The sequence below is a fragment of the Narcine bancroftii genome, chromosome 5 (genome assembly GCF_036971445.1).
Source record: "Narcine bancroftii isolate sNarBan1 chromosome 5, sNarBan1.hap1, whole genome shotgun sequence".
In the NCBI taxonomy this organism is placed as follows: Eukaryota; Metazoa; Chordata; class Chondrichthyes; order Torpediniformes; family Narcinidae; genus Narcine; species Narcine bancroftii.
This window is the reverse complement of record NC_091473.1, coordinates 29,495,857-29,640,035: the sequence shown is the minus strand read 5'-3', so window position 1 is coordinate 29,640,035 and position 144,179 is coordinate 29,495,857. Positions and strand designations below refer to the sequence as shown.

Below are 144,179 nucleotides of genomic sequence, written 5' to 3'. Positions count from 1 at the left end.
CCATGAAAAGCTCTTTAGCCAACAAATATTTCTGCTCTGGGCAAACATGCTCATCTGAATCTATATATATCCTCTTGCTACTTCCCTGATTACTTTTTCTCTTTGTTGCTTTGGTTGTTTTCAATAGTCATCTCTCTTTTCTCTTTGGCTTGGATTCGCGGACGAAGATTTATGGAGGGGTAATGTCCACGTCAGCTGCAGGCTCGTTTGTGGCTGACAAGTCCGATGCGGGACAGGCAGACACGGTTGCAGCAGTTGCAAGGGAAAATTGGTGGGTGGGGTTGGGTGTTGGGTTTTTCCTCCTTTGTCTTTTGTCAGTGAGGTGGACTCTGTGGTCTTCTTCAAAGGAGGTTGCTGCTCGCCGAACTGTGAGGCGCCAAGATGCACGGTTTGAGGTGATATCAGCCCACTGGCGGTGGTCAATGTGGCAGGCACCAAGAGATTTCTTAAGTCAGTTCTTGTACCTCTTCTTTGGTGCACCTCTGACATGGTGGCCAGTGGAGAGCTCGCCTTATAACATGATCTTGGGAAGGCGATGGTCCTCCATTCTGGAGACATGACCTACCCAGCGCAGTTGGATCTGCAGCAGTGAGGATTCAATGCTGTCGGCCTCTGCCATCACGAGTACTTCGATGTTAGGGATGAAGTCGCTCCAATGAATGTTTAGGATGGAGCGGAGACAACGCTGGTGGAAGCGTTTTAGGAGCCGTAGGTGATGCCGGTAGAGGACCCATGATTCAGAGCCAAACAGGAGTGTGGGTATGACAACGGCTCTGTATACGCTAATCTTTGTGAGGTTTTTCAGTTGGTTGTTTTTCCAGACTCATTTGTGTAGTCTTCCAAAGGCGCTATTTACCTTGGCGAGTCTGTTGTCTATCTCGTTGTCGATCCTTGCATCCAATGAAATGGTTCAGCCGAGATAGGTAAACTGGTTGACTGTTTTGAGTTTTGTGTGCCCGATGGAGATGTGGGGGGGCTGGTAGTCATGGTGGGGAGCTGGCTGATGGAGGACCTCAGTTTTCTTCAGGCTGACTTCCAGGCCAAACATTTTGGCATTTTCCGCAAAACAGGACGTCAAGCGCTGAAGAGCTGGCTCTGAATGGGCAACTAAAGTGGCATCGTCTGCAAAGAGTAGTTCACGGACAAGTTGCTCTTGTGTCTTGGTGTGAGCTTGCAGGCGCCTCAGATTGAAGAGACTGCCATCCGTGCGGTACCAGATGTAAACATTGTTGAGGTCTTTCATGGCTTGTTTCAGCAACATGCTGAAGAAGATTGAAAAGAGGGTTGGTGCGAGAACGCAGCCTTGCTTCACACCATTGTTAATGGAGAAGGGTTCAGAGAGCTCATTGCTGTATCTGACCTGACCTTGTTGGTTTTCGTGCAGTTGGATAACCATGTTGAGGAACTTTAGGGGGCATCTGAGGCGCTCTAGTATTTGCCAAAGCCCTTTCCTGCTCACGGTGTCGAAGGCTTTGGTGAGGTCAACAAAGGTGATGTAGAGTCCTTTGTTTTGTTCTCTGCACTTTTCTTGGAGCTGTCTGAGGGCAAAGACTATATCAGTAGTTCCTCTGTTTGCGCGAAAGCCGCACTGTGATTCTGGGAGAACATTCTCGGCGACACTAGGTATTATTCTATTTAGGAGAATCCTAGCAAAGATTTTGCCTGCAATGGAGAGCAGCATGATTCCCCTGTAGTTTGAGCAGTCTGATTTCTTGCCTTTGTTTTTGTACAGGGTGATGATGATGGCATCACGAAGGTCCTGAGGCAGCTTTCCTTGGTCCCAGCAGAGCTTGAAAAACTCATGCAGTTTGGCATGCAGAGTTTTTCCGCCAGCCTTCCAGACCTCTGGGGGGATTCCATCCATACCTGCTGCTTTGCCACTTTTCAGTTGTTCAATTACCTTATATGTCTCTTCCCGGGTGAGGACCTCATCCAGCTCTAGCCTTAGGGGCAGTTGAGGGAGCTGGAGAAGGGCGGATACTTGGACTGACCGGTTGGCACTGAAAAGAGATTGGAAGTGTTCTGACCATCGGTTGAGGATGGAGATCTTGTCGCTGAGGAGGACTTTGCCGTCTGAGCTGCACAGCGGGCTTTGGACCTGGGGTGAGGGGCCGTACACAGCCTTTAGAGCCTCGTAAAAACCCCTGAAGTCGCCAATGTCCGCACTGAGCTGGGTTCATTTGGCGAGGCTAGTCCACCACTCATTTTGGATCTCCCGGAGTTTGCGCTGAAGATGGCTGCATGTGCGACGGAAGGCTTGTTTCTTCTCTGGTCAGGACGGCTTTGCAAGGAGAGCCTGGTGGGCAGCTCGCTTCTTTGCCAGCAGCTCCTGGATTTCCTGGTTGTTTTCGTCGAACCAGTCCTTGTTTTTCCTGGAGGAGAAGCCCAGTACCTCTTCAGTGGATTGCAGTATGGTAGTCTTCAGCTGATCCCAGAGAGTTTCAGGGTACGAGTCCGTGAGGCGGATTGCATCCTCGAGCTTTGCTTTGAGGTTTGCCTGGAAGTTTCCTCTCACTTCGTCTGACTGCAGGTTTCCAACATTGAACCTCTTTCTGGGGGCTTTACTGTTCCTGGACTTTGGCTTGAAGTGAAGGTTGAGCTTGCAGCGAACCAGCTGGTGGTCAGTGTGGCATTCTGCGCTGGGCATGACCGTGGTGTGGAGCACATCTCGTTTGTCTCTTTCTCGCACCAGGACGTAGTCCAGGAGGTGCCAGTGTTTGGATCGGGGATGCATCCAGGTAGTCTTCAGGCTGTCCCTCTGCTGAAAAAGGGTGTTTGTAATGACAAGCCGCTGTTCTGCGCAGAGCTCCAACAGGAGGTGCCCATTGTCATTGCACTTGCCGACACCATGCTTGCCCAGGATTCCTGGCCAGGTTTCTGAGTCTTTGCCGACGCGAGCGTTGAAGTCGCCAAGGATGACAACCTTGTCGGCTGTAGGGGTGCGTTGAATGAGGTTGCGCAGATCAGTGTAGAACTTGTCCTTTTCTGCTTGTTCCGCCTGGAGGGTTGGAGCATAGACACTGATGAGGGTGATGCGATGCTTGTTTTGAAGGGGGAGTCGCATGGACATGATCCAGTCCGAGTGGCCTGTCGGGAGGTTTTCGAGTTTGGAGGCAATGGATTTCTTGACCATGAAGCCTACATCAGATAGGCGTCATTCATCCATAGGCTTGCCAGACCAGTAGAGTGTGTAGCCTGCGCCGCGTTCTTGGAGGCTGCCTACATCTGCAAGGCGGACTTCACTGAGAGCAGCTATGTCGATGTCGAGTCTGAGGAGTTCATGTGCAATGAGGGCAGACCAACGTTCAGGTCGGTGGCTGTCAGCCTTTTCTAGCATGGTTCTGATGTTCCAGCATGCTAGCTTGAGTTTGTGAGCATCTTTTGAGGGGGAGCTTTTAGGTGGAGTGCAATGTGCGCAGTACTGGCCCCACCTTTTACACCCATGGTTCGTGTGCCATGGCCAAGCAAGCTGGGACGTGGCAGCGAGGTCCTTGGGTCGTAGGTTTTATATCGGAGTGGCCTTCTCCTATGCAGGTTTCTTACCCAGGCTGGAGGGGCCTGCCTCCCCTCTTAGGTCGGACCATACTGCCCAGACAGGGGCCGGGGCCGCCGCTGCTTTCCCTGTGGCACAGGGAATAGTCATCTAATGATAAATGAAAACAAAGAATGCTGGAATGTAGTTCAACAACCTTCATGCAATCCTCATCATAATTTGTTCTTGCAATTTTTTTTTCAAAATAATTCACATAAAACCTTTCGATTTGTTTAGATTTCTATTTATTTATTGTGGTCTGGGCAATGCTTTCTTTCTCTTTGCATATATATGCCTTCCCTGAAAATTCTTTGTGGATCATTCATTTATATTTTCTTGATTACTTTTCATTCAGGCTTCCCTCTAAACTCCAGCACTTCACATTTGATACTAAACATTTTCTCTTATAAAATACTATTTTCTTGTTTCATACCCCAATCCAAGAAGTTTTTCCTATTTCCCTTTGGAAGGTGTTTGATCAAAAAGACTCTGCTGTTCAAATAATGATCACAGGACAGTAATAAGTACAGCACCATAATATTCAATAAGAAAAGTTTCATTATTTGTAGTTAAGAAGTACATTTTATTTATTTGTGATTTATGGTAGCCTGAGCTTATTTTTCACCGAAGCTAATAAATATGGTTTTATTGTTTTATTCCTTTTGCTATTTATTTAATTTGAAATATAAATATAAATTTAAGCTTCTATGCCCATCTTGACAACATTTTACAGGAGGAGTGCCCTGTCTGGCTGCATCATTGTCTGGTATGGTAGCTAGAAGACAATACAAAGGATAAACAAAACGGCCGAGAAGATCACTGGTATCTCTCTTTCCTCTGTTGACAACATTTACTGTTGCTTAAATAGTGCTCAAAAAAATCGTTGAGGTCCCTTTCCATCCAGCTCTCAGCATTTTTGACCCACTAGCATCAAGATTGATGAACAGTGCCCTGTATATCAGTAAATCATCCCAAAATATTTTTTTTAATATTACACATACAGGTGTGTGTTTATATATCAAATGTATTGTCAGAGCACATAGATGACATCACATACAACCCTGAGATTTCTTTTACCTGTGGGTGCAGCAGAATTACCAATAACTGGTAGTGGAAAAAATAAACTGTACACAATGTAAAAACATGCAAGCAAACAAAGAAATAAACAGATAGTGAATGTAAACAAACTGACTGTGTAATACAGAGAGAACAAAGAAAATCAATAAAGTGCACAAGTAAGAGTCCTTAAATAAGTTTCTGAATAGGTTTGTCATGAGGAGTTTGATGGTGGTGGGGTAGCAGCTGTTCTTGAACCTGGTGGTGCAAGTCTTATGGCATCTATACCTCATTTCCGATGGTAGCAGTGAGAACAGAGTGTGCGCTGGGCGGTGAGTCTCTTTGCTCTCCGGCGGCAGCGTTCCCTGTAAATGTACTCAAGAGTGGGGAATATTTTGCCTGTGATTTTCTTGGCTGTGTCCATTACCTCTGGAGGGCTTTACACTCAGGGGAATTGGTGTTTACATATCAGATTGTAATGCAGTTGGTCAGCACATTTTCCACCACACCTCTGTAGAAATTTGCCAGGGTTTCTGGTGTCATACCAAACCTCTGCAAACTCCTGAGGAAACAGAGGTGCTGATGTGCTTTCTTCATGATACCATTGGTGTATTTGGTCCAGTAAAATCCTCTGAGATAGTGTCTCCAAAGAACTTTTCTCACCCTCTCCACTCTGATCCCCCATGATCACTGGATTGTATACCTCTCGCTTTCCTTTACCTTCCTTTCCTGAAGTCAACAATCAGCTCCTTAGTTTTGGTGACATTGAGTGCAAGGTGGTTGTTGATGCATCATTCACCCAAGTTTTCAATCTCCCTCCTCTATGCTGACTCACCCCTTCCTTTATACAACCTACAACCGTGATATTGACAGAAAATTTGCAGATGGTGCTATTGCCACACAGGTGCAAAGTGAATAGAGCAAGGGGCTAAGAACACAGGCCTGTGGTGCTCCAGTACTGATCGAGATTGTGGAGGAGGCATTTTACCAATCTTCACTGGAGGCGAGGAAATCCATGATCCAATTGCACAGTGGGGTGTAATATGCATATTTGTTTTAAATTATATTTTTATATATGTGCTATTATTATGCACTGTTCATTGTTTGTGTATGTATGAGCACTATAGCCCACACAATATACAGTCAGATGATAATAAATTTGAACTTGATATTTGAAATGCTAGAATCCATTTGCAAAACTTGAACCATTATTTACATGTCAAATTCTGATTATGTGGCTAATTCAAAGTTATTCCAGGACATTCATATCATTTATTAGACACAGCCAGGTTAAATAATATTGTATTTCACTGAATTCTTGACACCAGTCAAGCATTCAGTACAATATTTGTCTTTCACTTTTTAAATAGTGTTGAAGGAATCTCTTACATAATTAAAATGAGCCATTTTCATTAGAAATTGTTTTAATGTCAATCAGATGACTAAATGGTAATCTCGTTAGTCCTATCCTAATTTCATAAATTACTATCCTATCCAATCATTTATTTCAACCATCTATTTTAGACACAGGTTTTCAAGAATGGAATCTTTCAGGAATTAAAATTTTTAAGGATCTTTTTGATACAACAAAACTTCATATCTCTGCAAATAATTAATGATCAAAATTTAATCTATCAAATAGACACTTTTTCAGGTATTATCAAATATGACATTTTGTTCATTCCAGGATTTTAATTCATTCATTCACATATAATATCTGCCCTATATTATAAATTATTGTATTGGGAAGGGTTGTGGCTGTCATGTGACAGCACTTCCCCCCCTACCAAGTTTGAGGACACACCAGCTGCCAATCAAGGTTTGGTTCCATGCCACCCATTAGTGCACACCTTGCTGTTGCTCCATGTAAATGACCTGGCCTGGACTCTCCAGCCAGCGTGTACTTAGCCTTGGGCCATTGGCTGTTGTAATTGGATTAACCCTCCTGGCACTGAGACATTGTTCATGCTAATGTTCTGGGTGGACCCTCCAGCACTATAAAGGTGCCATTTGCTCTTTGTTCTCTCTCTTTGCCAGCTTGGGACCACCCTGCTGCACTCCAGGCTTAGAAATGTAGAAGGGTGCTGGAGAAACTGTTGGTAAGATGTGCACTGTTAAAAGCATTTAATTAGTGTCCCTTGTAGCATAGAGCCATGCCTGGGGGATTGTAGTGATTTTTACTTGATCATTGTATGTACCAGTTCATTTTGTGCGCGTGCGTGAGTGCGTGCGTGCGTGCGTTTTGTTCCCATGCTATTTTCCCATATTCATTATTAATTGTCCGGTATTTCTTTAACACAGCTATTGTAAACTGTGTGAATGTGCATGTATGTTGCATCAGTTACCATTTCCCACAATTGCCTTCTGTAAATAAAATCCTTCTCTGCCAAAACTGTGCTCAGAGACCTTTGAAACCTATCAAACCTTTTTCCTCACTCACAACAATTATTGAATATGAAAACAATTTCACTAATTGGGATTAAAACTGAATGGGAGAATGATCTTAATATCTCTTTTTCAGAAGAAGATTGGACATCAATTTTGGGTTTGATTTATGACTCATTGTGCACTAGACACAGTCTGATTCAGTTCAAAATGGCTCATCAAGCGCATTTTCCAAAGTTAACTTTGCTCGAATTTATCCAGATATCAACTCACTCTGTGATAAATATAAAATTCATGTTGCCTCTTTGGTCATGCTCTGTATTGCAAAAATATTGGACTGATATTTTTAGAACTTTTTCAACCATTTTTGGGATTAATTTGGATCCATGACCAGTAATTGCAATGTGTGCCTTTTCCAGACATAAACATAAAACTATCCTCTAATCAAAGACAGGTTTTAGCATTTTCCACTTCACTTGCAAGAAATCAATATTGTTAAAATGGAAACGGGAGTTTCTACCCACTCATAGACAATGGCTATTAGACATTATGTTCTTTTTAAATTTGGAGAAAATTAGGCATAATGTCATGAAGATCAAGATTGGTTGTTATTGGCTTTGTTCAGATATCCTGAGGCCATTTCTTGATGTTATCTCTACTTACAATATGAATTACAACCTTGGTTGGCATTGGGTTAGTTTTTTTTTCTTTTTCTTTTTTCTTTTTTTATATGTATGTAGGATTTAGATTTAAGTCCAAGTACTATTGTCACGATCTTAAATGTGTAATAGCCTCAATGTAATCGATTTATTATATATTTTCTTTTCCACCAAATTTAATAAAAATAACTTTAAAAGAAAAAAAAAATCTTATTATCAAAGGAAATGCGGAATCATCAGGTGAGAGAAGATCTAACACAATGCAGATAGAGAAAATCTGAAATGAAACAATAACTGAGAACAGCTTCCCAGATCATGAGGCATCTGTTGACAGGGAAACAATTACATTTTCGCTTCTAGGACCCCTATCAAAATGGGGAAAGAGAGAAGACATAATTTTCAGTGGCAGGGAGAGACCAGTGGAACAAAGGGAAAATCATTGATAGGGTGAGGCCAAATTATATTTTGTAGCCGCTCAGAAGTAACTAAGATCAGATGCTGCTTCCATGTCTGAAGCATCAGGGGTAATTTTAAATGGCATGGCAGGAACCCATGGTTGGTTAATTTTACTTCCATCCAATATTTCAAGTGAAATCAGGTGTAATAACAATGTGCCTCCCAATCCAGCCACTCCTGATATTGGATGAAAATGACCTCAAGATAAAAGAGCACACTGAGAAACCACTCAAATATAATCTGCCATTCAATTAGATTATGATTAATCTCATCTTTCTCGATTGTTAGCCCATCTTGAATTGACAATCTTTTCTCACATTTCTATGACCCTTTTGCAGTCAAAGTACTTCCTTGTTTTAATTTTAAATAGCCAGAATTAACTTTAGGATGATGTCTCCTTGATCTGCACCAGAGGAAATACAGGATCCTTTATCCAGACATCTAAAATCCGGAAAGCTCCAAAATCCGGCAAGTGGGGACCGGTGGTCGGGGAAGGCGGCAGAGAGACCGGCGGTCAGGGGAAACTGCTGGGCAGCCGGGGGTTAATTGATTGTAAAGCTATTCTGGAATGTCCTGAGGTTGTGAGAAGTTCATATGTGTGTGTGTGTGTTGCATTATTTAAATTCATGAATGATCATATACTCTAAAATTGAAATTAGTTTCAGCCCTTCAATTCAATAGTCAATGTTGAATCACAAGGGGCAAAGAAAATAAGCTAATCAAAGTGCATATTAAACTTAAGTAAGATAAAGTAGGTTCTCTTACAATAATCTGTCCTCAGGCTGAATGTACCCATTATAAATTTTAGCAAACACAAGTCTAAACTGTCCCAGTGAGGATTGTACTATTAATCAAGCCCAATCAAGATGTTGAGTCTCAGTGCGTCTTCATGGTAGTCGGGAATTTGTCCAAAAGAGGAGCTAATCATTTTCTTTCCATTGATAAATATTTATAAAGTGTTTGAACAATAAATGTTGACAGTATATATCAACACAGAACATTTAAAGATTTAATTGAAACAAAGTGCTACAATTTAAAAATTACCATCAAAACCAATCACTGTCAGCTGCAAAAGTCCTCCTCACAAAATCCTGCCAGATTAGCCTTTTATGCTGAATCAAAATACAGCATAGAAAGTGAAGCTTCAGATGACCAAAGTCTTGATAGACCCTTTCTTCAGCAATTCATCCCCAAATCCAAGGATACACACAGATCAACCTCGAAGGGGAAAACAGTCCAAATTGATTAGAATTGAGTTACTTTGAATATTGTTGTGCTTTCTTTATTTTAATAGGTCTAAAATAGATTTGAAACTTCAACCATTATTTTTCTCCCACTGATGCTTCTTGACCAAGTTCCTCCAAAGGATTGTTTTTTTTGCTCCTGACACAAAATGCCTGTTTGAATTTCTCATTTGGAGTGGTTTGATGGAGAACCTATTTTAATTGATTTCAACTGCATACACAACCTATTTTTTGAAAACAAAAGTGTAATGTGATCAAATTCACAAGATCGTAAGATCACAAGATAAAGGAACAAAAGTAAACCATCTGGCCTATTGAATCTGCTCTGCAACTCTATCCTGGGCTAAACCATTCTCACATCTAGTTCCAAATTCCAGCCTTTTCCTCATAAGCCTTGATACCTATCATTCAGGCTTCCACATCTGCATATGGCAACAAATTCCACAAATCCACAACTATCTGGTTAAAGAAATTTCTCCTCACCTCTATTTTAAATGGGTGCCCTCTATTTCTGAGACTGTGCCTTCTTGTACTGAATTCACCGACCAAGGGAAACATCTTATTCACATTTACTCTGTCCAATCCTTTTAGCATTCAAAATGTTTCTATGAGATCCCCTCTCATTCTTCTATACTCCAATGAATACAGTCCAAGAGCCGATAAACATATGTTAGTTCTTGCATTCCAGGAATCGTCTTGGTAAATCTTCTTTGTACTCTCTCCAACATCATTACATCCTTTCTCAGATAAGGGGCCCAAAATTGCACACAGTACTTCAAATGAGGTCTCACTACTGTCCCATAGAGCCTCAACACTTCATTACTCATCCACTATTCCTCTTGAATGTTATTTTTCTTCTCAGCATTTCTTTTAAGGACATGGAAGTATAGTGGACTAAAATCTAGAGCCCCAGACTGCTGATTTAGAAACATCTCAAAGTGTCACCATGGCAACGGAAGAACTTAAACCAATACAGTAAAACCCCTCAGATCCAGCACCTATGGGAATTGGTAGATTCCAGATAAGTGAAACTTACGGTTGCTTGAGATTGCATATCGCATGATTGGCAAACTAACTGCAAGGCATGCCAATTTTAAATGTCTATATTTTTTTACCTATTTATTTTCTGTGATTTTTTTTGCTGGTTTCTTGAGGCTGTGGGCTGCTTGAATTCCGGGTAACAGGGGTTTTACCTGTTAAACCTGGTGTCTACGATGATGACCAGAAAACAACAATTTTTGTAAAAAAAACACATCACATTCATAAGTGAAATAAAGAATTCTAACCTTATCTGGTTAGAGTTAAAATGTGATCTCAGGCCTACAGAAATGTGGTTTACTACAAACTGCTCTGTGCATTGGTCTAACAATTGAGGGCTATCTGGGATAAATGCCAGTGAAGCTGGACTGCCAACATCCTGTCAAAAAATAAACCTTTAACTCCTGAATCTAGCTCCTGACTGAGCCAAGTAAGAATGGAACAGAGTTACAGTAAGGTGTGGGGAACTGAATGGCAAAATGTTAATTGGAATCCGAGACTGCTAAGACAATATTAAAAAAAGGATATAATTGGAATAGATGCAAGTCTGCCTAAAACATGCAGCCAAAAAGCTTAGGAAAACATGGTACAGTCCACTAAGCCAGGTTTACTGCAGACTTACTGAAATTGATTTTGTGAGAGTGAAAATGTACACAATTAACATACTTTGGTTGGATATAGAGTCATAGAACATAGAACATAGAACTTGGCTAAGAATCTATACCAGTGGTTTTCAAACTTTTTCTTTCCACTCACACCTTAAGTATTCCCTATGCCATAGATGCTCTATGATTAATAAGAGATTACTTAAGGTGTGGGTGGAAAGAAAAAGTTTGAAAACCACTGTTTTAATTGTACCTAGTTGACTCGTTATATTGATTTATATCGTTTCATAACTAACTCCAAAGGAAATGGCCCAATGAGAATATTTCTCAAGCAAAATATTTCAGTAACAATTGGGTCTAGAGCAGTGGTTCTCAATCTTTTTTCCCCACTCACTTGCCACCTTAAGTAATCCCTTGCTAATCACAGAGCACTGATGGCATAGGGATTGCTTAAGGTGGTATGTAAATGGAAAGAAAAAATTTGAAAATCACTGATCTACACATTCGTACCATCAAACGTTAATATATTTTTATTATCCCAACAAATATATCAACTTCCCCCCACCCTTCCGCTCTTGGTTCCACTACCCATCTGCACACTAGTGGCAATTTTTTACAGTGGTCAGTTAACTACCAACTGGGTACCTATGGGATGTGACAGGAAACTGGAGCACGCAAAAGTTAGCATGGTGGTTAAAAGCCATCTTATTACAGCATCATTGACCTAGGTTTGAACCTGGCATGATCTGTAAGGATTTAGTACATTTTCCCTTTGTGTCTGCATGGGTTTCCACTGAGTGCTCCGTTGGATCGCAGGTTAATTGGTGTATTTGGGGGGCACGAGCTCAAGGGCCAGAAGGGCCTGTCCCATGCTGTGTATCTAATTTTTTTTACAAACCACATGATCATAAAGACAACTGTCCCTGGCCCAGTGTCAAGGTCAGGAGAGCAGCACAGCCAATACTGCAGGTGTGTTCACAACATGATGAGGAATTTCCTTTACTCTAGAATGAATAAGATATATGAATCTAGACAATAAAGTTTTGTTATTGAGCAGTTGATCTAAATTAACCTAGGAACGCCAAAGGAGTTGATAAAAGTAATGTATAACTGTTTCATGATGCAATATGTCAGGATAGCCACAAGAGGATGTATATATTATTCATGTATAGTCGGTGATATAAATAACATACAGGTAAAAGAATTGTAAGGGCAACATTCACAGGAAAAAGAGCTTTGGGGCTGAAACCGTCCAAGCTTTCTGAGAGTGATGTCTCTCCTCCAACATGTACTGTTTGGTTATGACTGCACAACCATATCAGATGGCCCATAGATTCAATGGGAAAACTTTTGCATCTGATGACCCTTGTTCCACAATGGAAAGAAACAGAATCCTCAGTTTTCTGAGAGATGTGTAAAGAGAAGGATCTGGAGCTCAACATTAAAATAGGAGAGGAATCAATATGCAGTGAATTGCAATAATCTGCAATTCCTTTCTGGAAAATATGACAAACTTCCTCTTAGAAGATGCAATATCAAGCTGGCGATTGAGTGGATTAGTAGCAAATTTTCAAGAGGACATTTTAAGATAGATCGCAGTCGGTGAATGGTATCATTGGAACTTAATAATGAGAAAGAAGTCAAGAAGCATTCATTACATTTCCCGTGCTGGTTTGTTGCTGATTCTCCACCCAAAGTGCTAATAGAATCCTGTAGGCACAAATTCAAATGCACATCAGTGAAACCTAATTATAAATGGAGAGGTGAAGGTGATAAAGATCGGATGCACATCTAAAACTCAGTACTTCTCTCTTCTCTCTTTGGCTTGGCTTCGCAGACAAAGATTTATGGAGGGGTAAATGTCCACATCAGCTGCAGGCTCGTTTGTGGCTGACAAGTCCGATGCGGGACAGGCAGACACGGTTGCAGCGGTTGCAGGGGAAAATTGGTGGGTTGGGGTTGGGTGTTGGGTTTTTCCTCCTTTATCTTTTGTCAGTGAGGTGGGCTCTGCGGTCTTCTTCAAAGGAGGTTGCTGCCCGCCGAACTGTGAGGCTGTCCATTTTTGGCAGAAAGCTCAATTGTCAAATATTTTAAATTGCCAAATCTTAAAGTGTTTCTCTAAAACACATATAATGACTTACAGAGAAATGCTGTCTGTATCCCAAGATTGACTATAAACAACGAAAGTCACTGTAACAAGTACAAATTAGATAAAACTGAACCAAAAAAAAATCTGTTTTATCAGCCGTATGTGTGATTTTTACCTGATTGAAAGGCTGGGCTTATTTAATTATATAAACGGTATATTTTAATTCTTAATTTTTTTTGTACATGTAATTCTACATCTTGCCCCAGGCAATCAGTTTAACTGCTAGTACTCTTGCAGATTAACCAAATTCAAAAGCATTTTCTTGATTTGTAAGATAAAAAAATGCCCTCTGTCGAAGGCTAGGGTGAGCAGGTGTGAAACGTTACACTGCAGTGTAGTACTCAACTGGTAGAGAATCCACCAACAGCCAATTATATTTTCTGTTGTGAATTACCTTTCCTACTGTTTCAGAGATTAGGTGTTGCTGTTTCTCTTCAATCGCAATGCCAGAGGAAGCGGCACTTGTCTGCACTGACAAGGAGAGCTCTGCCTTCTGTCTGCAGTTCCTGCACAGAAACCCAGAGCCTCCAATCAAACTGTCTTGTCCATTCAAGGAGTTTGCCTTGAAGCTCATCCAGTCAGTTTTGCCAAAGATATATTCTATTTTGTTCCAAATCATGCTCTCCCCCGGTGCTGAAATTGAATTAGCACTGCTGGCTGCTGACTAGGGATAAATTTCCAGCTAATTGACTCCTTCCCAGGATTTGCATCCACAGAGCTCTCCAATATGTAATCCCCCTCTTTACAACTGTACAATTAACAAAAACAAATGTGCTGCAGCAAATATAAATGCTGGAAAAAGAACACACAATTGGCTTAAATCACTGAAGGACCATAGCCTCCTGCTTCATTAAGCTCTTGAATCTCCTCTGCACCCTCTTGTGAAATTACATACTATAATTAGAGAGGGTGCAGAGAAGATTCACCAGGATAATGTCTGGATTGGAGCATTTCATGCTATAATGAGAAAGAGGGGAAAACCTTGGTTTGTTTGCCCTGGAATGGAAGAGGCCAAGTGCTAACTTGATAAAGGAATAAAAAATTAGGAGAGGGATAGTAAGAATTTTTTTTTAAATTGGTGGAGTTGTTTAAGGTAAGAGTGCATTCGTTTAACAGAGTGGTTACAAGGAGGTTACATACCATGGTAGAGGACAGGAACAGGCCTTTTGCCCACCATTTCTGTGCTGGCTATGATAAATCTAACTAATTCCATCTGTTTTGGGCACTATCAGTTGCCCCAATAATTGCACAAAAAACTTGAGCTGCTCCGGATCCAAACTAGGGAAGGGAAAGGTGGCCCGACCTTTATGGCTTGGGTCCCAGAGGAGTCCAGGTAAGAGTATCATCAGGGGGTGGGCCAGCCCGAGCCAATTAGCATATACAGTCCAAACCATTACAATCTGCTTGCATATGTTCTGTATCCCTCTATTCCCTGCCTGTTCATGTGTGGGATGCAGGGTCAGTTGTTCACACAGAGGCTGGTTGGAGTCTGAAATGTGTTGCTTGAAGAGGTGGTGGAGGGAGAGATATTAAAGAAGCATCTAGACAAGTACTTGAATCACCAAGGCAAAGACTCAGGACTCAATGTGGGTATATGGGTCTCATGAAAGTAGGTAAAACAATCTGTAGAGCCCCATGATTTTTCACTACTGAATGAAAAGCTTTAGAGTGTTTTACAGGAAGTCAATACTTTGGTTCACCAACTGAAACTGCTATCAATTAAAATTATTTTAATCATGCATCCTGTATTTTATGAGTGGTCGGTATAGCCTGTGCTTATTGTTTGGATGTTCAATTGTCCTGCCCTTACATTGGACTTACCCTGAAATGAGGGCTGTCCTGGACATAATCAGTGAAACCCTGAATGGTGCTGTGGTCTCACACACCATAATCTGCCACATGGGGAAGCAAGCATAAGCACTGCCCAAGACCATCTGAGAAGCATTTCCCAAGTGGCCAAGCCCTGTCTCAGCTCTGCACTCTGTCAGAATTAGCATGTATGTTCAGTATTGGCATTCAGAATCATTCAAAAACCACTAAAAATTTAATGAACAATTACAACAGTTCAAAAATTATTCACGATAAATAAAATTACTTTAATCATTTTAAATAATTAAAAACATAATTGCCTTTCTAATTGAGCAGTGTTTCAAAGTTTGACAGGTTGTTGCAACATAATGTGATTTTCATTTCCCCACATTGCTAAATACCATGGATTATTAACCTGATTATGGATGTCTTATACTCTCTTTCACAATGTCTTTCTAAAAGTGAATAATGTTCACTTGACCAGGTCACCACCAAGATGTTCTAGGATACATACACAGACATCCTTGAGGAACAGAAATAATTGCTCATCTATAGTTCAACTGGGAACACGCTCCCCTTTGAGTCAAAATGTTATAAAAACAGGAATGGCTTTAGTCCAAAGGAGGAAATTAGCTCTCATAAATTACATAGAATACAGTGCACTACCAAAGAAACAATTATTCATTGTTTCGAAATAAAGTCCTCTCTTTTTTATCATGTAGATGTGTAAAGATTCTGTGGCACTAGTTCATGAAAGTTATCACTGATGCTATAATCAAACATGTATTTCTCATTGATATCATTAAAACCTGGTCAAAGACACATTCCTGGAAGAAACACAGACAAAACAAAATAGGCAGATAACACAGTGGAAAGCAGAGAACTCCTTCAAGGTTGATATTCCTAGAATGCTACCTTAACTGATGATTCCTCCAGCTTTTTTTACTGTTTTTAAAAACAAATTCCTCTTTACAGGAATAGTTGAACAGTTTGGACTTCAGAACTACTTAATTGTCATGCACTTTGAGACATCCTAGGTTGCGAAGGATGCTCCATCATAACTTATTCATGCTATTTTTTTTATCATGGATAAACTTATGTGCTATCAATAACTCAAAAGACTGGAGTTGCAAAACAATAAGCTTTTTATTTACAATAAACTTGAAGGTCATCCTGTCCTGTGACCCAGGATTTCTGGGGAAGGGTTATGGTGTGGGAGCCATGGGTACAGTCACAGAATGGGGCAGAGCCAGATAAATGAGTGTACAGCAGTTCACCACATGAACTAGGTAACATTTTAAAATTTGTTTCAGCAGGTAAAATCTGGATTTTATTGGTTGAAGTTTGGTCAAAAATGTTTAATTAACTTAAATCCCACCAAACTGAAAAAAAAATAAACAGCTGAATCAAGACTGAGCTTACATCTGACCATGCAGTACTCAGGTTGAGGAAATGGCTTACTGAGTGATAAAATGAGATATAATGATAGGAAACTGTAGAAACAAATATAACCAAGAGACAGTTACAATGTCAATGATCTGCTAAATTCTGGTTCCCAGTGTCCTGCTCTGAAGTCTCACCTGTGAACTTTAAATGTTTTGGTCTTTATAATGCAAACTAATTATATAGTCTTATTGCTGAATACAATGTATGCAATGGCTGTTTTATTTATTGACAGACCAAGATAGTGGGCAAACTCAAATTACTAGTTCCTGAAAGGCAAATATTACAACTGTGAGAAACAGAAGTAGCTTCACAGAAATTGCTCGAGACAAAAATTGAGAACAAAAAAAACATTTATTATACATCAATGCAAAGTTGGGTGCTTCCCCTTACCCTGGGAATACAAACACACACACTGGGGCTCACCCAACTTTTATACAGTTTATTTCAGTATAGAAGTATCCTCCCACTTACATTCTTCTGCCTCCTGGATGAGTTTGGCATTAGGCAATCCTGTCTGCCTATGTGCTGGTGAACTTGGAGGACCAGGGGATATCCTGTCTGTGTCCCATCATGTCATTGTCCTTATTGTCCTTATTCACACCTTCCCAACCCTCAGGACTTACTAACTCTTATATGCAGAACTTTCTAATTCTGTCTATACTAATTACATATGCAGAACTTGCTGACTTTGTCTAAGGCTAGAAGACCCTTATCTTATTCAGACTAACTTTACTTCCTACATTATTATCTACCCTTATCCTATTCATACTGGCTTTATTCATTACACATATATCCATACTAGCTTTCTTCATCTCTCATATTTTCATATTAGTTTTACTCATCTCTCACACAACTTAGTGTCACAATAGCAGAACATTACCACACAACCCAAGGAATACACCATTTTGTAATGAAAAGATATATTCTGATTCTCAATCTTTACATCTTCCTTTTAATTTTGTATGGATTTGTGACAAATCCATTTAAATAAAAGGAAAATGTTGTTTGCTTAGTGGATACCATTAAGTTACTTGTGCATGTGAAGTCATTGCAGCAGCTGGGGTTGCTTTCTTTCTTTAGTGTCTCTCATTCCACTTTGGATTTGCCAGCAATGAATGGCAATATGAGTGTTTTTAATAATGAAGCATTTCATGTGATCTTTGTGAACCATGCGATGCTGTGATCTTGGATCATTTGTGGTGACCCCTTCAAATAACTGCATTTCATCTGCAGTTGCTTGCTTGCCTCGATGGTTACCATCTTCGCTGGAGATGTATTCCTTGGTTATGATAATAGAAATCTGAATTTCAAGTATCTCTGTATGTTATCATCCCATTTTCTCTTGACCTTGCTGATCATCTCCATCAAGGGGGGCATCTATGGAAGATGTGCAAGGTAGACTGTGTAAAAATGGACCTAAATAGATGAAATTTCTGTTATTGGATGCAGCAACGCCCTGTAGTTTTATAGAAAGTTCTTGCTTTCATGATTTGCCTGTGACATGGATTCTTCTTGATAACATTAATCTTGCATAACAGGCAACCAGTGATGAGTGTTTTTGCAATATGTAAAACCTCACTAGGTTTTGAAAATAGTGAAAGGCCTGGACTGAGTAAATGTGGCAAGAATGTTTCCCTTGGTTAGGGATTCTAGGTCAAGAGGGCAAAATTTCAGGATAAAAGGCCATCAATTTAAAACCAATATGTGGAAAAATTTCTTTAGCCAGAGGGTTGTGAGTCTGTGAAACCTGTTGCCACAGGAATCAGGTCATTGGGTGTATTGAAGGCCGAGATTAACAGGTGTTTGATTAGTCAGGGCATCAAGGGTTATGGGAAGAAGGGGTGTCGGGCTGAGTGGGAGGGTAGATCAGCTCATGATAAAATGACAGAGCAGTCTTGATGGGCCAAAGGGCCTACTTCTTCTCCTATATCTTGTGATCTTCCAAACATCTGAAATCATCATCTCCCCCCTCCCACCCCCCACCCCCACCCCAAACATCTTTACTCCTAAGAGGTTGATCAAGCTTTGGGACAAATAATTAAACATAGATATTAACCTATTATAACAGTGTAGATCTGTGAAAGCAACAGTCTCAGTAACCCATGGCCAAATGAGTAATTTTGATTTTTTTTTTGTACTTGAAGTTATAACATTTGATTGCTGAAGAATTCAGAGTTGTTGAATTTACAACCAACCTAATCCTGGGAACAATAGAGAACCGTAGAACATTACAGCACAGAAAACAGGACCTTTGGCCTTTCAAGTCTATACTGTTCTGAACTTTTATTCTGCCTAGTCCCACTGACCTGTATCCATTCCATAGCCTCCATATCCTTCCCATCCATGTACCTGTCAATATTCAAATTGAGCCTGCATTCACCACTTCAGCTCACAGCTCATTCCACACTCCTACAGTCTGTTCGAAATGGTTCCCACTAATGTTCCCCCTAAACATTTCTACTTTCACCCTTAACACATGTCCTCTGGTTTGTATCTCATCTAACCTCAGTGGAAAAAGCCTACTTGCATTTATTGGATTTATACCCCTCACAATTTTGTATACATCTATCAAATCTACCCTGATTCTTCTACACTCCAGGGAATAAAGTTCTAATCTTTTTAACTTGTCCCTGAAGTCTCTGCAACATCCTAGTAAATCTTCTCTCCACTCTTTCAATCTTATTGATATTTTTCCTGTAGTCAGGGCTTTTTCCTTAATAACTGTTTAATTTTTACAATTCCTGTAAGTCTTTATGACACTCATGAGGAATCTCTCTTGTAATCTTTGGCAGATCAGAAGATGACCAAATAATTTCCTCCCAGCCTAAGAGCTAAGATAGGCATAGGATCATGAGTTCATTGCAAAGTTTAGTTAAGCTTTGCAGTGTATGTGCAGCATGACGAGAGGATGCAATTTCTGTAATACTCTTGTATATACTGTAATACTGTGATCCAATAACATCTTGCTTTATTGCAGTCTTGTCATTGTTTTGTACAGTATACCTCATTTTATCATTCAGCAAGATGTATTGGCCATAAAGTCATTTCCTTACCCTTGGTGCTGCAGAGCCAGATTCACAGAACTGATAGGTTGTCCTGCTACAGATGGACGGGGTTGCAGGCTTTGCAAATAAGATCTCCATATCGTGAAAAGTCAATGTTTTGTTGTAACTCATAATAGAATCAGTGATCTGAAGTTGCACAGAGTGTCTCGTTAACACTTGGATTTGAATGGGATGCTTTCCAGAACCTTTGAAAGTTTAGTATTATTGCAAGGAAATAGCCTTGCTTTTCCTCGCTGAGCCTGAGCCAGTTGAACAGAAGAACTTGTTCAATCGTCACTTTAACAGATGTGCCTTTATCAACCAGAACATTTATTTTCAAGCTGAACATAGTCAATTTTATCTGTGGCTAAATGCCCTGATCTGGAACATTGATTTAAAATGTTTTCTCAGAAACAAGAAAATGTCCTAATCTCTACATCAACCTCAATATTTGCAACCTGCTTTGATTGCGCAAATTGGGATTGTACTCGCTGGAGTTTAGAAGATTGAGAGGGGATCTATAAAATCCTATAAAATTCTGGCAGGACTGGACAGAATGGATGCAGATGGGATGTTTCCAATGATGGGAAAATCCAGAACCCGGGGCCATGGTTTGAGGATAATAGGCAAACCATTTAGGACCGAGATGAGGAGGAATTTCTTGACCCAGAGGGTGGTGAATCTGTGGAATTCATTGCCACAGAGGGCAGTAGAGGCAGGTTCATTAAATATATTTAAGAGGGAATTAGATCTATTTCTTCAGTATAAGGGTGTTAAAGGTTACGGAGAGAAGGCGGGGACGGGGTACTGAACTTTAAGATCAGCCATGATCTCGTTGAATGGCGGAGCAGGCTCGAAGGGCCGAATGACCTACTCCTGCTCCTATCTTCTATGTTTCTATGATGAGTTCTGAGGGATTGGGTTCCCTGAATGACAAGTTTGAAATGGTTGAATTTTCCACAATGATGACTGTTTTAGATAATACTTTTGCTAATGCTGCACTTGTTGCCTGTTGATGGTTTCCAGTGAAAACTTTTGCCCTCATATTTATTTCCTCCTCTGATTCTATTCTGAGTCTTTTGGTCTTTTCTCTTGAAATGCTCTGAATTCTGAAAGTGACAATGACCTTGCTAACTAACTAAAGCAGCTCAGGTAGTTTGATGTTCCTTTTAAGGGCTTTCTGTTGAAATTGCTTTGAGATGATTTCTTTAACTTTTTGAATTTTTGGCTCTGCTCAAGATCAGAAAATGCACTTTTTGTGTGAGCTGTCTCAGATCTGTGCAATATTGAGCTGATGTTCTTTTTGTTTCTCACTTTGTACAAGGGAACACATTTGTCTTTACTAATACTGTTGCATGAAGTATGCGCGTAGTACAGGCTTACCCCAACTGTAGTTGCAGGTGGTGATGGCGAAGGGATGATGTCTCCTGAATATCCTTTAATTCCTTGTCCTCATTGTGTAACAGGAAGGCTTAATTTGTGACGAAAGGTGATCGACTTAAAATGCTCACAATTTTTCCTCTCTCCTGCTTGACCTGCTGATCATCTTCACGTTCATCTCCTGAAGGTTTTTTTTTGCTTTTCGCGTGGCTTTTTTTTTCTTAGATCATCTGTGATATCAAATCCTACCATTGTTTCTTCAGATTTGCAAAGTCAATTTTCCCAGTGTAAGTGAGCCAAGGATAACTTAGGGTGCACGAAGAACACAGAAGTTTAAATCATGTTCTCCTCAATGCTGAAATGCAGTATTAGTGCATTGAACGTGTTGAGTGTTACTGTTAATTTAAACATTCATTTTTTTGATTTAGCCTGATTTAGTTTAATCAGATTAGAGTGAGAACTTCTTGTTTCCTTGGAAACGGCAGGGTAATTCAGTTTTGAAGCATGACAGCTTAAAAGAAATCCCATATAATGACTAAAAAAATGACGGTTAAACTGCACGCTAGGTGATATTTACAAGCACAAAATTCTCAAATTGATAACAACAGCATTTCCAGTTCATTTATCCTTAGTCTGCAGTGGTGCAGTACTCGAGATGGCAGAGGTCGACAGCATCGAGTCCACGCTGCTGAAGATCCAGCTGCGCTGGGTGGGTCACGTCTCCAGAATGGAGGACCATCGCCTTCCCAAGATCGTGTTATATGGCAAGCTCTCCACTGGCCACCGTGACAGAGGTGCACCAAAGAAAAGGTACAAGGACTGCCTAAAGAAATCTCTTGGTGCCTGCCACCTTGACCACCGCCAGTGGGCTGATATCACCTCAAACCGTGCATCTTGGCGCCTCACAGTTCGGCGGGCAGCAACCTCCTTTGAAGAAGACTGCAGAGCCCACCTCACTGACAAAAGGCAAAGGAGGAAAAACCCAACACCCAACCCCAACCAACCAATTTTCCCCTGCAGCCACTGCAACCGTGTCTGCCTGTCCCGCATCGGACTTGTCAGCCACAAACGAGCCTGCAGCTGACGTGGACTTTTACCCCCTCCAAAAAATTTTCGTCCGCGAAGCCAAACCAAAGAAGAAAAAAAAAGTGGTGCCTCTAGTTATTTTAAGCCTTATATTTGTGAGTAATTGTAGAAACTAATTGCTGAAGTGTTTCAAACAATGGTTGTTTTTATTGGACACTCAAAATATTAGGCCTCATCAGAGGCAGTAAGATCATGGTTAAGTGATGGGATAGTGATCGGTTGTCAGTGATTGGTGAGGAGGTTTGTTGGGGTGATAAGAAGGGTCAGGTGCATTTATGATGTGACAGGAGAGGAAATGGTGGACAAGCCATCCACAAGAGAGCCCTAATAATAAACGTGCCACTTACAGAGAGCCTGGATGCAATTGGTTCCTAGTGCAAATCTCAATAGCTAATGACCTGCTCTGAGAAGTTTCCTTTCAGTAATGGTAAAGTCGGAATCACAAGTGCTGTAAAGGCCTATCTTGTAAGACTGTCCACACCTTTCAAATGGACTCATTTATGTCGACCAATGCAGGGTTACTGGGGATCTTAAATGTCATAATTGTATCTTCCTCTATAGGTTCCTCTGGCAGCTAGTTCCACATATCCTCCATTCTCTGTGGAAAAGGTTGACCCCACATTCCTTTGTAATCTTTCTCCTCTCATTCAAACCGAAAATGAAATTCCCTGCAGATATTTTTGTACATTTTTATGAAAAAGGATGGATGAAAATGGTTTAAAACTATGGATAAACAATGTGTGGAACAGGCGGACAGGTGGTTTATGCAAAGAAAAGAGTTTGCTAGTCTGGGATATGTTTCATAGCCACTTAAATTAGAAAACTAAAAGTAGATTAGCATTACATAATACTTACATGGCGATTTTCCCTGGTGGTTTGACATCTATCCTCCAACCTCTCGATGTCTGCTTGAATAAGCCATTCAAAGACCAGGTGCACGACGAATGGAATATATGGATGCCGAGTGCTGTAAAGTTGTTTACAAAAGGTGGGGCACTTGATATGCTGTTTAACTTCGTGCTCAAAGCATGGGACAAAGTTAAAATAGAGACTGTGAAAAAATTGTTTAAAAAATGCTGTATCTTGTGCAATTGATGGCATGGGAGATGATTTATTGTGGGACACCGATGATGAAGCTGAAAAAACCTCATCAGATACAGACTGGGACCCATATGATGACTGATTAAACAGTGAGAGTATGGATGTGCTTGCCGCCATCTTTGCTTCTGACGATGATAACGAGAGTGATTTTGAAGGGTTCTGAATGTGTTGTTGTTTTCAGACAATGATAACGATTTTGAAGGGTGCTAATTGTGTTGTGTTCAATAAAAATCTCAATGAAATCTGTCGCAGTCGGGTTTTTTTGGTCTTTCAAGGTAGACTTATATGCTGAATCAGTTTGTCAAGGGTCAACTTTTATGTCGACTGGATTTTAAGCTGAATTTAAGTTCTTGAAAGTATATCTGGCGTATAAGTCGAGCCCCACTTTTAAGAGTTTTTTTGGGTTTCACGACTCGACTTATATGCTGAAATATATGGTAAATGATGAATACCTTTTATTCCACGCTGAAAAAAACAATTTTTAATCATAAAATATAGTGCCAGCCAAAGCATCCATCAGCTGTTGTGCAATAACCAGTAACAACAGTCACACCAACACCACCATGTGGTGAATTGTGAAACTACAGCACCAAGTGACTACATCCAGGTACAGTATTTTCATTAGAATGCATAACATTATTGTACTATCATAATTTTTAACAAAATCATAATTTGAGCCATCGTAAGTACAGGAGCATCTGTATATTGTTTGAGAAACCCTCCAAGGATGCAAATTAAGTCCCATCTAAACCCTTTCGACTGGAGAATAGGGAGTATAATCATGAATTTGTGCTCTGCAGGGAACAGCTACTGGAGTATTAAGTAAAATAATCAATTTAACTGAGAAATAATGTGGCAAAATCCCATCAGAAAAATTTCAGGGAGACTGGTGTTGTGACAATTTTAGAGGTTTTAATCAACAACGCTGCCAAACTTTTTGACACTTGCCTTACAAAATTCTTTGAAAGCAATCTATTCACCCTCATTTCATGGTCTCCAGCAATGGTACGAAATTAAACAGGCCATCTTATTTAATTATACACTTTTAGTAAATCTGATTCCTCACAATCATACAATTTTCAGTATTATGCAGTGCACCTTTAAAACGATTTTCACCCATCCTTTCACTGGAAAATTGTCAAAGAGAACATTTGGTCTCATGGGTTGCTAGGAAACAAGCTGCAACCTCCTTTTAATTCATCTGCACTGACTCCTTCATCCAAGGTTTCTGCTAACTGCAACGAACAACAAATTGTATTTATATGGTGTCTTTCTCACAGAGTAAATGTTCCCAAGGTGGTTTACCAGAATGTTACCAAACAAAATTTAACACCAAACCAAAGGAGGAGGCATTATAACCAAAAGCTTGATCAGACAAATAGGTTTTCAGGTCTCAGGGATAAATGAAGGAATAGAGTGGTTTATGGAGGATTTAAGGCTACAATTACTGATGGTGCAGTGACCAATGGTGAAGCAATGAAATTTGGCAGGTACATCAGAGTGTAATTAAAGGAGAGAAAATATGTCACGTTTGTGCATCTGGCAGGTGGAAAGTGGAACAAAGCCAAGGAGAATGATGAAATATGAAATTATCATTTTAAATCAATGTTTTTTGCCAGTTATCAGCAAGCATGTGGGAGATGAGTGAATGAGACATGCTACATGCAAGATTAAGGGTATCAGAGATTTGATTAGTAAAGAAATGTAATAAAATTTTATGCACCTTCTTGTATATGGATGATCAATCAAAGAATACACAGAAATTGTCAGTTGAAGATGCTTTCAGTAGAGATGGGATAATATTGAGGTGAAATAGGAGACTAGTCAGGAAGGTTTAGACACTCAGTATCCATGGTGAGATAGTGAACTGGATTTGACATTGGCTATACGGGAGAAGCCAGAGAGTGATGGTGGATGATTGCTTCTCAGACTGGAGGCCTGTGACTAATGGTGTGCCTCATGGATCAGTGCTGGGATCATTGTTGCTTGTCATCAACATCAATTATCTAGATGATAATATGGTAAATTTGATCAGCAATTTTGGAGATGACACAAAGTATAGAGGCATTGTGGACAGCAAGTAAGTCTTTCAAAGGTAGCAAAGGAGTTTTGGACCAGTTATAAAAATGGGCTGAAAAATGGCAGATTGAATTTAATGCAGACAAATGTGAGGTGCTGCATTTTGAAAGGATAAACCGTTAGGATATACATGATAAATGGTAGAGCACTGAGGAGTGCAGTAGAACAAAGGGTTCAGGGAATACAGATACATAATTTCCTGAAAATGATGTCACAGGTAGATAGGGTTGTGATTAAAAACACACAGAAGTACTCAGCTGGTCTTACATCATTCATAGGAAATAAAGATTATTACTGATGTTTCTGGCATGAGTCGTTCTTCAAGGTAAAGGTCAAGCTCTTCTTCAAGGTCAAAATAATGTTGGAAAGAGACTTTTGGCATATTGGCCTTCATAAATAATGGATTGAGTAAAGGAGTTGGGATGTTATGGTAAAGTTGTAGAAGACATTGGTGAGGTCAAATTTGGAGTATTATGTGCACTTTTGGTCACCTAACTACAGGAAAGATATCAATAAGATTGAAAGAGTGCAGAGAAGATTTATGAGGATGTTGCCCAGACTTCAGGAACTGAGTTACAGGGAAAGATTAAACAATTGTTATTCCCTGGAGCATTGAAGAATGAGAGGAGATTTGATGGTATACAAAATTATAAGGGAAATAGATAAATATAAATACAAATAGGCATTTTTCCCCTGAGGTTAGGTGACATTCAAACCGGAAGACATGGTGAAAGGGGGAAAGTTTAGGGGGGACATTAGGGGGATCTTTTTCATTCAGAGAGTAGTGGAAGTGGGGAATGAGCTCCAGATGAAGTGGTGAATGCAGTCTCAATTTTAACTTCTAAGAAAATTTGGACATATACATGTATGGGATGGATATGGAGGACTGTGAGTAAGACTAGGCAGAATAATAGTTTGGCACAGACGAGAAGGACCAAGGGCCTGTTTTCTGTGCTTTAATGTTCTATGGTTTTAAAGGTAATTTCAGCTCATCCAGTAAAGAACCTAACAAATTATTGGCATTAGTGATCTTCACAGTTTACTCAAGACAATAATTCAAATGTAGACGAACAAAGTTATCAGAAATGTGGCCAAAGATTTACTTTATTGCATTCTCAACTTCTCTTTTCAAAACATTCATTTTTAATAAAGCATTGGCTCTCACGTCGAATTTCCATGCTCTGTATTAATTCAACATATTTTCTGCCTCCTGTCAATTTGCATTAAGCTTTTTTTTTGCTTTTAGAATCTCTGAATGCCTGGAAACAGCAATGATAGGTTTAATAATTAATAACTAGAAGAATGAGAGAGAAAAGATCCCTTGTCAAAATGCTAGTTCAAAAAGACCTGATGTACTGGTTCTCCCCAAGATCAGTTTTGTCCAGCTTTCATTCTACAAATTCAATTTTTCAGTGATATTTTGCACTTGCATGTTTTAAGAGCACTTTATCCAACACAATAAATTGCTGCTATTTAGTGATTAGTAAGGAAATGTAATAAGATGCAATTTGTTCTCTATGCATAAAAATATACTACTGCAGAAATATTTTCAATTGATTAATTTTTACTCATTTAACAAAGTTGTTTCATAATAAAATTAGAGGGTGGGGTAGGGATGAATGTCAACATGGGACAATTTGTTTTTTTTATGTAAAAAATAACTCTATTTTTCGCCTCCACTCCCCAAGTTACTGATTTTTATATATATATACACACACAAGATTTTAGTTACATGAGCTTCAGGATTGTAAATGTTGGAAAACTGCTCTGCTGGCTTTCATACTTAATTCTGTCATCATTTAACATATCAGAAAGAACCAAACAGAAATAAGTGGAGTAGGAGGCCATTTGACCTATTGAGCCTGGCCTGTAACATTTAATCCAATCATGGCTAAGCATCCAAATACAGTACCCTGTTTCCGTTTTCTCCTTTTGTGTCTCCTTCTCTTAGCTACAAGAACTATATCAAGCTACTTCCTGAATATATTTCACTATTTGGCCTCATCTTCCTTCAGTGATAAGTATTTGTAGAGGTTCTACAAAAAAATCTCTCCTCCCATATTACTTAACTCCATTACCTCAAGCTGTGACCCCCAAGTTGAGGAATTACTTGCCATTAGGGACATCCTTTCATTCTGTTCTGTTCAAGATTTTTGTCAACATTAATGAATGCAATGCCAAACTCTCTTCATTCTGCCATTCCAGGAATCAGTCTGAGAGCCTTTATTAACGTGGATTGCAGAAAAAGAAAACATCGCTTGAAAAGGCAAAAGTGCCAAAGGGCAAAAACAGTACACTTGTCAAAGCTAGGTGACCTCACAACCAATAAACCAGATGTGATTTCTGCAGTCCTAATATTTTCCTGGCCCCATTCCCTTGCCGATATGACTATCCATGGTCTCAGGCACCGTCAGACTGAGACTACCCTCCAAATGGTGAACAAAATCTCATATTCCGTCTAGGTACCCTCAAACCATATGGCACTAACATTGACCTCTGGTTTCTGTTAGCACCCCCCCCATTCCACCACCCCTCGCCATTTTTCCCTGTCTCCCTCTCTCTCCTTTTCCCTCTGCCCCTTTTCACAGAGCCAGAAACTACTCACTCTCCCCCAATCAACTCTTCCCATTCCACTCTCCAGTCCACTTATCATATCCAATTAGCACTTGTTGTCTTTTGGTCTGTACACTTCCTCTTCCTATTCTTTCCTTTTCCACAGCCTTTATAATAAAGGCCTTGTTGTGTTGAAAAAGAGTGTCAGGTTTGGTGGGTTCACAAAGAGACGAGTCTGGACACATTTGTAATCACATGTAACTATTAACACAATTTATAGAAGAGCATGGGAAAATCGTAACTGGAATAAAACACACAAATGCACAATTTATAAAAGAGCATGGGAAAACATTAAACAGTACACAATTACTAATTCACCCAGGCAATGCCGATATTTGCACACTATAAGCAGGGATTCTACACATCCTCCTAGACACTTGATCATTTGGAGGCACCTCTAGTACACACTGTACACAGGGATGTCCACACACACCAGGACCCCTAATCATTGGGAGTGATGGCTCTACTGCAAGTATTGATCTATAGCAATTCGATCTATAGCAATACTATGGCTCAGCTTCATTGCAGTGCATGCCTTACCCTTCTAAGTGAAGGCCACAGTAGCAACCTTGCATGGAGTGGTGTTCTTGGCTCAGACCACAAGGCAGAGAGGGAGAATGTCCTCTGTGCTGGTACTAAACACAGGGTTCTAGCCAATAAAGTGATTTGAATTAGTGGCTAGAGCCCAACTTTAATGACACTCCTCCTGCAAATCATAACTTGGAAACTATAAATTGTAACTTTGAATGAAACAAAAAGTATACAATGTAGTGACAGATGATGTGACTTCTGAATAAGTTTCAGTTGGGGAGGACACATGATCACCCGCAATACACAGAGGCAAGGAGGCCACACACAATAGGCCCCTGCCTGCTTTTTGCTCATACCCTGAGTAAGTCCTCAGGCCTGAAATATCTGTACTGCACTATATCTTTACCTGCTTTGGAGACTGCAAAACCTGCTGAATTCCTCCAGCATCTCTGTGTGTTTACTGCAGTCCTAACATGTCCTGTTGGAGCAGGACAATGAAACAGCCAACTGAAGAAGGAAGGTACAAGAACATTCCCATCCTCAATCATGGTCAGATCCAGCAACTGGGTATGAAGGAAAAAGCTGAAGTATTAGCAAATGTGTTTTGCCAGATGTATCTGGTTCCTCCTAAGACCTCCAGAATCATAGAGACTAGCCTCCAGTCAACACAATTTTCTCCAAATAGTATCAAGAAATACTGGATACAGCAAAGGTTTTGGAACCAAGCAACATCCCAGCTGTAGTATTGAAAACGCATCCACCCTGAAATAGCTGCATCTCTAGCCAATCTATTAAAGTACAGTTAAAACACCTGCATTTGTATTACAAAAGGAAAAATTGACTCTGGTAATTCTCTGATCTTAAATGTAACTATGGCTAGTCTCAACTTAACTAAAGGGTGGCATGGTTAGCCCAGCAGTTAACACAACACTATGACAGCACTTGTGACCTGGGTTAAAATGCAGCGCCGTCTGTAAGAAGTTTGTACATCCTCCCCACGACTGTGTAGATTCCAGTTTCCTCCTCCTCTCAAACATACAGGAGTTAATTGAGATATTTGGAGGAATGGCCTCATGGGCTGGAAGGGCCATTTTTAAAATTGTATTTTAACTATTACCCTGGTGAAAGCACTAATGTGGTCGTAACTGTGAAAAACTACTTTTCCAATGTGCAGTGACATTCCCAGTGGGGTAAAACTTACCACATATTTGTTAAAATAATCTTTTGTTTCATTAACCAGATATACCTTTCATTTAGGGCGGTCACAGATATCAAGATGCCCATCAAAAATCTGCAGGAACTACAGAGTTTATTTACGTGGTCTGCAAAAGTTTATAAACCTTTATTTTTCTTGTTAACGTCTGTGATAATTTTGTGTTCAATTGTATTATTAAAAAGTTCACCTCTCTGGCTCCATTTCAACAATAAAACCCAAGGCTTTTCTGAAGCACAAAAAGAATTGGCTAGAAATTTGTTTCTGAAATTCTGTAATTTTCTGGTTATTTGAGTGAATTTCAAAGCATTTATGACAATGCTATCATTCTGTGTGAATTACCCAGCTCAGAAGAGGGACCTGATGTTTCTTGTCACAATGCCCATGATCACAAACATAACAATATGACACAAGGATGAAGTGACATCAGCCACAGTGTGCTGCTTGCTTGGAGTTTGTTACACATTATTTCCTGCATTAAAAGCATCAACTGTCTTTCATGCAGAACAATGGCTTCCCAGCACTCTATTTGTCGGAGATGACTGCTGTACTAAACACTGAAGACTGTCTGAGGATCCTGAAGCCCATTGAAAGAGTAATATTGAGTGTGGGTCGTTGCTGTTCTCCAATTTATTTCGTCTTTGCTATTGGTGTTTCTGGAATGTTCCTGCCGATGACGTTGTGGGAGCTGGAACCACTGAATGGGGCTTGCAGAAGGTCCTTGACTGTAGATCTAATCCCAAAGTGTATTCAGTTAATCAAAAAACAATTATGCAGAGGTTAATTGTTTCACACAGTGGTTTCAGCTTGTGCAGCATCTTTGGGAAGATTTTCCAGAACTACCAAAGTGGTAATGATTCAGGAACCTGCTGTGTCCACACCCAATGTTGCTGAGATTTGATTCTGTTGCCTGCTGAATCCCCAGTAGTGACACCCCAGCACCGCTGGCTGTGGGATTCATGCAGTGTTGAGAGAAGCCAGCATCTTCTAGCTCCACAATGTCATTGACAGCACATATGGTCTAACCAAAATAGCACAGCTGCTGTCCCTGCCCACAGACTTGCAGCGACACAACCATTCGACTCCTGATCCCTAGGCTGCTCCCTGATGGCAACAATATGCTCAAGGCCACAAGTCCTTTTCTCATGAAAGATAAGAGCTGCTCTCAGTTGGCAGCAAGTGGACTGGTATTTGAATAAGGATTTTAGAGCATCAATTGGTGCCTCGATGAAAGTTATGGCACATGGGATCCAAGGCAAGCTGGTTAACTGAATTCAAATTTGGCTTGGTAAAAGGAGGCAGGAGGATAGCAGTACAAAGATGTTTTTCTGTTTGGAAGTCTATGACCTGGATTGTACCAAAGGGATCAGTGCTGGGACCCTAGTTGTTTGTGATAAATATCAATGACTTGGATCTGGGCACAAATTGGACTGCACACGGTAGGAGAAAAGCTAGCAGGAGAGTTTATTTATAAATGGGACATCAAATTGATATCAGGGAAAATGGATAACACCACATTAAAGCATGTAATTAAGATATGGCAAAAAAAAATCAATATGTTGGACTAAAGGTGGGATATCTCCTAAAATGCCCTTGACCCAGAACAAATTAATACCCATGACTCTGGATAATAAGATCCTGGACACCTGGTGCTGGTGCTGTAAGGGGATCAGATATATCAAGGATTGTTATGAGCAAGGGTACCTCATGTCATTCGAACAAGTGAGGAATAAATATGATTTGCCTAATAAAACTTCCTTCTGCTAAATTCAGCAAAGATCTTTCTTAAGGGATAATTTGGGACCATCTATGGTCCTGACTGTGTGTAGTGACATGGAGATTTTAATTTGATAGATGAATATGCATAATGCTATGGACCATGGACTTACCTTATGAACCGTGGATTGTCATTATAAAGGTTGCAATTCTGCTGGAAACTCTGTGTAACTTGTGCAGCTGGGTCCACAAGAGAATGGAACTTTCAGAGCAGCATTTCAGAACGGCAGTTGGAGTGGCGGAGACCAACCAGGAGAGCTGTATGAAAGGCACATGCTTCATAAGATAATGGAGGGTTAAAAATCACAATTTGAGAACCTAAAGAGGCCTTGAAAGAGGATACATAAGCTTATGGCAACTCAGCATCAGTAATTTCTCTCTCCATCGATCAATATGACATCTTTTTGTTATTCAGTTGGGGGGGGGGAGTGAATTTGGACATTGAACTTTGAGATTGAATTATGTGGACTGTGATTTTGGATTCATTTACTTGACTGGCTGACCTGGGGTTTTTTTGGGGAATTTTCTCTTTTTGAATGTTGGGCATAGACTGTAAATATCTGGGTGTTTTTACATACACACTATTCATGAAGATATGATATTTGTATAATTGTTGTAGTTACTTATAGTGGGGTTAATTGGGTTAAGAAGTTATATTATTGGTCATTAATAAATTTAAAGTTAAAATTTAATCCTTTTGAATTGTGTCTTCTGTTGCTGCTGGTTCGAGGCGTAACAGTAAGTTTATCTCTGCGATGTATCTCCTATTCCAAAGTGAGGGTCTGAAGTTGGGCTTACACAGCTCGAGGGGAAGGTGGGAGTCAGACTTGGGCACAACAATCCATGAGCAGTGCTGGTCAGGCCTATTTCTGGGCACCATGACAGCTGTAATAATGCCAGGTACAGGTTAATGCAAGATAATTTCCTGCATCAACTGTACCTCACACCAAAACTCTACATAAATCGAAACCAGAAATCTCAGAAATGTGCTTTAGGTATGCTGTGAAGGTTGGAACTTTTATCCATTCAACCTGGCTAGATCTGAGGGTATATTCAGAAAAACAAATACAAAGGTGGATTTTTCACAGGATCTGGAATTGTACCATCAGGAAAACATTATGGTCATGAGTTTTAAACTGTCCAGATACCAAATTCAGTTTGTGAAGGTCACCTTAGCAGTAGCCAGGAAATGTATAGCGGTCATGTGGAAGTCCAACTCCCAACTAAATATTACATAATGGAATATGGAAATGCAGAGTTGTATTCTCCTGGAGAAAATCATGTACAATTTGAGGAAGAAATGTGGCACATTCATTAGGTTGATGTGCAGTTATAATTACACCCCTCTTCGAAAAACTGAATACAACAACTGTGCCAATAGTGGAATGCTTGAGATCAGTGAAGTGGGTCGTGGGTCAGGCAATGTGCTCTTGTATTTTGTTCCTTATCCTTTTATTTTAGGTTTCTTTGGGTTCTAAAGGTTTTTGACTTTAACAATATTTTGTTTTTTGTATCTGGTTAATTTATATAATCTTTTTTTTAAATTAGGATACTGGAGGGAGAGGAGAGAGGCGCGGAATAAAATAGTCTCTGTATGATATACATTATTGATTATTTGGATTTATATGAATCTTTAAAATAAAAAAAGATGGATCTGATGTAGGATGACCCAAGTTGGTGGTAAGTGAGGAAGACTGTCGAAGGCTACAGCAAGATATAGATCAGATGGAAGGTTAGACAAGAATTGGTAGCTGGAATTTAATCAGCTAAGTGTGAGGTGATTAATTTGGGGGATCATATGGGGTAATGTGTGTACAGTAAATGGGCGAGTGTTTGGCGATGCTGTTAGACAGAAAGACTTTGGGTACAAATCTGTAGTTTCCCATATTGGGGTACTTTGGTTATGGGAAAGGTTTGGAATCTGAAAGGTGACCTGATAGAGATGTATAAGACTATAACAAGGTAGATAGTTAGAATTGTATTTTATCCCCCATGATGAATGAAATTCATGAGGGAATGGGTTTAAAGTGAGATGAAGGAGCTTTCAAGGTGTTTTGGGGGAAGATTTTTTTTTTGCAGAGTGGTTGCTATCATTGGGCAACAATATTTTTTTTCACCCAAAAGGTTTGCTTTCTGAAAACAAAACATTGGGGATTAATATAGACAACTTCAGGCTGAACACAATTTCAAATTTGTGTGTCATGTAGGAAGTCGGAGAAACTTTAAATTAACCTTTTTATTGAATTTAATAGGTTTAATCACAAAATGATGCGGAGCCAAGTTCTCAGGTTGACTGCACATGTTGCACAACAAATGTGAGAAGCCAATGTTATAACTGAAGTAGACCTCTAATTAAGTGAAGAGATGCTGCGTCTTTCAACCAGAGGCATATACAAATATAGCAGAATGTATTGCAACTGTTAAAGCATTGATGAGACATTTAGAGCCATAAAAAACTATAGAACAGAAAACAGGCTATTTGGCCCTTCTAGTGTGTGCCAAAAAATCATTCCTCCAGTCCAACTGACCTGCACCCATACCATAACCCTCCAGACCTCTCTCATCAATGTGGCACGACATCGAATGCAGTGGCCTCTCCAGCCCACTGATTGTTTTGTTTTGTTTTTCTTTTAATTATCGTTAAATAGTATAGTTAAACTGTTAAATAGTTACACAATTTTTGTTTTTAGAGTCATGGCTACCCGATGCGACAGCTTACAGTTTTTAAAAATTATTTAGAAATGTATCTACTCACCTCCTGGAAGATCTGTGGGTGAGCCACGCGATCAGATGAGCCAAGCGACCACAGGCTGCTGTGGGGACTAGGCCAAAAAGCCTCGAGATCACGCAGGAGAAGGAAGCGGTGCACGAGGGGGAGGAAACATGGAAAGTTAGCAGGGGTTCATGCTAGGGTGGAGGCGAACCCCTGCGGCCCAGCTCTCCCCTCCATCTTGCTCGCCAACATCTGTTCCTTAGTGAACGAAATGGTCGACACCATTCAGTTGGTCGGGCTTACTTTATTTTGGGCTGACAGAGAGGCTCCTCTGTGTGGTACAGCCCTTGACACTGGGCTGTCTATTTACATCAACATGGAATGGTGCAAGAATTCTGCATGAATCTCCGGTCGGTCACTGCTCAGTGCTAGTGGAATTTGTGACTGTCAGATGTAGGCCATCCTATCTACCACAGGAATTCACCATGGTCTTCGTAGTTGGAGTTTACATCCTCCCCCCCCTCCCTCCACCATGCTAATGCTAAGGAGGTGCTTTGGGAACTGTATGAGGCTATAAACAAACTGCAGACTGCATACCCTGATGGACTGATAATTATCGCTGAATTTCAACTAGGCGATCCTCAAGTCAGGGTTACCTAAATTCTATCAGTATGTGGACTTTGCTACGAGGGGGCGAACCTGCTAGACCTTGTGTATGTGAGTGAACATTTCCGACGTATGTACCATCTGCTATCACTTCGGATACTCAGACCGCATTTCTGCAATGCTAATACTAGCATACAGACCACTCTTCAAACATTCCATACCAGTTCTGATGCAAGTTAAAACCTGGCCAGTGTGGGCCATTCATGCACTTCAAAGCTGCTTTGAGCACACTTACTGGCACATGTTCAAGGAAGCAGCCACTGATGGCAACTGCATCAATCTGGAAGAGAACATGGGGCCACTGCATTCAATGTCGCGCCACATTGATGAGAGCGGTCTGGAGGGTTATGGAATGGGTGCAGGTCAGTTGGACTAGAGGAATGATGTTTTGGCACACACTAGAAGGGCCAAATAGCCTGTTTTCTGTTCTGTAGTTTTCTATGGTTCTAAACCTCAGACCACAAGATCCTGCAGAGGATAGTGAAGTCAACAGTGAAGATCATAGTTGTAGATGTCCTTCATAGTCCTACCATGAAGGACATCTACAACACTCAATGCAGGAAAAAGGCAATAAACATTGTGAAGGACTCCATACACCTCTCATGTAAACTGTTCTCCCTTCTGCCAGGTGGTAGGAGGTACTGCAGCCCTCGGGTCCTTGCATCCAGATTGGGTAACATTTTTTTTCTCCCCCAAGTCAACAGACTCTTGAATTACCAGAACATATGTGGATAATGTACAGTGGATTTTTACATCTTAATATTTTAATATTTCATTGTGTTTAACCTCTATTTTAACATATTTATGTAAATATGCTCCATAGCCCTGAAGAAACACTATCTTGTCTTTACTGTGCGAGCATGGTATGAACGATAAATAAAGGTGACGACTTGATCTATCCCATTTATTCTTAAAACTTAGAGTGATTCCATATTTACCACATTAGATGGCAACTTTTTCCAAACTCTGAGTGAAGAAGTTTCCCTTAATGCTCCTCCTACCCCTTTCGCCTTTCATCCTAAAGCCATGTCCTCTCACATTTATCTCTCCCAATCTAAGTAGAAAGAGCCTACTCACATTTACTCTGTCTATACCCCTGATCATTTTGTGAACCTCTATCAAATCTCCCTTAATTCTCTACACTCCAAGAAATAAAGTCCTAATCTGTTTAATCTTGCCCTGTAACTCAACTCTTAAAGACCCGGCAACATCCTAGTAAATCTTATCTGCACTCTTTCAATCTTACTGATAGCTTTCCTGTACTTTGGTGACCAGAACTGCACTCATTACTTCAATTTTGACCTCCCCATGCCTTATACAATTTCGCTATAATAAAGGCAAATAGCGCCTTTGGAAGACTACACAAAAGAGTCTGGAAAAACAACCAACTGAAAAACCTCACAAAGATAAGCGTATACAGAGCCGTTGTCATACCCACACTCCTGTTCGGCTCCGAATCATGGGTCCTCTACCGGCATCACCTACGGCTCCTAGAACGCTTCCACCAGCGTTGTCTCCACTCCATCCTCAACATCCATTGGAGCGCTTACATCCCTAACGTCGAAGTACTCGAGATGGCAGAGGTCGACAGCATCGAGTCCACGCTGCTGAAGATCCAGCTGCGCTGGATGGGTCACGTCTCCAGAATGGAGGACCATCGCCTTCCCAAGATCGTGTTATATGGCGAGCTCTCCACTGGCCACCGTGACAGAGGTGCACCAAAGAAAAGGTACAAGGACTGCCTAAAGAAATCTCTTGGTGCCTGCCACATTGACCACCGCCAGTGGGCTGATAACGCCTCAAACCGTGCATCTTGGCGCCTCACAGTTTGGCGGGCAGCAACCTCCTTTGAAGAAGACCGCAGAGCCCACCTCACTGACAAAAGGCAAAGGAGGAAAAACCCAACACCCAACCCCAACCAACCAATTTTCCCCTGCAACCGCTGCAATCGTGTCTGCCTGTCCCGCATCGGACTTGTCAGCCACAAACGAACCTGCAGCTGACGTGGACCTTTTACCCCCTCCATAAATCTTCGTCCGCGAAGCCAAGCCAAAGAAGAAGAATAATATCTCAACTCCTGTATTCAATAATTTGATTTATGAAGGACAATATGCCAAAAGCTTTCTTCACAATCTATCGACCTGTGACACCACTTTCAGGGAATTATGTACCTGTATTCTCAGATCCCTTTGTTTCTCTGCCATCCTCAGTGCCCTAACATTTACTGAGTATGTCCTACCTCGGTCTGTTCTTCCAAAATGCAACACTTCACACTTTTCTGCATTAAGTTCCATCTGCCACTTTCTGTCCCATTTTGCCAGTTGTTCCAGATCTGTCTGCAAACTTTGAAACCCTTCCTCACTGTCCACAACGCCTCCAATCTTAGTGTCATCAGCAAACCTGCTGATCCAATTTACTACATTATTATCCAGATCATTTATTTAGACAACAAACAGCAAGGGTGCAGCATCAATCCCTGCTATATTAAATCTTCCTGAAGACAACAAATGCTATTGTTAAGTACACTCATTATGCTGTTGCCTGAGGAACATATGCATTATCATACGTTCAATCGATAGTAACGTAATGCACAGCGTCTGTATATGTGAGCTGCTTTTATCTATCCTGACTAAGCATACCAAGGCATAAGACAACATTTGCATAGAACCTGAACTGATTTCATATTCAGGTGTGCTTGGACTGTCCAAAGTAGCTTGCTTTGTGAGCAATATACTAGCAGACTTAAAATATAATAGGAACTCACAAAAATAGGTTACATCTAAAAAACAGGATGTGATAGGAAAACTTAAAGGTGATTTTCATGATCAGCAGCCCAAAATCCATAAAATACACCATTAATTGTTGAGGAAGAAAAATCTTCATTGTCCATATCTGGAACAGAGCACCAGAGGAGGCAGTGAAATAAAACACAATCACTACCTTTAAGAGACATTTAGACAGGCACTAAAAAGACAAGGGACGGAAGAATATGGCCCTAGAGTAGGCAAATTGGATGTGGATGGGAAAAATTTTGGGTTGGATGTGATGGGCAGAGGGCCTTTTCTGTGTTGTACACAACCACAGTGGGAATGTCTGTGTTGTCCAACATCAAAGCACTTGGAACTTTCTGACTGGAAAGGGTTTAATTCTGGCTTTGCCAAAGTTTCTATAAGAGATTAAACATGACTCCCCCTGGCTCTGGGGAATGATACTGCAGAGGTCAGTTGTTTAAACACATGCCCTAATTCAACCTGCTCAACCTTGACAGTCCCTGGTGGAATAAGGCTTAACATTTTCCTCCTGTGAGTAGTGCTCAGGTGTAGGGATGGTGGTATGGAGCTGTATCTATGATTTTCCAATGATAAAGTCACAAAGATCATCCGGATGTTGTGTGCATGGCTAGATTGGATGAGTGCCCAGTAGAGACACAGATAATGTCAAGAAGGTGTTCTTTAAAAAAAAAACTGCATAGACTTGTAGACCACTTCACCTATGACCACCTCAACTCCAGCAGGAGTACAGTCTGTATGACTCCAGTCCCCATAAGAGGAGGATCTCTGGTCCAGGCTTGTGACCTGAAGTATCCAGAGGGGGGGGGACCTCTGATGTCTTTGGATTGTCCTGATTTGGCAGCTATTTCCTGCAATTTAATGGGGGAGATAACTGCAGGCATCTGTGTACATATATGGCTTCACTTTCACTAGTGGGATAAATGTGTAGCTGCATGCTTGAATGCATGAGGGAGAAAAAGAGAGAGAGAGAAAAAAAAGGAAAGAGATTTGAAAGGGAGTGGAGGTGTGAGGAGTGTGAGTGAAGCAGCTACAGTATATTGCTTAAGTACTGGACTTGTCAATTACACTTTAGTAAAGGTTCACAGCTCTCATCTTAACAAATTCAGTGAATCCATAATAATCTTTCTATACTGTTTTCCCAATTCCAGGGTGGTAATCTGGGGATAAGGGGTTGGGAAACATCACCCTGACAGTTACTTCTGTATTAACTCCTTTTCGTCACTGATCCTCTCGTTCTTCCTGACACTGTGATGAGAAGGACGTGGTTGCACCCCTCTATCTAATCCACAATTCTATCAAGGTCTTTGTCTGTGGAACAGAGAATAGACTGCCAGCTCTGGGTTTCATGTGCTCTTAGCAAATGGGTATTTTTAAAGCATGGGCCCCTGAGAGTATTGAGTGAATGATATTGAGTCAGTAATTGTCATGTCATGTATGATGCAATAACCAGAGAAAGTAACATACACAAAGGCATTTTCTCAAAGAGTGCATTTGAATGTCCTTGTCCCTGCTGTAGAGCAGTGGTTCTCAACCTTTTTCTTTCCACCCGCATACCACTTTAAGTAATCCCTATGCCATATGTGCTCTGCGATTAGTAAGGGATTGCTTAAGGTGGTATGTGGGTGGAAAGAAAAAGGTTTGAAAACCACTGTTTTAATCATACCTAATTGACTCATTATCTGCACGGTTTCATAACTCCAAAGGAAACAGGCCAATGACAATTTTTCTCAAACTAAATATTTCAGTAACAATTGGGTCTAGAGCAGTGATTCTCAGCTTTCACTTCCCACTCAGTGAGTGGAAAAAAAAAGGTTGAGAAATATTGCTATAGAGACATGAGTAGATGCTGGATTTAGACTAAAGTGATCAAAGTTCTAAGCCAGTGTATTTTGTTTGCAATATTTTCATTTAACATTACTACTGAATTAAGTTTTAATGAAATGTCTTGACAGTACCTATGGAAAGTCTTTTTTAATAAAAACATGTGCTTGGCATGAGTCACAATCTAAGATTGTGTCAGTTGTGCATGTTTTTTTTTTCCCCCAGGTAGAAGGTGCAACACTATCGAGGAATCCTGATGTGCATTGTCTACAACTTGGGTCTGTAACATTCATTTTTTTTGTGAGGACTAGATCTTTACAATATCACTGAAGATGTTCAACCCTCTGCTTGTCTCCTTCTAGTAAAGAATCATAGAGATATCCAACATAGAAATGGGTCATATAACCCACTGAGTCTGCACAAACAACTGAATGCCTATTTACACTAATCCTATATTAACCCCATTTTTATTCTCCCTATATTCTCATTCATTCCACCACCCACCCTACTCCCTCCCATTTTACAACAAACCCACAGACTAGAGGCAATTTATAGTGGTCAATTAACCGATCAAGCCACGTCTTTGGCAGTGGGAGGAAGCCAGAACATCTGGAGGAAACTTCCTCAGTCATTAGGAGAATGTGCAAACTCCACACAGATAGCACCAGGTCAGGAGACAAATGAAGTCTCTGGTCCTGTGATGCATTGGTTCTAGGAGCTGCATCCTTGTGCCACCCCTTATAATAGTGTAATTTTGTCCCATGATGGATCTGAGGCCTCAAAATACCTGCATATCTATACCTGTACTGCATTGGGTTCACTTTTCTAAATCCAAAATGTCAGCCATTTATCTAGAAGTAGAGGAAAAATGCAATAAGTGTAATGCTCCCCTTGCCACCTATGTCACATGTTCTATCAGTGCCCGAAAATACAGGGGTTCTAGGGGAGGGTCTGGGTATGTATGTGAGGGTGCATGTGAATATTCATGCATATGTGTGGTGGTTTTTCTGTTTCTTTTTTTTTAAAAAGGGGACACATCATACAGCTGTATAATCTGAATAATGTTGTTTGATGCTCAATAATATTTTTTTTAAAAGAAACTCTCATCCATATTATCAATCAGGATTTGTGGAAGGGGTATAGGGGAGGGGTTCCTCTCACTGTCCTATCTCTTTCTCTACAGTACACCCAAGCTACACAATGAGTTCAAATTGTAGTAGTGATCACTTCTCCCATGTAATGATAGAGTGCTTGTGATAATCATGACCACTAGAGGGAGTCAGAGATGAGTTGTTGTAGCTAGGAGTAGATTCAAGATGGATGCCTCAATGAGGTCATGAGTGCTTTAGCTAATAAAGTATAGTTGTTACAAAAAAAAATCCAAGTTTATTTATTACAATAAAAGAAACATTGCATGGTACCAGGAGTGAAAGAAACACCAGGCATTTGCAAAGTGAGAATCAGTCAAAAACATGGAGAGATAACATGGAGAGTGTAAAGGACCTGACGCTGTAAATTGGACTGGATATGTCAACCAATGTTCAAACATTGATATATGCTGTACCTGCAAGCCATTGGACTTGATAGCAAATCTGATGCACAGAAGATGCGCTGCTACTTACTGGGTGGGACCTCAAGCACTAAAGATTTTCAACACATTGGCTTTTGCCAAGGCAGCTAACTAGGACAGGTTCAACAAGATTATCGAGATGCTTGATGAGCATTGTTCACCAAAGAAAAATGAAACATTTGAGAAATAGGTGTTTTGCTCACTCACACAGCTGCAGGGAAGGGACTTTGATACTTTTTTTTTAATGGGCTTGAAATTAAAAGCAAGAACATGCAATTTCAGACCACTTCAAGATTTAATGATCCGTGATCAAATTGTGTTTTGGATTATTGATCAGAAAATGAGAGAGAGGTTGCTGCGAGAGACAAATCTTTCCTTAGCTGGAGCTGTGAAGATATGCCACGCCAGTGAATTAGGTCTGCAGCACATGAAAAAGTTTGGTGATAGTGCAAAAGCCGGTGGCAATGAAGGCATAGTTATAGCCACAGTATCTGGATACACACAAACAAAAAAATGAGATATAGGAAACAACAAAAGGGTGGAGAGACATTCATGTGCAAATGATGTGGCACTCAACATGCACCAAAACAATGCCCAGTCTATGGAAAAGTCTGTAATAAGTGCAAAGGGCAGAATCACCATGTAAGGCAATGTTTTTCCAAAGGGAAACAAACAGAAGTGGAAGTATGCACACTATAAAACATACTATAGAAGAAATTGCTCTCAGTGATGTACTCTATGTTAGTATGTAATACAGGAAAATTGGATTAGTAAATTTGCAGATGATGCAAAGGTTGGTGGTGATGTGGACAGTGAGGAAGATTATCAAAGCTTACAGGGTGATTATAGGACAGTTAGAAGAGTGGGCTGAAAGATGACAGATGGAGTTTAATACTGATAAATGTGAAGTGCTACATTTTGGTAGGACTAATCAAAGCAGGTCATACACGTTAAATGGAAGACAATTGAGGAGTGCAGACAAACAAAGGAATTTAGGAGTCATGGTACATAATTTCCTGGAAGCTGAATCACATGTGGATAAGGTGGCGAAGAAGCCATTTGGTATGTTGGCTTTCATAAATATAGGTGCTGGAATATTATGCTGAAATTGTACAAGGCATTGGTGAGGCCAAATTTGGAATATTGTGTGCAGTTTTAGTTGCCAAATTATAGGAAGGATATGAACAATATAAAGAGAGTGCAGAGGAGATGTACGAGAATGTTGCCAGTGTTTCAGGATTTTTAGTTACAGGGAAAGGTTGAACAGGCTGGGACTTTATTCCCTGGAGTGTAGAGGATTGAGGGGTGATTTGAGAGAGGTATTCATAATTATAAGGGGGATAAATAGAGTCAATGCAGATAGGCTTTTTCCATTGAGAGTGGGGGAAATTCAGACAAGAGGGCATGGATTGAGAATAAAAGGGGAAAGGTTTAGGGGAAACATGGGGGGGGATAAATTCTTCATGCAGAGGGTGGTGGGGGTGTGGAATGAATTTCCAGCAGAGGTGGTGGAAGTGAGATCGATGTTAATATTCAAGGAAAGGTTGGATAGGTATATGGATGGGAGATTTGTGGAGGGTTATGGGTCGAATGCAGGTCAGTGGGATTAGGTGGGAGAAGATGTTCAGCATGGACCAGTAGGGTTGTAATTGGTTATATGGTTATATTGTGCTGCTTCCTAACATGTCTACTGCTTGTGTGATCAAATGTATGAAATCGATCTTTGAAAGACATGGAATTCCTCAAATTGTCTAAAGTGACAATGGACCAGGCTACAGCTGTATAGAATTCTAGAATTTGCAGAAGATTATGATTTTTAACTCGTGACTTCAAGTCCTCTGCATCCACAGTCAAACAATAAAGCAGAGAATGGAGTTTATATAGTTAAACAGTTGCTCATGAAAGCACAAGACAATGGTTCAGATCCTTATCTAGCTCTATTGAGTTACAAAGCTTCACCACTTGAGCCTGGTATGTTACTTGCTGAGCTTCTGATGGGACATAGTCTCTGCACCACACTTCCCGACTCTACAGACCCAAACAAGAACAGGGATACAGAGATATTGAAGATGTCAAATGGAAACAAAAGCATCTGCAATGTAGACAAAAAGCAAACTATGACAAGTCAGCAAGAAGCTTAGGGCCACTGGAACAACATCACACAGTGAGACTCAAGAGATGACAACATTTGGGACAAAAAGGCTATTGTTCTGGAAGTAAAATCCAATATCCTACACTGTTAGATGGTCAAATACTGAGGAGGAAATGAAAGAGCCTGCTGAAAACACAAGAGAAACTGAAGGAACAGGCAAATTCAGAAGATCCAGCCTGCACAGCTACAGAGGAAACACCACCAGCGCTAGACAGTCGTGAACCAGCAGAGATGACACAAGCACCATTGTTAAGAAGATCCACATATGTAATCAAAGCACCTGACAGAATTAAACTCTAAAATAAAAAGAACTGCTCACTTAAAATGTTTATGCTGCTGATATTTATGTTGAACTTTACATTGAAATGTATACTGATTTAGTGTCATGTGGTTAGATTAAACATCAAGAAAAGGAATGTAATGATAGAGTGTTAGTTATTATCCTGACCACTAGAGGGAGTGAGAGATGAGTTCTTGCAGCTTGGATCAGATTCAAGATGGATGCCTCCACAAGACTATGTGTGCTTTAGCTGATACAGTACAGATGTAATAAAAGAACACAAGTTTCTTTATTATATTGGTGATGTAGAAATTATGCCAGAAAAAAATGGTCAGTTTCACCAAGTTTACTGGAGGAACTAAATGGATCAAGCAGCATTAGTTGGAGAAAAAGAATGATTGTTGTTTCAGGCCGAGCCCCTTTATTTAGAATCAGATCTCTCTTGATCATGTCTTGATAAAGGGTTTTGGCTTGAAAAGTCAACCATTCATTTTTTTCCAACTGATGTCACTCAACTCAATGATTTCATCCAGCAGATTGTGTTTAGCTGCAGATTTTATCCAGCAGATTGTGTTTGGCTGTAGATTTTAGGATCTGCAGTCTCCTGTGTGACTGCAGTGGTCAGTTTTAACTCTGAATCTTGAAATTATTTCTGCTCAATGTGCAATAATGTCAAGAAATTTGTGATGGGCACCTCCAAAATATACAAATGCTTTTATGAGCCAAACGGATTGAAATTAATCACTAGTGACTTCAGGCCAACCTAGCATTAGTTTCTAAGCAGCAACATTTCAGAAACTATTGAAGAATTTTTTTTAAAAAAAATCTTTGAACCACTCTTGAGCTATTGTCAATTTTGGGGTACAGTCCACTGGTCTTTCTGTCTGACAAAAATTACCCAATTAAGTACCAAGATAGTAAGTAGCTCCCTGTTGACTACTTTGTCCAGTTAAGGAATATATCATAGTTTGCTATTTAATTTGATAAGTGAAGGAATCTGAAAGATTATTAAAATACAGTCAGCAATGATATTTTAATAATTGAATTACATGTTCACAATTTAATAAATAATTCATATTATCTATGCTTACATTCCAAAAACAACACACGTGATGCTACATACCCTGTTCAAGAAGCTAAAACAAATCTTCACATTGAGTTTTTTTTTGTTAGGCTATTCCATGCTATCAGGTTAATCTATTTCTGTGCTAATTATCATGCTTCAGCTTCTCTTAAATTGCTATGGAAACCAAATGGTCCAAAATTATAGATAGTTCCTTTTCTTTTAAATGCCTTGTTAAAAATATACTGTATTTCAGCAAATAATATTTCTCTCTCTATAAATTTCAAAATGAAGATGAGAATACATGGTACTTTTCATATTCTTCTGTTTAGGTCTGGTTCAGGAACTCAATTTGCTGACATGGGGTAAAAACTAAATGACAGCTTCAGACAGCATTGCCGGAGAAAAAAAATGATACTTATGTAACATTTTTTTTGCATGGAATTACTCATGTTTATTGAAACACCTTCAAGCTAATTAGTTCTCTGATCTACAAGCTGTTCCAAGGGACAAACACAAAGACAGACATCAAATGATGCTGGAAGATCAATACTGATCTTTGGTCTGCCTGAAAATTGGTCTTTGAAAATCATGGCAAATTTGTCTGCCTGTGCAAAATTAAGGTTTCAGGCCCAGGGAGGTTGCTTTTCCCTTAATTTGGCTTAGTGCTTGCAGTTTAATCCTACATGGAGGTCATATGGCATCACCATGCAGATCCAGGTGAATCTACACGTACAAGTATATATAGAATATAATCCCACGACAAAATTTCCTGCTCCAAAAATCCAGTAAAACACTCAGTAGCTGACACCAAAAGAGTAGATGCAGAATAAGCAAGCTTTCTGTTTGCATGAACATGAATGGAGAACAAACAGTGTACCAATCTTAAATGTCCATATTTTTTTACCCATTGCTTAAGGTTGCTCGTTGTTTGAATTCCAGGTAATAGGGATTTTACTGTAGATGTATGATTCTTGATGTTTTATTTGTAAACCCAAATCTTTGATGTTGTGATGACCACAAGTCCAATGATCAGTGAGAATATAAAACCATGATTTAATGGCAGAGTACTAGGCTGGGTCTTTTTTAACAACTCAGACCCATAAAAGGATTCTGGCTCAATGCATCTGTGATCATTCAGTCCTTCGTCCACCTCTGAACAAATCCTCCAGCTGGCTCCAGTCTAACAATCAGCTAATTTTCTGATCTCCATAGCATGTAAGCTGCAATGGGATGTCTCACACAACCAACTGTTACATTTAATTATGCATGGGTGCATTCACTCCAATAATTTTTTACTGCTTATTTTGATACAATTCAAATAGCTCAACCACCACTGCAGCAAATATCCAATGATGGATAGTATTTCAAGGGAAATAACATCTATTGACTGCAACAGTTGATTCAGATTGCAGGAATAATTGAAGAAAAGGTTTAGTATCATTAAAAATGAATTCTTGAAATACTTTTCATTATGGTGCATCTTCGTGTTAACATAACAAAGATCTAAAATATTTAGCAATGTTGGATTACTGTCAAAGTATTAATACTCTACAGGCTGTGATATTTACATTTTCTTTCAGGAGACAATGTTAGCATGAAACATCAGTTGGAAATTACATGTTCATCCTGCTGAGGCTGCATATATTAACATTTTAATTACATTGTCCTTTTCAAACAAAATATATTATATTTGCTGGCATTCAATTCATCCTTTTATATCTACTAATGGAGCAGCTTTCGTTTTATACCTGAACATTTAAACAATCTCAAAATCAAAGAAAAGTTTATACTCTAGATGCTTCTGCTCCTTTATAAAATGTAGATATGAAATATCCAGATTCATATTTCAGCTTTATCGTTAGAGTACACACATGACATCATGTACAACCCCAAATTCTTTTTCCTGCGGCCGAGGCAGAATTACCACTTATTGGCAGTGGAATAAAAAACTGACTCAACATACACATCTAAACAAATAAAGAAATGTAAACAAACTGTGCAATACAGGGAGAAAAATCAATAAAAAGAGTCCTTAAATGTCCCTGATTGAAGAGTCTGATAATGGAGGGGTAGCAGCTGTTCCTGAACCTGGTGTGAGCCTTGTGGCACCTGAACCTCTTCACTGATGGTAACAATGAAAACAGAGCGTGTGCTTGGTGATGTGGATCTTTGATGAATTTTACTGCTCTGATGGCACCATTCCCTGTAGAGATTCTCAATGATGCAAAGGATTTTGCATGTGATATCCTGGGCTATGTCCATTACCTTTTGCAGAGGTATTGCTGTTTCTCCTTCAGTGGTTAGGAATGTTACCCCCTCTCCCCCCCCAAAAAAATGCTTGAAACACTCAAGATGGCTAAGTTGTGAGCAAAAAAATGAAATTGAAAGTAAATGACTTGAACTTCCCAAATGTTGACTGTACCTCCTGACTGCAGGGATAGGTGGGGCAGAATTTGTCAGCTGTGCCCAAGAAGGATCCCTGATACAGCATGTGGCCCAGCCAACTAGAAGACAAGCCATACTGGATCTATTACTGGGTAATGAGCCTGGTCAGGTGACAGACTCTTTCGATGGGAGATCATTTTGGTGACACTGACCACAACTCCCTGAGCTTTAGCACAAGGATAAAAGCAGACAAAATGGGGAAGTGTTTCATTGGGGAAGGACTAATGATGATGGCATGAGGCAGGAACTAGGGAAAGTAAATTTGAAAGAGATATTCACAAGACAAAGCATAGAAGTAATGTGAGGGATGTTTAGTTAGCACTTAGGCGGGGCTCAGATTTGTCACACTGAGAAAGCGAAACGATGTTAGGAAAGGGAACTGTTGTTGAGAAAGGTGAGGCAGCTAGCTAAGAGGAACAAAGAAGCATATATTAGATTTAGGAAGCAAAAAACAGGACAGGCTCATGAGAGTAGCCAGGAAGTAATGTAAGAAAGGACGTAGGAGAGCTTGACGGGGGCATTGATCAATGGGAGGACAGAATAGAACAAGATTTGTGTTGAAATTAGGAAAGAGGAAGTGCTGGATCTTTAATAAACATTAAGATTGAAGTCCTCAGGGTCAGATGCCAATATACCTCAGGGAGGGAAGAGGTAGCTGGTTTGTCATCTATGATTTTTGAATCCTCCTTGGCCATAGGGGAAGTACAAGAGGATTGGAGAATGGCAAATGTGGTTCTCTTGTTTAAAAAAGATATAGGGCAAATCCTGAGAATTATAAACTGGTGAGTCTTATGTCCGTGGTGTGCAAATTATTGGAGAAGATTCTTAAGGCCAGAATTTATGATGAGGGGGGAATGTGGGTAGAACTAGCATAGGCAGCTACGGGAGGAAAGACCTAAGGGGAGGCTTGTTAGAAAAATGTCTGCAGGAATTACCAATTGGTAACCTTTTGAGCGTTAATAAAGCTTTATTAACTGACACCAAAATTCATTAAAAGTGAAAACAATATATTTATGAGCTTTTTTTCATTCATTCAATTTTCGGTGAATTTCCATCGGTGAATTGATTTTGGTGAATTTACCTGTAATTCCTGCAGACATTTGCCCCCCTACACCTCTCCTGCTCCCCTCCTCACAAGGATGCACTGCTAGACACCAGTTTCAAGCTGATTTCGTGCTGTGGTCCTGGTCTATAATGAGCTCCCTCCTCCTATTGCTCCTTTCCTCCCCCACCATTCACTCCAAGAGAGAGCTCTGTAGTTGGATGTCAGTGAGAGGGTGCACCCAACAGAGAGCTCTGCAGTTGGGGGTCAGTGAGAGGGTGCACCAGGAATGTATTTAATGAATTTTGGCCGGTGTATTTTCTGGCAGTGAATTCTCTGGTTGGTGATTTATTTTGTCAGTGAATTTTCCATCAGTGAATTCTATGGTCAGTGATTTTTTTCTTGTTGGTGAATTTTTTGTCAGGGAATTGATTTCAGTGAATTTACTGCACACCCCTTTTGAATGATGTGAGGAAAACGGAGCACCCAGAGGAAACCCATGCAGACACAGGGAGACATAGTGTCTGTGTGGGTTTCCTCTGGGCACTCTGGCTTCCTCCCACCATTCCACACCTTACAGATAATGTGGAATTCTAACCCAGGACTCATCAGTTTCACTGTGACAGTGTTGTGCTAACCGTGTCACCCAAGTTCAAGAGTTGAGAAGTCATGTCAAAATTCTACAAATTTCTGATGAGACCTCTCTTAAAGTGTTATGTTCAATTCTGGTCACCTCATTATAGGAAGGATGTGGAAGCTATGGAGAGGGTGATTTACCAGAATGTTGTTTGGATTGGTAAATAAGGCTTATGAGGTGAAGTTATCAGACGTGATGTTGGAGGTCCACTGATAGATGTTGGATCTTCTGCATTTCCATGGAAAGTTTCATTAAAAAAAGCTTATTTAAAATAATTGTAGAATGGAAGTGCATGAACACAGATACAGCTCACACTGACCACTCTGTCTTCGACTCCTAATGGAGCTCTTCACATGCTTCCTCACTAACTTAAAACTTGCAAGTCCATTGTACGTCTCTCAGAAATAATCTATATGCCAATTGCTATTTTTGGCATGTTTGGAAGTCCAATTACCTCATTTGTCTGATCCAAGCCATTATCTACACTGTAACTGACTGGTGATCCAATAATAGATTTATTGTTCTCAACAAGGAATGAAACAAACTAAGAAAATGGTCTGCGAGACAAGAAACTAGACAGAAGAACAATTGCCCTTCAAACCCGTTCACCCATTAAATAAGATCATACTTGATGCAATGTTCTGCTCAACACCCCTTTTCCTGCTCCAACCCACATAATCATTGACTCAGAGTAATTCAGTGTGAATTAGGCCCTTCAACCCACCAAGTTTATGCCAACCTTAAGCATCCATTTACACTGATCCCATTTTCATTCTCCCCATATTCACATCAACTCTCCCTAATCCTAACCAACTCCTAACCCTGTCCAACCGGCATATGTGGTAGGAAACCAGCACACCTGGATGAAACCTGTGAAGTCATGGGAATGAAATGCAAACCATCACACAAATAATGTCCAATCAGGATCAAATCTGTATCGCTGAGCCAGAAGCTCTTCTACCTACCCATTGTGCTGCCCATTAATTTTCTCTTGAATCTTTTACATTCTGATGAATATAGGCACATCCTTCTCAACCTCTTTCCATGCATTACAAATGTATTCCTCTTTAAAAATGGAGAGCAAAACCATATGAAGTATTTAAGATGCCAGTCTCATCGATGCTCTGTAAAACTGCTTCAAAACTTCTTTACCCCTACTCTACTCCTTTTGTATTACAAAATAATATTCCATTTACTTATGTAACTGCTTGCCAACTTCTTATATTCCATGCACTAGGATATGGCCATATCAATTTGTACCACATTTATCACCTCACTTTATTTAAATAATTATTTACTTTTCCATCCTTCTTTCAAAAGTGGATAACTTTACTTATTTGCACATTAAGTTCCATTAGCCAACTTGACCATTCAATTAACATGTTTATCTCTCTGAAGGCTGTTTCTCATCAGAATTTATAAACCTCCTATGTTTGAGTCATCAGCAAATGTAGTTAAAGTACAATCAGCCCTTTAATCCAAAGTATAAATAGATTATAAATGGTTCAGGCTATAATACCCTGTAGCAACCCATGAATTTTTGGTTACCAAGTTGAAAATGCCTCGTTAATCCTGTTTTGTTCCACGCAAATCCATTATCCATGTCAATATATTACTTCCAATCCCATGCACACTTGTGTTGTGCAGTGACCTTTTATATGGCATCTTATTAAATGCATTCTAGAATTCCAAATACATCTACTAGATATTTTTTTTTTATGTTTAAATGCCTGCTATCAACTCCTTAATAATGGATATCAGCATTTTCCCAATGACAACAGTAAGTCCAACTCTATAATAATTTCCTGCGTTCCCCGTCTCCCCTCCTTTCTTGAACAATATATTAGACTAGCAGTTTTTCAATCCTCTGGGACATCCCCAGAATTCAGGAAAATTTGCTACATTCCAAACAACACATTTACTATTTATGCCACCCTAGTATTAGGTGACAATAATTAAACCTTTACCTTTATCTTCTTGAATACAGTCAAATCCAAGGGGCTTATTGATCTAGTTTGCTGAATTCTTTTTCTCCAGTGAAAGAGGTTTAAAGGATAGGAGGTAAGTGATGGGACTTATCTGTGTGAGATAACATAAATATAACTTGGGTATTCCGGGAGTGCCTGAAAGGCAGTTTGTCAAAGAGACATTAACATCTCTACCATGCTGCAAAAAAAAAACTTGAAGTTTAAAATTTCATTTATCCGTCACTAAAAACAAGATGCTAATTCTACAGCAAAAATGTACCCCTTATTCTATCTATGTCTTCCTCTTGCATTAACCAACCTCATTTTCATTGCTCAGCATTTTAGGGTGTCCTGTAACTCATTGTAGCTTTATTGAAATTGTGCATTTTTTCCAACGGAACAGTGGAATGCGGTTGCAACACATTGAAAAAACATTCCCCCGCCCCTGCTTTTTCCCTCATCTCTATTCTAACCCATTCTGCCGTTGCTTCTGGTTGCTAATGGGAAAAGTTCCTTGAAGGGTCCGACCACTTCCTCACACTTCATGGTTACATAGATATGTTAACTACAATGTCTGCAGGCAGAAGATGTTGGGATTTTTTACAGTTTTTTTTTAAGCACATGTATTGGTCAATTACTTTTCCCACTTTTTCATGCATCAGCCTGTTGGGCATTAACACAAAATGCAGCATTCATTTGGCTCGGTCAAAAAAGGTGAATTCCAATTTCTTGGCACACACTTCTTTCATCATTCATACAGCTGTAAAGAATGAGGGATTATGTTATTTTGTTGCTTTGCCACATATAATAAAATCATGATTTTACACTGAGCAAACAAATAATAGTTGGAGGAATTCAGTAGGTCATATAGCATCCATGCATCAATCAACGTCTTGGGTCTGGACACTTTATCAGACCAGAGAGAAAGTGGGGGGGGAAATGATATTATGTATATATAGGGGAATATCTGGGGAGGGGGTCCAGAAAGTATGAGAAGGAGAGAGGCAGGTGGAGAGAGAAACCACTAAGGGGATCAGAGGTGGTGGGGAGGGGGGGGGGGGAATATTAAGGATAGTTCTTCTTCGCAGCAGAGACTTGGGGTGCTTTCCATCTATTGAAGGAGGAGATAGTGTCTCGGTTTAATATAGCACACAGAAGTCAGAACCTAAGAGGGTCAGAAGGCTATCAGTACCACAATGGTGGGTCAACTAAAGTAGAAAGTTACATACTACCAAAATTTAAAAAAATGTTTTGTTGTGAAAATCCAGGCCACATGTACCATTGGCCTCTGGGCATCTGGTCAAACTGAATAGGTAACAGGGAAGGGAATAATTACACCGAAATTACCTCAGGACTATGAACTGTTATACCAAAGATCAGGAAACAAAAAACAATCCTAACCGTCGTCAGTGAAGTTAAATACAAAGGCATGTAAAAATATCTTCTGCCAGCTAATGTTCTCCCATACACACATGATTTTGTATGTAGATTTGTATTTGAAGTGTGAAAGGACAAAGTAGTCTTCTGCAATCTAGTTTTCAAAATTGTGCAATATCCAGGCTAACAGAAGTGCTCAAAAATCATTAAATACTTCAGAGATAAGCATCAAATCTTTTATTTTATCCAGGACATGGAGATGTATCATTGATTAATATTGCATCCAGTTGGACACTTATCCAACTATGAGAATGTGCATTAAACAGAGGAGAAGAAATGTCCCTTGTTCAAACATTTGAGTTGTTTTAAGCAATAGATTACTAGGTTAAGCAGAGAGGCTTTGGCAATAATAACCATCTAAATGAAATTAATATAATATTGGTTTGAGAGATCTATTTCATCTCTTATATTTGAAGCTCATTGAAACAGTTCAGATTCTACGCACACTGACGGAGGCACATAAAACAATTTTCTATCCTGATAAACAAAATAATATTTTTTGATTATTTTATTTATATTTTCAAATCAACATGAAAACATTAATTACATAAAAGAAACATAATCTTATCATTTGAAGTTGATTTTGATTAAAAAAACAAAAAAAAAAGAAAATAAAGAACAACAAGCCCTAACCCTTGCTCCTCCCATCCACCGAGGGGGAAAAAAAATGAGAGAAGTAGTGAATAGAATTGAAGAGAGAACAGAAAAAAAGATGAAAAATGAAAAGAAGAAAATGGATAAGGTTTCATTGGATTCATCAATCTCCTGCCAAGGGACAAATATCCTAACTTACCCAGAATCCCAGGTGGTTCCTGGATGCAGGGGACCGAGAGTGGTGGGGGGGGGGGGGGGCGAGGGTGGGTTGGGGAACATCACAAAGAATCTACAAAATAATGTTAATCATTTATATTAATCGCCAATTTATTCCTCACACTGATGTCCAAGGATGGAGAAGACCCTGTATGAATTGTCAAACATGAAACATACCTTTTTCAGCAGACATATGTGTGGGCTTACATTGTGAATCATTTGGAGTTCAGAATCATGACGTGTGCCTACTTCTCAAAGAAAGTAATTGTTCAAAGGACCAACCCTTGCAGAAAAAACTTAGAGACTCCACATAGAAAAGGTCAGAGTGTGTCTTGTGAACCAAAACACAGAAACGTTGGAGGAGCTCAGCAAGTCTTGTAGCATCCATCGGAGGTAAAGATGTACATTATATATCCAAATAGACAGGTCTGTTACCCAAAACCTGTCTATTTGGATATATAGTTGTATGTCAGTGCACTACAAAGCTATCATATATACCAATCTAAACCTTGATTAATTTTGGGCCTGGACCCTTCAATTGTTGATACCTAGGGATAGGGAGATAGTCAGGAATGGATAAAAGCTTGAGGGTGGGGAAGAGTTGTGGTTAGCTGGGCATTGGTACATTAGTGGTGCCAAAGGAAATCATTAAATAGATAAATTGAAAAAAGTCCACCTAAGTTGGATTTACAATGGAGATTGTAGGTTTTTTATATTAACTCAACCAGGCTGAGTTAAAAGAAGATTTTTTATATGGTACTGTTGAGGAATAGCAGTGTTATTGAAACTAAGTTTAGTTTGAAAGACCCCATGAACAGATATGGATCAAATCCTCATGGATAACTCTCCTAGTTCTGCTCTCAACTGTGGTGTTGAAGTGCCAGTTGATGAAGTAGACAAAGACGATGTGGTCAAACAATAATCATGGCTTTTATTAGCAGAAACTCATGGTACAATAATGAAAGACAATAGGTGCATAAACAGTTATATCCAAGGGGAGTGTCCTTAACAGTAGAGATAATGCACAGCCAATGTGAGAACAGCAAGGCTCACCAGAGGGGAGACAGGCAGCTTGGCAGACATTCGCCACAGTCTCCCCCCGGCAAAAGAAGGGTTAAAATCAAAAGGACAGCTGCTAGGAAAGACTGAAGCAAGTGATACATGGATACCATGTTTGGCATTGAGAATACTCCAACAGCCAAAATACGCCAGTATCTAGCAAGCAATTGAAATATAATGAGATGTTTTATGAATATGTCAGCCTATCAGGTTGTTTACCAATTCTGGTGCTTCTTCTCAAAACAGGTGGGTCCCTTGCAACCTTGGGAACTGGTACAGTTCCTGGGTCTGTAGTGTGGGAAGGACTGACCTGGACCCGCTCCAGAATCGCCAGCGTGAGGCAGTGGAGCCTCAGCATGGCCATCTGAAAGCTTACTAGGGGTCACAGGCTGGGGGGGGTGGGTGAGCCCAATCTCTCAGGCTCACTCTGAGTAGGGGTGTAAGGAAGGGGCGAACCAGGTGAGGCCAGATCTCTTAGGGGTACCATGTCAGTATTCCCGTTTGGGAATTTAACATGAGCATAGATGGGGTGGTATGCAGTAGCTGAACTGGTTGGACTATGGGTTCTGTTTTATGTGCCCGAGCATGGCTCTTCAGCAGCACGGTTCCAGGTTCAGATAAACAGGTTGGCCAGTCCATCATAGTTCCTGATTTCCTAGGAAAGGCAAACATGCGTTCTTGAGGTGTTTGATTTGTTACAGTACACAATAATGACCAAATAGAATGTGGCACCTCAGGCAGCACCTCCTGCCACCGGGTAACAGGGTAACCATGTGTTTTTCAAGCAAGATTAACAGTCTTCCAGACTGTAGCATTAGCCCTTTTGACCTGCCCATTGCCCTGCGGGTTGTAGCTCATGGTGCAGCTGGTGGCATCCCCTTTCATACCAGGGCTCGCTGCAGTTCAATGCTCATGAATGCTGAGTCTCTATTGGTATGAATGTAATTGGGAAAACCAAAAATGCTGAAAATTCTGTCAAGTGACTTAATGACAGACGCTGTTGAGATGTCAGGGCAGGGTATCGCAAAGGGAAACCTGGAATATTCGTCAATTACATTAAGGAAATATACATTTTTGTTGTTGGAAGGTAACAGTCCTTTAAAGTCTAAGCTAATCCTCTCAAAAGGTTGGGTTGCCTTGATGAGAGTGTCCTCCGGAGCTTTGAAGTATTGCGGTTTGCATTCTGCGCAAACAGGACAGCTTTTAGTCAGTTTCCTGACTTCTTCCAGAGAGTAAAGAAGGTTGTTAGCCCTTATGTAGTGGAAGAACCTCATGACTCCTGGCTGGCACAGTCTGCTATGGATCTCTTTTAGCCCCTCCAGCTGAGCACCAACAGCAGATCGTGACAATGTATCAGAGGGATCATTTAACTTGCCCGATCTGTACTGGATCTCATAATTATAAGTTGAGAGTTCCATTCGCCAGCGTGCCATCTTATCATTCTTGATTTTACTTTTGTGTTTAGTACTGAACATGTGGGTTACAGATTTCTGATCAGTGACAAGAGTCAATTTTCTGCTGGCTAGAAAGTGTCTCCAGTTGTGAATAGCTTCAATAATAGCCTGGGCCTCTTTTTCAATGGCAGGATGTTTAAATTCAAGTCCCCGTAACGTGCGGGAGAAGAATGCCACAGGTCTGCCCTTTTGATTAAGGGTTCCTGCCAAGGCACAATCTGAGGCATCAATTTCCACTTGGAATGGGACATCTTCGTCAATGGATGAGAGTGCAGATTTGGCAATATCAGCTTTAATTCTCTCAAAAGCCTTCAAGGCCTTTGAAGAGGGAGGAAAAGATTTAGTGTTAAACAGAGGGCATGCCTTCATAGCGTAGTCCCGAACCCATTTGCAGTAGTAGGAAAAGAGTCCCATACACCTTTTAAGGGCTTTTGCTGAGCCTGGGGGTGGTAACTTCTTAAGGGGGCCATTCTTTCCGAATCGGGGCGGATTTCGCCCTTGTGGACCATGTAGCCCAGAATGGGTAGCTCTGTCGCGTTGAACACACATTTGCCCTTGTTAAATGTAAGGTTGAATTCTTTAGCTGTTGCTAAAAATTTCTTTAAGTTGTTGTCATACTCAGCCTGTGTTTTCCCACAGATAGTGCACATTATCAAGATAGGGAAATGTACCCTTTAACTCATACGTCCTAACCATCTTATCTATTTCCCTCTGAAAGACAGACACACCATTAGTGACCCCAAAAGGTACCCTTTTAAACTGGTATAACCCCCCCCCCCCCCAATCAGCCTCAAAAGCTGTATTGGGCTATTCCCTTTTCTTAATGTGGATTTGGTGATAAACTGCTTTGAGGTCGATAGTGGAGTACACTTTGTATTGCGCTATCTGATTAATCATTTTATTGATGCGTGGCGGGGATAGGCATCCAAGTTCATGTAACAGTTCATTGTCTGGCTGTAGTCAATTGCCAGTCATCTCTTAGTGTGATTTTTCACGACTACCACTTGGACCCACCATGGACTCTTAGTCGGTTCAATTACTCCCTCTTTAAGCAGTCTCTGGGTCTCCGCTTTGATAAACTCACGATCCTCTTTGCTGTAAGAACGGCTCTTAGTGGCAATCGGCTGACACTCAGGGGATAAATCACTGAAAAAGGAAGAAGCTTTGATCTTTAATGTGGACAGATCGCAGTAACTAGTGCGGGAGATGGTAAGTGTGGGTAGTGGCCCAACGAAATTTAACACTACACAGTTCATCTGAAATTGAATATCTAACCCCAGTAACACAGGGGCGCAGAGCTGCAGCATAACAAAGAGCCACACATCAGCAAGGCAATGTCCCTGCAAATTTAAAGTAATTTTACACTTGTCCCGTACAGTTTTTGTAAGTTCTCTACAAGCCATTGATATCTTTTGGTTCGCTGGATATCTCCGCAAATTTAAGCCTCTGGCAACTTTCTTGTGGATGTAGCTGTCAGTACTCCCTGAGTCTATTAGGCAATCAAAAGTCTCACCATTCACCTCCCCCTTTATAGTTAACCATTCCCGCCCGTAACATCCCCCAAGCTTTACAGTCAATTGAGCTATCAGAGGGGATCTCACCTCGCCATCACTTGAAGTCGATTCAGCCTGCTGGTCTGAAGATTCCCCCTTTTCATAGTTGTCTTCCATTCCTTGAGCTCCAGGACGCATTTTCTTGGTGCTTCTCTTCTTCTTATCAGTGGGAGTACTTTTCACCTTACACCCTTTAGTGAAGTGGCCGAATTTCCCACAAGAGCTGCAGGTAGCAAATCGAACTGTTATCACAGAAGTAGCATTTTTCAGGAGTTCCCCCTTTTCTTTCCTTCAGGATTCCAGCACTCCTGGAAGTTTCCTTTTTGGTTTCTAGCATTTCACTAGACCGAATGGCACTTCTCAGTGTTTTGGCTGGAGTGACTGCCCGGTCATAGGTTAAGGGCTCCATCTCCAGCAGCCTCTGTCAGATGTAACTGGAGTCAATCCTGTTGACAAAAGCATCCAGCTTCAAGGCATTGCGGTGTTGTTGCATCTTGACTGCCCTGACATCACATTCTTTTGCCAGCGAGTTGAGGGCCATCACTTTCCCCAGGTTTCTGGCATCTAGTCAGTAACTGGTGTCGAGCAAGCACCATATTCCATGGCATCGCATAGTAAGCAGTCAGACGTTCCCAGGCTAAAGCCAGAGTGGTAGCTCCATGCATTACGGCGAAAGGGACCTCACCCAGCAGAGAGTTCAGGTGGCCCCACTGTATTGCTTCATGGGCCATGTTGTTTTGAGCCATCTAGTAATCGAAACAAGCAATCCAGTGGTTGAAAATTTCTCTGGCCCTCGAGGCAGACTGGTCGATTATCAGCTGCTCTGGCTTGAGGGCTTCATCCATTTCTGCTAATAAAATTGAAGTGCCAGTTGATGAAGTAGACAAAGACTATGTAGTCAAATAATAATCATGGCTTTTATTAGCAGAAGCTCATGAAAGAGCTTCCAACAATGAAATAATGAAAGACAATAGGTGCATGCACAGTTATACCCAAGGGGAGTGTCCTTAACAGTAGAGATAATGCACAGCCAATGTTTGTACAACAAGGCTCGCCAGAGGGGAGACAGGCAGCTTGGCAGACAGAGCCATTGTCATACCCACACTCCTGTTTGGCTCTGAATCATGGGTCCTTTACCAGCATCACCTACGTCTCCTAGAACGCTTCCACCAGCGTTGTCTCCGCTCCATCCTCAACATTTATTGGAGCGACTTCATCTCCAACATCGAAGTACTCGAGATGGCAGAGACCGACAGCATCGAATCCACGCTGCTGAAGATCAAACTGCGCTGGGTAGGTCACGTTTCCAGAATGGAGGACCATCGCCTTCCCAAGATCGTGTTATATGGCGAGCTCTCCACTGGCCACCGAGACAGAGGTGCACCAAAGAAGAGGTACAAGGACTGCCTAAAGAAAGCTCTTGGTGCCTGTCACATTGACCACCGCCAGTGGGCTGATATCGCCTCCAACCGTGCATCTTGGCGCCTCACAGTTCGGTGGGCAGCAACCTCCTTTGAAGAAGACTGCAGAGTCCACCTCACTGTCAAAAGACAAAGGAGGAGAAACCCAACACCCAACCCCAACCCACCAATTTTCCCCTGCAACCGCTGCAACCGTGTCTGCCTGTCCCACATCGGACTTGTCAGCCAGCAACGAGCCTGTAGCTGACGTGGACTTTACCCCTCCATAAATCTTCATCCGCGAAGCCAAGCCAAAGAAAATAGGAGAATTCCATCCATTTATGTTTTAGCTGTAGAAAATGCATTATTGGTCAAGTATCATTTGGGCCCAGTTGAGTTTCTGGAGTATCACAATTTGTCAATCATTGTAATATATTCCACTCTGGGGAAAATAAATATTTCAATGTACTTGGAGTGAAAAAATATAAACTTGTAACCATAGATGTTTTATTGTACATTGCTTTCATTCCTGATAATATTCAAAATTACATCTTCAAAAAGAGATAACGCATAGTTCTGTATGTTGCTTCCAATCTCAATAGATGCAAAAAATTTATTTCAACTGAAGTAATTCAATCAAAATCTGCAGATTGTTTCTGCTTAATAACAGGAGGTAAGCTTTATTCAAAGGTAAAAATTGTGGTATTTCCAATAAGTAATTAATTCAAGCTAATAATTTCAGGGAATTCCAACTTTAGAAGTGTTATTCAAAGAAGCTTGTGTTTTAATTGCCAGAGTTTACCAGGATCTTACTGGACTGGAGAGATGAATTCTAAGAAGAGGTTGGGTCTTTGTTCCCTGGAGGCTAAAAGTGACATTATCAAATGATATAAAAATTATAGGGGGCATGGATAAAGTGAATGTCATCAGTCTTTATTTAGGATAGATGATTTCAGAACAAGAAGGCAAAGTGAAAGGGGAAAGTTTTAAGATGGATCTGAAGGGTAACTTTTTTTTCCCCATTCAGAGGGTAAGGCTCCCATGGAAACTCTCATAGTGGATGGTCAAAATATATCTGGACAGATACAAAGATAGGATGGGTTTTGAAGGATATGTATCAAATGCAGGAAGATGGAACTAGGTCAAAATACCCAATTCACAGGGATATATAATTTGAAGCTGAAGAACCTGTTCTGGCTCTTTGACTATATGGAAGATGTGTATCTTCTGTTTCACTAACAGCACTGAAAATCCAGTTTTAAAAATCGAACTCCGAATGGAAGTGGAAAGACCATATCTGAAGACAATGCATACATCTACTTGTATATTAACTATTGCTCTTTAGAGAAAAGGTTTGTTTTATCATCATCAGATTTTTCCAAGAATACCTAAACACATATTCATTTGATGATTCTGTGATGAGCTTAATTGATGGATAATGATACAAGTTCATACGCTGGGCTTTAAAATAATGACAAAGCAAAATAGATTTCCATTTGTCGTAGCTGTAGGGTCTTGACGCATCAGTATTAAAACCCTGGATAGTGCACACTCTTCATTTGTCAGGTTAGTTATTCATACCTGTAGCATTCTCACTCAGGGAAAGAGTTATTTGCCCTTTCCCTGAGTAAGAAGATGATAGGTAGAAGGATGAGGGAGAGACCTCTTTGAAACATACTGAATATTGAGAGAGTGAGATAAAGTGGATGTGGAGATGGTATTTCCAGTAGGAGGAAAGTCTAGGACCAGAGGGCACAGCCTCAGAATAAAGGGGATCCCTTTAGAATGGAGATGAGAAGAAATTTCTTCAGCCACATGGAATCCATTGCCACAGATGGCTGTAGAGGTCTTGATTAACAATGGTGTCAAAAGATATAGGAGAAGGCCAAAGAATGGGGTTTAAAGGAAACATACATCAACCATGCCGTCTGAGCTGCGCAAAGTCCTCCTCAGCGACAAGATATCCATCCTCAACCGATGGTCAGAACACTTCCAATCTCTTTTCAGTGCCAACCGCTCAGTCCAAGATTCCGCCCTGCTCCAGCTCCCTCAACAGCCCCTAAGGCTAGAGCTGGATGAGGTTCCCACCCTGGATGAGACATATAAGGCAATCGAACAACTGAAAAGTGGCAAAGCAGCAGGTATGGATGGAATCCCCCCAGAAGTCTGGAAGGCTGGCGGCAAAACTCTGCATGCCAAACTGCATGAGTTTTTCAAGCTTTGTTGGGACCAAGGTAAACTGCCTCAGGATCTTCGTGATGCCACCATCATCACCCTGTACAAAAACAAAGGCGAGAAATCAGACTGCTCAAACTACAGGGGAATCACGTTGCTCTCCATTGCAGGCAAAATCTTCGCTAGGATTCTACTAAATAGAATAATACCTAGTGTCGCCGAGAATATTCTCCCAGAATCACAGTGCGGCTTTCGCACAAACAGAGGAACTACTGACATGGTCTTTGCCCTCAGACAGCTCCAAGAAAAGTGCAGAGAACAAAACAAAGGGCTCTACATCACCTTTGTTGACCTCACCAAAGCCTTCGACACCGTGAGCAGGAAAGGGCTTTGGCAAATACTAGAGCGCATCGGATGTCCCCCAAAGTTCCTCAACATGATTATCCAACTGCACGAAAACCAACAAGGTCGGGTCAGATACAGCAATGAGCTCTCTGAACCCTTCTCCATTAACAATGGCGTGAAGCAAGGCTGTGTTCTCGCACCAACCCTCTTTTCAATCTTCTTCAGCATGATGCTGAACCAAGCCATGAAAGACCCCAACAATGAAGACGCTGTTTACATCCGGTACCGCACGAATGGCAGTCTCTTCAATCTGAGGCGCCTGCAAGCTCACACCAAGACACAAGAGAAACTTGTCCGTGAACTACTCTTTGCAGACGATGCCGCTTTAGTTGCCCATTCAGAGCCAGCTCTTCAGCGCTTGACGTCCTGCTTTGCGGAAACTGCCAAAATGTTTGGCCTGGAAGTCAGCCTGAAGAAAACTGAGGTCCTCCATCAGCCAGCTCCCCACCATGATTACCAGCCCCCCCACATCTCCATCGGGCACACAAAACTCAAAACGGTCAACCAGTTTACCTATCTCGGCTGCACCATTTCATCAGATGCAAGGATCGACAATGAGATAGACAACAGACTCGCCAAGGCAAATAGCGCCTTTGGAAGACTACACAAAAGAGTCTGGAAAAACAACCAACTGAAAAACCTCACAAAGATAAGCGTATACAGAGCCGTTGTCATACCCACACTCCTGTTCGGCTCCGAATCATGGGTCCTCTACCGGCACCACCTACGGCTCCTAGAACGCTTCCACCAGCGTTTTCTCCGCTCCATCCTCAACATCCATTGGAGCGCTTACATCCCTAACGTCGAAGTACTTGAGATGGCAGAGGTCGACAGCATCGAGTCCACGCTGCTGAAGATCCAGCTGCGCTGGATGGGTCACGTCTCTAGAATGGAGGACCATCGCCTTCCCAAGATCGTGTTATATGGCGAGCTCTCCACTGGCCACCGTGACAGAGGTGCACCAAAGAAAAGGTACAAGGACTGCCTAAAGAAATCTCTTGGTGCCTGCCACATTGACCACCGCCAGTGGGCTGATAACGCCTCAAACCGTGCATCTTGGCGCCTCACAGTTTGGCGGGCAGCAACCTCCTTTGAAGAAGACCGCAGAGCCCACCTCACTGACAAAAGGCAAAGGAGGAAAAACCCAACACCCAACCCCAACCAACCAATTTTCCCCTGCAACCGCTGCAATCGTGTCTGCCTGTCCCGCATCGGACTTGTCAGCCACAAACGAGCCTGCAGCTGACGTGGACTTTTTACCCCCTCCATAAATCTTCGTCCGCGAAGCCAAGCCAAAGAAGACATCAACCATGATTTGAATGCTGGAGCAGGTATGATGGGCTGAATAGCCTAATTTTGCTACAATGTTTTAAGTGTGAAAGTTAAAAAACACATACTCCAGGCAACCAACAATGGCTAGTTTCCACATATCTTTGAATAAAATATCCAAAGGATTGCAAAACAGTACAATATCCAAGGAACACACTTTTGTGTGATTTTTGTTTTAAAAAACATGCCTGTCAGTTGAGACAGAGCAAAGAAACTGTAGTGCCAGTGAGGAATCACCTGTCACTGAATATTTCCAAAAGTGAATGAACCAGGCATTCTTCTGCAGGACTGTGAATGCAGTTGTTGTATTTTCCTGAATGATGACAGGCATGATTTATTGTTGTTGAAGCACTTTGGGACATCTTGTTCAGCAAAAATTTAAATACAAGTATGCTTTCAAATTGCAAATATTTATCAATCCATTAGCTTAAATAAGCAAACTAATTGAAGGAAGTTGGATCTTATTCATAATATCCTATGCAAAAGTGAATCCAAATTGGAAAAAAAATCCATTTCCTTTTCGATTTATTTGGAGAGCATATGAGGATTGATGTTAATGGAAATACACATTTAGAAAGATAAACAAAATGCCAATTCTAAAATATAATTGTGTGGTCACACATGCACAGAAAGTTACATCTTCATGTCCCAGACATCAAGTTCACAGAAGTGGGCATCATTTAAAGAAAGTGTTATTGTTTTCTCTTCTTTGTTATTTACGGGGGAAAAAAGTGTCTACTTTCCATGAATATAGTCAGTGAAGGAGATGTTCTAAAATACAGACAAAGACATAAAATAGTCACCCATCTTCTTTGATTTGGCATAACTAAATTGCTTGTGGCTGATGTTTTTTTTAAATTAAATGTAGACATTTAACTATGCTGATCAAACAAAACTGGATCTGTCAAGAGAACGCAGTAAGGATTAATTTGATATTTTAGCATAAAGAGCTAAAATGTCTATGTTGGGCTGAAAGTGAACATTCCCATATTCTTTCCATGCTCAGATAATAAGCACCTGGGAAACAATGCAGTAAATGAAGAGCTTGTTGGAACTTTGCCATGCTAAGTAATTAGCTTAAATTGCTCTTTTAGTTAGAAATGGAACTTTGTGGGGAGTAATAAAAGTTGTTATCATAACACTTAAAAAACAATTCTGGACCCATCCACTTTAAACATACACTCTCATGAAGAAACTAGCAATTATTGTAAATCTCTTCTGGCTTTTAAGGATGTTAAGGATTGAGTAAGCTCTGTGTAATGATTTTTCTTTAATGCATGAAACATAATTTCTGCACAATCTCCCTTCATTGTGCATCATCTGTAGCTGAGGCGGAGACCGGGTGAGTGAGGTACTCAAAGGTTAACAACAATGAGCAGCTGCAAGGAGTTATAGAAAAGATTGATGGATGTGATCCTGTTTCTCCTGCATCTTGCAGACGTTCATTTTGTCACTGGTTTCTGTGGCAACAACAAACTATCCTGGGTATTTGGTGACTTGGAATAATAAAATCTATAGAATGGCACTACACCTTACTGTAGTCCAAAACCACCTCAAGGCCCCCATCAGAAAGCTGGAATCATGCTTTAAAAATCCACATTTTTTAGTGTGATTCATAAAATTCTTAAAATCTCATGTCTGAGAAGCAAGATTACAAAGTTAGAAAAAAAATTCAACTGATTTTTAATGTTAAAGTTGGAAAGGTGATAAGAATTCCTCTTTAAATTCTAATTTCTCTTGCTGACTTCACAGTTTTACAGTGGTCCAGGAACACACCCATACCATATTTGAGCTGTTATGGCACAACAGAAGCAAGAGGGTACTATCTTGCTATGGGACGTGAGGACCTGGATGAAATTGCTATCACTAAAAAGGTAGTGCTCATAAAACTGGAGGGTCTAAAGATAGATAAACCTCTGGTCCTGATAGAATGCATCCCAGGATAAGTTATAGTAGAGGCTTTGGTGATAATTTATCAAAATTCTCTGGACTTTGGGGAGGTCCCGACAGATAGGAAGATGGCGAATGTCATGCCACTATTCCAAAAAAGGATGTAGGCAAAAGGCCAGGAACTATAGACCAGGTAGTTTAACATCTATAGTTGTGAAAATGCTTGAAGCTATCATTAAAGAAGAAATAGCGAGACATCTGAAGTAAAGTGGATCCATCAGGCAGACGCAGCATGGATTCAGCAAAGGAAGGTCCTGGTTGATAAACTTACTGGAGTTCTTTGAGGATGTAACATACACAGTAGATGGAGGGGAGCTGATGGACATTTTTTACCTTGATTTCTAGAAAGCATTTAATAAAATGCTGCATAAAAGACTTATATACAAGATAAGGATGCATAGAGTTGGGGTAATGTATATGGATAGAAGACTGGTTAACCAATAGAAAGCAGAGAGTTGGAATACAGGGGTATTTTTCTGGTGATAATCAGTGTTGAGTGAGGTACTGTAGGAGTCAGAGCTGGGCCTGCAACTGTTCACCATATGGAAGTGGGCACAGAGTGTAGTTGAATGGTTCTCAACCATTGGGCCATGGCACACTGGTAGGCCACAGCATGCTTCCATGTGAGTCTTTATCTATTTTAAATTATTTTGTTTAACATTTATAAAGATATGTTTCTTACAGAGCTGCCTTTGACTTCAAAATATTGCTCAGCCATTGCCACTAGTGGGCCATGGCATATTAGGTTGGAACCCAGGTGGACCGTAGACCGAACAAGGGTGAGAACCACTGTTTAACTGTATTTGTGTTTGTTGATGACATCAAATTGAGTGTAAAATAAAATTGTGAAGAGAATACAGAGAGTAGGCAGAGAGATATAGATAGGGCACCACAGTTAGCACCAGCAATAGGGACTGGGGTTCAAATCCCAGTTTGTACATTCTCCTCGTGTCTTGGTGGGTTTCATCTGGGTCTTCCAGTTTCCTCCTATCCTTCTAAATGCACTGAGGGATGTAGGTATTTGGGTGTAATTGGACAACACGGGCTTGTGGGCCAAAAGGGCCGGTTATTGTGTTGTCCATCCAAATAGGTTAAGCGAGTAGACAAGGGACTGGCAGATAGAGTACAATCTTGGTAAATGAGAGTTATCCACTTTGGAAAGAAAATGGAAGAACAGATCATTATTTAAATGGAAAGCGATTGTAGCATGCTGGACTTGGGAGTTCTTGAGCATGAATCACAAAAGGTTGGTTTGCAGGTGCAGCAGGCTATCAAGAAAGCAAATGTAATGTTGGCTTTCATTGCTAGAGGGACTGAATTGAGGAACAAAGAGGTAATGCTGCAACTATACTGGTGAGGCCACATCTAGGATATTGTGTGCAATTCTAGTCTCATGAGGATGGATGCAATAGTTTTGGAGGCAGTGCAGAGAAGGTTCACCAGGTTGATTCTAGAGATGAAAAGATTAGCCTATGAGGAGAGATTGAGTTGCCTGGGACTGTACTTGCTGGAATTTAGAAGAATGAGAGGGGATCTTATAGAAACATATAAAATGATAAAGGCATTGACAAGATAGAGGAAGGTAAGTTGTTTCTGTTGGTAGGGAAGACCAAAACTATGGAACAGAGCCTCAAGATACAGGGTAGTAAATTTTGGACAGAGCTGAGGAGGAATTGCTTTTCCCAGAGGATGGTGAATCTGTGGAATTTGCTGCCCTTTCAAGCAGTGGAGCCAACCTCAGTAAATAGATTTAAGACAAGGCTGGATTGATTTTTACATAGAAAAGGAATTAAGGGATATGGAGAAAAGGCAGAGAGGTGGAGATGAGGCTTTCATCAGATCAGCCATGATCTCATTGAATTGTGGAATGGGTTCAATGGGCCAGGTGGCCTACTTCTGCTCTTATTACTTGTGTTCTATTGTTCTTGTATCACAACAAACATTATCATTCTAAATCTGCTGGAATAGGCTTTGTATGTAGGGATAATTCAAATCATCAATATATGGATCATGAGAATAATTTTTCAGTCAAACTAACACCCCCAACACAGACAATAACATCTTATGGAAAATGGATCATCATCAGCTATTCAGTTATTGGGAGGGATAGGATGTGAGTGGGAAAGAATTAGAAATAATTGGTCTGGGGCATTGCATAAAGATCTCAAGAAAAGTAATGAAAATTAATGAAATGCAAGTCCATCTCATTGAAGGATTTACATTCTGTCATGGTTATGACAAGCAGAACGTGATCATTTGACAATGGCACCTAAAAATCACAGAAGATTAGAAGGCAAAGTGAGGAATGGAGAATGAGGATTTTGCAGTTAAGAGGCTGGTGATGAACTAAGTTAAACCACAAGAGGATTTGTGAAAGATAGAACATAGAACATTACAGCAGAATACAAGCCCTTCAGCCCATGATGTTGTGGCAACCTATATACCACACAAAAAAAATTAAATCCTCCCTACCTCATAATTCTCTATTTTTCTTTCATCCATGTACCTATCAACGAGTCTCTTAAATCCCCCTATTGTTCTAGCCTCCATCACTATCCCAATAATGCATTCCAGGCACTGTGGTTGGAGGGTCAAGTAACCCCCCACTCCCTCCATCAGAAACATGATCAGAAGCCACCACATATGTCAATCAAGGTTAAGGACACCCACATAGAGCATACACCTTGCCATTGGCCCCTTTGAAGGAATACAGTCCTTGCTACAGGCTCTTTTAATCACCTGCCTTATTTTGGGCATACTGGCCCAGCTAGGGATATAGAGCTGACCACATGGAGCAGCTGGGTCTCTTTACCCCTGAGAATGAACCCAAGCTCCACTCCAGGTCTTGAGCCATAAATGACACTACTAGTAACAGGTTTGGGAGCTTATTGTGGTGCCCATGTACGAATCAATCTGTAACTTCTTTCTGTCTCTCATAATTAATTGGGATGACATACCTGCACCAGATTGAGGGGTGGTGGGTACTGTTGTTGTGTCTTTCTGCTATATTCTATGGACCACACAATTACTGGTGTGTCTGATGCATATGCGGAGTGTGTGTGTATGTATCTGTGTGTCTGTATGTATGTGTGTGTGTGGGTATATATCTGTGTGTATGTGGGTATATATGTGTATGTATCTGTGTGTCTGTATGTGTCGGTGTGTGTGTGTGTGTGTAGGTATATATCTGTATGTATCTGTGTGTCTGTATGTGTTGGCATGTATCTGTGTGTGGGTATATATGTGTATGTATCTGTGAGTCTGTATGTGTCGGTGTGTGTCTGTGTGTGGGTATATATGTGCATGTATCTGTGAGTCTGTATGTGTCAGCGTGTGTCTGTGTGTGTGGGTATATACGTGCATGTATCTGTGTGTCTGTATGTGTCGACGTGTGTCTGTGTGTGCGTATATATGTGCATGTATCTGTGTGTCTGTATGTGTCGGTGTGTGTCTGTGTGTGCGGGTATATATGTGCATGTATCTGTGTGTCTGTATGTGTCTGTGTGTGTGTGGGTATATCTGTGCATGTATCTGTGTGTCTGTGTGTGTAGGTATATATGTGTATGTATCTGTGTGTCTGTATATGTCGGCGTGTATCTGTGTGTGGGTATATATGTGTATGTATCTGTGTGTCTGTATGTGTCGATGTTTGTGTGTGGGATATATGTAATGTGTGTGTGTGTGTGTGTGTGTGTGTGTGTGTGTGTGTGTAGAAAAATATATATACATACACACACACATATGCCTGTGGGTGTGACTTTACCTCACAGGCAAATAAAGATCTTTTGTTACAACCAACCTGTGGTCAGACTTGTTGTTTTTTGGACACTCCAAACTTGTTTCTCACATCACAGGCAACCACAACTCTCCGCATAAAAATAAACTGATGCCTGACTTCTCCCTTAAACATTACTCCCTTTACTTTTTTCAGATGTCCTCTGCTGTTTGTTACTTCCACACTGGGAAAAGGGAGCTGGAGGTTTACCTTATCTATGCTTCTCATGATCCTGTAGACCTCTATTAAGTCACCTCTCACCTTTCTTCACACGCTGGCTGCTTTATAAATGCATAGCAAAACATTCTTCCACATATTTAATATGAAACCATCCAAAACAGTTCTAATTTATATACTGCAGCTAGGAGTTGTCACTTGTGTCCATATATGTCAATAAAAGAGGGAAGTGTAGGCCTGATGGAATAAGAAATAATTATTTTTTCAGTGGCATGTTACAATTCATTAATATTTTCTACAGGCGAAAACCCATTCCCACCTCCCAAGATGTATTCAATTGATATTTCCAGTAGTTCAGAGGATAATATCATGACACATTTTATGAAGAATTGTCACATGAGAAGCAGCTAAAAACAAGCAGCTATGGGTTTTGGAAATCCCTTTTGCCTGATGTTTTAATTGTTCTCAGCCTCACTGAAAAAAAAACCTGGAAATTTTGGGAACAACATCGATTTGCAATGAATGTACTGAATAACCAAGTTTATACAAGATTATGCATGTGAAAATTTGAAAAGAGATTGTGCTGAAGGCCATCAACACCGGAGTTTCCAATATTACCAAAACTTGTGCGTTATTTGAGTTGTGAATGTTGTGAAGTTGTGAATATATATATAAATATAAAAATTTTATGGCCTGCAATTCTGCAATTAAAGACATATTTCAAAGAGAATATGAATGAGTTGGGATTGGGAAAAAAAATGACATAAATTATGCATGCCACTAAATAAAATTAGCTTTAAGTCTTAAAATACTGTATGAACTAGGGAGTGACGAGATACAGTTTTTAGTGGCCCAGAAAAACACTATGTTTGTGCCCAAACATATGCTGTAAAACATTTCACAAGATCCCACATTAGTCATTGATAGTTATTTCACATATTTTAGTTTAATTGTTTCTTCACTAACTATCAACACAGGCACACCTTATGCTCAATTCTCTGCTCTATTTCCTCTGTATTCTGCACTAATAATTGCAAAGACCAAGTTTGGTTCAGATTTCAGATTTCAAATTTATTGCCAGAGTACATACATGACATCACATACAACTCTAAGATTTTTTTTCCTGTGTGCAAGGCAGAATTACCACTTACTGGTAGTCCAAAAAATCTGTACACAATGTACACATATAAACAAATAAAGAAACGTAAACAAACTGATTGTGCAATACAGAGAGAGGAAAAAAAAATCAATAAAGTGCAAAAGTAAGAGTCCTTAAATGGAGTTTATTGTTGAGGAGTCTGATGTGGAGGGGTGGCAATTGCTCCTGAACCTGGTGGAGCAAGTTTTGTGGCTCCTATACCTCTTTCCTGATGGTAACAGTGAGAACCAAGCATATGCTGGGTGGTGTGCATCTTTGATGATTGCTGCTGCTCTCCAATGGCAAAAGTGGATGTTCTTGATGTTGGGGAGGGTCCTGGGTTGTGTCCACTACCTTTTGCAGAGCCTGTCACTCAGGGGTATTGATGAAGCCAGTCAGTACACTTTCAACCACACATCTGTAGAAATTAGCTAGGGTTTCCAATGTCATAACAAACCTCCACAAACTCCTCAGGAAATAAAGGCACTGACATGGTTTATTCACAAGGCTGTTAGTGTGTTGGGTCCAGGAACGATCCTCTGAGATAGTGACTCCATATAACTTAAATTCGCTCACCCTCTCCACCTCTGTTCCCCAATGATCACTGGATTGTACACCTCTGGTTTTCCCATCCTGAAGGAAACAATCAGCTCCTTCGTTTTGTTGACATTGACTGCGAGGTTGCTGTTAGTACACCATTCAGTCATGTTTTCAATCTCTCTCCTATATGCTGTCTCATTGGTGAACTGCTGAACTGTTCTATTCCTGATTATCTGGCTCTGCCACTTCCTGTGACCCCTCCCTCTTTTGACCTTGATTAAAGTCTCTAACACCCTGGGGCTTCCCCAGAAAGCTCGGATCATGGCACAACCCTAATCCTAATGTCCATTGTGAATAAAAGCCTGTAGATCAGTCACTCAGTCTCAGCCTCTCGAGTTATTTACTGCACGCCAGACTCATCGCCCCTTTTTATACAGCCCATTACAGTGGTATTGTCAGCAAATTTGTAGGTGGTGTTGTCATCATACTGAGCCACACAGACGTAGGTGGAAAGTGAGTAGAGCCGGGGTTCCAATCCAATTGAAATATTTGCTGTTAAAACCACTGTTTTTGGCTGAGGGGAAATGAGTCAGGAGACAAGATGATCGAGAATCGGGTGGTGTGGTGACAAAACAACATTCTTTCCCTCAGCGTTCAGCAGGACAAAGAGACATCTTCCCTCTTTTGCTTGGCTATTATACTGGTACCCCTTGAGTTTATTTCCCTGACAAACGTGGCACTGAAACAAAGTGTTACATGTTACCTGATATTCCACCATAGATGATCCCCAATGCCATTTGTTTAAAAAAAAATGTTTTGCTGCCTGTGCTAGTGGCCTTAGGAGAGAGAAAATAAAATAACTGCACAATATCATCTTGGGTCCGATAATAAAGATTGTTAGTACCTCTGAAACCATTGTCCAGTGTGTTCAAGAGATGTGGCAAGAATAATAAATAATAATATTAAATAATCTATCCACAATTTTTCTAGAAGCACTGAGCTTACAGAAAGAACTTCACATCAGTTTTACCTTGATGAAGGGCTCAAGCCTGAAACATGGGTTATGTACCTTTATCTTTGCTACATCAAGTACACTGTTTAACCAGCTGAGTTCTCCAGCATTGTATTTTTTTACTCATATCAGTTGAAGCTCAAAGGTCCCACCCTGATGGTGCAATGAATGTAGCTAGTGACTTCAACCATGCCAACCTTCGCCTGATTTGACAATAGTAGCAGCGAAGAAACACCCCTCCACACCCCCACGACCCCTGACAATCTGAGGATGATGTGCATGCTGCCTTCAGGAGAGTGAATCTGAGGAAAGCATGTGGCCTGGATGGAGTACCTGGCCGAGTATTAACGGTCTGGGCTGATCAACTTACTAAGGTATTCATGGATATCTTCAATATCTTACTTTTGCAGGACATAATCCCCATCTGTTTCAAACAGGCATCAATCATAACAGTGCCCAAGGAGAGAGCAATAACCTTATTTAACGACTATTGACCACTACCACTTATATCAACAATAAAGTGTTTTGAAAGGTGGGTATGAAGCATATCAGTTTCTGTCTGACCAATGACATAGATCCATTCCACCTTGCCTTCCATAGTAACAGGTCTATAGCGGATGCCATCGCACTGGCTCTACACAAAGCCCTGGAACACCTGGGTAGCAAAGATGCATACATCAGGGTGCTCTTTATCGATGACAGTTCAGTATTTAACACCATCATTCCCTCAAAACTGATCAGCAAACTCCAAGATCTGTGAGTTAACAACCCACTGTGTAATTGGATCATGGATTTCCTCAACTCCAGACCACAATCAGTGAAGATTAGCAAGAACTTCTCCTCCACAATCTCCATCAGTACCGGAGCACCACAGGGCTGGGTTCTTAGCCCCCTCCTCTATTTACTTTACACCTACAACTATGTGGCTTGGTACAACAATAGCACCATCTACAAATTTGCCTAAGATACCACAGTAGTGGGTGTGTAAAGGAAGGGGATGAGTCAGTGTACAGGATGGAGATTGAAAACTTGGCTGAATGGTGCACCAACAACAACCTTGCACTCAAAGTCACCAAAACTAAGGAGCTGATTATTGCTTCAGGAAATGAAAGGAAGGAAAAGCCAGAGGTGTACAATCCAGAGATCATTGGGGGAAATCAGAAGTGGAGAGGGTGAACAAATTTAAGTTCCTGGGAGTCACTATCTCAGAGAATCTTTCCTGGAACCAACACACCAATGGCATCGTGAAGAAAGCACGCCAGCGCCTCTACTTCCTCAGAAGTTTGTGGAGATTTGATATGACATCAGAAACCCTGGCAAATTGCTACAAGGAGTGGTGGAAAGTCTGCTGACCAACTGCATCGTGGTCTGGTCGAAGAAAGAAACAAGGAAGATGGCGGGGCTGCCGGAGCCACTGTAGCGGCAGCGATGCTGCCAGTGGAGACCCACAGGGAGTGAGGGAGCCGGGATTCAACACCCCCACAGGGCACAGTCATCCAGTTGACAACATCAGCTCCTCATGGGCTTTGAGCGGCCCATTGATGGAGCTGACAGTGGTTTTATTTGAAATCCCGCGACTGCGGGTCTGCACCCAAGATGGAGGTGCCTATTAATCAGCAGTAGCCACAAGGGGCTGCAGACTCTGAGGAAGCAGAGGACTAGAACAGGGCACCAGAGGACGGGAAGATCATCCCTTGTCTCAGAAAGAGTAGCAGAGGAACTACCTGAGGGAACGGTGACCACAGCACCGGACCAGTTAGGGGGCTCTGTGTCTAAGGGACCAGTGCAGATGGTGGGCTGCTGGCGACTTGAGCTATTCCCAATGAGACTGCTGTTGGGAGACTTACGCCAGGCCATGGACTGCTGGAGACTGGCTCAAACTGGCTGTTGAGGTACCAGGTATCGGAACCGGGATGCGAGGGGGTGCCGAAGGCACTGAAGGCTTCCTGATTGTTGGAGGATTGGATTTGGAGCTCAGGTTGTCAATGGTTTGGACTGGACTCTGTGTGACTGTGGGGGCTGCGGAAGTGCTGGAGGTGAATCTACAGACATTCGGTGACTCGGGGTGGGGGGGGGTTCTCTTTTGTTTCTCTCTCTCTGACTGTAAGAGGTGCTTAGGCAATTCCTACTGGTGATGAATCTGTCTGCCTTGTAGCAGGCAAAAATAAATTTCATGTAATATGTCATTGTTTCATTACTCTGATAATAAATTGAATCTTGGTATGAGAACATCAATACCCCTGAGCGTAAGGCACTCCAAATGGTAGTGGACACAGCCCATGACATTACAGGTAAAACCCTCCCCACTATTGAGTACATCTTCAGGGAATGCAGCTGTCAGAGAGCAGCAGCAATCATCAAAGACCCACACCACCCAGCACACACTCTGTTCTCACTGCTGCCATCATGAAAGAAGTATAGGTGTCACAAGACACGCACCACCAGGTTCTGGAACAGCTGCTACCGATCTACCATCAGAATTGTCAATGGCAAAGTCAATCAGAGACTCATTTAAAGACCTTACTTGTGCACTTCATTGATATTCTTTGTTCTCTCTGTATTGCACAATCACTTTATTTACATCTGTTATCTGTTTAATGTTCTTTTATTTGTTTATGTTTACAAGGTATACAGTTTATTTTGCATTACTAGCTAATGGTAATTCTGCAGTGCCTGCAGGAAAATGGAATCTCATGGTTATATGTGATGATGTATGTACTCTATCAATAAATCTGAAATCTGAAGGTGGTCTTACCATGGTTTTAACAGCATGTCAACTTCGCCACCAGAAGAGAGAAAACCTTTGATCGGGTGTACACCAATGTCCCTGGAGCATACGAGGGTGCTGCTTTTCCCACCATGGATAGTCATGTCATATATTCATCCATTTGACACCGGCATGCAGACCATTGGCAAAATGATCTAAGCCAGTTCACAGGGAGATCAGGACTTGGCTGGGGGGTGGCGGTAAGGGCACAGCAGTACTACAGGACTGTTTTGAGACCACGGACTGGAGCTGTTTCAGGGAGGTGGCCACCTACAATGGTCATGGAAACCTAGAGGAATATACAAGTTTAGTGACTGGCAACATCAGCAAGTAAATTAAGGATGTCACTGAGATCAAATGCTTTACAACCAGGGCTAACCAGAAACCATAATTGGATGCAGTGGTTCGGGCACTTCTCAGAGCTTGTAATGCTGCCTTCAAGACAGGAGATAAAATGGCATTTAGATCATCCAGGGTTAAACTCTCTCATGCAATCCAGAAGGCAAAGCATGTCTATGCACAGAAGATTCACAGATAGCTCTGCGCATCAGTGACATGAGTCACATGTGGCAAGGGTTCAAAACTATAACAAATCAAAAGACAACCTGGTGGGTCAAAGACAACGACACCTTCCTTCAACAGACTGAAAATGCACGGTTCAATGAAAAGAATAGATCGGTGCAGAAGAAAGCTCCGTGTCCCCCTGATCTATGGGCTCACTGCATAGCTGCAGCAAAGGTGAGGAGAACCCTATCCAAGATTAACCCACAAGGCAGAGGACCCAACAACATGCCTGGTCAGGTACTGAAGGACTGCACAGACCAACTGACAAAGGTCCTTATGGACATCTTCAACACCTCACTGCAGCAGTCCATTGATATCATAGGGTTTAAGACAGCCACCAAAGAAAGCAACAGTAACAGGCTTTAAATGACCACCTCCCCACCTCCATCATTATGAAATCTGATGACAAAATGCATCAAAGCACACTTCCCAAAGACACTGGACCCATTTCATTTCACTTACAGAGGGAACTATTCCACTGTTGATGCTATAATCTTATCCCTCCACTTGGTCCTGACCACCCAGAGAATGATGCCTCATTTGCCAGGCTATTGTTCTTCAACTTCCACTTGGAATTTAATACAATTATTCCACAGAGGCTGGTGGAGAAGCTGTCCTCGTGGGATTCAACATCCATCTCTGTAACTGAAATCTGGACTTCCTAACAGAAAGGCCACAGTCTATCTTGGTTGGCTGCAAGTCCATTCCTGTTCACGCTATTGACTCTCAACTGCAATGTCAAATCCATTTCCTACAGAATCATCAATTTGCAGATGACACCACAGTAGTTGACCTCATCAGCAACAAAGATGAGTCATACTGCAGAGAAGAGATGGAAAATCTCATGATATAGTGCAAGAGTAACAACCTTAGCCTCAATGTGGTCATTAAAGATGATTGTGGACTTCAGGAGGACCAAGGACATCCACCCTCCAATACACATAAAAACTTGGTGGTGGAGAGCACCATGTTCCTCAGAGTCCACTTAAGAAGTGACCCAACCTGAACACACATCTCCTAATTTGCCAGGAATGTGCATCAGCAACTTCACTTCCTGAGAATACTCTAGCGAGCAAGGCTGCTGGCCACCATCCTGTCAACCTTCTACAGGAGCTCTATAAACAGCATCCTGGCTGGCTATATCACAGTGTGGTATGGTTGCTATCAAGCATTGGATTGAAGGTCAATCCACAGGAGCATAAGAGCAGCAGAGAGGATTACCGGGGTCTCCCTCAGCCCCATCAATGTGTTCTACAGAGATCATTGTTTGAAGAGGGCTTGCAAAATCATTGAGGATCCCTACCACCCTGCACACAGCATCTTTCAGCTATTCCCATTGGGAATGAGATACAGGAGTATCAGAGCCAGAACACCAGGCTGAGAAACACCTTCTTTCCACGGACAGTGAGACTGCTGAACAACTGAATGAACTACTGATACAAATCCTCTGAGACTACTATTTATTAAATAATATTTATTTACACACAAGCTGCAGTCTGATGAATGTCATTGCCTTTTCAGCTTGTGAGTTGGAAGTCAACTGGTCCAATAGTGGTAGCTCAATGTAATGAAAGTTTTAACAATGAGGCCCATCTGTACACACAACCTACTGCTTATTAAGACAGGACTTATGAAATCTGTTGAAAACATTGGAATAATATTTGAAGTCCTACATTTTACGTTTTGCTCTCCTCTTTCTCGTCAGTTAATAATGTCAGTAAGGATTGCTTATGGGTTGCTTCTTGTCTCCAGCAAATTATATAATGGGCTATAAATGTATAAGAGATTCTAAAACACATTTATGTAATTAAAATCTTGTTATACTCCTGTCAGTGGGGGGTTTCTCCTTAATGCAACTGCTATAGGCAGACCATCTCAACCAAAAGGATTAGATCTCCACAGCCCTGTCATATATTCCCAAAAGTATTTCAACTTTTGATAGAACAACTTCAAAACAATCCCAGGAGTATTGCAATTGTCATTGTGATTTCGGGATATCCACTGTTGCAAGATTAGGAAATGCAGTAGCCAATTAGCAGCAATTATATAATGACCAGGTAATTCAAAAGTGGTAAATATTGACCAGGATACTGAGGACATTTTCACTGCTCTTTTTCCGAACAACATGGGATCTTTTTATGTTCTCCTCAGAGAGCAATTGATCTTAGTTTCATCTGAAGGATGGCATTTCCAAAAATGCAATATTCCCTCAATTCTGCACTCAAGTGTCAATCTAGATTTTATTCTTGCATTTAAAGACAGTTTATAAAATGAAATCAAAATAAGCTATTCTTCCTCTCAAGCTTTCGAAAACTCTTCCAGATAACTGAGTAATGGCCCCTGAAGGACTAAGTTCTACTCTTTTTTTAAATGAAAAACACTGGATAGAATAATGAAGAGGTTATACATAGAATCATTATTCCAGATTTGACATCATGCTAACGTTAGTTATCTAATCCTCTTAATTGGTTGAATCAATTTTCAACCCGTTATGTAGACAGCCATTTCCATCAGCTGCTCTGCACCTGATGCAATCGCATTGCAGCCACTGCACTTGCCACAGCACACCGCGCGTGCACGAGCACTGTGAGGGCGCGTTAGTTGAACTGAGTACTAGCAGGGAGCAGGCACCACCCTGTGGGCTCTCTCTCTCCCTACCCTGTTCATCATGTTTGGCTGTGTTCAATAAACTCTTTTATCTGGTTTACTTCACCCACTGACTCGACTCGTTATTAAGCACACAACAACAAACATGGTGTCAGAAATGGGATCAAGAGTGCCCAAGCCTGAAGCCTTCCAATCGCAAATCAGTCACAATGAGTAACCACAACAACATTTTGCACGGTTGCCATAATGGTAGATGGATTCAGGTGACCCAACTCACTCATGTTTGATAGAAATGTGGCAGAAAACTAGTGTATCTTTGAACAGGAATATGACATATTTATAGCGACAGCACATTGTGACAAGCCTGCCCATACCAGGATGAACATTCTGTTAAATTTGGTGGGTCCAGAAGCCATTGAAAGGGAGAGGTCGTTTATGTACACAGGCGAAGTGTGTGGAACCTCATTACCAGCCCGGCTGAGTCGAGAGAGGACCCCAAATGTTTAAAGTGTAAATTCAGAGAAATGTGCAAACCTCAGAGAAATGTGACAATGGAAAGGCACAAATTCAACACAAGAGACTAAAAGCCTGGCGAGTCGATATACTCATACGTCAGCAATTTCAAAATCAGGGCAAAAACCTACAATTTCAGCACGCTTTGCAACAAACTAATTAAAGGCAGAATGATCTGTGGCATTTGCGATGATAATATGCAGAAGCCGCTCCTGCGAGACAGCGAACTGACACTAGAAAAGGCCACCGCAACATGCTTGGCATATGAAACTACCGAGGAAAACAATAAAAGGCTGGCCGGTCCACAACAACAGGCCACAAGCATTGACACAAAACAGGCGAGACCAATGAGTAGACAGTGGCTGGAGACAAGAAGGAAGAGCCAAACAAGCTAGCCAGGCAACCCCATACCCAGGACAGGATGCAGCAATTGCAGAGGAGACTATATACCAAGAAGGGAAACGTGCCCAGCATTCGGCCAGCTCTGCAGGAACTGCAGCAAATGGAACCACTTCAGCAAATGCTGCAGATCCAGGCAGCAGACCACCGCACAGACCAGACCTAGAAGGACCATCAACCATTTGGAACCAGAGCAGAGAGGAATAAACCTAGATCACAGGGAACAACGAGGCCTTCATGTCCATAGAAGTCAATGACAAGATGGCCAGAATGAAAGTCAAAACTGGGGCCAAATGTAATGTCATGACACTGGGGACATTCAAGCGGTTGAGAAAGATGGAACAAGTCAAACCATGCATCAAGGCTATGAGCCTAGTAGCTTATGGAGGCAGCAGAATCCAGACCAATGCCTCCATGTGCTAACTTTCTTTGTGGTCTGATTCGCAAGGGTGTCATGCCTCTGCTAGGCCTCAGTGAGTGCATGGACATGGGGCTTGTATCATTCAGCACAGAGGTCCATCAAATAAGTCTATTCAAGGACAATTTCTCACAGAAATTCTTTTCTCTGTTCAGTGAACTTTTCAAAGATGAGCTGGGAAACTGCTGGTTACCCACTCCATGCAGATCGACACAGAGGTAAGACCCATAGTCCACCTGGTGCACGACATTCCAGTAGCAATGAAGAATCAAGTCAAGGCCGAGTTGGACAGAATACAGGACTTGGGCATCATCACTCCAGTCTCGGGACCAATTGAATGGGTGTCCTCCATGGTGGCCACCAAGATAAAAGACGAACAGGATTTCTATATTTGTATAAATATGTGGGACCTCAATGAAGCTGTGAAAAGACCACATTACTTCCGGCCACATCACCCATGGAGGAAGTCGTTGCACAGATGGCCAGAGCAACGGCATTCTCGGCTCCAGATGTGAAGAACTCATTCTGGCAGATCTTGTTCAACTACCGATCATTGTGACTGACCACATTCAGGACTGCATTTGGTTGGTACAGGTTCCTACAGATGCCATTTGGCTTCAATTTGGCCAGCGAGGTATTCCAAAGGTCTAAGGAACAAATTTTCGCTGGGTACCCCTGCGCCATCATAATCGACAACATGCTAGTAGGTGGCAGGACACTAAAAGAGCGCAATGCCAACCTAAAGAAGGTGCTCAACTGGGCATAGAAGGTAAACCTGTGGCTCAACCACTGCAGTGCAAGTTCTGTCTAAATGAAGTCAGCTTTGTGGGACATGTGTTCATCAGCAAGGCCCTACAGGTGGACCCATCCAAAATGAGGGTCATCAGTGAAATGCTGGTGCCAGAGGATGTGGCTACCTTGCAATGATTCCTAGGCATGGTGAACTACTTGGGCAAGTTCATCCCCAACTCCAGTGAACTGATGGCCCTGCTCAGACAGTTTACCCTTAGAGATGTTGAATGGACCTGGCACAAACAACAACAAAAAGCCTTCGATGCCCTAAAGAAACAGATGTCCTGCCCTCTAGTCCTCTCCTACAATGACGTACACAGTGACCTTCAACACCTCACAGTACAGCTTAGGAACAGAATGCCTGCATGATGTAAGTCCAGTGGCGTACACTTCCAGGTCACTTATGGACATGGAAATGAGGTATGCTCAGGTTGAAAAAGCACTACTGGTGGAGGTTTTCACCTGCTCGAAATTCAATGATTATATCTATGGCAGGCCAGTCACCATAGAAACTGACCACTTACCTCTGGTGACCATAATAAACAAGCCAATTCATGCAGCCCCAGAGAGACTGCAGCGTATGATGCTCAGGCTCCAGAAATACCACATCACGCTTGTACACAAATGCAGCAAAGAAATGCATTTAGCTGATGCTTTATCACGGGCTCCCAGAAAATGCACGGTCCAGTAAGTCAACAAAGAGGACACTTTCGATGTGATGACAGTAACCCATATATCCTGGGCCCAGCTGGATGAACTAAGAAAGCACACATCAGAAGACGGAATCCTAAACACCCCGGACACTTTCATTAAGGGTGGCTGGCCAGCCAAACAGCGTAGCCTGACACCAGGCGTGCAACCCTTCTTTCCATACCACGATCAACTGCTTATTGACGAAGGGTGATCATGAAGGGCCTAAGAGCACTCACCCCTAGAACACTGCAGAATAAGTATGTGGAGATCCTGCACAGAGGGCACCCTGGCGCAGAAGTGAAGAAACACAGAGTGAGTCACATTGTCTTCTGGCCAGGTATGACAAAGAATATAGACGACAAGGTAAAGTCCTGCTCGGTGTACAATAGTACCAAGTCACTGCAGCTGCATCCGGTACCTGGCCTACCCTGGTTGACCATGGCTACTGACATCTTTGAATGGTAGAGCCAACAGTACCTAGTACTAATAGACTCATACACAGGCTGATTCGAGATAGACCTGCTCAAGGATGCAACCTCTGCGGCTGTCATCACCAAACTAAAACGGCACTTTTTGGTATGAGGCACCTCATGCACTTATCTCAGACAATAGCAGACAATTCACCAACTAGAGGTTCCGCAAATTTGTGACAGCTTGGGACTTCACCCACATCACCAGCAGCCCAGAGTACCCACAATCAAATGGGCTGGCTGAAAGAGCAGTGAAAAGTGTCAAGCAGCTAATGGAGAAGTCCTCAGCCTACTCAACTTAAGAAGCATCCCTCATGACACCACCCTGGGCTCACCGGCACAACAGTTAATGACTAGGCAGATCAGGACTACCCTACCAGTGGCAAGGAGACTTCTGGAGCCCCAACCAAAGGACTCACAGGATGTCAAGACCCAGCTGCTAAACAGAATTATAATAAAACCATTGATCAAAGGGCAAGTCGTAAGGATGCAGACTCCACAAGGTCATGATTGCCCGGGTATAGTGGAAATGAGCTGCCAGCAACCCAGGTAATATCTGGCTTGTTCAAGGGGGAAAATATATAGGAGGAACAAATGACACATCCTCCCAATAAGAGAAACAAACGACACATCTTCCCAATAAGAGAAACAAACGACACATCTTCCCAATAAGAGAGGCACCAACACCTCAAACCTACCCAGACAAATCAGCATGTGAGCCCTCTGTTAACCATAGGAGAAGAGATGGACAATCAGGACAAGGTGCTCCACACCTCCACATCAGCAGAGGTCTATTACAAAATATGCACTGGTTGTGTCTATAAGCTGAATCCAAAACACCAGGACTGAATTGGGCTGAGTGTATATGGTTGTACTTGTGAAAGTTGTTCACTGTAACGTGCAGGGGGTAGCTCAAGAAAGGGAATGTAGACAGTTGCTGCTGTCGGCTGCCCAGCACCCGAGGCAATTGCATTTGAGCCACTGTACTCGCAACAGCACACCACGCATGTGTGAGCACCGCAAGGGCATGTTAGTTGAATCGAGAACTAGCAGGGAACAGATGCCACACCGTGAGCACTCCCTGTTTATCATGCTTGGATTTGATCAGTAAAATCTTTTATTTGGTTTGCCTCATCATCTGACTCGACTCGTTATTAAGCACACAATAGTTTTACAAACTATTTGAATTGGAAATGCTTGCATTCTGGGTTAGTGATGTGTTTTAAAGAGTTTAACTTAAGCATGTTTTTTTTTGCTCTAACCAGTGGAATTCTGGTCCATTTATTCTGGTTTCTTATCCTGAAGAGCAACAGACAATTAGGCAGTAGCTATGGATTCACACAATTTTTCTTGAAAAAGAACATAATTCTCATTTGATTCTCATCTCAAATCCAATCTCTGGAAGATAAATATTAATTACTGTTTGATGGGAAAGTACATTTAATCGGAAAATGGAGCAAACTATGTCTCAAATTAATGATTTTCATAAATGAAAAGGTAACCTTTGCAATATTCATCTGTAGAATCCACCATTGTAATATTATTGTTGTGTGTGGAGGAAACATGGCCTCCCTGCCTGTCTGGAATATGTGTATTGCAGGTGGTCACATGTCCTCCTATCGGTTAAAACTTATTTGGAAGTCACATCACTTGTCAATCAAGGTTGGACAAATAAGGAGCCAAGAGATGAGGGAGTCCAGTGCCATTGTCTCCTCTGTGGGTCCCTAGATGAGAATATCATCGATATTGTGGCTTACAGCAATGTCAGGGGGAGGGAATTTCTTTTAAATAATGGGCTACTAATTCATGGCAGAGCTTGGGACTGTGGACATACCCTTGGGGTAGGCGGCTAAAGGCATATTGTGTGCCACCCCAGGTGAAGGTAAACTGATGCTGGGAGTGGGGCTTAAAGGGATGGAGAAGAGCACATTGGTGAGGTTGACCATACCACACCAGGGTTTGTTGTCCCTGTCCACAATATCCTCGGGAACAGCTGAGACAAGGGGTGAATTTATTCAATTAGCAGTAGTCAATATCATTCACCATGAGTTGGTTTTTAATCGAACTGTTGGAGGGGGACACGGCAGGTCTTATTACCTCCTCATAGAGGAGGGCATCAATTGCTTCCACAATCTCCTCATTTCCCCCAGAACCCAATACTGGTGGGAAGTGGAATGACAAGGGGAGTCCAATTGGCCGCCGTGACGATGATGGTTGCCCGGGTGACCCCAAATGTGAATTTCCCTTTACTGGTTCGCAGTGAATATCCCTTCAGTACATTCATTTTGAGAATACACCTGGGGGAGACTGTTATCAGGACAAGAATGGGATGGTGAGGCTCATTACCAATGGAGAGGAGAAGAGATTCCTTTCTGTCAGAGAGGATGAAACCCCCAAGCCCCTCTATATAGACTTTGGGACCCCTCCACCCCACAGGATTCCCAGGGATGATTGAATACTCTGCTCCCATGTCAACCAGTGCCATCCAGCACTGGGTATTTCCCTTTTACCAATGAACAAGCACTGGGATAAATGACCTCAAGTCACCCAGTTGGAATAGGACAACTGAGAAGATCCACTGAGGTCCCTGGCCTCCATCATATCTTAAATTAGAGAAGGAAATTGGAACTTTGGAAAAAATCTACAAAAAATCCATTGGAGAAAGAAAGGTTAGAACTGGAGAATAAGAAAATGCAATATAATTCAATTCAGGCTTATAAGATGGAAAGATTGATTGATCATAAATTCGATACATGATCCTTTGGGAATATTGGCATCAATAGTATTAATAGCCAAGAAAATTCTGCATGAATTATGCAGAAGAAAATTTGGATGGGATGAAGCTGTACCAGATTCTATCAGACAAGATTGGATGAATTGGTTTGAGAGTCTTAAAATGTTAAAAATTTTTGAAGTTGACAGATGTTTCAAACCAATAGACTTTGGAATTGTCACATTTGCTCGATTACACCATTTTGCTGAAACAAGTGAGGGTGGTTTTGGTACCGTCAGTTATTTCGTACTGAGAAATAATCAAGATCGAATACATTGTGGATTTGTAATGAGAAAGGCTAGAGTGGTTCCATTACAGCCAGTCACCATACCTCAAATGGAAGTGACTGCTGCTGCTATGGCAAGTAAAGTGGACACAAAGAAGAAAATTACAGATGGAGTTAGCAGATTCTGTGTTTTGGTCTGATAGTACATCAGTGATTCAATACATTAACAAGAATACTATGAAGTTTTGTACCTTTGTGACCAACAGCATTAATGAGATCGAGAAGGTTTTGCATGTTAATCAATGGAGATAGTTCAAACAGTGGATAATCCAGCTGGTATGGCTTCATGAGGATCAAAAGTTCAAGCGTTTCTGATAAGAGCCAACACCTGGGTGTTCAGTCCTCAATTTCCTTCGCAATCTCAAGAAGATTGGCCTCAAAATCCAGAAAAGTTAAAGCAAATTTCTATGGGATCCAGAAATCCAAAACACTAATGTAAATACAATTCAAATATATGATGAGGAAAATCTGATTGTTAAATTAATTTGCTATTATTCCTTGTGGTTTCATTTGAAAAAGGCAGTAGCATGGATTCTCAGATTAAAGGCTATTGTTTTTACATCATATCAAGAAATAAAATTTGAAGTTCCAAAGGAGCTGTTACCTGACAGTTGATGAATTGGTGAATACTGAATTAGAGATAATTTATTTTTGACAAGCAAAGCATTTGACAATGAGATATCAAAATTAAAGAAAAATCTGGATGTTACAAAGACAAGTTTACAAGCTAAATCCTATTCTTGTAAATGATGTATTGAGAGTAGGAAGAAAATTGGAAAAAGCATTAATGCCAGGAGAAATTAAACATCCAATCATCTTAACTAAAGAATTTCCTATTTCTGATTTGATTGCTCGACATATACATGAGGAAACGTATTAATAATCACATGTTATCAGAATTGCGCCAGAAATATTGGATAATTAGTCCTTCATCATTGATCAAAAGAATTATATCAAAATATGTTATTTGTCAATGTGCAAATGCTAAACCTGAACAACAACCAATGGCAGATTTACCACAAGAGAGAGTTTCACCTGATGAAGCCCCATTTAAATATGTGGGAGTTGATTATTTTGGTCATTTGCAAGTAAAATGAGGAAGAAGTGTTGAAAAGTGATACGGAGCTATTTTTACTTGTTTGACTATTAGAGCAATTTATATTGAAGTAGCGTCATCGCTTGATACAGACGCTTTTATCAATGTTCTTTGATGTTTTATCACCAGGCGTGGTCAAGTGAAGGAGTTAAGTTTTGATAATGGATCTAATTTTACAGGAGCTCAACTAGAGTTAGGTAAAGCAATTCAAAATTGGAATCAACATCGAATTCATGATTCAAAATGAAATTGATTGGATATTTAACCCATGTATAGGATCACTTCATAGAGGTGTGTGGAAAGAAAGATTAGATCAATAAAAAAAATTCTTAATTTCATTTTGAATAATCAATTGCTGAATGATGACAATCTCAGGCAGTATTGTGTGAGATTGAAGCTGTTTTAAATGGTCGTCCAATAACAAAAGTTTCTATTGATTCAAATGACCATGTCAGCACAACACATATATGCAATTCCTCACACTGATCTCAACAGACTGCTGTGATCTCATTACTGATTTCCGCCGGGACCTTTACAGCAACCAGTAAGACACAGTTTGTTAGTTATTTTGTGAAAAGAACTCTCCGCAAGACACGCAAGAGATGTTGCCGTGGAAACCTAAACATTGGATATTTGACCGCATCTTTGTTCTGCACCTTTCAAGTACAGCCTTTGTAATGGACTATTTTTGCACCTGAGTTGTGGGTATCTACTTTGCATAATGTGTCTCAACACACTTAGGAAATTGTTACTTTCCGATTTTAATTACAATGTTACAGATCACAGTTATGATGTTACAGATCACACACCAGCAAGAAATATTTTGTTACCACTCAGCAATTACAGCATCCCCACCAGCCCTCCCATTTTATTTAAAATCATAAACTGGCTAACTTTCAGTCCTGACTCCTCCTGGCTCTCAACCATAGGGATCCAACACAGGCACTTTTGGCACCTGTTTAAAGAGAATGCGAACAGGAACGGCATCCTGGTGTCATGCACTGGCCCAGGTTACACCCTGGATGTATGCCTCCTGGCCTTCCCCCACCTCACCATGGGATAGCATGGCAATAGCCATTTGGATGTTGTGCTTAGAGAGTGATCAAGTGTGCTGCTGAAGCCAAGATGTGGGATGAGCAAGGCAACACGGGACTCTGGCACCTGATGGATGGCCTTGCAATGCCTGCTCACAGACGTAAGGGTGCTCACATTTACCAGTCAAGCTGGAGAAGCTAGGCACACGAGTCAGTGACCAAATTTCTTTCCTCCCCTATGACACCAAGGAGCAGCATCCACAGCACCCTGCTCCATTGGAAATACAGCGACCCTATTTGAATGAGTGGCGGGGTGGGGGAAGCTGGTGAGGCATTGTTATTGAATTTGATTATGTGTCCTGACCATCATATGGAAGGCACTTGTGTATATATTGATCCACTTCATTAGTATCTTTTTTTAAACGTCTTTTTGTTCTTTTATTTTCTTTCCTGTTTTTTTTTATAGTCACAACATGTACAGAGAGTCATTGGTTGTCATCAACATGATTGCTGAGTGACATGGAATGTTGTGTCCCCATCTGAAACTTATTTGGAAGTCACATTACTCGTCAATCAAGTTGGGACTCCGGCCTCCCATTAGTGCACACTACACCATTGGCTAATTTAAATCACTTAGTGCCATTGTTGGCTAGAAGCACAGATTAGCACTGAGTATAACATCAACACACAGCACATTCTCTCTCTCTCTCTCTCTCTCTCTCTCTCTCTCTGCCTCATGATCCAAGCCCCAGAGGTCAATCCTCGCCAGATCGCTACTGTGGAATCACTGGAAGTGTCGTGGGAAAGGTGTGCACTACACTGAAGCTGAGCCATAGTATTGTGATAGATCAAGACTTGCAGAGAGCAGCGCCCCTGTGGGTCAGGGAACTGGGTGTGGATAAGAGTCCCTGTTTGTAGTGTGGAAGCGAGTCAAGTATAAGTTAACCATTGTCAGAGTCCAACCGAAGTCTGAGGTGAATGTCTACATTGTCGCTTATGTGAAATATTAATCAAATATCGTTTAACGTTCTCACCTGTTCGTTTGCCATGTTTTAATTAAAGCTACATGTGATTGTAGCACTCGTGTCCAGACTCATCTCTCTGTGAACCCACTAAACCTGATACTCTTCGCAAAACAATTCATAGAAAGATTTTATCTTATACAGCCAGTCTTTTGGGAAATAATCATATGCTCACTGGAAGCTACATCCATTTTTATAGCTATAGCCAAGACTAACTACATTTCTTTATGTAACAGTGGATTGCTATTCCACCCTCCAAATCAGAAACATTGCAAGCATAACCACATTCTAGAATCTAGAATTTTTGGATAATGGATGGGTCAAGTGTCTATCCCTGGAACCTTTAGCTGGTAAACTTGTCAACAGCATAAATAACTTCAATCTTTTAAGTATTACGAACATTAACTATGAGTAATAAATAAAACATTAAAAAAGTTAATTAAAATTATAAACAAGTAAAAAACATCTTTATTTTTGCCCATTCCTCATTGTTGAATTCAATGGTCTTGGCATCAGCCAGCAAGGTGAACTTCAACTCTCAGTAAATGTGACATTTACAAAATGATTATGTGAGATTAGCCTTGTTATCAAAAGTATTGTCGTGGCCTTTTATACATTTTTCTGATAACTGCTTGAAATAAATTTTTTAAAGCTGCAGCTTCAAATCTGAGAGTCTATCAGCACCTGCGTACAAGACTCAGGAGGAACAATGAGTCAGTCAAGAAGGTAAATTGGATTACAATTGCTGTTGGCAAGGAACAGTCAAGTGTGCTGCTGTAGTTTGTTTGCTCCCTCCCTCCCATTGTCACTTGGATTGGGAGTACGGAGAGGAGAGAATCAAATTTAAACCCCACATTGACCTCGATAATGTGCTTTTCTTGTTCCTCAGTTTAGAAATGTCATGCTGAAGTCTCTGTAAATATGGTATAGCTTTTGAAAGCATGGTAGCTTGTTTAAGGTTTGAGCCAACTCTAGTGGCTTTAAATTAAATTGAGGAAACCTCATTTTCTTCAAATTGCCTGAATTATTTTGTGTGTGTCTGTGTGTCTCTGTGTGAATCCACATCAAAATATGAATGAATGTAAATGCAACTCACTATTTAAAGTTACTGATCTACCAATAGGATAATTTAGGATAGAATCTAAAAATAGTTTTATCAGCATTAAAACAGCCTACAAATTTATTGGTAGCACCAGCATAGCTTGTGTTACTTAATGCAGTACTATTAATCCTGAAACATATGCTGCAGTCCATATTCTACTGACATAATAGCCTGAAATTCCATTTCAGTCACTAAAGTTATTAATTAAAGTAATTTCAAGTTTGTTCTCCATACTTTATGTTGAAATGACAAATTCAATTATGTAAACTGGCATTTTAAAGATCATACATATGAAAAACAACTCATTCCCCCCTCCCCCCTCTGCCAGAATAGGACACGATTAAGAATAGCTGAAAATTTTTAAAAAAACAGTAGCAGATGCTGGAAATCAAAAATAAAAACAGTGAATGCTGTAAATTCTCAGAATGTCACACAGCATCTGTGGACAGAGAAACAACATTAAAGTTTCAGGTTGATGACCCTTTATTGTTGCAGTGGTTTCTGCTTTAATACCTGCCACTCTAGAAATCTCATTCAGACTTTCTATTCAGTGGCAGATTAACTACCACCTGGGCCCCTAGGCTGATCTTTAGTAAGGCCCTCCAGGGTTGGTGTCATGGGGTGGGGTGGGGGGGCATTCGCAGGCCATGACCCAACTCATCTCCTTCCAACCTTCTCTCTCACTCAGTCTCTCTCACACTCCATTGGAGTTGTGCATGCCATAGTTTGTTGGTTGGTTGAGTGCAATTTTTCTAGACTCCATAAACTTAAGGACAATTCGGTGCATTATGGTAGTAAATTTAATTTTGGAAGTAAATAGGGAGAGTGGGGGTGAGGGAGGAATGAATTTTAATCATTTGTAGTTCCAACATTTGTGTGTATTTTAATGGAAGATTAGCTATTTAAATTCAAGCTTATACCCGCTCTAATCATGAGATGATTTTCTGTGGACGTGTATCAGATTTGGTGGAATAAACCAATCAATTAAGAGGATTTTAGTCAATATCATATTTGGGTCATGTCAGTTTCAATCTTTAAAGCTGTTCTATGCTTTACCACTCATTTGGGTTAGTATTGCGATTTTGCTGTTCATTTTGGAGAGAATGGGTGAACTAATTCTAAATGTATCCTCTTTTCTCTTCTCCGGTCACCTTCACTCTCTTATCGACACCATTGTTCTCCGGGGACGCTGCCTTAGCTACAAGGCTCCTCCAGCTTTTCCCAGGCAGCTGGACTGCCCATGTTTTCCCCTTCTCTGCCTGCCCATTCACCTTGATCCACAGCTCATTGGCCACTCCGCTCAGATCCACTATGATGAGCCGAGAACCTCTGACCCTAGACTGCAAGCCCTTCTCTGGCTGCCAGAGAATCCTCAATGCAAACCGCAGCGTGGGAAGACCCTTTGGCCCACCGTATTCGAGTTGTCTGAAGACCACGTTCTGCACCTGTGACATCCTTTGCCATAGAATAGATGCTCTGGGATTATTTAAGGTGATAACTGAGTGGAAAAATAAAGGTTGAGAACCACTGATCTAAATACATCTGACATGGAGTAAGATCCCGTCTCATCCAGTTTGTCCAGAAGCCAAAAGTGAAGCATCTTCCAACATAGTTCTCTTACCCATGCTGCTTACACTGTCAACCCACTACAGGAAAATAAACTGACTGACAGTAAGGTCCATGAACTGGAGGAGGTGGAACCAGACCTGCCGTGGCCTGCCCCGACCATCCCACCCCTCAGGCCATGGCGGGGGAGGGGCAGAGACCTTCGTGGAGCCGAGCAGTCCAGTGAGGAGTCCAGTAACTGAGACATGCAGCCAAAAGGACAGTGAAGATGGGCAGTCGTCGCCAAAGGTCAGCAAAGGTGGGCAATCGCCACCGGCACAGCTATCTATGGGTCCCAAGCAAAGACCAGCACAGCAAACCACTCCAAGGCAGTCCAAAAGAGAAAGAAGACCTCCTGGATGCTTTAAGGACTATGTGCCCTGATTGTTATTAAATACTTCCTCTTTTATAATTATAATTACTCACGAGATATATTCCAATTCTCATTTGTAGTCCTGGGCCCGATGTAATCTTATAAGTTCGAAGGGGCGCAGTCAGCATTTAATCGCACAGTGTGGGCGTGAGGGGGGGAAAGAGTGTTAGGTAAAAGCTCACCCTCTGCTGGACATCATTACACTCTCTCTCTCTCTATCTATATTTTTATATAGATATATATATATATATCTATCTATATAAATATAGATAGATATATCTATATATAGATATAGATAGATATATCTATATATATAGATATAGATAGATATATCTATATAAATATAGTTTACCTATCTCTATATAAATATATATAAATATATATAGATATATCTATCTATATCTATATATATCTATATATAGATATATCTATATATATATAACCCTGTTTGTCAGTAGCCAGGTTAGTCTAATAGAAGTAAAGGATGAGAAAGCATCAGGTTTCCAAGTCTTAATTGTGTGAGTGCATACACAACACCAGGGATCACCCTAACAGACGAAGTAGTGATTCCACCCCCAACACGCACCCGCCCCCCCGAGTGTTCCCCCACATTGGAGTGTTTCCCCTCCCACCACTGTTACAAACAGCTTCCCCCCCTCCACCCCCACAGACTTGGTAGACACAGACACTATTCAGCTCTCAAACACTCAGCCAAGCAAACAAGCCACCATTCCTCTGAAAACAATGATACAGCCACCAGTACTTCGGAGATCTCAGTACTGAATAAAACCACCGGAGTGGCTGAACCTTTGAACTCGACAGACTACAAGACTCAAGCCGATGGACATTGCCCTGCATCCCCCCATTGGACTTCATTCAAAAAAGGAGGGGTGAATGTGGTGAAACACAGTACTGCAGGCGTGTCCGCACAGGTCCTCACTAGGCTGAGCAGGCTGACCCGCCTTCTGTACCTGTAGCCCCTCCCCATAAGATCCCTTAATAAAAACTGAGAGCCCTAGTCTCTGCCTTCATATATGCCTTGGACGTGAGCCAGCAGCATGTAAAGACATGTCTGGGTTTTCTGATCAATAAAGCCTTTGCCTCTTGCTTCGTGTCTGTGAGTGGTCATTGATCATGCCATAGCTACAAGTTGTTTTAATTTAAAAATACTTTTAATCTTGTGGCCCAAATCCCTTTGGCATTATTAAAGTAACATTTCTATTGTTGCATCTCTTATTTCTATTGTTGTTTGACATGTCCCCTTACTTTCCAGGCCCCTTGGCTTCAGCCTAATGGTTAATCTGCCACTGTTCTCATTGAGAACTATTGAGCATGTTTTAAAGTGGAACATATAGTGCTGTTAAATCTCCCACAATGCTCATTGTCTCCAAGAGAATACACTTCATTGTGGCACAAAATGCACTTGTTGCTTGGCACTCTCTGCTCCATTTGCTTTTAAAATTGCTGTTGGTTCTTAAGCAACATGTTAAAGGGCACTTCCCTGACTGGCTCTAGCTCAAAAAGGAAATCCAATTAGAGAGTTTCTCTTTAATGTTTTTATTGACCTAGTCTTTTTTTGGCCTGCCACCCCCTGTCTCTCCCCACTGCAGTGTCTACGCTACAGTTGCAACCTCTTTTTTAAAAAAAACCTCACAAGTTCCCAAACATCATATGCCACTCCCCACTCACCATTCTTCCAAATTTCAGGGTCCATCACTTGACTTTCCTGTCTCAGCCTCCCCATCTCCACTCCACACATTCTGTCCATCTACACTGACCTCCACATGGCAGTGTTTTCCACTTATCACAGTCAGCTGACCTTTGTCCCAACACTTCTTCCACTCCACAATCATTCACTTTCAACCAGAGGCTTCACAAAATCCCCAAGCTCTGTAAAATATGAGTCATTTGTAATACCAGTCCACGTGCACTGATTGTTTCTGCAATGCTTTCATCCTTTTAACGATTATGCAACAGTGTTGGATGAGAGGAAGTTCTCAGGGAGGCTAGAGGAAATACACAAATTCTTAGGATGGCTGCACGTTTATGAAAAATAGACTTTATTTTTTTTTAATTGCAAACTATTTCCAGGGACTTAGAATGTGTAAGGGAGGTATTGAGATAGATCTGTCCCTGACCCCAAATTGTGTGAAAGAAAGGCTTCAGCCTCACTCAAAGCTGATTTGGCAGCAGCCAATACCTCGGGTTCAATCTTTAAGCTGCAGGCTCACAACTTTGACAGACAAAGAATTGCTGGAGAAACCTAGCAGGTCAGACAGCATCCATGAGTAGAAATGGCCAGTCAACTAATGGATGCTGTTTAATCAGCTGAGTTCTCCCAGCAACTCTTTGTCTGCTCAAGATTCCAGCATCTGCAGCTTTTGTGTTTAAAAAATCTAACAAAGAAATTGTTTACTGCAGATGTTTCAAAGCTTGTTATAAAATTCCAAAAAAAATGAACTTTTGTTTCCAATGATTAACCAACATTTAAAAAAATGTCACTGTCAAATTTAAAAACTTCAGAATGTAATTCAAACTTCAGTGACCATACAGCAATGCCACAATCCTGCTCAACTGGTCACATTCAATTAAAACACTTTATAATGAAAGCTTTACAATTTAAGGTCATTGGGAGTTGGCAGGGAAGTGGGAGAATGGATCAATTCATGATGAAATGGTGGAGTGGATTCGATGGGCCAAATGGCCTGCTTCTGCTCCTCTGTCTTATGGTCTCAATGTTCTTCAGATTTGCTTATCAATGATTGGTTCCACTGTTGCTCTTCATAGCCCATGATAACAAACTAGAAGTGCTCTCTCTAGTGTAAGGCACACCTCCATTTGGGCATGGGACAATGCTCGGTATCAGAACTTATTGTCAGGTTCATGTCACAAAAATTATTGTTTTGCAGCATAACAGAGTGCATATTGCAATAAATTACATTTTTAAAATAAATAAATTAGTGCAAAAATAAGAGAAACTGAGGGAATGTCTGTGGTTCATTGTCCATTCAGAAATCTGATGGCAGAGAGGAAGTAGCTGTTCTATTACTGCTGGGTGTTCTTTAGGCTCCTGTAACCCCCTTCCCAATGGGAGCAATGCTAAGACGGCATGGCCTGAGTGATTGTGGTGTTACACCACCGGCCTACTGCAGGGGGTGACCTCTGTACCTGCAGAAGAGCATGGGGATAAGACAACACCTGGCTGGCTGTCAATCAGCCGACCTGAATGGACCAAGCTCCACCCGGTCGGCTGTCAATCACCCTCCAGGATACAAGCCAGAACCAGCCCTTTGATATCAGTCTTAGAGCTTGCAACAGCATTCCTCACAGCCAACTCTGTGGAAGTTTGTGTCGAATAAAGCCTGTTGAACAAACTTTATGTTTTGTGTGTTTGCTTCTGTTCGATAGTACACCACAATTTATTCAACATAAAATTTTAAAGCTGCTGAGCACCAGGAGCCTCAAAATCGATCCACACCATCCAGAAGCATAAACACACTTTGAGATCTGGAAGCACACAGTTGAAGTGATCATCGAGGCTCATGCCGACGACATCCTGGACTCCTATCAAAAGAGATTCACCTTACTTCGATTAAAGCTGGGTCCCTAAGCCTTCCAGACTCTCTAAGTCTGCACTGGGTACTCAGAAGCGATGAACACCCTCAAGACCATGTATAAACCTCCCACGAATGTGGTCTTTGCAAGGTACCTCCTAAGTATCTGTGCCCAGCTGCCTGGGGAGATGGCAGTCCTATCTGGGAGCCCTGCGTGAGTTAACCATATAACCATATGCAGCACAGAACAGGCCAGTTTGGCCCTACTAGTCCATGCCGGAACAAATCCCCACTCTCCTAGTCCCACTGACCAGCACCTGGTCCATATCCCTCCAATCCTCTCCCCTCCATGTAATTATCCAGTCTTTCCTTAAATGTAAATAACGTCCTTGCTTCAACCACCTCTGCCAGAAGCTTATTCCACATCCCAACCACCCTTTGCATGAAGAAATTTCCCCTCATGTTCCCCTTATAATTTTCCCCCTGCAATCTCAAACCATGGCCTCTGCTTTGAATATCCCCCACTCTTAATTGAAAAAGCCTATCCACGTTGACTCTCTCTGTCCCTTTTAAAATCTTGAACACCTCCATAAAATCCCCCCTCAATCTTCTACCCTCCAGAGAAAAAAGCCCCAGGCTGCTCAACCTTTCTCTGTAACTCAAACCCTGACATCCTGTCAACATTCTCGTGAACCTTCTCTGCACTCTCTCTATTTTGTTTATATCCTTCCTATAATTCGGTGACCAAAACTGCACACAGTATTCCAAATTTGGCCTCACCAATGCTTTGTACAATTTCATCATAACATCCCAACTCTTAAATTCAATATTCCGATTTATGAAGGCCAACATTCCAAATGCCTTCTTCACCACTCTATCTACCTGAGTATCAACTTTGAGGGTACTATTTACCATAACTCCTAAATCTCTGTTAATGGACCCACTATCTGTACACTAGTCTCCCTGAGTGTCCTTGGGAATACATTATCCAGACCGGGAGATTTGTCCACCTTTATCTTTTTTAACACTGCCATCACTACCTCCTCAGTTATCCTTATGTGATTCATGACCTCCCCACTATTTTTCTTTACTTCAACTGGTACAATATTTTTTTCCCTTGTGAATATCGATCTCCTCTGACTTTTCACATAGCCTACCCTCCCTATCTACAAGGGATCCAATTTTATCCCTCACTATTCTGCAATTTTTATGTACCGATAGAAACCCTTTGGATTTATTCATACTCTGCCTGCCAAAGCCTCTTTGTGCCTCTTTTTGGCCTTTCTAATTTCTTAAGATATTTTCTACACTCCTTGTAGTCCTCTTTCAATTTCTCATCACCCTGCTATTTATACCTCTTGTACACCTCCCTCTTTCTCCTAATCAAGTTTCTAATATTCCTCAAAAACCAAGGCTCCCAGCCTTTCCTTTGATCCTCACTGGGACATATCTACTCTGTTGGCCCGAACTTGTCTGCCTGAACCCGAGGTAAATGAAAGGGAGGTCAAGAGACTGATCAGAGACACCTATGTCCGAGGGCTAGATCGTCAATTGCACCAAAAATGCCCAGCCAAAAACCAGTTTTGTTCAAGATGTGGCATGGAAGGCCACTTTGCCAAAGTATGCCTCTCAAAGCCCACCGGCAGCTCAGTGGCCCTCTACGACCTGCCCCCCTCCCTCACAATCCCTGCCACTTGTGATTGCCAAGCAACGCCATTGCCCCCGCAGCCACTTCTGGCCTCCCCAAACCCAGTGGCCCAACTTCTGGCCTCGCTGGCAATGATTGCCGTGTGCACACCATGCGCCCAGATCAGACCCCACTCTTGCCAGCGCCACCTCCCGAAGACTACAATAATGTCTCTTCTGGTCTACGCAATGGAATGCCCGCGAGGACATCACCCTCACAAAAGCCAGCAGCGTGATGTCAACTCCCCTGTCGCAACTAGCGCATCCAGGGAAGGTGGCCAACCATGCCTTGCCCTCCCACATGGCAACACCATCTTGGGCCGGTCAGGCACAGGCACCACCGCCACCCAGGCCCTCCCAGGCCTACAATGAAGATGAGGCCTACAATGAAGATGGGACCTATGACGATAACGACACAGGCACTGACCAGGCTGCCCTACCGACACACCCCATGCCTCTGGACGCCGCTCACCACCGCATCCCACGTCAATGGAGAGCACCACTGGTCGACACTTACCTCTCCCGACGCCTGCAGAGGATGCTGACGGCCACGACTCGCTTCCACCATCAGGGAACGACGCCTCGGACTCCAAGATAGTCCTAGTGGCCAACATCCTGACCAGGAACATTCCCCATGACCTCAAACGCTCTATGACGGACGTCAAAATCAACGGGAAGATAACGAAGTGCCTAATCATTAGTGGTAGCAGCAAGAGTTTCATTCACCCAAGCGTAGCCCACTCCCTAAAGCTAAAAATCCATCCCACCACCTTCTCTATCATCTCTGCTGCTAAGGACCAGACTATCAATTCCCTCGGTGCTGCTCGGCTGATCTGACTGTGGTGGGGAGGGGGAGACATATACCAAGTTAAGGCTTCTAGTCATGCCCAAAATCTGCGCCCCAGTTCTGCTGGGTTTAGACTTCCAATGCCACCTGCAGTGCATCATCCTCGCCTTCAGGGGGCCCCTACCCCCACTCATGCTCCACAGTGCACCATCTAACCAGCCCCGGCCAACCTGGAGCCTCTCCACACTGCGCATCGCCCCTCCCATCCTCTTCTCACACCTCATGCCAGACTGCAAGCTGACAGCCGCCAGAAGTATACGCTTTTGATCCGCGGACAGATGGAGAATGATTCCTCCTATGTAGCCCTTGCCACTACCCTCAACCAAGGGGAGGCGCCCGGTCACCTTCTTCTCCAGGACCCTCCACAGTTCTTAGCCAGGGCACTCCACCATTGAAAAGGAGGCCCAAGCAATCGTGGAAGCAGTCTGCCACTTGCACCACTACCTGGCCGGCAGGAGGTTCACCCTCCTCACCGACCAGTGGGCTATGGCGTTCATGTTTAACACCACCCAGGGGCAAGATCAAGAACGATAAGATCTTGCGCTGGAGAGTCGAGCTGGAAACATACAGCTACGACATCCAGCGTCATCCGGGGAAGTTTAACAACTCCCCTGATGCCCTCTCCCGGTCAAGCTCCACGACGACCAGCTGCAGGCACTGCACAAGTCCCTCTGCCACCCAGGTGTCACCCGCTTATACCATTTCATCAAGTCCTAGAACCTCCCGTAAACCGTCAGGGACATCAGGACCATGATCGAGGCATGCTGGAACTGCGCGGAATGCAAACCTCGCTTCTTTCGCCCGTCTCAGGCTCATGTTGTAAAAGCCACTCGTCCCTTTGAGCACCTCAGCATGGACTTCAAGGGGACTCTGCCTTCCACAAATTGGAATGTCTATTTGCTCATGGTCATAGACTAGTACTCCTGCTTCCCTTTCACTATCCCTTGCCCAGACACCTCCATGGCCACCATCATCAGGGCACTGACACAGATCTTCACCATGGTTGGCTACCCCACATTCATCCACAGCAACTGGGGGTCTAGCTTCATGAGTGAGGAATTATGCCAGTACCTGACACCAAGGGGTATCGCGACTAGTTGCACGACTAGTTACAACCCGAGAGGTAATGGACAAGTGAAACATGAAAACAAGGTTATCTGGAAGGCAGTTCTCCTGGCCCTTAAGTGAAAGGGGTGGTCCATAGAATATTGGCAGGATGCCCTTCCCGAGGCACTCCATGCCATTCGGTCACTCCTGTGCACAGCTACCAACGAGACCCCTCATGAACACCCGTTTTCGTTCCGCAGGAAATCGGCGACAGGAACATCTCTCGCAGCTCATGTCTCCGGGACCAGTGGTCCTGCATAGACATGCGTGGGCACTCAAGGCCGAACCCCTGGTCAAGCAGGTATTCCTCCTACATGTGAACCACAACTATGCCTACGTTAGGTTCAGCAGTGGCAAGGAGGACACAGTCTCCACCAGGGACCTGGTGCCAGCAGGAGCACCCAACACAGCACAGCACCCTCCAGCCCAGGACCTGACAAATCCCCCTGACCCCAGACAGCTATGGGACACTCAAGAATCCCTTGGGTACAGAGGACTCACTACAACAGTGGGGGATGAACCTGCCCCCCCCCACCCATCTAATGTGACACACACACACCTCAACCTTGGCCCTCCCCCTGGCCACTCCTCTGAGCTGAACCATACCAGCCGCTCCGGCCTCCACCCCCAGCCCCCACATACTCTCATTGACCAGTGACCAGGAGCCAGTCCTGCAACGGTCGCAGAGACTCCGACGGCCATCCGACCATCTCAATCTGTAAATAATGTGTATATGTTTTGGGGCTCTGGGTAGACCACAGACTGGAACCTCACCCCCCCCCCCCACCCCGGGATAATTTTAAAGAAGGGGGTTGTTAGAAATAGAAGTACCTTAACAGGCAGGTAATCTTAGTCTGCAGGTCTATCACCTCCAAGCATATATGCTCTAACTCATTGATGGTGTTGGCAGAGCTTGGAGAGACTAAAAAGGCTGCTGGATTATGTTCTCTACTTGTAGTCAGAGTCAGATCATCCCTAACCATCAAGATCGCTTCGTATTTGAAAATTACACCATTAGCCATAACGATTCGGCGAGTGATATTAACTGTATTCTGAAATGAATTTATTTTAAAAATAGCCGAGTGGGAATAAGACATGTCTTTGTCACTGCAGACGGCAACGAATTTAACGATTATTTAACATCGCTATTGTAGTTTAAACATTAAATGCCTTGCGCCACAGCCCATAGGAGCTGGCCTTATTTAAAACAATCTGTAAAAACCGGCACCGAAAACATTCAAAATATGTATTTATGAGGATTGCACACACAATCATTTAAGTACAGTCTAGTTTTTATTATATTCAACTTAGAGTTCTACTACATGAATCCTGGAGCTTGTGGTGTCATTATTGAATCAAGAAATATTGGTGCCCTGCCAATCTCATTCTAACATGCCAATTTCTTCAGTCCTTAAGTCAAGATGTACTGAATAGCATCTGGTACAAGATCTGTGAGCTATTAATGATATTGTTATGCCTATGCACCCAATTGTTCTGAACTATGCCACTAATTAAATCATATTCTAGAACTAAATTACAGCGGCAATACAGAGAAATTGTGCTGAGGCATGAGTTTCACTCCAGAGGAAAATGCACCAGAGAAATCAATCATTAACTTATTGGATTCCCCAGAGGTTTCTTTATTCTCCAGAGGTGGGCGATCTTTTAAGCTCACAGACCTTGACTGCTGAATGTGTACTAAATCTATTGATAGGGCTCCATACCCCTAACTGCAAGAGAGGAGCCTGGAGCCTCAGTTTCAAGTGAACAGCATACAATTTATTAGAGCCACAACGTGCTTAAAGGGACATGCACACTCCCCCTTCAACTGGCTGATCCAGCCACTTTACACATCAGATCTTTTCTTTATCTCACATACACTTAAAGTTAAGATGTATAGAACTCACCCTATTTGCGCAAACATTTCTCCCTGCAAATGTTATAACATCACTCAACTCTCAGGTACTCCCTGTGCAAAATCAAATTTGAATACAATTTATTTCATAAATTGGAATTAACTGGTAGTTAAATTCGCTCATTCTACAGTATTGATAAACGATCATTTATGACATTTAAATTTTAGCATGAATTTTAATCAATATTGGTCAGTGACTGAAGTGAAAAGTCGTGATTTATGAAATTATCTCTGGTCTCTACTCTCCCACTCCCGGCACTTCTCCCAACGTCCAGGAGCTGGCACACAGTCCCTACCTTTTCCTTGCTGCCCCTCCACAGCTCCCTTAAATGGCTGCATTCAAATCTTAGCCTTTCCCTTCTGCTAATCCTCAGATCTCTGTACAAAGGCTTTTTGCGCAATTTGTAGAAGCTGGGTTATTCCCTGCTCATGCCAATTCTCAGTTTTCTGTAATTTCCTCCTTATGTCTGGGGCTGAATTTGTAACGAAACTCGTTAATACTAATTGTTCCCCTGCTGGGGATTCTATATCCAGACTCCCATATTGCTATATAGCCGTACGCAATCTATTCAAAAATGCTGAGGGGGTCAGATTCCCTGATTTCTTTAATCAGATTAACCCTATACTCTTCCATTAATACCCGACCATCATTGATATTTTTATCCCAATTAGGTCTAGCCAAGGGGAATTTAGCTTCTCCAGGTACCGCATCTGGTCCTCCTTGGTGATTCCGATCCCAGACTCTAATCCCTGCCTGGCGAATCATTCCACGCTCATCCAGGGTAAACAGAGTCCTAAATATAGCCGTTAATTCATCCCATGTATATATATTCGATCCCAACAATTGATCCAATTGTTCAGCGCATCCCTGGGGATCCTCTATCAGGGAAATCATTTCCCTCTTAAAATTACGCACCTCCGTACTGATCAAGGGCACATTTACAAAACCGAGACCCCCCTCCCACGGGAACCTCCCACAGGGGTCTCATCCAGCTAACTTCTAGCTTATTATTTCTGAAATCCTGCTCTTCAGAAACTGACTCACAGTATCCTGCCCTTTCTTCCAGTAGGTCCTCACTCGGCTCATAACTAACCTTGCCTCTGTCTCTCGTTGACCGAGGAGGCAATCTAATACTTTGCGAACGGGTCATCATACCACCCCTATTCTCTTGAGGAAGGGAATGTAACACATCCCATCCTTGTGTTCCAGGTACAAGAGGTTCCTCATCTCTCTTGTCCTCACTTCTCTTTTCTTTCAGGACCAGTTCGTCAACTGATCCTCTGAGCCAGCAGGCTGCCTATTCCCTGCTTTCAATGTTATCCCTTTGATTCTTATACAGCCGGATGTTCAGTTCCTGACACATCCAGTCATCCTCGGATCCGAGCCTCGGCCAATATACCGAGCTCCCTTTAATAGGGCTTTTAACAAATTCCAGACAACAGTACTTAATCATGATAAGTTTGTCTTTTCCCCCGAGTTCTCCCCGAACCTCAGTCAGATAACATTACTCCTAACGGACTCTATTTGGTTATCTGATCATCCAATCCTTCACTAGGATTCTCTTTCTTATTGCTCATACCTCCCATACTGACAGGTATAAAAATTTCTCTTACCAGATCCAGTAGCTACTCTTATTGCGCTTCCTTAACATTCTCCCGTCGTTTGTTCTCAATGCCTCTTCTCGGATATCACTCGCTTCTTCCACTGACTAGCCACCTGTTGTCCATGAGTCCAGCTGAATCAGCTGGGATGCACCTACCCCCGTCGTTGGGCACTCTGTCAGTGGAGGGAGTGTGATCCCGGACGAGCCCCCATTTGTTAGAAATAGAAGTACCTTAACAGAAATTGCTCAAGACAAAAATTGAGAACAAAGAACATTTATTATAACAACAATGCAAAGTTGGGTGCTTCCCCTTACCCTGGGAATACACACATACACTGGGGCTCACCCAACTTTTATACAGTGGATTTCAGTATCAGAATACCCTCCCCCTCACATTCTTCTGCCCCCTGGATGGGTTTGGCATAGGCAATCCTTCCTGCCTACGTGCAGTTTCAGTGGACTTGGAGGACCAAGGGGTATCCTGTCGATGTCTTCTCATGTCATTATCCCCATTGTCCTTATTCACAACCTTGCCCTTGTTCCCATTCACACCTTTCTAACTCTCAGAGCTACAGTCCCTTCATATGCAGAGTTCGCTAATCCTGTCTAGGGTTTACTAATTAAATATGCATAACTTGATAAATCTGTGTATAGCTTACTAATTATACATGTAGAACTTGGTACTTCTGTCTAGGGCTAGGAGACCCTTATCTCATCCAGACTATCTCAACTTCCTACATTCTATTATTCATACGGTGGGGGCTCACTGATCCTGTCGAAAAGACTAGAAGATTCTTATCTTACAGACGCTGACTCTGCTTCCTGCATTCTAATTTCCATGCTCAGCCTGTTCATACTGGTTTAATCCATTACTCCACATGTCTGCACTAGTTTCCCCATCTTTCATATTTTTATGTCAAGTTTCCTCATCTCTCACAGGGTGAATGTGGTGGTACACCACCGGCCTACTGCAGGGGGCGACCTCTGTACTTGCAGAGGAGCACAGGGACAAGACATCGCCTGGCCGGCTGTCAATCAGCTGACCTGAATGGACCAAGCCCCACCCGGTCAGCTGTCGTTCACCCTCTGGGATATAAGCTAGATCTGGCTCTTCGAAGACAGTCTCAGAGCTTGCAACAGCATTCCTCACAGCCAACTCTGTGGAAGTTTATGTCGAATAAAGCCTGTTGAACAGACTTTATGTTTTGTGTGTTTGCTTCTGTTCAATAGCGCACCACAGTGATGAGGGCCATTGAGGATAGTGGCTGCTTTCTTAAGACTCCACCTCTTGTAGATGTCCTCGATAGAGTGGAGATGGATGCCCATGATGGTGCTGGCCAAGTTCACAACTCTCTGTAGTTTTTTTCTTTCTTGTCCTATACATTTTCACTTCCATACCAGACAGTGATGCAACCATGTAGAAAGTTGCAACTTCCTTTGGTGAATTAACAATTTTTTTCAAAGTCCTCATGAATATTAGCTGCTGGTGAGGCTTCTTCATGATTGCATTAACATGGAGGGCCTAGGACAGATCTTCAGTGATGTTGACCCCCAGGAATTTGATATTGAATATATGAAACATCTCTATCAAAAGTTGATAAAACAGAGAGACTGCATAGTTTATAAACAAAGAAGTGGCTCGGTCTACCCAGGTATTTCAAGAGAATTGGGATTTATGGGGATGGAATCCTGAAGTTGTCTGTCTAGCCTTGTGGAGGAATACATATATGCCAAAATGAGGCTAGAGATGATGCTCACGAAATCACTGGATCTGTGCGCAAGAGGAGTTGCCCCAGCCTTATCAACAGACAGAAAATGGACGCTGGCTGCCGCAGTACCAAATGCAAAAAATCAGCCCTCCAACACCAGAACATAGTGGGTTATGTCCAAGGTAGAGGGGGCTTTGGCTAAGATAAAAAGAAACCCATCTGGCAGAAAGCAATTCCATCTGAATGTCAGCAACTGGTAGTGGAGGAAGTGCAGCAAACAAACAGCAGCAGCCAGGCTTGTTACAGACATATCTCAATCAAAACAAGGGCAATGGAGAAGATGGGAGGGTGTTGAGAGGAGGAGAGTAACCTGGAAGGACCTGTGGAATAAGGAGTCAAATAGAACAAGCTTCATTATCAAAGACCATATGATGTCCTGCCCTCTCCCATCTGTGGTTAGAAGAGGATCTAGCATGTCCCCTCTGTGCAGTTCCTGCTACCCTCAAGCACATTTTTGTTGGTTGCAATATCAGTCAATCCAAGTCAAAATACCTGGTAACTTAATCAAGGGCTGAGATGCCTAGCAGCAGTACTCGAATAAAAAAAAACAACAAATACCCTGCCACCAAACACCTAGATAACCCTCCCATGCCCCAACACTTTTCATCTGGGAGGGAAAAGCCACAAGACACACTCCTCCTCACTCCCAGATATGGGGCTACTGAACATGCCCAGAGACTGGAAACTGCTTGCAGGCCACAGCCTGTAGCTTATCTTTCCACCAAAAATTACCAGCACTAACCTGAGACCAGGCTTGGCCCTCTGGTTCAGCTCTCAGCAGTGTCTTCATCAGATCTGACATTCTCTTGGGAGGGTGCCATGGAAGAGGTGTGTGGTAAACCACTGTTGTGCCATGATTGGCTCCTGCCAGCTGGACATGCCACTTGAGACTGATCCTACCCTTGCATGCTCCCCCTTTCCCTTTGCTTCGAACAACGAGGTTGATGGTACATCAATTTTATTAACTAAAAATTTCAAAAAGCATGGAACAGTACCTGAAACTTGAGAAGCTTGATATTGTCCTTCAGTCACTGGATGCCCCAAACTCATTCAAATTTTGGCTTTGCTGTTTTGCAAACTTTCTGGTAGTGGCCATGGATGCTATCACCATGGATGCTAACTGACTGAGTCTACTCCTGTTGCATATCAGGTCCCAAGTTTTCACGATGGTCAGCGACACCAGCTCATACCAAACAGCCATGCAGATCCTCAAGGCCCAGTATCTCAGGAAGGTTAACGAGGTATACACCAGGCATCTCCTGGCCACCAGAAAACAGCGACCTGGTGAGTCAAGTGCCGAGTACCTGCGGGCCCTCCAGATCCTGTGTAGAGCGCGTGACTACAAGTCCGTGTTAGCCGCCCAGAACACAGAGGACCAGAGAAATGTTTATGTGGCTGGTATCCGCTCAAGGTACATAAGACAATGGCTATTGGAACAAAAAATACTCGACCTGCAAACAGCAGTTGAACTTAGAGACACACGAGGTGGCTTTCCAGAACTCAGATAATTATTTGGTCACTTGGTTGCCACAGGGGTGCTATTCTGGGATGGGGCATCATCCCACCCCATTAATGACTGGTCCCCTACACCATCCCACTACTATAGTGATCTGACCTCCGTTGACATTGTGAGTGATCTCTCCAAGTGCTCCTTTTGTGGGCAGGGTCAGCACCCAAGGAAACACTGCCCTGCCAAGCATGCAGTGTGCTCCAGGTGCCGGACAAAGCGGCATTATTCCAAAGTTTGCCAGTTCAAACTATCCATGAAACCTAGCAGTGCTGCATGTGGACAGTTACCACTCTGGGCAGCATGATCAGCAACATCTTCCCTGCTCACCAGCGATACCATGTGCAAATCATGTAGGCTGCCATTTTGACTGCATGCCAAACACCATCTTTCCAGGCATACGATACCACAAAGGGTCGAGGCCAGTCAGCTTGGGGCTGAGAGCAGCCATTTCAGGTGCATGAGCACCCATCAGACTCGGACAATGAATCCATACTAGCCTCCATCACCCTAAACCAGGAGGCACCACACAAACTCACTAGGTCCATGATGGACATCCCTTAAAGTTTATCCCACCTAACATAGGATATCACTCGCACCCAAATCATATACGGCAGCCATCCTTGGGTCCTACATAGTGAACCTCACTGTTGGAGGCATAGTGTACAAACGCTTTGGACTGCTCATCATGCCGCAACTCTGTGCCCCCTTGCTACTGGAGCTGGATTTCCATTGCTAACTTCAGAAAGTCACTCTGAAATTCAATGGGCCCCTTCTCCCCCTCCCCTCCCCCCACCAAAATCTGCAAAGAACAGTTCACAGGCAATGTATGGTCTCTCAACCCTCAAGATTGACACCCCACCCCCAGGTTTGCTAACCTCACCTCTGATTGCAAGCTAGTGGCCATCAGGAGTAGACAATACTGTGTGGCTGACAGACATTTATTAAGGTGGAATTTCAGCCCTTATTGGGTGAGGGCATCATCAAGGCCAATAATAGCCCTTGGAGGGCAGTTGAGTTAATAAATGGAAATAAGAATAGGAAGGTCATAGACTACAGCCAGACCATCAACTTGTTGCTTAGCCCCTTCCCTGCATATCTGATATGGTCAACCAGATTGCGCAATATCGGGTATTCTCCACGATTGACCTGGTTGGCATATCACTAGTTCCTGATTTGCCCTGAGGACCGCCAGTATATGGCATTCGAGGCAGATGGCCACCTCTACCATTTCCTACGGATCCCTCCGGGTCCCTTTTAGCATCACAAACAAGGTCTCCATTGTCTAGCTGAAGATGGACCACATGGTGAACTTCTACAATCTACAGGCCATTTTCCCATACCTAGATAACATTACTATCTGCGGCCATGACCTGCAGGATCATGGAGTAAATTTTGCAAGTTTCTCCAGGCAGGCAAATGGATGAACCTCACTTATAACAAGGATAAATGTGTGTTCTGGGCAGCATGGCTAGCCATACTTGGTTGCATGGTCAAGAATGGTGTCATTGGCGCCGACCTGGACTACATGCATCCGCTGATGGAATTGTCCCTTCCACATACCCTAAAAGCTCTGAAGAGATGCCTCGGGTCCTACACATACTCCGCTCAATGGGTCCCCAACAATGCTGACAAGTTTGCCCTTAGGTCAAAGCCACCACATTTCCCCTGCCAGCAGAGGCCCAAGCCACATTCAACAGTATCAAAGATGGCATCGCCAAGGCAACCACGTATGCCATTGAAAATTCCACACCATTCCAAGTGGAGAGCGATGCGTCTGACTTTGCCCTGGCTGCCACACTCAATCAATGGGTAAACCTGTCACCTTTTTCTCACAAACCCTACCAGGCCCTGAAATTCGCCATTCCTCTGTTGAGAAGGAGGCCCAGGAAATTGTGGAGGCTTTACACTACTGGAGGCTAGAAAACAATTCATCCTCCTCATAGATCAATGAGCGGTACCGTTCATGTATAATAATAAGAAAAGGGGAAAAAAAAATCAAGAATGACAAGATCCTCAGGTGGAGAATTATGCTGTCCACTTACAATTATAACATTCTCTACTGGCCCGGCAAACTTAACGAGCTTCCGGACGCTCTCTCCCAAGGAACTTGTGCTAGTGTTCAAATGGACAGACTGCAGGCTCTCAACAATAACCTTTGCTACCTTGAAGTTACTCATTTTTTCAAATCTTGGAATTTACCATACTCTATTGAGGAAGTCTAGACTATGATTAAAAACTATCAAGTCCATGCCGAATGCAAACTGTCAGGTCTGCACCAAATCCAAACCTCAATTCTACTGGCCGGATAAAGCGCATCTGGTCAAGGCTACCCACCCCTTCAAGTGCCTCAGCCTTAATTTCAAAGGACCCATCCCCTCCTCCAAATGGAATGTCAACTTCTTTACCATTATCGATGAATACTCTCATTTACCCTTCACCATAATTTCCCTAGATGTGACTATGGCCACAGTTATCAAGGCTCTCTATAATATCTTCATGCTCTTTGGGTACCCTAGCTTCATCCACAGTGACCAAGGGTCATCGTTCATGTGTGATGAGCTGCAGCAGTACCTGCTGGCCAGGGGCATCACCACGAGCAGGACCACCAGCTACAATCCTAGGGGTAACGGGTCATCTTCCATCATCATTATAGAGGCAACCAACTCTGCAACTTCTATATGAGAGGATCAGTCTAAACCAGTCATTCCCAAAGTGCCAAAGTGGGCGGTGCTACCACCCAGGGAAGGTGGAAATATCCAAGGGGACAGTGAAGAAAAATAAATTGTTTATTGATCATTTTCCATACAATCTAACATCTGAAAACAATATACTTTTGAAATATTACCATCCTTGAAACTTCCTTTTTGTCCAATAACGTTGCTGTAAAATAGCTTAGGACATTTTCCTGTAATACAAGATTCTGCAATATATTGTATATCAATCCGATCTGTCAATGTTTTCCCAATTTTTTTCCAGACGGATATTATTAAATTTATATATTTGGAAGAAAGATTTTTAAAAAATTGTTTGGCATCTTGCAAGATCCCAGTGAAAATTATGATTACACTGAACAATCTGCAGAAAATTCCATTTTTTTTTAAACTGACTGGTCAAATCTGCAAACTCCACTCAAGAAATTGAATACTCTCAACTTGTTCATCTACCCTTGTCTTTATAACTTAATTGCAGAATTAATGCTATAGTAAACTGGTGGATGCCAAAATGCATGGGGCAACCTTTTAATTACTAGCTCTCTGTTACAATATTACTTTTACGCAGGACTCTGACTGCAGCTCTATAAAACTCTGATTAGGTCATACTTAGAACATTGTGTTCAGTTCAGGTTGCCTCATTACAGGATTTGGAAGTAATGGAGAGGGAACAGAGAAGATTTATGAGGATGATGCCTGGATTAGAGAATCTGTCTTATAAGGTAAGGTTAATAGACCAAGGACTTTTCTCTTTGGAGCAAAGAAGGATGACAGGTGACAATAGAGGTTTATAAGTTTATGAGAGACATATATAGGGTAGACAACAAATACATCTTTCCTGGGAGGACAGTAGCAAACACCAGAGGACATCTGTGCAAGGTGAGGGGAGGAAAGTTTAGGGGAGACGACAGGGGTATGTTTTTTTTACACCGAAAGTAGTGGACACTTGTAATGCATTGCTAGTGGTGGTGGTGGTGCTGGTGGAGGCTGGCACAATATGAAAATTTAAAAGATTCTTAGACGTATGAATACATGAAAAATAAGAGGGTTATGGGTGTAAGGTATGGAAGGTTTAGTTCATTGAGAAGATTCCTATTGGTTGGCATAACGTCGTGGGCTGAAGGACCTGTACTATGCTATAATGTTCTATGAGATTCATTCAGTCTTAATTCTGCAGATGGTAGCTTTGCCAAGCACATGCACTAAACCTGTGGTTTTGATCCTATCAGACAAGATGACTATTGCAATAACACATTATCAGCATGGTGAAACTAACCTGTTTTCACCATACAAAATACTGAAACATGCTTTGTGGAAGCACTCTAAGATGTCAATTCAGTGGGATATACAGCACCTAAACACAGCCGAGCTCACTCAAGATGTCCAAACATTAGAGGAAGTCACGTGATGGAGTAGTGACCGGTAAGAAAATACCAGCCCTCTCCAGAAAAGTTTTTAAAAAAGTAAAGAAAAAGCAAAGCCACAAACACAAAAACCATAACAAATTAAAAATAAAAGTTTGGAGAAAATGGCAGCAAAGAAAGAAAAACCAAAAACAACGGGAAGAAGGAGGAAAGACATCAGAAGAGAAAGATGGCCTTACCTGTACGAGGAGGCCCACCGTGGAGAGAGAAGCCGGCTCCCTGAGGTCAGTGGAAACACCGAACTCAGGACTACAAAGATGGCTCACGGAGCCAAACAAAAGTGCGCAACCGCACATGCGCAAATCCACTAACGCCAGCATCGTATAGACCAATATCTCTACTTAACAGAGATTATAGCTAAACTATTAGCAAACAGATTGGCCGACTGTGTACCAAAAATAGTAAAACTAGACCAAACTGGATTTATTAAAAAAAGACGAACAATGGACAATATCTGTAAATTCATTAACTTAATCCATGCAGTACAAGGAAACAAAACTCCAACAGTAGTGGTTGCTTTAGACACAGAGAAAGCCTTTGACAGAGTAGAATGGAATTATTTATTCAAATTACTACAAAAATTCAACCTACCAGAGAAATATATTAATTGGATTAAAACATTATATAAGGGACCATTGGCGAAAGTGACAGTAAATGGATATATATCAAGCCAATTTAAATTAAGCAGATCAACAAGCCAGGGATGTCCACTATCTCCCTCACTGTTTGCGTTAGCTATAGAACCACTAGCAGAACTGATAAGAACAGAAAATAAAATACGAGGGATAAAAATATAAGAGAAGGAATATAAAATCAGTCTATTTGGAGATGACGTTATAATATACTTAACAGAATCAGAAATATCAATAAAAGAATTACATAAAAAATTGAAGGAATATGGAGAAGTATCGGGGTACAAGATCAACGCAAATAAAAGTGAAGCAATGCCAATGAATAATGTGGATTTCACAAAGTTTAAGAAAGAATCACCATTTAGATGGCAAACACAAGCAATTCAATACCTAGGTATTCAACTAAATAATAATCTCAGCCATCTATATAAACTAAATTATCAGCCATTAATGAAAAAATTACAAGACGACTTAGAGCACTGGAAAGACTTACCACTAACACTGATAGGAAGGATAAACTGTATTAAAATGAACATCTTCCCAAGGACACAATAACTATTTCAATCATTACCAATTCACCTAACAGAGAAATTCTTCAAGGAGCTAAAGAAAATAATAAGGAAATTCTTATGGAAAGGGGGGAAACTGAGGATAGCACTAGATAAATTAGCAGAATGGTACAAACAAGGAGGCTTACAACTACCAAACTTTAAGAATTATTATAGAGCAGCACAATTAAGATACCCATCAGATTTTTATCAAACAAAGGAAAAAACAGATTGGACCAGATTAGAGCTAGATAAAATAGGGGAGAAGATACCTGAACATATACTATATAAGTGGGATGAAAAATTGGTACAACGTAGGAATTCACCAGTATTGCACCATCTGCTCAACATTTGGAAGAAGATTCACGTAGAAAGGAATAAAATAAATTATCAACTACCAAAATTAATATTGACAGAAAATCAACTAATCCCTTTCACAATAGATAACCTTTTCTTCAGAGAATGGGAGAGAAAAGGGATCAAAAGAATAGAAAATTGTTTTACAGGAAATAAATTATTATCTTTTGAACAAATGAAGGACAAATATAACTCACGATACAAGGTTTGCATACCACCAACTGAAAACCTACTTGAAGGACAAATTGGGAAACAGTCTGAGGTTACCAGAAGGAAGCAATTTTGAATACGTGATTACAGACACAATGATAATTTAAAAATTTATACAAACATGTACATCAAACTGCAAGAAAAGGAGAATGAGGAAACAAACTGTAAACCTAAACAAAAATGGGAACAAGATCTAAACATAAAGATAAAGAATGAAACATGGGAAAAGCTATGCTCCGGAACTATGAAAAATACAATAAACACGAAGTTACGCATGATACAATATAATTGGTTACACAGGCTATACATCACACCCCAAAAGTTAAATAAATGGGACCCAACAGTATCAGACAGATGTTTTCGATGTAAAAAGAAAACGAGAACAACAATACATGCAATTTGGACACGTGAGAAAGTGAAAAAATTTTGGGAAGATCTAAACCAGATATTAAATAAAATCACAAAAAGCAATATACCAAAAAAACCAGAGATCTTCCTCCTAAGTAATATAAGAAATAAAGAATTTGGACTCGATTTGGATGGAGCACAAAAAATGATTTATTATGATAGCCCTACCATGGACCTCCACCATCTAAAATGACAGAAGGAGAAGACAATGAAATGAACTGACTCAGTATATAAAAGTAAAAGACAAAAATTTCTTGTTTATTTTTATTAAGTGATGACATTGTTTAACGGGTTTAATGTATCTTATAGATTGAACTTTGAATAAATGGGAAGGGAGGAGAGGGAGGGAGGGAAGGAGGGGGGAAAAAGGGGAGAAAATGACACTGTATATCTTTCTTTCTTTGGCTTAGCTTCGCGGACGAAGATTTATGGAGGGGGTAAATGTCCACGTCAGCTGCAGGCTCGTTTATGGCTGACAAGTCCGATGCGGGACAGGCAGACACGGTTGCAGCGGTTGCAGGGGAAAATTGGTTGGTTGGGGATGGGTGTTGGGTTTGTCCTCCTTTGTCTTTTGTCAGTGAGGTAGGCTCTGCGGTCTTCTTCAAAGGAGGTTGCTGCCCGCCGAACTGTGAGGCGCCAAGATGTACGGTTTGAGGCGATATCAGCCCACTGGCGGTGGTCAATGTGGCAGGCACCAAGAGATTTCTTTAGGCAGTCCTTGTACCTCTTCTTTGGTGCACCTCTGTCACGGTGGTCAGTGGCGAGCTCACCATATAACACGATCTTGGGAAGGCGATGGTCCTCCATTCTGGAGACGTGACCCACCCAGCACAGCTGGATCTTCAGCAACGTGGACTCGATGCTGTCGGCCTCAGCCATCTCAGTATGGTTTATAGTGTGAAAAATAAAAAAAATTAAAAAAAGATGTCCAAACATTCAAGCTTTTCCCTCATCTTTTCCTGACTTATTCCAAAGCATGATGCATAGTCAGAATAAGCCACAACCAATCAGTGCAGTATCTCTGACCTACAGTCGGTTGGTCAGAACTGAACTGCCCACACCTAATGGATATTTCTAATATGCTTTCAACCTGTGCAGTCACTGTAGTTCAGGTCCAAGACCACAAGTCATTTGCAATGTCAACTTAAAGTTAGTGGATGAGTTCCAGACTTGCAATCAAAACAGTCTTTAAGCTCCACATTTTTGTGATAACATCTCAATAAGGCTGCAATTTGCTGAAAATTCATTTACTTTGTGGCTGCACTGTCTTGTCAAGGAGATAGAGAAGATGAAATTACATTGAAGTGAAAGTCCTGTGAAATTTACCAGCTTTAAAGTGAAGTAATCCCTTACCTGGGTTTGTGAGGTACCCGAAGGTGCTCCCGATGTATGTCCAAAATACCAGCCAAGTGGCGGCCTTCTGAGACAGTATTAAGTTAGTTATGGGGTTATTAGAGGTCAATCATCTCTGCCCTGAGTCACCAATACTGGAGTACCCAGGGCAATCATCCTTAGCTGCTTCATCAATGCCCTTTCTTCCATTCATCAGGTCACAAATGGAAATGTTTCCCAGTGATTACACAATGTTACATTAATTTTCCAGTTCGTCAGCATATAAAGTTGTCCACAGCTGCATGCAGCAGGAATTCATATGTCAGAATTAACATTCACGACACAAATGTGCTCTGCAATGACCAATGCAAGAGTTCCACATAACACTCAACATTCAATGCCATTATCATTAGTGAGTCCTCTACATGGAGTACCCATAAGTCACATATAACCATTGAATTATTTATTGTCATTTACCGAGATGCAGCAAAAGCATTTAACTTTTCATGTAATCCAGGCAGGTCAACCGAGTTCAAGAGGTTGTGCAAAAATAAAACAAAAATGTAGGTTATTTGAAGTAAATCATGTTGGAGAAAGTCAGCAGGTCAAACATTGGACTTTATATCTCAAAATGAAGATATATAACCAATCTTTTGGGCTTGAGCCATTCATCAAGGTATGAACCAAGTAAGAAATTTAACTATACATACAAATATTGTGGCTCTAATGTGATGGAACAATCTCCTCTTATCTGAAATGATGCAGCACTATGTCATCTCAGATAAAGCAGACTAAATATCCATTCCCTTCAGCACCAGGGGCAGATTGGCCCCAATCTGTACCAAACACATAATTCACTATAATTATTTGCCTTTGTAATTCTATCAATATAAATACAAGGTTATTTTCATATGCATAGGATTGGGGTGGCCAAACCGCAGCTCACAAGCCACATGTAGCTCTTTGACATATAATGTGTGGCTTGCAGGAATATGTTGGCTGAGACAGGAATCATATGAGCCGGTGCTCACAATGGTAGTGTTAGTGAGCATGGCTTGTGATCATGTGATTGTGACATGTGGCTGAGTAAAATTAGCAGTTTAAGTGTGATCCATGCCACCCACCCATCTGAGATCCCAATGCCCTGACAGTGGACTCTCCCCTTGGCCCAGTCCACCTGCCCTCTGAAGCTCCCAATGCTCCTGACACCCTGAACCTGGTCCCAGCTGACTGCTTGCCCATTCTTCCTGACGTCCGGGCCACCCTTACATCTGACCTCCCAAAGCCCCTAACTCAGATTTACCAATATAGACAAACTCTCTGGTATATATGTACTTCTTAATTATTGAAACTAATACAAATTACCAGTTTAAAAACTACATACATGATATTATTAAGTACATGTATTTCTTAATATGTATATAAAATCTTTATAACAAAGTGTGCATGTAAGAAGAAAAATGTGTATGTAATTTTTTTTAAAGTCTTGCAGTTCTCAAAAGGTTTACTGTATGTGACTTACGTTAAGCAAATTTGGCCACACTTGATATAGGTCCTTCAGCCCATAATGTTTTATGGACCTACAAAAACCTTTTCCACATCAATCAGATCCTTCCTTATCTCACAGTCCATAATTCTATTTTCTTTGTATCCATGTACCTATCAAAGAGTCTTTTTAATGTCCCTATTATTCCAGACTCCGCCACCACTCTCAGGAATGCACTAGAGGCACCCAACACTTTGTGCAAAAAAAAACTGAGCTGTCATCACCCCTCAACTTTCCTCTGCTCACCTCAAACATATGTGCTCTGGTATTTGCTATTGTTGCCCTGGGAAAAAAGGTGCTGGCTGTCCACCTAATTGATGTCTCCCCTAATATTATATATTACACTGGAATTATGCAAATAAAACCCAATGATAATGCAAGTTATCCTTTATCGCTCCAAAGAGAAAACCCTTAGATCAGCCAACTTTGCTTCAAGTATTCTACAATCTGGGTAGCATCCTAGTAAATCTCCTCTGCACCCCATCTAAAGCTTCCACCTCCTTCATGTAATAAGTTGATCAGAACGAAACACAGTACTCTTAAGAGTGTTCTAACCAGAGTTTTATAGAGTTGTAACATTACCTCATGGCTCTTGAACTCGGTCCTTCAACTTTTGAAGATGAGCACACAAAATACCATCTTAACCACCCTATCAATTTTGGCGGGAACCCTGAGGAATCTATAAATTAACCCCAAGATCCCTCTGTTCCTGCAATTTAGCACATACTCAAATTCAATCTTCTGAAGTGTATCGCTTCACACTTATTTGGATTGATCTCCATCTGCCACTTCTCTGACAAATCTGCACCCTGTCTATATCCTGTTGTAACCTACAACAACCTTCTGCACTATCCACTAAATAAGTACAATATACAGATGTACCAAAATTGTTTTTTTCTGCAGCAAACAGGTACATAAGAAATATCAACTACAAGAATAAAATCAAAATGACAAGGCAGAAAACGAGGTAATAAATTGAAAAGATAGATAAATAAATATTAATTGTTGCAGTTACTGCAAGAAAATAAAGATGATGTTTCAGTCATGCAGATTGATCTTTTGGTGCTCCCAAAGTAGGTTGTGTTTAGTGTAGTACAAGAGGATTAAGAACCCTGATAGCTGTTCGATAAAATCTGTTCTTGAATCTGGAAGTGCTGGATATCAGGCTTCTGTAGCTTCTGCCTGAAGGTCGTACTGAGAAGAGGTTGTGACCGGGGTGATATGGATCTTTCATGATGTTGGCTGCTTTCTTGAGGCAGTACCTCACATAAATGTCTTCATTACAATGGAGTTCAGTGCTCATGATCAACTTGGCTAGATTTGCCTCTTTCTGCAGTCTTCCGTGATGCTGGGAATCGGAATTTCCAAACCAGACAATGATGCGATCAGTCAGTGCCCTTTACACAGTGTAGAAATCCGATCATGTATTCAACAACATGCCAAATCTCATCAGACTTAGAAAATAGAGGCAGTGGTGTGCCTTCTTCATGGTGGTCTCGATGTGCCGACTCCAGGAGAGGTCCTTTACTCTGTGGGCTTGCAGGAACCCAAGGTTCACAGCCTCTCCTTCCTAAAGTACGTTTCTTGGTCAGCTCCTTCAAACCCAGAACCATTAGCTCCAAGTACGCCAAGGGCCGCAGGAGCATCATTACTACCTTCATTTCCTTCCAAATTGTACAATATCCTGACTTGCAAATCCATCAGCACACTTTCATGTCATGTGGAAGTATTTACATTACAAAACAATTCAAGGTGCCTCAAGTAATTTTCTCAATGGCAATTAGGGTTTAACATTATCGTCACCCTTGCTAGCAGAGGACATTTAAAAAAATGAATAAATGTAAAAAAAACACTCAATATAAAAATAAATCCTTGATAGATTATGTTATGATTAATAAGGCAATTAAGGCAATTGTAGTTAATTTCAAAGAAAAGCAAATAATTTAAAAAAAAATTCTGACATTGTTAAAATAATGGGGAAGATCATGTAGGTTTCTAAGAGTTGCAATTTACAAACATTATATTTTCTGCTCGAATCACTGGAATTACGTGAACAAAACCCAATTATATTACCTGTACACGTCTTCATAGAAGTGACACTTTAGATTACAACCATTTTTTTTCAACCAGGCATTTTGCCAGACTTATCAAGAATTTGAAACAAATGGTGCATATCAAACTGAATCTGGCAAAAATAATAAAAATCATTTGGTGAAGAAGGTTTTCCATTCTCCCCTACTCACCCACTGTCCATTGATGCATTATCAGAATGAAGCAGGCTTGCTTTACCCTGAATTTAAGAACTCAAGGATAGACTATAATGCAGTACAGAAAAAGGCACAAGTTATTTTTAGTGTTCCATAATAGATCAAATAGTTCTTCAAGATTATTATTCTGGGTCTTCTTACTGCACCTTGTTCTCAATAAATCAGACTGACTTGTCTCTTCCAAAGAATCAAATAACTCATCAAGTTTTTCCAAATATTTGAAGAATATTTTACATTTCTGCCTTTCCATACAATATGCACAACTCCAACTGCTATCTGATGCCATTTTTTGATCTGCTCAATGAGAAATTATAATTAAAGTCCAGTCCAATTCAAGTTATTTTTAGCAATATGTGCCTCCATTTATAAGCTTTTATATTAAGAAAACGACTGATACAGAATCCTGTGCAAAGGCACCAATCAAACATTGCTTAGTCCTTGATGTTACAGGCTCCCTCAGGTGCTATTTTGAGCCTAAACTACTGCAGTCAAGTTTAGGTATTCTGTCACATCCCTAATTTAAGATATGTAATGATCCAAAAGTTGTTAAGGGTCAGGAGGTGAGCCAGTTCATCAGTGTCTGAAACCTCAAGTCTTTGTCTTACTGTCATTTTAGTCCAGTTGCCCTTATTATGGAATCCCAACTCACTCATCACTAAGCTTCTTGTCAATGGTGATTCCCGGGGGAAAAGCAGTGGCGTATGAATAATTGGAATGTTTTTTAAAGCATCAAAACATCAACAACAACACAATTGTTTCCTTCTTTGTGGTATCATTGCATGACATAGTTATGAAGGGGCCGTCAAGAACTGGTGGTACTTCAAGGGATATCAAATGGTCATTTTCTCACTGTTATGAATGAAGCTAATTGTTGCATACTGGGCAACAAATAATCTCAATCAAGTATTGATAAAGAAGCTATCATTTTCAATGAGGAATTTATTGAGTTAAAATTCTGAAGTTCTTGACTAGCCTCTAAAAGACAAGATGTGGAAATAATAATAGCACTAGGAGCCAGTTGTCATACTCTACTAAATGCTGGTTTGAAATTGAGAGTTGTCCATTGACATGCATCATTGTGTCCGTATCTGGAGCAAGGCTTTGATGAGTCATATAGTTCTGCAGACACTCAGAGTGGATAATGTGGCAAAGATTTGTGTTTAAAACAAAACATCTTAAGGAAAAGAGAGGGGTGATGAGTGGTTTGTGGTACATTCAGTCCTTCTATTAATAACATTTGAAACTACAAAAATTTGTTAACATCAGCTAGCTCTACTTCACTAACATTCTCAATCCTTTCACTGTCTCATAATAGGCTAATGCTTGTTTGATATCTAATTAATTAAATACCCTGGACAACAATTTTTTTCAAAAGGTTTGCAAAATAAAATGAGGGATTATGATAACCAACTTCAAGCTGAACACAAAGGTAATTTCCAATTTGATGTAGGGAGTTGGAGAGATATTAAATTAACTTTTATTGAATTTAACATGTTTAATCACTTAATGATGGTCACACATTGCATTAGTTCAACTGACCTAAAAATATTTTATAGGCGATTTTCATTTGTACTCAGCATCTGATGCCTCTCATGTCAGTGTCCAACAATAGTGGGCAGCATTGATGGATTCCAGTTGCCCTGATACCACTTCGCAATGTCCTGGTGAAACTTTTCATTGTGCTCGTCAAGATCATCAGGAAAAAGGTCCAAGTGCAAATGCAGAAAATGTATTTGTAATTATTTGTTGCAATTCATGGTTTTGTATGCTTCAGTAGACTTAAAATATGACAGGAAATCATAGAAATTGGTTATAGTAAAATAAAATAGTGTGTGATAGGAAATCTTTAAGGTGATTTCATGATCTGCCACCCAAAATCCATAACATGCAACTAAGAGTGTTCAGGAAACAAAATCTTTGTTGTCCATGATAGTGGGAAGTCCATAATCATCAGCTTTATTTCTCTGCAAGTCAAGGAAATTACCACTCTTACTGACCATTCTCTGAAGCAAACATGCAACTTGGTTTACTCACCTCTATCCACATAATCTCCAACATCACCAGATACCTCCTCTGTCTCAGGTTATCTGCTGTGAAAAATCCATAAATATCTTGTTACCAGAATCATCTTCACTCTTCCATTTCCAGTCTCTTCCATATCCTTGATTTTTAATGAATCCCACTATTAGCAGCTGTGCCTTCAGTTGCAAAGGCCCTTGGTTCTTCATTCCATCCATGAAGTTTACTACCACTCCACTCTTCTTCCTTCTACTAAGAAACTCTTTAATTAATCTTTCTTATTGGTTATATGTTTGCAATATCTCATAAAATCCCACAGTGTATACTGTTCAATAACACTTTGTCAGGCACCACAAATATTGCACCTACTAAAGGAGAGGCCAGACTGGATCTAGTACTAGGTAATGAACCTGGTCAGGTGACAGACATCTTGGTGGGAGAACATTTTGGTAATAGTGACCACATCTTCCTGACCTTTAGCATTGTCATGGACAAGGATAGGTGTAGACTAAATAGTAAACTGTTTAACTGGGGACGTGCAAATTACAATGGCATAGGGCAGGAACTTGGGAGAGCAAAATGGGAACAGATAATAGACAATAGGAGCTGGAGTAGGCCCTTCGGCCCGTCGAGCCAGCACCACCATTTTACAGATCATGGCTGATCACTACTATCAGTACCACTTTCCAGCCTTATCCCCATAACCCTTAACTCCTTTGCCCACTAGAGTCTTATCTAACTCTCTTTTGAACATAATCAGTGAATCTGCCTCTACCACCCTCTGTGGCAGAGCATTCCACAGATTCACACTTCTCTGGGTAAAAAAATGTTTTCTCATCTCCGTCCTAAAGGGCCTACCCTGTATTCTTAAACTATGCCCTCTAGTCCTCGTCTCCCCCATCATTGGGAACAAGTAATCCGACTTCACCCTGTCTACCCCCCTGATAATTTTGTATACCTCAATCATGTCCCCCCTCATCCTTCTAAACTCCATCGGATACAAGTCCAGTTTTTCTAGCCTTTCAGCATATGTCAACCCCGCCATCCCTGGAACTAACCTTGTAAATCTGCGCTGCACACCCTCTATAGCTAGTATGTCCTTCCTCAAAATTGGAGACCAGAACTGGACGCAATACTCCAGGTGGGGTCTCACCAGGGCCATGTACAACTGCAGAAGGGTGTCTCTGTTCCTATACTCCAATCCCCTCTTTATGCAAGCCAACATGCCATTTGCCTTCTTCACAGCTTTCTGAACCTGCATGTTAGCCTTCAGTGACCGGTGAACAAATACACCCAGATCTATTTGCACCTCCCCACTCCCTAGCTTGTCTCCATTTAAATAATACTCAGCTTTCCTATTATTGCCCCCAAAATGGATAACCTCACATTTGCTCACATTGAACGTCATCTTCCATTCAGCAGCCCACTCCCCCAACCTGTCCAAGTCCCTCTGCATTTTCCTGACATCCTCCTCACACCCCACACCGCCACCCAGCTTAGTGTCATCTGCAAATTTGCTCGTGTTATTAATAATCCCCTCATCCAAATCATTTACATAAATTACAAACACCTGAGGACCCAATACCGATCCCTGCGGCACTCCACTCGTCACATCCTGCCATCCTGAAAAAGACCCGCTTACTCCAACCCTTTGTTTCCTATTTCTTAACCAATTTCCTATCCATGTCAACACCTTACCTCCAATATTCTCAAAGACAAAAGCAATGTGGAGGATGTAGGGTTCTGGATATGAGACAAAAACTAACAATGCAAGTAGGCACATCAGACACAAGGGACTGTTCACTCTACCACACTCTCCTGCATGTGTATACACTTCACAGACAGGAACTTTCAAACACACTCCCAATTCCCTGTACCAACAGGGGTGCAGCTCTCTGCAACCACTGATCTACGGCAGTACTATGACTCAACTCAGTGTAGCGCACACCTTATCTGCGACTCCCCCAGCGACTTGGCCTGGAGCGATGTCCGGGACCAAGAGGCAGAGAGAGAGAAATGTGGCATGCATTGTTTATACTGTTCTGAGCTGGGCATCTGGCCAATGATATTGCTGAATCATTTAAATGAGCCAACGGTAAGGTGTGTACTAATGCCAAGCCAAAGTCCAATCTTGATTGACAGGCGATGTGACTTCTGAATAAGTTTCAGACAGGGAGATCACATAATGCTCCGCAATCCACAATGTTCCAGACAGGGAGGCCACGAGTTACTCCACAATCCACATATAACAGGCTCATGAGAGTAGCCAGGAAGGAACTTAGAAAAGACCTGGAGAGTTAAATGGTTGAAGACTAGAGTTGCTGCGGCTATTAAATTTGTGGATGTACATTGCTTTGAATGATTATAGGCTTGTTTGGAAATCTTTTCATTGAATGAAGATTAGGCAAATCTTTATGGTATTTGGTGGAGTGCATTTCTATTGACATTTTTCTGAATTGCCCATTAGATGCCAATATTAGAAAATAGCAACTAATTTCGGATACAAATTTCTTCATATCAGAGGCTATTCCTCTGCCATGTCCAACATTCTCAGATGCTCCTTTACACTGATGTGAACAATATTATTGATATTTGGTGATGGGAATTTTGATTAAGGGTGAAATAGGATCATCTACCTGATACACTTAACTGAAGGTATATACAAACAGGGTCTAAAATATTCTTTATGGCTTGAACAACACAAAGTATGTGGAATATGAGGGATTAATATGTGGGTATCCTCATGCATTATTTAATTAAAAATATAGAAAACTCAAAGACGAAAAGCATAAGTTTAAGAGGCATGAAGCATGTCACAGTCAATTTTCCTATCAAATTCTATCAAATTAGTGCAAATAATCCTAAATCCTAATCCAAACACTAACCTGATAGAATTTTTCAGATCAGTTCCCTCTTGGTATCACGGTTAGTGTAGAGGTTAATGCAATGCTGTTACACCACCAGCGATTGGGACCAGGGTTTGAATCTCACACTGTAAGGATTTTGTACGTTCCCAATGTGTCTGCATGGGTTTTCCCCGGGGTCCCCAGTTTCCTTCCAACATTCCAATATGTATAGGGGTTGTAGGTTAATTGGATGTAATTGGGTGGCACGGGTTCATGGGACAAAAGGGCCTGTTACCATGTGTGGTGATATGGTTGTGTGTACTGGCTGGCCTGCCCTCCTGGTGACAACCTGTCTTTGACTCCTCCTTAGTCTCCCCGTGTGACCCAGGCCATAAAGGTAGAGTCGCCTCTCCCTCTCCTCATTTTCCCTAGCCTGGACCCGGGCCAGCAGTCTCTTGTATAATAAAGCCTATCATTCCCCTCAGCCTTTGTCTCCATAATTATTGGGGCAACTGGTAATGCCCAACAATTTATTATACAAGATTTTGAAGGTCTCTGGTAATGGAGAAGTTGCTGCGCCTCGAATGGCTAGAGGTAGACTCCCAAGTCCCGGGTGTAATCGGTACTCTTCGAACAGTGGGTGAACTGTTTTAATAATTTCGTGGACGCTGCTGATGAGGTGGTCAACTCCGATGAAAAGAAGTTGAAGATCTTACAGGCACAAGTCAGCCAGAGGGCCTTCCTGGCCATCCAAGGCAGCGCAACCTACAACGAGGCGATGGCTGAGTTGCGGGCACTGTACAAGCTGAAAGTGAACGAGGTCTACTCCCATTACCTGCTGGCATCCCGAAAACAACAGCCTGGTGAATCCACTGAAGGGTTAGCCTGATCCTTGGTCACACTGGGAAAAGACTGTCTGGGGAACCCCACAGTCATAATATCGTTGACCCAATCCATGGAAGATCTGATCCGAGACGTCTGCGTGTCGGAATTGAGGTCGGATTATATCCAACAACGACTCCTCAAGGAGGACCTGCTCCTGCTTAAAAAGGCAATCAATTTGATCAGGACTTTGAACTCGGCACAGCGCCAAGCGGTGTTGATCATGGGCAGAACTGGGCCTCCCATATACGTTCTGCCACGAGGGCGGTCATCCTGGGACTCAGCGTCGGGGGTTACTGACCTGACTGCGGCTGCAATAATGCCATCTGCATCATCGAGGTGCAACTTCTGTGGGCAGGCTAGGCATGCGAGTCACCTCTGCCCCATGAGAGGAGCCACGTGCTTGGGCTGCTGGAAGAAGGGCCATTACCAAAAGGTCTGCAGGTCCCGACTCCAGTCCGGGAGGAACGCAGCGTGTGTGCCAGAGGAGCTTCCAGTGTTGAACGCGTGCGCGGTGAGGGGGGTGCCATCTTATTGGCTACCGCTCCCAACCAACACCTCAGCCTACCACACCGATGATGTCACTTCCACCCGCCACGACTCCACTTCCTCCTTCTTCTCCAATGAGTGCTGCGTGGTCAACATGGAGGTCACTATCTTGGGCGGGTCTCTCCACCGACAGAGAAATGCCTGTTCTGGCATCGGTAATGCTGAACCAAGCCAGCCCTCACCCGACTCCATGATGAAGAGCGAGGTGAATGGGCATAAGATGAACTGCCTTTTCAATAGCAGCAATACGGAAAGTCTTGTTCACCCCGATATGCTCCACAGACTCTCCCTTTCTGTCAGACTGATGACTGGGTCGGTATTGATGGCAGCGAAGGACCAACAAACTTGCATCCAGGGGTATTGTGTAGCGTCTCTGACGGCAGGGGGAATGTTACATTGACTTTGTACTGCTGATTATGTCCCAGCTCTGCAATGGTGATCCTCCTGGTCCTCAACTTTCAGAGTCAGTTCAGGAGTGTGACGATGGCGTTTGGAGGCATCCAACCACCACTGACCATCCATAACCCCCAGCTCTTGGACTCCCACTCCCACCCAAGCACCCAGTCTCCGGCATCATCCTGTGGTCTCACCACATCTGTCACTATTCACGAACCTCACCCCAGACTGCAAATCAATTGCCACCAAGAGTAGATGCTATAGCACAGAGGATATGCAGTTCATCCTGGCTGAGGGTCAGCGACTCCTGGCGAAGGGGATCATAGCCCCTAGCACCAGTCCCTGGAGGGTGCAGGTCCTCATGGTCAGAGGGCGGCAAGCCCCGGATGGTAATTGACTACAGTCAAACCATCAACCGCATCACCCAGTGGAACGCGTACCCACTACCCCAGATAGCCGACTAGGTCAATAAGGTCACGCAATACAAAGTTTTTTCGACCATTGACCTCAAGTCAGCTTACCGTTAACTTCCCCTCCATCCGAGCGATCGAATTTATACAGGATTCGAGGCCGACGGAAAACTGTGCCACTTCCTGTGGGTACCTTTCGGTGTTACTAACAGTGTCTCTGCTTTTCAGAGGGTAATAGATCGGATGGTGGAGGAGCACAAGCTGTCGGCAACATTCCCATATCTTGACAATGTCACCATCTGCAGCCACGACCAGCAGGACCATGACGCTAATCTCACCAAGTTGTTGCGTATGGCCAAGTCCCTCAACTTGACATACAATAAGGACAAGTGTGTGTTCAATATGGATCGCCTGGCCCTTCTTGGATGCGTCGTGGCACATGGTGTCATTGCCTTGGACCCTGACCGCATGAGACCACTCATGGAGCTCCCCATCCTAAACACCCTGAAGGCACTAAAAAAAATGCCTGGGGTTGTTTCCTATTATGCACAATGGGTGCCCAACTATGCCGATAAGGCCCACTCCCTAATTAAATCCACTACTTTCCCATTATCGGCGGAAGCCCAGGCTGCTTTCAACCAGATTTGAGGAGACATCACTACGGCCACGATGCAAGCCGTGGATGAATCAGTCCTCTTGCAGGTGGAGAACGATGCCTCCAACTTCACACTGCCCACCACACTGAACCAGGAAGGCAGACCGGTAGCGTTTTTCTCCTGCACCCTGCTTGGTCCCGAACTTCGGCACTCCTCCGTCGAGAAGGAGGCACAAGCAATCGTTGAGGTGGTGTGCCACTGGCAGCACTACCTGGCCGGTAAGACATTTACCCTGCTGACTGAGCAGAGGGCAGTGGCCTTCATGTTCAGTGCTAAACAGTGGGGTGAAATCAAAAATGACAAGATTCTGAGATGGAGGATCGAGATGTCCACCTAGACGCCGTATCCCAAAGGACGTGCGCCAGCATGCATCTCGAATGTCTCCGGACCCTGCACAATAATCTGTGCCACCCTGGAGTCACGAGGCTGTACCACTTCATTAAGACTCAGAACCTTCTGTACTCCGTATAGAACGTCAGGTCCACGACTAGTCGATGCCAGATCTGCACCGAGTGTAAGCCACAGTTGTACCAGCCAGAAAAGGCAAACCTCATTAAGGCCTCACGCTCCTTTGAATGACTCAGTGTCAATTTTAAGGGCCCCCTCCCTACCTCAAATAGGAACGCCTACTTCCTGACAGTGGTGGACGAATTCTCCAGGTTCTCCTTTGCTTTCCCCTGCCCGGATATGACCTCGGTGATGGTTATTAAGGTGCTGCGCAGCATCTTCACCCTGTTTGGGTACCCCGACTATATTCATAGTAACCGGGGGTCCTCGTTCATGAGTGAGGAGCTGCGACAGTACTTCCTGGCCAGAGGCATAGCCACCAGCAGGACCACCAGCTATAACCCCAGGGTTAATGGCCAGGTGAAAAGTCTGGAAGGCAGTGCTCCTGGCCCTCAGGTCCAAAAATATGCCAGTGTCCCGCTGGCAGGATGTTCTGCCCAAGGCTCTCCATGCCATCCAGTTGTTGCTATGCACCGCTACTAACACCACCCCACATGAACACCTCTTTGCTTTCCCTAGGAGATCGGGGAATGGTTCATCCATTCCTCCCTGGCTGGCAACCCCAGGGCCGGTTCTGCTTCAGAAACATGTCAAGGGCCATAAGATGGACCCACTGGTTGAAGTGGTGCACCTCATACATGCCAAACCCATTATGCATTTGTGAAGTACCCAGATGACCACGAAGTCACTATGCCAATACAAGACCTGGCAAGTGCTGGAGACCCCCAAAACTGCCTTGCCGGCCACCGGCCATGTCATGGATCTGATCGTGCTGCACCAGAGCATGACCCTGGTGTCCAAGCCGCCTGCGTCGCTGCCGGACGTCCAGGAATCTACCCCTCGCGAGGTGGTGGACCCCCCCCGCCATCACCCCAGGAGTCCCCTGCCAGCACCCCGACCCTGACAGTTCCTGCTGCGGACTCTCCCCCGAAGGCCCCCTCGGCGGTCTGGCAGAAGGAGGTGGTCGCCTGTGCAACTAAACCTCTAGTCGGAGGGAATGTCTGCTTTTGCATCAACCTTTATTATTATTGTATCATTACTGTTATTTGCTACCCCCAGTTCTCTGTGTGTTCCCAGTGTGTTCTATTTTTAAAAGAGGGGTTGAATGTGGTGTTATAATGCTGTGTGTACTGGCTGGCCTGCCCTCCTGGTGACATCCTGTCCTTGACTCCTCCTTGGTCTCCCCATATAACTTAGGCCATAAAGGTCGAGTCCCCTCTCCCTCTCCTTATTTTCCCTTGCCTGGACCCAGTCTCTTGTATAATAAAGCGCATCGTTCCCCTCAGTCTTGGTCTCCGTAATTATTGGGGCAACTGGTAGCGCCCAACACCATGCTGTATGCCTATGTATCTATTTCTGCTGCTTTCTTCAAGCTTTCTGCCTGGGAATATTAGACAATTTTAGTGCAGATATATTTCCTCTCATCCAATGATTTGAGACTATTTGGTCTGCCAAAGGCCTGGCTCACTTGGCACCAGAAAGATGAATACACTCTTGTCCTATCACTTCACAAAATTAATTTGAGGCAGTGTTCTCAGCAGATGGATAATGCACTTGAAGTTTCAAAGGTTCCTTTTATTGTGACATATTAATATACTAAAAGTGTAATATATATAATACACATCAACTTTTGTCTGCTGCAAGACAAACAAAGAGTTACCATGAGCATTGCCCAGCACCCATAATAATAGGAGAAAGAAGCAAAAGAGAGTCCCTTCAGAGACACTGAGTGACTGTGGGTTCACCTTCAGTGCTCCTGCAGGTGCACAAACTCCAATTCAAACCACTGGCAACCTATGCTCCAGATCCAAACCTCCGACACAATCAGGAAGCCTTCAGCACCTGGGGGCCTTCAGGAGCCCTTTTTGCCCTCAGCACTCTGTCAAATCCCGATTTTGATGACTGGTTCCCATGAGCCAGTCCCTCTTGCAGCCTGCAGCCTGTGGGAGTCCTTCAGCCACTGAGGCTCTTGTTGATTTACTGCTGTGATTATCCTCCTGTAGGGTCATCTTCATTACTTCTCCTTCTCAACAGAGAGTGTTCCCCCTCTTTCTGGATCCCTGCAGTGGTCCACTGCTTTTGCGGAGTCTACAGCCATTAGTGGTAAGTTTCCCAGCACAGGCACCACCATCTTGGGCACAGACCCTGAGGTTGCAGGATTTAAAAACACTGTTGACTCCTTTAACAGGCCATTTAATGGCTGCACAGAACTGTCGGCATTAGAGCTAGGCAGATGGACACTTTGGAGTAACACTGTCTCCGCTCCCCACTCTCTCTCCCAGGTCCGCTTCAGTGGCAGCACTACCATTCTTTTTAACTCTAAAGCAGACATGTAAACTTTGCCATTTCAACCAGACCAAAGATGCACACATTGCCATTTCAGACGTTCTCAAACCACCTCAACTTACTTCAACTCTTTCCACATTCAAAAGTCTTCTCAGAAACTGAACACTTGATGTGGCCTTCTGTTACCTCTGCTCATCTTATCTCAAATCAAATTTATGCACTACAGTTTGCCATTTTCCTGAACAAACCCTGACTTACAAATATCCTTCTCCAATGACCATTGGGCATTAGTGACAGAAAATACTTCAACAGTTTTTTTGCAGTGACAGGCACGGTCAGAGCAAAAATTCATTTTTTTTTTCCTTTGGCTTGGCTTCGCGGACGAAGATTTATGGAGGGGGTAAAAGTCCACGTCAGCTGCAGGCTCGTTTGTGGCTGACAAGTCTGATGCGGGACAGGCAGACACGGTTGCAGCGGCTGCAGGGGAAAATTGGTTGGTTGGGGTTGGGTGTTGGGTTTTCCTCCTTTGCCTTTGGTCAGTGAGGTGGGCTCTGCGGTCTCCTTCAAAGGAGGTTGCTGCCCGCCAAACTGTGAGGCGCCAAGATGCACGGTTTGAGGCGTTATCAGCCCACTGGCGGTGGTCAATGTGGCAGGCACCAAGAGATGTAACAAACAAAAGGAGAGATGTGGGATATGAAAGTTGAGCCAGTTAGGGACTGAATGGATGCATTTATTTTACAAATGGGTCAGAAACATACATGGATTTCAAAACTCTATTACATTGAACAAAAAAAGTGTCAACTGCATTAATTTCCAAAAGGCTAAATGCTAACTTATCCTTTTTTTTTTAAAACAGATGCTTCTCATTCTCTGACGTTTGATGCATTTTTCATTTATATCTTTTAAATTTTAAACAAACATGACATTATGTGCCATAAGAAAATCTGAACTGCCATTCTTGTCATAAATTGTTCCTTATGCTGGTCAAGGACTATATTCAGTCATTTTCTGCCATGAATGAGGAGATGATATGTTTCTGAATCATTGGGGTAAGCTATCTCTTTGAAAAACCTGACATTAGTATGCCAGGGATAAGACATATCAACTCACCACCAATACACAGCTTGATATTGCTTCTTCAAAGACATGAGTAATAAGCATGGATAAACATACACATCAGACGATAAAGCTACACAAAAAAAATGCATATTGTACAAGAGAAGAAGTTAGAGAAGGCAAGCACCATTACCTTCAAATACATTGATACTGGAGAGGTTACCGGTACCTCTCTTGGCACAATGGTTGCAATTCTAAGAACAAGGGTACCCGTGGAGAAGCACATAGAGTCATGGAGTTATTCAGCACGTAAACGTGCCCGTCAGCAAGACTCATCAAGTTACCCACAAGAGTTAGTCTTCCTTGCCAGCATTTGGCCCGTTTCCCTCAAGTTTACTGTCTTCTGATTGTACAACCTGACAAAGCCCAGTGCAAAACACACAGATATATAACCAGACATAACACACATACAGACAACCAATACATAGGAAGGCCAAGTATTAATCTACAAATAAATAAATGAATGTTGTTTCATGAATACGAGAGTCTGGGATGGTGAGTGTGAGCAGTTCCTTTTGTCGCTCAGCATTCTCACTGCCCGTGGGAAGAAGCTGTTCCTCAACCCGGTGGTGCTGGCTCTGATCCTCCTGTATCCCTTCCCTGATGGGAGCACCTGGAAGATGCTGAGTGTAGGGTGGAAGAGGTTCTCAGGATTTTTCATGCCCTCTTCAGACAATGATTCCAGTGGGTCATGTCCATGTGGGGGAGGGGGAAGGGATCCATGTACCTGTCTAAGTGTAATCAAACCTTTGTAATTGTGTCTGTCTCTGCTGCTTCGTCTGATATACTCCCTATCCTGACTATCTATATCACCTCTTGCTTGCACCGTTAGATCCCTCTGTTCTACCACACTCACCAGCGCCCAGCCATTCACAGTGTCTTGTTTTAACTTTACAAAATGTAATACCTGATTAGAAACTATTTGTTGTATTGTAATAAAATGGAAATGCAATATTACACAAGATTGCCTTTAGTCTGCCATAAAGATTCATCATTATCATTGCCCTGTGCTCCTTACAATCAGAGAAAGAGAAACAAGAGAGTCACTGAGTGTTCATGGATTTGCTTCGAGCACTCCTACAGCCTCTGCAGCTGCACATCTCCAGCTCAGTTCAAACCATTGGTACCCCGAGCCCAGATTGAAACCTCCAACATGATGAGCCTTCAGCACCCAGAGCCCTTCTTGCCCTCAGCATCATTACAAATCCCAGTTCCAGTACCTGGTTCTCATGTACCCGTCTCCAGCAGTCCACAGCCTGGTGTGAATGCTTTGACCTCAATTTGCCAGCAGCCCATAGCATCTATGGGTTCCTCACCCATAAGTCGCCAATACCTCTTCACCTGTGTGTGTCCTTCAGCCGCAGAGCCTCTCGCTGGTCTATCATTGCGGTTATAGTCCTTAGATTCAACTCCCTGCTTCTTCTTCTCAATTAGGGGTGTTCTCCCTATTGCTGGTACCTTGTGCTGATCCACTGCTACCCAGATCCCTTGTGGCCACTAATGAACGTAGATGCCACCATCTTGGACCTAGATCCCACAGTCACAGGATTTTAAATAAAACACCATTGGCTTCTTTAACAGGCCATTTTAAAGCCTGTCCAGAGCCTTCGGCAGAGGACTGGGCTGTAGTATCCTTCGGGAGAGCGCTGCATCTCCGTTCGCTGCTCTCCCATGGTCTGCAGCAGTGCTGATGTTTCAGCAGGCTCTGACAGCTCTGCCATTTGTTTTTATACTTTTATTTTTCCAAATTCAATTCTGTCTTGGTCCATTTTCTCAGTTTATCTAAATGCTGTTGTAATCTTCAGTAACCTGCTGACCAAACCACCGATTTTGGTGTCATCCACAAAGTGACTAATCATTAACTACATTCTTATCCAAATTGTCAATACAGATAATGAATAACAACAGGCCCAGCCTCAGATCCTGCACCCACCACTGGACATAGGCTTCCAATTTGAAAATCAATCCTCTATTATCATTTTCTGGCTTGCATCATCAAGCTAATTAGTATCTGTGGTGATATGTTTCCTCCATTGCTTATAGTTATTGTATATATGGAGTTGGCCCACCCACCGATGTCTCACACTCTATGGCTCCTTCCCCATGGTCTTGGGCCATAAAGGTCGAGTCACCTTACCCTTCCCTCCATTCTTATACCTGGATCCGGGCCAGCAAGATTCTTCTGTATATTAAAGCCTATCGTTCCCTCAGCCTCGTCTTGGTGGTTAGGATAGTGCACTACATTATCCAATTAGCTACCTCATGTTGAACCCCATATGACCTTATGGACCACCCTACCCTATAGTCCATATCAAAAGTCATGCTAAAATCCATGTAGACAATATCTACAACCCTGGCCTCATCAGTCCTCTTGGTCAATGAAGTTTGTGACACACAACTTTCCATGCACAAAGCCATGCAGATTGATCATTCCACGGCCACCCAAATACAGGTATCACTCAGAATCCTTTCCAGTAACATTCCTACCACTGATGTTAAGCTAATTGAGTTGCTACCCTGCTGTTCCCTTTGCTTGTGTTTGCAGCCCTTCTTAAAAAAAAGGCACAACATTAGCCACCATCCAGTCTTCTGGTACCTCACCCGCAACTAATGATAATAAAATTATCCCTCCCAGGGCCACAACAATTTCTTCCCCATCTTCCTACAATTTCCTAGGATACACTTCAGGTCTTGGGGATTTATCCATCTTTTTGCATTTTACAACTGCCAGTACCTCCTCTTTTGTAGAGTGGATATGTTTCAAGACATCTTCTCTGAGTAACCTAGCTTTCCTGACCTTCTCCATGATAAATACAGATAACAAATATTCATTTCAGACTCTTCCATCTCCTGTGGCTTTTTGATCGATCTAACTGATTTGCGAAGGTTTTAAACATTTATGGTAATTCCACACATTGTATTTTCAAGATCTACTCTTGACTAAACACTAATGAACTAAAAGAGTTAACCCTGCTTTCACAAGACATTATCTGATGCAGTGTTTATTAGAAAAATGCTGCAATTGTCGAGCAAGTACCAGGATATGAACCACATGAATTTAGATTTGTTCACGAAAGAACATTTGAATTCAAAATTATGCGACTCAAATGAGCAGCAAGATATTGCAACAAGCATTGCTGCTGATTCACAGCTCTAGTTCCAGGCTCTAGTTCAATCCGCACCCCCCCCCCCCACCCCCCCCCCCCCCCCCCCCGGGGCTACATGGATAGGGCTACAAGTTTTCCCTGGGTTTCCCCTGGGGAGCTTCATTTTCTTCCCACATTCCAAGGACATGCCTGTTGTGAAATTAATTGAAAAATATAAACTACTGCCTAATCCCTGGGGGTTGTAGGAGAATTAGGGAAGAGTTAAAGGGCATGTGAGAGAGAATAGATAGGGGAATGGGGAGTGAAAATGATAGAGTGAAGATTACAATTAATGTAAGAAGTCAAAGGGTTGGACAAGTTGGCAATTTTCTCAGGTGCATCTATTGCAATGCAACAAGTATTGCAGGGACAAGATGTTGAGTTTAAGAGCGTGGATTGGAATGTGGAATTATGACATTGTGACCATTCGTGAAACTGGTTTGCAGGACTGGCATCTCAATGTTCCTGGTTCCCATAGTTTCAGGTGTGATAGAATGGGGGGATTAAAAGGGGGAGAAGTGGCATTGCTCATCAGGCAGGAGAGACCAGCAGCTCATCTATTGAAACTATATGGGTGGAGCTGAGGAACAGGAAAGGTATGACCACACTCAATGGGTTGTATTATAGAACGTTAATTAGTCAGTGGAAATTGGAGAAGCAAATCTGTAGAGATAGCAGACTGCTGCCAGAAACCTGAGGTTGTGATAGTAGGAAATTTTAACTTTCCAGTTATTGACTGTAAAAAAGCTGAATGGCTTGGAATTTGTCAAATGTGTTCAGGGAGAGTTTTCTAAATCAATAAATAGAGATACCAACTAGAGTGGGCAATACTGGATCTCCCATTAAGGAACGAGACAGGAGAGGTGACAAGAGTATGTGTAGGGGAATATTCGGGTCCAGTGATCATAATGCCATTAATTTCAAGTTAATCATGGAGAATAGTTTGAGATTCTAGATTGAGAAAGGCCAATTCTGAGGAAACAAGAAATGACCTAGAACTTGTGGATTGGGATAACTTGTTTTCTGGAAAGAATGTGCTAGGTAAGTGGAAGACCTTCAAAGGTGAAAATTTGAGAGTACATAGTTTATTTGTTATTGTTTGGATTAATGGCAAAGTAAACAGATATAGGAAGCCTTGGTTTTCAAGGGATACTGGGGATCTGGTCTGAAAGAAGAGAGAGGCATAGACCAGGAATAGGAGCAAATGAGATACTCGAGGAGTATAAAACAAATGCAAGAAAAATCTTAAAGAAATCAGGAAGGCTAAAAGAAAGCATGAGCTTTCTTTGGCAGACAATGTGAATGAAAATCTTAAGGAATTCTACAGGTATATTGAGAGAAAATGGATAGTAGGGGACAAAATTTATCCCTTTGAAGATCAAAGTAGTTGGCTATATAGGGAGCTAGAAGAGATGGGGGAGATCTTAAATGTGTTTTTGTAGCAGTATTTACTCAGAGAACCGGCACAAATCTATGGGAAATAAAGAAAACAAGCAGTGAGGTCATGAAACCGATACAGATTAAAGAGGAGGAGGTACCTGCTGTCTTAAAGCAAACAAGGGTGGATAAATCCCCAGGGCCAACCAAGATACTCAATCAGACCTTGAGGGAGGCTAAAGTAGAAATTTCAGGGGCTCTGACAGAAAAATTAAAATGTCCTTAGCCACGGTTGTGGTTCTGGAGGGTAGATCATGTTGATCTGCTGTTTTGTTTTTTTTTTAAAAAAACAAAAAAAAAGCCCTCAAAATGATAGACCAGCAAGCCTGACATCAGTAGTACATAAATTATTGGGAGGTGTTCTTTGGGATTAGGTAGGCAAGTATTTCAGAATCAGAAGAAGTATGTATTATCATGAACAAGTCATAAAATTCAGTGTTTTGCTGCAGCATCATAGCCCAAACGTTCATATTAAGAACGATCTTACAACAAAAATATTTTAAAAATAAGAATAATAAGTTCTCAAAAAGGAAGTGTCTTTGGTTCATTGATTATTTAGGAATCTAATGGCAGTGGGGAAGAAGCTGTCCTTGTGCTGCTGAGTGTTTATCTTTTAGGGTCCTGTACCTTTTTCCTGATTGTAGCAGAATTATTGCCAGGGACTAATTAGGGTCATGTCTGACCAATCTTATAGAGTTTTTCTAGGAGGTTACCAGGAAAGTTGATGAAGGAAAAGTTATGGATGTTATCTACCTGGACTTTAGTAAGGGCTTTGACAAGGTCCACATGGGAGGTTATTCAGGAAGGTTCCAACGCTCAGTATTCATGGGGAGATAGTCAACTGCATTTGATATTAGCTACATAGAAGAAGCCAGAGAATGGAAGTGGATGATTGCTTCTTAGACTGGAGGCCTGTGATGAGTGGTGTGCCTCAGGGATCGGTGCTGAAACCATTGTTGTTTGTCATCCATATCAATGATCTGGATGATAATGTGGTAAATTAGATCAGCAAATTTGCAGATGACACAAAGATTTGAGATATTGTGGTCAGCAAAGAAGGCTTTCATAACTTTCAGAGGGATCTGGACCAGCTGTAAAATGGGCAGAAAAATGGCAGATGGAACTTAATGCAGACAAGTGTGAGGTGTTGCATTTTGGAAGGACATATCAAGAAAGGACATCAAGCTAGATGCTAGGTGTTATATGTAGATTGTGACGGAAACATGGCCTCCATGCCTGTCTGAAATATTGTGGATTGCAGATGGTTACATGTCCTTCCTGTGTGAAATTTATTCAGAAGTCACATCACCTGCCAATCAAGGTTGGACTCTGGCCACCCATTAGTGCACACTTTTCCATTGGCTTATTTAAATTACTTAGGGTCATTATTGGCTAAACACCCAGCTCAGAAGATTATAAACATCGATGCATACAACTTTTCTTTTCTCTGCCTCATGCTCCATGCCAGATCGCTACTGTAGATATTGCTGAAGAAGCCACAGTACTATGGCTCGCTTAAGTTGAGCCATAGTATTGTTATAGATCAATGCTTACAGAGAGCTGCACCCCTTTGGTACAGGGAATCTGGAATGTGTTTGAAAGTCCCTGTCTGTAGAGTGTGTACATGTGCGCGAGCATGTAGAAGAAAGACGGCCACTGGTATCAGAGTCCAACCTGGGTCCAATGTGAATGTCTATATAATTGTTTAGCAGTAGAGTAATTAAGTGTCATTTTGACATTCACCCATTTGTCTCCTGTGTGTTCAATAAAGTTACCTTAGATTGTAACACTTGTGTCCAGACTCATCTCTCTGTGACCCCAACTGTGGCAGATTATGTTATATTTTATATTGTATATAGATATCTTTTTGGAAGATAGATTGTGGGGATTTTAGTTAGGCCACACACAGATACACCAGTTCACAACACAAATCTCATTTAAAATGCCAGAGTTCTGCTCAAGCCAGACCAACAGGCTCCAAGTGCCTATGCAAAAACTTTGCTTATAGAGATTTCACAAGTAGGTGTTAATTGGACATGCTGTGGAGTAATGGATTATTGTTTTGTAAAGCAACAGATAAACAGACTTGGAAGAATGGGTCCAGTGCCAAAGTCTGACTGAGTGCAGTTTGCTGTTCTAAGAGGGTCATGTGGTTTTCTCTGAGTGAGAGAGAGAGAGAGAGAGAGAGAGAGAGAGAGAGAGAATTCAGTTCTACAGTTCAGCAGCAGCAGCTGGGACTGGAACATGACAAGCTGGCAAACTTGTGGAAAAACCCATTTTGAAGACAGGTTGTGAGTTCTTTGTCAGCCTTTTCAAAGCCCTGTGGTCCATACAAGAGGAGATGGCCGGCTGTATAAAGTTTCACCTGAGATAAGGGAAACAGAAAAGGAACTCTGTGATGACCTAAAAGAAAGAAGTTATCATCTGAAAAACCCTGACGGGGGATGTTTCTTCGGCAAGACACTGAAGTGGCTGATTGGAAGGAATCAGTTTGAGTCCACAAGCAACAAATCTCTCTCTGAAAACTGACAAGAACCTTCCTGAGTGGTAACCATTTACCTTTCAATCACCAAAGCCTGGTGAACTTTGTAAATGTTAAATTCTATGCACAGTATAAGAATTGCCTGACACTAGTGAACTTGGAGGAGTGAGAAGTGAGATTTGACTGTGAATCAAATAACTTTTCACCTTTAACTTTGTTACATAAAGGCACTTTTGGATCTGCTGAGTTTCTCCAGCATTTGTGTATGTTTTCACTTAACCACCGTCTCCACAGAATCCTGAGTTTTACCACCTTACATACACATGTGCTTAGAATTAGAAGGGAGTTAAGTTAGGTTAAGATAATAGTAATAAGTTAAAGTTTGATCCTGCTTTTATGTTTAAAGAACATTAAAAGTAACCTTTGTTTAAGTAACCATTTGTTTTGGTGATTTATTATTGCCTCTGGGTTTAGGGGTCCTCTGGGCCCTTCACACAGCAAACCTGATACTTTCCAAACATAATAGTAGGGCACAGAGGAGTGCAATAGAACAGAGGAATCTGGGGATACAGATATAGATGCATAGTTCCCTGAAAGTGATGTCACAGGTAGACAAAGTTATAAAGAGAGATCTTTTGGCATATTGGCCTTCATAGATCAAACTATTGAATATAGGAGTTGAGCTGGTATAGTAAAATTTTACAAGACATATTTAAGGCCAGATTTGGAGTATTGTGTGCAGTTTTGGTCACCTAACTACAGGAAAAAAAAATCAATAAGAAAGAAAGAGTGCAGAGAATATTTACAAGGATGTTGCTCGGACTTCAGGAACTGTGTTACAGGGCAGGATTAAACAGGTGAGGACCTTATTTCCTGGAGCATAGAAGAATGAGGGGAGATTTGATAGAAGCATTTAAAATTATGAGGGGTCTAGCCAGAATAAATGTAGGTAGGCTTTTTCCTCTGAGGGGAAAAAAATCAGTAGCCATGTGTTAAGGGTGAAAGGGGAAATGGTTAGAGGGAACATAAGGGAGAATTTCTTCATTTTGTAGCGGGAAACCCATGCAAACAACAGAATTGTGCACAGCCACAGCAGTTTAGCAAGCGCATTACCAGAGTGCATAGCCTCCAACGATGTCCCAGTCCTCCAGCTACAAGCCAGGCACCAGCAATTAGGAAAAGTACGCGAATAAGAGCCCGCGCTTTTTATAGCACCCGACACAAGAAGCTGGAAAGTAACGTCACTACCGCATCCCAGAAAGCACAGCATGAAACGTGCAGAGTGTATTATAAAAGCTGTGGTTAAGCACAATAAAGGTACTGATTCCTGACTATATGGTCTCCAGTGTCATTTATTGCTACTTGCGCAAGATAGTGCTGTTAGATAGGCCACTACAACATAGCCGTGGAATGAGCTGCCAGCTGAAGTGGTGAATGCGGGCTCAATTTTTGCATTTAAGAAGAATTTGGGCAGGTATATGGATTGGAGTGGCATGAAAGGGCAGGTCAGTGAAACTAGGTAGAATAATAGTTCAGCATAGTCTAGAAGGGCCGAAGGATCTGTTTCTGTGCTGTATTGTTCTATGGTTCTAAGATTATATCAAATATGGTTTGTATGACAGCTGGACAAGAATTGAAAGGCCAAATGGCCTTTCCCTATCAAAAATTACATATTTCTCTTAAATTAGCTTTATTTTTAACCACCATTTCAGGAATCTATCTGAGTTAAACAAGATCAGTGTATCAACCACAAATGGGAGCTTGTCATCTTTTGTGCTTTCTATACTGAAAGAGGAAAACCTGAGCTGTTCAAAGGTGAACTTCACTAAGGTGTCCCTGATCCAATTTCCAGATGGATCCCAGATAACCTAACCGCTGACACCATTTAGATCACCAAGACAACAGCAACACATACATCCAGCTGCTCTTTATCAACTACAGCTCAGCCTTCAACACCATCATTCCATCAGTAAATAATTCAAATGCTGTCTACAAATTTGCCGATAACACCTATGTCATTGGCAGAATTACAGATGGCAATCAAGAAGCATGCAGGAGGGAGATAGATCATCAAGTTGAGTGGTGCCCCTGCAACCTTCCATTCAATGCTGGCAAAACAAAAGAGCTGACTGTGGACTTTAGGAGGAAATCAGGAGAATATGAACAAGTCCTCATTGAGGGGTCAGCAGTGGGAAGGGTCAAGAACTTCAAATTCCTGGATGTCCACATCTCTGAAGATCTGTCCTGGAGCCTTCATGTCAATGTAATCACGAAGAAGGTTCACCAACGGCTGTACTTCGTGAGAAGTTTGAGGAGATATGGTATGTCACCAAAGACTTTTGCAAATTTCTACAGATGTACCATGGAGAACATTTTGACTGGTTGCATCACTGTCTGATGTGGAGGTGCCAAAGCACAGGACAGCAAAAAACTTGAGAGAGTTGTTAACATGGCCAACAACATCATAGGCATCACTCTACAAGATGCAGCATCTTTAAAAAAAAACATCCTCTATCCTCAAGGATCACCACCACCCAAACCATGCCCTCTTCCATTAGGAAGGCGGCCCAGGACCCTGAAGATGAGCACCCAGCAGCACAAGGACGGTTTCTTCTCCTTTGCCAGATTTCTGAATGAATAATGAACCACAGACACTACCTCACTTTATCTTATTTTCTTGCTCAAATGTATTTATTTTGAAATGTAATTTATAGCAATACTTGCACTGAAGTGCTGCCGCAAAACAACGATTTTCATGACATGTTCCTGACAATAAATTCTGATTCTGATCCACTGTGGAAAAGCAATTTTTGAACTGATTCGCACATAAATAATACACCAATGAGTTTAATTTAAAGGCAGAACCAGTTTTCATTGAATTTTCAACACTTAACCTTAGAAATAATAACAAATATTTTGGTATAAACTAGAAAGAGTTGGAAAACAGGTGCTGGAACTGCAATGTTTATTTCAGACATGACCTCCCCCACAACTGTGCAGACAAATACCACTTCATCTTTAAGTTTGCTGATGACATACCATTGTAGGCTGGATATTAAATAAAGGAATACAAGAAGGACTGGAGAGTCCAGTGGCCAGTTGGCAACATAGCAACCTCTTTCTCAATGTCAGTAAGACAAAGAAGCTGACCATAGACTTCAGGAGGGGGTGGTGGAGCTGCTCCCCTGTCTATATCAATGGCAAAGAAGAGGCCATAGATAGCTACAAGCCCTTTGGAGTAAACATATCCTGTGATCTGTGATCTGACCTGGACCAATTCTATGTAATGGTCAGGAAAGTGCACCAGACCCTCTCAGAGGCTGAGGAAGGGCAGCATGTCCTTCTGTCCCTGAATATATTCCACATCGAAAGCATCCTAGCTGGCTGCATCACAGCATGGTACATAAAATGCTCTGCCTTAAGTTTGGACGAAACTACATAGGTAGTGAATACAGTTTGGAGCATCACACAAATCTTTGTTAGCATTGACTTGCTTTTAACTTAAATTTAGACTCCTTGACAATCCTACATTCCCAGATCAGGGAAAAGACACAGTTGGTTTCTCTGAATACTGAACCCCTGTTTCTTTCCTCAGATGGTAGAAAACTACAGGTCATGGAATGATGCTGATGTTCCCAACATTAAGATGTCTGAAAATTCACAGTCCTTGTGTCAACTTCAATGCCAGCAGTGATGAAGTTCTGAGACTTGCAGTTCTGACAGATCACTGTGAGCGTATCATTCAAGAATCAGTGCCATTCCACAACATTTCTCTCAGACAGTGTACATGGAGATTTCCAGCTCATGTATCCTACTGAGAACCATTTCTCCTGCTTCCCCTCTTCTGATCAGATAGCCATGCTTCGAGCCTATTCCTCATCCCTCCTGTAAACTGCTGATAAAAAGAACCAGTGTTGAAATTCCATATCCAGCAGCAATACATTACGCTGGTTTAAATGCACTTCAGTCACAGCATGCATCCAGATATGTGAATACCACTAATTGAGTATCAATGACCAATTATTTCCTACAACCCCGTCAATTGCAAACAACCCTTTTGTAACTGATGACCCCTCAAAGATGCACAGGTGGATCAAGGGAGAGATGGAGGTTCATCTCTCTACATCCTAGTCCAGGGCCCAGTTTGCTGGGCAAAATGCTGTGATTTTGTTGCAACAACTTCCTTTATTGAAGAACAACTTCATCCAGGACTTCGGCCCATTGGGAGTGTGGGGTTGGCTGAGAAGCAGGATTCAGGTTTAGTCAAGTACTCAGTACTCTTCCACAGCAAAAGATGTCTCTCCATATTTCTCTGTTGACCAGAGACACAAAAGATGGATGGAGTTTCAAAGACCTATTTTCTTTTGAAAATGGAGGCAATCTTGGTTTCCTCCAATATTTTGCTTTGATTGGATAAAATTCTGTGCAGGAAGGAAAAAGATCAGTGAGCAGATAAGTAAAGTGCAGTTACTGTTGCCATGGAAACAGGTCCAGAACTTGCAGTGATTAAAATGATCCACTTCTTCTTCATTTGTTATCTGTGACTTTATAGCCCTCACTTCAAGCAGGGAGCACTTAATGCACAGGGCATCATTCCACAATCTAGACTCCAGTACCAACAATTTTTTTGTTATTTAATTTACAAAGTGAATAGGATTTATTCTGAATGCTTTCTGTTCACCTAGCAACAGGTCTTGACCTCTTTTGATTAGATAGCAAGTCTTCTTATTAGAAGCTGTCTAGTCCAGGCTCAGGTACTTCAGCTTGGTTTGAATGAATGTTTTATCCAACTTTCTATCATCGAATGTTATTAAGACTTCTCCACCCACTTGGGAAACATACTCGTCCTTATAATTTTGTACATTAATGATGTTTTTAACTGTTTTCTCCTGAGAGGATACTGCATCTATCTGTGCTATGACTTGATGGTGCATTTTACTGTCGAGTGCATTACTCATATTAATATCATTCATGGATGGGTGAAGATGAGGTCTGCCTCAATGGTTTAGATGAACAATAAAACTCCTAAAATAGCTTGTTTGAATGGGGAGCTCCCTTGGAGTCAGGGCCAACATTCCTCCCTCAATTTACATCATAACATGAAAATTTCCTGCTCAATTACACCAAAGACTTTCCAAAATGTGTCTGGTAATTCCTCGAATAGAGTTGAAGATTCCCCAAAGACAGGCCAAAGGGCCGGTTTTCTCTGCTATAATGTTCTATGATTCTATTGCGCAGAGATTCACACATCCAGCAATTATCATTTTAAAGTCACGTGAAGATCAAAATGTACACAGTCGACGCTGGCCTTCTGCCTTATGTAGCAACAATACTACATCATGCTAATGTTGCCTAATCAATCAAATTGAGTCTTGCAGATATTTTTTAACTGCAAGGTAGAGTGATAATTTTTATCTCTGATAATCAGAGCACTTAACTATCCACTATTAAAAAAACGTGATCTGAGAAACTGAACCATGTCATGACATTTGTTTTAATTCATGAATAAATTGTGAACAAGTAAAATTGAGCAAACTACAGGAAGTTCTCAATTATTCTTGCAGGCCTTCCATATGTTTGAGCTGCTATGGTCATTTTTTGAGATCACACATGCATTCATGGATGATGCAGATCATTCATACACAGGTTTACCTTGGTGAAGGACTCAAGCCCGAAACATTAGTTATGTATCTTTATTTTTGCTATATAAAGTACACTGTTTTACCTGCTGCATTTCTCCAACATTTACTCATACACAGGCAGAGACTTTCTGAGATTTCCTGCCTCTGGCTTGTTCTGCTTATTCCTTGAAGAAGGGCTCAAGCCCGAAACATCGGTAATATATCTTTGTCTCCCACGGACACTGAAAAAACTGGCCGAGTTCCTCCAATATTTTGGTGTGTTTTTACTACAATCACAACATCTGCAAACTTTTGTGTTTCACTCACCTCTTCTCAGTGTTTGCAAAGTCTCCTTTATTATCTCTTGAAAGGGACCTAGGTGAAGAGGTTCCATACAATGGAGGCTGGTATCAGGACCTTGTATCAATAAGTTGATGCTTGTAATGCCCTTGTGACTAAAACTACTCATCTTCCTGCTTGGGATTATTCTCATGCTCTCTCCCTTACTGTGGTCTTCCAGGCAAGGGATCTCAATAGCCTCTGATGTATATAGGATATCACAGGCCTCATTGGGCATACTGATCTGCTTGGGAGCATGGAACTGAACTGCTATAGTTATTGGGATCTCATTTTGAGATGATCAACAGTGTTCTACACAGAAATTCTGGCAGCGATTGGCTTTCACTCTGCAGCAGTTAGTGCAACGAACATGAGCAGACATTATTGCCCAAGATCCAGTCCTTGGGACAGTGCTGTCCACAAAAGGTGCTGGTAAGACTGAAGGAGTTATATATTATAAACCTCCTGGATTCTTGCCATCAATCACGTGAACACGCTCCACATGGTCAGTCATGCGTTACATACTGAATGAAGGGAAGCCATGATCATTTATGATGAGCTCTGTGTTGCTAAGGAAAGCCCAAAACACCACGTGAGGGCAGTCCATCATGGACTGAAGTTTGTGGATGACAGCAATCCAAATGCTTGTGAAGCCACATCCATGACACAGGTGGGCAAATGGGAAAAGTCATTTCTCATTTAGTGTATCACAGAATGTCACTTATTCACGAAATAAAATCTAAAACCACAGTGTAAAAATCCAGTGCTTTCACAAAGACTTGTGATTATTAAAATATTTTGAGGTGAAGTTATTCAGTTACAGTATAAATTTATTGGAATCCTGAACATTAAAAGCACAAGTCCATTAACATCGATTCTATAGCCATGAGTGTAATTATTTACCAGATGCATTTGGAAGAAACCAACTATGAACTATTCTGAATGCTCCTTTTAATTCCTTTGTGACTGATATGGTTTTTCATAGCTCAGTTTTTTGCAACAGAGAGAGGATAAAATAGTCCTGAAGAATGATCAATGGACGTTCTACCAGATGTATACTGGTTCCATCTTTTATCCTCTAGAAAGTACAGTGCACTTTCAATTAATATCCAACTCCATTAGCCCTTAAAACTCATCTTTAAATCCTTAAAATGATGGTGAACCCATAGGCAATATAGCTAGATAAATTGCCAATAACAGCCTACTTGCTATTATTTGTCAGTTTTAGGATTTAGTCCACTTTTCTTGTTGATTTCAATCTTTTTTAAAAAAAAACACCTGACTAAATTATTACACTGCTTTGTGCTCTACCAGGCAAAACACAATTTACAGGATCTGCACCAACACCTTTATAAATGGGTCACGCTGCTGCTTGTCTTGAGGGCAGCACATTGGGAACCAAGACAACTTATTGATATTGATGTTTGGTGCAGCAGAGCATTACATCAGAAGTTCAAACACGCCTCATGAAAAAAGAACTCCGAATGCTAGCTATTGTGGAAAACACAAATAATGGTAAAGCAAGTTGAACAACATCACACCGTTTGCTTCAAAAGGCCAATTTCAGTGTGTCACACCCAAAATCTCTTCTGAAAACACATACCAAAATGGAAGCTTTTTGGCCAAGAAGGGTGCCCACCGGCAAAGGTGGCTGTAAAACAGAACACTGGAGTTAACAAATAGAACTAAAAACACTCAGATCAGGCAGCATGTGTGAAAATAGAATAAGAGTTAATACTTCAGGTCACTGGCCCTCCAACTCCACAAAGGAGCTTTAAGTTGCAGAAAGGGAGATGGGTTTCTCTATAAACTCCCCTGGCCCGCTCCTTCACCTTCTCTGCAAATACTGGTCATCTCTCTTTCCCAATTCTGCCAAATGGCCTACAACATGAAGCATTAACTTGGTTTCTTTCCACACATACTGCCTGACCCACTGAGTGTTCCTTGCACGTTCTGCTTTTAGTTCAGATTTCTATCATTTGTATTTTTTTTCTTTGATTTTTAAATAGACAGTGTGTATGCAGCCCACTGTCTAAAAAGCCTGGAAACTCATTTGAAATGCTGCATTTTTTTTTTCTTTTTCCTAAATATTTTCAGTCTTCGAGAGCCTGGAAGACTCAAAGCATACAACTGAATTGAACCGAACATTGTCTTGTGTACAAGTTTATTTTCTGTGCCATCCAGGCAAGTTAACCCATGCTCAAGTACAGTAGACAGTGCAACAATAAAACAGAAATGAAAAGTGCTTGAGTAAATCATAATGTGCACGTTATTGTGTAACCAGGACAGAGGGCAGGATATGGAGAAAAGCATTGTTAAACAGGGGCATCATCTTTTCCCAATGAGACGACCATTCAAGAGGACAAAGGACCTGGTCATGTGGAGCATCCAGCAGCTGGACACCCTGACAAGGTCCAAATGGAAGAAAAACCAAACTTGTCAGAGAGCCAGTCTCTAGCATTCTTAAATCTGGAACTGACAATGGATGATTCGTGTGCTATAAGAAGAGAGCAAATGTATTTTCTTCCGATTAATTTTTAAAAATTCTGATTAATTTTCTTAAATTCAAACAATAATCATAATCTACTTATCCTTTTTGAAACAAGCTAAAAGACCAGTCTGATTAAAATTGAGGAATAATAGCTGAAGAATTATGAAGTAATTTTATTATTTTACCCATTAACCTTCAACTGAATAACCGAGAGACTTAAATGCATCAGTCCAGGAAATGTAATTAAATAATTTGGACCTCATCTGCATTCCCTTCATCCAGTTCAGAAACTATGTGCCCAAACTCATAATGTGATTACAGCGACTAGCTATTGTTGGGTCCACAGCTGTTGACACTGTCCATCCACAGTACCCCATTTCTTCAGAGGCCCCTTCCAGGTTAAGCTATTCAATACTGGCTACAAGCACTGTTTCTTGTCAAGTGGACACAATTTCAGGTCAAGTCAAGTTTATTATCATCCAATTGCACGAGTACAACCTGATGAAATAGCTTTCTCTGGTCCTCAGCGCAAAACACATGCACAATCAGACATAACAGACATACAGGCAACAAAACATATGCAGAATAAGTATTCAGATATACTAATAAACATTGGTTTGCAAATATGAGGTGGTTGGTGTGACAAGTTCCTATGGTCATTCAGTATTCTCAGTGCCCATGGAAGAAGCTGGTTTTCAGCCTGGTGGTGCTAGCTCTGATACTCCTGTATCTCTTTCCCAAACAGGAGCAGCTGAAAGCTGCTGTGTGCAGGGGTGAAGGGATCCTCATTGATTTTGCAAGCCCTCTTCAGACAATGATCCTGGTAGATCATGTCGATGGTTGGGGGGGGGGGGGTGGAGTGGGATGGTGGTGGTAGGGGAGGGAGACTCCAGTAAAAATAAATGGCAGCACATGAGGTGCCAGCTGCCACTTTGGGTAGAGAGGATTCTGGAGTCTCCCTCAATGATTTAAGGATGCACTGGGAGATAGGTATCACAGTAATATCTAAAATGAAAACAACTCTGATCACTGTTGAGAGCATTTTATCTTCATTTAAATCTTCCCTCAAAATCCTTTGTTCAATAGTCTATCTGATCTTTACTTGGTGTGGTGAATGTCTGCCAAGCTGCCTGTCTCCCCTCTGGCGAGCCTTGCTGTACTAACATTGGCTGTGCATTATCCCTACTGTTAAGGACACTCCCCTTTCTGCGTATTGTCTTTCATTTTTGTACCATGAGTTTCTGCTAATAAAAGCCATGATTATTGTTTGACCACATCGTTTTTGTCGACTTCATCAACTTGATAACAACCTTTTAAATCTGTGCTGCACCCTTTCTATCTTCAGCAATATTTCCTTGTGTTTAGGAGAATGATACAGTTCATTTATTAATTGCTTTGGAGTGTGAATTTGATGCCTGTTTATGAGAGGAATTGATCAATGCTGACATTTTTGACATCCCATTCTCAAACATTTACCATACTTGCTGAAGCATGTTAAAAATATTTGTTATCCAGCTCACAATCACAACCTTACCACAGAAAAGCATGGCTGTCCAGACTGACTGCACTATTGTGTCACTTTCTGGCACTAAAATTATTGTGAATATTTTTCATCTATTTTATATTTATTGTTGCTTTTCATTTAATTCAATTAGTTTACTATTGTAGCTTTTTTTTTTAAAATAAAGCTCTGTTCAGCTGTAGTAAGAATTTCAGTTATATGTAAAATGTACCATGTGTATGACAATAAACATTGTTATCTGCACCCAAAAACATTTAACCATTCAGTATTCATTAAATTGTTTTGTGTAGCAGGTTTTTACAGACTATGTAGAAGAACTTCATTGCTCGTTAACTTCAGGCCCTTGTTTACAAGTATGACCTTCTTTCTGGATCATTCTTTCACAAGCAGCAATACTTTTTTTTTCCTTTCTGATTATATTATTTTCTCTGGATTGTGTTTTTTTTTCCATTGAGTTGAGAAGTGCCTGTAAGAATATTTCTTTCCATTGGCACCAAATACATGCAGGTCAGGAAGAGCTCAGTAAAAGCTATGTGCACAGAACTCAATACAAGAAGAATTTTCTTTACAATACAGAGCACTTATAGTAAACAACAGAAATGCTGGAGGAACTCACCATCTCAAGGAGACAAAGGTATATTACCAACGTTTCGGACCTGAGCCCTTCAAGGAAAAATTAGAAAAGGCAGAAGCAGGATATATCAGAAAGTCTCAGAATTCAAACAATGGGGAGCCACCAACACATGATCCCACCACTAGACACATATTTCCCTCTTCTCCCCTCTCTGCATTCTGCAGGGTCCACTTCTCCCTCCCCACCAATCGTCACCTACAGGAGATTTTTTTTTTAATTTAGCCGTACAGCACGGTAACAGGCTATTTCAGCCAAAGAATCTGTGCTGCCCAATTTACACCCAATTAACCTACAACCTCCAGTATGTTTCGAATGGTGGGAGGAAACCAGAC

At 41.8% G+C, this 144,179-nt stretch overlaps 1 long non-coding RNA gene across 1 annotated transcript; it reads right to left on the bottom strand.

Moving 5' to 3' along the window:
• Positions 1-26,165: 26,165 nt before the first annotated feature.
• On the bottom strand, positions 26,166-86,250 carry LOC138762649 (uncharacterized). Its single transcript, XR_011357018.1, has 3 exons — positions 86,014-86,250; positions 31,316-31,460; positions 26,166-26,328 (listed from the first exon to the last, which is right to left on the bottom strand). It is a non-coding gene; the product is annotated as an uncharacterized lncRNA (long non-coding RNA).
• Between the last annotated feature and the right edge of the window lie 57,929 nt (positions 86,251-144,179).